Source organism: Ammospiza nelsoni, chromosome 12 (assembly GCF_027579445.1).
Source record: "Ammospiza nelsoni isolate bAmmNel1 chromosome 12, bAmmNel1.pri, whole genome shotgun sequence".
NCBI classification, from domain to species: Eukaryota; Metazoa; Chordata; class Aves; order Passeriformes; family Passerellidae; genus Ammospiza; species Ammospiza nelsoni.
This window is the reverse complement of record NC_080644.1, coordinates 6,839,985-6,952,720: the sequence shown is the minus strand read 5'-3', so window position 1 is coordinate 6,952,720 and position 112,736 is coordinate 6,839,985. Positions and strand designations below refer to the sequence as shown.

General features: G+C 48.5%; 5 protein-coding genes across 6 annotated transcripts; 3 read left to right on the top strand and 2 right to left on the bottom strand.

Moving 5' to 3' along the window:
* Positions 1-9,687: 9,687 nt before the first annotated feature.
* On the bottom strand, positions 9,688-21,343 carry ARFRP1 (ADP ribosylation factor related protein 1). The gene is made up of 8 exons (XM_059481023.1): positions 21,260-21,343; positions 20,259-20,358; positions 19,791-19,878; positions 19,223-19,305; positions 18,487-18,568; positions 18,248-18,318; positions 12,076-12,176; positions 9,688-10,629 (listed from the first exon to the last, which is right to left on the bottom strand). The coding sequence occupies exons 2-8, from the start codon at positions 20,349-20,351 to the stop codon at positions 10,542-10,544; spliced, it is 606 nt and encodes a 201-aa protein (XP_059337006.1). The 5' UTR covers positions 20,352-20,358; positions 21,260-21,343; the 3' UTR covers positions 9,688-10,541.
* A 201-nt stretch (positions 21,344-21,544) lies between these two features.
* Positions 21,545-29,095, top strand: ZGPAT (zinc finger CCCH-type and G-patch domain containing). The gene is made up of 6 exons (XM_059481021.1): positions 21,545-22,529; positions 23,240-23,373; positions 24,074-24,232; positions 25,232-25,363; positions 26,120-26,528; positions 26,971-29,095. Exons 1-6 carry the CDS (start codon positions 21,904-21,906, stop codon positions 27,107-27,109), a joined length of 1,599 nt encoding a protein of 532 aa, XP_059337004.1. The 5' UTR covers positions 21,545-21,903; the 3' UTR covers positions 27,110-29,095.
* A 330-nt stretch (positions 29,096-29,425) lies between these two features.
* Positions 29,426-35,848, top strand: LIME1 (Lck interacting transmembrane adaptor 1). Its single transcript, XM_059481041.1, has 6 exons — positions 29,426-29,476; positions 33,305-33,449; positions 33,920-33,968; positions 34,055-34,139; positions 34,298-34,731; positions 34,952-35,848. Exons 2-6 carry the CDS (start codon positions 33,334-33,336, stop codon positions 35,336-35,338), a joined length of 1,071 nt encoding a protein of 356 aa, XP_059337024.1. The 5' UTR covers positions 29,426-29,476; positions 33,305-33,333; the 3' UTR covers positions 35,339-35,848.
* Positions 35,849-40,027: 4,179 nt separating this feature from the next.
* Positions 40,028-44,299, top strand: SLC2A4RG (SLC2A4 regulator). The gene is made up of 9 exons (XM_059481118.1): positions 40,028-40,308; positions 40,581-40,893; positions 41,365-41,504; positions 42,397-42,506; positions 42,592-42,836; positions 43,167-43,267; positions 43,374-43,632; positions 43,836-43,915; positions 43,996-44,299. Exons 1-9 carry the CDS (start codon positions 40,028-40,030, stop codon positions 44,105-44,107), a joined length of 1,641 nt encoding a protein of 546 aa, XP_059337101.1. The 3' UTR covers positions 44,108-44,299.
* A 5,691-nt stretch (positions 44,300-49,990) lies between these two features.
* ZBTB46 (zinc finger and BTB domain containing 46) lies at positions 49,991-98,467 on the bottom strand. 2 transcript variants are annotated; one of them, XM_059481028.1, is made up of 11 exons: positions 98,056-98,467; positions 97,744-97,953; positions 91,381-91,508; positions 89,548-89,686; positions 82,020-82,986; positions 66,200-66,481; positions 60,183-60,355; positions 58,984-59,035; positions 58,608-58,892; positions 53,762-53,937; positions 49,991-50,406 (listed from the first exon to the last, which is right to left on the bottom strand). In XM_059481028.1, the coding sequence occupies exons 4-11, from the start codon at positions 89,599-89,601 to the stop codon at positions 50,020-50,022; spliced, it is 2,376 nt and encodes a 791-aa protein (XP_059337011.1). In that variant the 5' UTR covers positions 89,602-89,686; positions 91,381-91,508; positions 97,744-97,953; positions 98,056-98,467; the 3' UTR covers positions 49,991-50,019. The 2 variants fall into 2 exon arrangements, with proteins under 2 accessions (XP_059337011.1, XP_059337012.1); XM_059481029.1 differs by lacking the exons at positions 58,608-58,892; positions 58,984-59,035; positions 60,183-60,355 and having other exon boundaries at positions 97,744-97,924.
* Positions 98,468-112,736: the final 14,269 nt, after the last annotated feature.

Below are 112,736 nucleotides of genomic sequence, written 5' to 3'. Positions count from 1 at the left end.
CCATGTCCAGCCCTCCTTAGGGCACCATGTCTGGCTCCCTTGTGCCTTGGCAGGCTGCAGTGGGGACCAAAGAGCTCAGCTCAGTGAAGCAGGAGAGGGGGATTAAATAATGAGATGGCCCAGCCTGTGTGAGAGAGCTCTGCACCCACTGCCAGCTTCCCCTGCCACCAGCCACTGCAGCACTGAGGAGCTGGCAGGGGATGATGCCCTGTGCCACCAGCTCGGTTCCACGAGCCTGATTGCTCTGACAGGGCATCTCCTGAGCACCCACACGTTGCTATCATGTTCTGTTCTGGGGCCTGTCCTCAGTCTCCTCCCAACCCTGTTCCCCTAATTGCCAAGTTAGCTGGAATTTCTGCACAGGGAATTTTCTTCTCACGTGGGCTGGTAGGCAGGGTGACTGAGGAAGATCTTTCTGATAAATATTAACCTTTATAAGTGTGGCCAAACAGCCTGGCATGTGAGTCCTGCTGGGCTTCCAGGAACTGGGCTTTGCTGGAAAAGCCAGGATGGGCACTGCACAGAGAGCACTCTCAAACCACCTGTGGCTTCATCACAAGGTATTTCACCTTTTCAGCTAATTAACATTAAGAGGATGAAAATCCCTTTTGGTTTCCCCTGAAGTTTCCAAAGCCCAGAGAGAGAAGAGGAAGAGTTGGCAGCATGAGCTTTTTCCTGACGATTTGAAAGACTCTTTCCTCATAAAATGTGGCAGAGGAGAGCACATAGTAAGATCTAAAAGTAGATGCAGTGATATCCCAGGATGACTCAGATATTTAGTACACAGAAGATAATTTTCCAAATGCTACAAGCACTATATAAAAAGCCAAGCCCGTGCTGCTCTCCACGTCAGGATTCCCCCTGCTGTTAGATGCTTAAACCCAGATAAAATCCCACAAAACCACTGGCTGGTTTAAAGTGCTGAGGTGGGTTAGGTCAGTGCCATGGGCTCCTTGGCCACCTGTAACCACAGCCAGGTGTGGCAATGACTCAGGCTGGTGGTGGTGATGCCTCAAACCCTGGAGGATGGCAGCAGGAGCTGACATGCTCCCAACCTGCTCGCTGCAGGAGCAGTTGGGACACGTCTCTCCTCATCCCAGGAGAGCTGCCCCAGCTGTAAAGCTTGGAATGAGGTCAGGGAATTACTAACGTGAATGGAAGGAGTCAGAGGGAGTTTTTTTAGTGAGGTCACACACAGCTGGCTCATGCCAGGGGTGGAGAGCCAGGATAGATAGAGGAAACAAAGCAGGGGAATTTCTGAGGTGTGCAGAGAGCTGTGAGGGGATGAAACCAGGGCAAGTGCACAATTCATCTTGTTGAAACAGCCTGCAGCCCTCTTGGCCTGAGGCTGCCAACTTGTCATGCACAAGATAGGTAAATTCAATCTTCTGCCTGCAGATTTTGCCACCCTCCCGTGTTGCTCAGCAGCTGACAATGGGCTGACCCCTCCAGGTTCTGTGGGAGAGTGCTCAGGGAGTGCTAATGCACACCAAACTTGTTTGCATTCTCCCATCATTATTCCAGAGATGACAATTTTATCATATTTTGAAGCACACTTCTGTTTTCCTCCTGATGGTAACATTTTCCTTTCTGGCTGTAAATCTGTGTGATGTGCCCAGCCTGTCCCTGCTGGGACTCATCCCTCACAGCAGTCACCCAACAGTGGGACCAAATTTCCTGGTGCCAGGGCCAGAGGGGGACAGTGCCAGCCCTGTTGGAGAAGCAGAGGTGAGCCTGAGGAAGTCAATCCTGCCCTAGAGCAGGAGCAGAGGGGGCTGAGATGTGCAGGGCAGAGAACAGGGATGTTGGGACATCTTTTCCCACAGGGTCTCACCTGATTCCCTGCCCTCACTTCTACCCCTCCTCAATTTATAATTTTTATTCCTTTCTGTGTTCAAGGAGCTTCCTAAGAATGGAAAGTCTACAAAAGCAAGCAAGAGAAGGCACAGCAGGTGACCTGTCCCAGATGGAGCCAGGGGGACACAGGGGAACTGAGGAGCCCCAGGATGAGTTGGTGTCACTTTGGCCAGGTGAGGAGATGGGTCAGCTGCTCTTGGGCTGAGTGGCACTCACACCATGGATCTGCATCCAGAGCTGGGTGAAACTCTGCCTGCTGAGCACATACCATGTATTTTTTAATGGAAATGGAATTTTTGCCTCACATTGAGCAAAACTAGAATCTGACTGATAAACCTTTCCAATGAAACTATGAAAACCTCCATGAAAAACATCAATAAAAAGAAACAGTTTGGTTTGTCAGTATAGTCCTATTAAAGAAGCTCAAACGCATTTTGGTGGCCTGATGACCTTACAAGTGTTGCTGGAGGGTCACCAGTTTAGAGCTGTGTCTGGCCTTGGGGTGCAGGAGGGGCTGGGGGGTGACTCCCCACCCTCACCTCACTGTCCAGCTGCCTGTGTTGGTCCCCAAAGGGCCTTTTTGTCCCCCTTGCAAAATAGCAGAGTTGGAACTGTGGTTAAGTCCAGATTTATGGTTCTCTCTCTGACTCAGGACCCGTTCCCAGACTCAGAATCCAGTCCCTGACTCTGCTGGTGGTGGAGAAAATCCTGTTAAATCCAGGTAATGGCACCAAACCCCTCTGGGACAGCTGGAAACCAGCACAGGCAATGGGAACCATGGAAATTGTGGCCAGGGAGGGTGGGGAGGGTGATCCTGGGGTGGAAATTCAGTTGCTGTCTGTTTTTAGGAGGAGAACGAGAGTGGGAGATGGTTTGGGGTCTGCTGAGGAGAAAGTTGAAATCTCTTAGGTTACAGCAATGCTGGCAAAGCAGTTCCTGGGTGGGGATTTATATGGAATTAATAGGATTTTGATGATGCTTGCAAAGTTTCTTGAGGCTTAGATGCAAAACCAGATTAAAGATGAACAATTGGCATTGTGAGCTTCACAAACCTGTAATTGAGTACAACTCAAATAGAAGTTACTGTTCAGACCTCACCTAACAATCTCTTCCAGCTCAAACTGTTCTGTGATTCTGTGAAAGGGGATGATCTTCCCAGCTTCCACAATACCAAAGGTGTTGAGATGTCTTTGGAGTAATCACCTTCTAAAAAAAGCAAATTATTGCCACCTGCTGCTGAGTAAGCTGAGAACAGATGACAGTACCTTTTATCACCATCCCCCAGAGTAAATTCAATTATTCAAGAATAATTAGTGCTCAACAGGTTTGTTCATACAATACTGTAGTGCTGAATCAACCATTTCAAAGGCAGCTAAAGAAGTACTAACATGTAATTGTCTTTTTTAAGAAAAACTTGGACTTGGTTTCTTGTGGTAGTTACAGGGCACAGTGGTAGTACAGAGGTAGTTAACGAGCACAATGCTGGAGTTTTCACTTCTTCCTAGAGTTTGCTTCCAAGCAAGTGTTGGGACACCACTTGCCCTTCATGGGACAGCTTGGTTTTGCCCTGGGAGGTTTAAAGGGTCACTTACAGGGGCAGCACTGGCCTTTGCTCTCTGGTGACCAGTGACAGGAGCTGAGGGAATGGCTGGAGCTGTGTCAAGGGAGGTTTAGGCTGGATTTTAGGAAAAGATCTTTCTCCCAGAGGGTGGTTGGGCATTAGAACTGGCTCCCCAGGCAGTGGTCACAGCCCAAAGCCTGAACCAGAGCTCAAAGACCATTTGGACAATGCTCTCAGGCACAGGGTGGGATTTTGGTATGTCCTGTGTGAGGCCAGGAGTTGGACCGATGACCCTTGTGGGTCCCTCCCAACCCAGGATGTTCTGTGATTCTGTTTGGTCAGACATTGCTTGGCTCCCCTGACCTTGCTCTGCCTGGGCTCTAGTGATCAGGTCTGGGCACTGCCTCCTCTTAGCTCAATAAAATTTGAATTTATTAATAAAGGTGCCCTTTAACTTAAGGGTTTTCTCAGTAACAAAGCCATGGCTACAACTACAATACCCATGCACAACACTCTCCCTGTCTAGAACCAAGAGCCTTTGACGTGTTATTGTCTGAGTCAACAGGAGTCTTCCCTCAGCAACTCTTCGTTTACTTTGAAAACAATTATAATTGCACAATGTTTAGGGGAAAAGGGCAGAAAACCCTCTGTGTCCAAGTGACTAAGCAGCATTGGGGATCCCAGACCTCACAGTGCCATGTGGGGGTGGGGAGAATTGAGGTCACTGTCCTTTGTTGTTCACCCAAGCATCATCCTGGGCCACCCAGTGCCCCAGGATCCTGTGCTTGGTCTGAGGATGAAGGAGCTCCAGCAGTGTGGTGACTTAGCTGTAACATGGGAGACTTGATGATTTTCCTATGGAAACACAAGAAATGACAACTTCCCAGCTATGGCTGCGAGGACACAAGCTCAGCAGGGATGTGTGTGGGGTGGTCAGTGCTGCTGAGCCTCAGGCATGTGGATTCCAGGCTGGTTTTGAATGGGAAGTGCAAGGCACCAGAAAAAGAGTCCAGATTGGCTTCAGGGACTTGATCCAATGTGCTTGCTCAGCTTTGGTCAAATCACACAGATTACTTACTGCTGGTTTCTATTGCTGTCTCTCCACTTCCTTCTGTGATACTGCAGCCTGGCAGGTGATTTATTGAACTTCTTTTGATCTTCCCAGAAGCTGAGAGCCCTTTAGCTGGGAAACTTGGGAGATAAGAATAGGAGTGTACATTTCCCACCTCATGACTCTGAACCTGAAAGGAAAAATCAGCTCTGAGAATATCAACCCCAAGTTCTCCTTTCACACAGTTTCAGGTGTTGTGTGCTGTCATGTCATGGAGGAACAGCCTTACCTGTGATTCAGCACCTCTTGTCTGCAGAGATCCCCTGCCCTTTGACACACCACAAGTACTCACAGGGTTGTGGTGTGGGCTATTCCATAATCCTGCCTCTGCTCACGGCATGGAAATGAGCTGTCAAAATTTCCATCATGCTGAGGGTGTGGGGACAGCCCTGGGAAAGCTTAATTCTTGCCATGTGGGATTGGTTGGTTTTGAGGTTTGTCCTTTCCAGGAGGCTACAGCTGCCTTTGCTCCCACTGTTGTCTCTGCAGGGCAAAGCCCTGCTGGTGGTGAGGACTGGGGGTTTCATGTGTAATGCCAATATCTTGGTTAAAAATCAGTCTTGTTTTTGTCAGAGGAGAAAAATCTTTCAACAGGGCAGGATACACCTCAGTATGCCCCAGGTCCTCTTGTTCCCCTGGCAGAAGAGCCCACCTGAAAGCCCTTGGTCACCAAACCCAGCAAAAGCCCAGCATGGAGCTGAATTCGATGATCCCTGTTGGCCTCTCCCAACTCAGGACATTTAATGGTTCTCTGAAACACTGAGTTGCCCATACATTCCTCTGCCTGTTACTGTTACAGGCAGTGAGGAGGTGCTGTGCCTTACACCAGCTTCTGGGAACAGCAAATTGCTTATTCCTCCTTATGACGGCCTTATAGAATGTTTTTATTCTTCGTAGGAGTCTGACTCAAGAAGGAAAAAAATTCTAATGAAAATCTCTAATGAAATAGTATCAGGTTCTCTGAGAACTGGCAGAGGAGTTCCTGGCTATGAACTGAACTGCAATGCAACAGAAACCACTCCAGAGGTTCCTGTTTCAGGAAAACACTTAAGAATACACTTAATTTTCAAGTCAATTTAGTTTGCCCTCAGAGTAGTGCTACTGGTATGTGCTGAATACAGATGGCTTAAGGCTGCATAGTTCCTCCAAATGTTTAGCATGAAATGTGTTCAGCTGAAGGATATATTCTGCAAATGATGAAGAATCACAGAATCCCAGAATTCCAGCTTGGGAGTGACCTCAAGGATCATCCAATCCAACCTTTCTTGGCAAAAGCATAGCCTACACAAGGTGGGCCAAGCACAAAAAGAAGTTACTAGTCATGAATTAGCAGTGTTAGAATAATACATATTGGTGCAGAAGGGCTTTGTTTCAAGAAAAGGATCCTGTGTGTTCTGAAGTGAATGTATCCACTGCCTCATCTTCACAGCTACCTTGGGTAACACGTGGGAAAGGTGGGACTGCACAGACAGCCTCAAGAGAGATGTGAGGAATGTGATACTCAAGAGGACTCTCATAACAACACAGGAATTTTGAAACTTCATTTGGCATCAGCAGCTTTAAGGAAGAAGTGCACCCAAGAAGGAATGAGGATTCCTGCCCCCTGATTTTGTGTTAAAAAAAAAGTCAGGCAGAATTCCAGCACTGTGTAGTTGGAACTGCCAATGTTCCTCCTCTCCTTTCTTCCAGCTGACAAGCATCTCATTTATGGAAAACCTTTAGGTAATTTTTTCCCCCAGTGCTAGTGCACACTGTGCTATCCATGTCTTCTGCACCTGATGTGTGTCATTTTCCATGAGGTCTGATTCTTTTTAGTAGTAGTTTGTTGCTTTACCAGGAATTTTAGGCATCACTCCCTTCTGATGTAATGGATGAACGCTTGTGATCGGAAGTAATTTGTGCAGATGAAGTGATTTGAGAGCAGACACTGCTGAGAGCTGGGACTAGGTCATCATGAAGGCAGTCAGGGAATAAAAAAACTTCAGTGTGTGTAAAGAAGTGAATGGAAAGCCCCCAGGAGTTGTCATGGAAGCTGGTTTTACCAGACGAGCAGAGAAACAACTCCCTTAGGGATTGCAGAAGCACAAAGAACAAAACTCAAGGATAAAGTTTCAGGAAATACCCAAGGTCAAGTAAACAACAACGTGTTATCCACCACGAATGTTTCACATGGGATTTCCAGATGCTATAAAATTCCAGTGTAAAAAGCACCTGCTCCAGTTTTTTAGCATCCATTGTAAGAACTCACTAGAGGGGAAAGGCTCTTGGCACCTCACCACTCCCCCTGATCTCTCAGGAGAGAAATTAGAGTAGAAAACTGCCAGGAGGGAATTGTGAGAGGTCACCCAGCCTAGAACCTGTCTGCATGGCAGGGGAAATTCAGCTTGTTTTCATTAATTGTTCAAATTGGTCTTGGGAAATCTATAGAGAAATACTCAGGAGTCTGAAAACAGCCCCAAAGGTGAAGGCAAACTGAGCCTGTGGTGCTGCTTTGGGCAAAAGCTGAGGAGCAGCAGCAGAGCTGGACATGGGAGGCAGGATTCACTGTCCTTGATGTGTGGACACTGCTGGTTGTGTGCCAGGAATTACCACCCACATTAATCAGATTTTTTTTATTTAAAAGGATATTTGTCAAGTGCAGTGACAGCACCACTCAGTCTTTCTCTATAAGTTCTCTCCTTGACACCATTTGCCAGGAGAGAGATCCCAGGATAGTGTTAAAAATCCAGGGAAATACTAGATCAATTCAGAACCCTCCAAAAGTACTTCAAGGCAGGTTTCTAGCTGAGCCTTACATTTCCAGATCTGTACTACCAGCTCAGAGTCAGTTAATCAAGAACACTTCTGGAAATCATGACTAACCCAACAATCTCATATACAGCTAAAACATCACAGCTGGAGACATTCATCAAGATTGTGATCTGTCTTGTATCAGCAGATCCATTCCCTAAAAAAAACCTGCTGGATTTGCTGGCTGTGTCAGCAGTACACAAGCAGGATGGTAAGGAAGAAGAGACTAAAAATAGCTCAGTTAGCAATAAAACCATCCTACAGCACTGGATACTAAGTCCACTTCATGATGACGGCTTGATTTCAGTTTGTCAGAGTAGGAAGGATGGCCAGGGCCTCTGTTTGCTCCATTTTCTGAGAAAGATGTTAGCAGCCAGAGACTGGACTAAGATGCTGGACTTACTCTGAAGCTGGGTCTGATTTGTCTTGGCATTTTCCATGGTTCTGTGGAACAGAATGTCATGGCAAGTGGGATGAGCTGTGACCTCAGCACCTCTGCGACACACATGTCCCTGTGGGACGGGACAGGGTCAGACCAGCCAAAAGTATTCACTCTGCATCCTTCCAGAATTCCACATGAAGATGGAATTGCCAGCACACAGGCAGCACTGGGACTCAAAGAAATGCTTTAGAAGTGGTTTTTCAGCTCTTGTCTCTTGCTGCTACCAGTTATTGAATGTTAGCATAGGAAATTCCAGATGGGTGAGAGAATTCCAAACGGGTGAGAGAAATGTAATCATCTGTCCATGCTCAAATAAGGCAAGTGGGATTCTCTGCTGAAGTTATTGAACTCTTACCTTTATCTCATGGACAGCATGCCAAAGGGAAGAGGGATTGCAAAGTGCAGATGATCAGTCTGTATCCCCTTAGGAAGATAAACCAGCTCTTCAGGCAATTTCATTGCTGTGAACAGGCATGGCCAAAACAAGTCCAATGCAAATGTATCAAAAATCTGGAAAACTGACTAAATTTGAACTTTGAATTCAGAAACATTCTTGCTTTGAGGTTTGGTAGAGGGGTTACTTGAAACAAAAAAAGCATTTCAAATAAGTCTGTGCTTCCTGTGAGTATAAAATGTGAAAAATCATTACATTTCCGATCAAAATATAAAAAACATCCCATCTGCTGGGATGCTGCTGTGGTAGGTCACTTTGAATTAGAATGAACTTTACACTGGTGGTTTCAGAGAAATCCTCCCTGATTTCTTGTAGCCAGAGCACACTCATGCATACCTATCCCAGCTTGGGCATGTCTCTGGGAAAATGACTCTCCCCCGCCTGAGAACTTGGAATCCTGAGGTCAAAACATTGGCTTTAAGACACTCTGCTGATATGGACCACAAAGCAGTCTGTGTCTAGAAACTGTTTTGTCATTTCTGGTTTCCCAGAGAAAAAAAGAGAGCAAGAGATCTGAAAACAGTATGTGGAAATCTTGGAAAATTCCTCATGTCCTAAAGAATAGACATTTCAAACTACTTGACTAAAGTGTTTTGACTCTCAGCAAGGTACTTTTGTTCATTAGTTACTGTTTTACATCTTCAGTTTCATTGTCAATACCAACTCTGCCAACCAAAGCAGCCAGGGCCACAAAGTCACCTTGAAAACACCCAGGCTTTCCAAGTGTTTTAAAAGAGCCCAGTGAGAGAGATGCTCCTAATAATCAAAGGCCATTGGTTCTCCAAAACTTTAGTACTCTTGAAAATCTCAGCCCTGCAGCACCCAACAAAAGTGCCACTTCCTACAGTGGGTGAGTGATTTCCAAGGGATCCTCCACATTCACATAACACACAAGAAAAATTACTTGACTGACTCCCTAGGTCTGAAGGAGCCTTACTCCTGCTGAGAAGCAAAGATTCTGCTCTTCAGTTTGCATTTTTTTCTGCTGACTTCATGAATTTAATGATACAGCCCAGCTGCCTTTGTGCTTTAACCCAAATGTGAGCAAATGATTGATGTTCTCTCTCAAAAAACATCTGAGAGTTCCATGCAGGAAATTCAGCAGAAAGTTCTTTGACAGTTGCCAACTAAGAGACTAAACAAATAACTATGGACTGGCTCAAGTACAGCTTGAATGACGGCCCCTTCTTTATGTCAGCAAACAGCACAGAACGTTCACCGGTGCCAGGAGTAAATAAAACAGCAGAAGAGCAAAACCCATTGCCAAACCACCATGAAATTCACCTAAAAACTCATATTCAGGGAAAAGATATTGATATATCAGCAGATCTAGCTGAGTAGGTGATGTAAGCACTGAGCACTGTTTGTCTTTTGAGTCCTGCCTTTCCGGTTTTTCCTATAATAAAAAAAAAAAAAAACAAACCTAGGCTAAGTACTGCTATTCCCAAATACCACTGTTTCAGCCAGGGAAGTTCAAATAAGTAGGAAGCTTTATTGCATATTGATTTCTTCCTGTCTAGAGGTTGATTTCAGCTTAGAAAGATCACACAGAGGGCCTTGATTCACTCCAGTTCCAGAAGATCTCAATTACTCTTAGGATTAAAGAGAGTGCACAAAGAGACTGGCAGTCAGAGCAAGGCAGTGCTTCTGGAATCGGGGTCCTGGTAGGAAAATCCATTTCAGCCAGCACAGCTGGATTTGATGAGGTCTTTTCCAACATTAGCAATTCCACAATCCAATGACCACCGTGCAGTTGCTGATTTCCACATCTGCTTTTACCACAGGTCAAAGTTATGAATCAACACCCCGAGTGAAAATCAAGTTCTAATCAATGCTGTCTCTCCCCACTACACAAACAGCAGCATAACAGGGCCAGTAACACCCTGCAGGAACATGGGGCTGGAGCAGCAAGGATCTTGGCAATTAGGAGGAACAGCCATTCCCCAGGCTGCTCCTCCCCTTCAACATTCACCTCTGCATCTCCTTCAGGAGTTCCTTCATGTCACCAGCCTCCAGCCTGTTAGACTCACAAATCAGGAATCACAAAGTAAGATAGTAGAAAAATTAAGTCTTTTGCATTGGCAACAACGTGTGGGTTGCTACATAGGATGCTCAGAGGCCAATGACAATACTTAATGTAAGAGATTCCCACCCCCCACCCAGTTGGAATCCTTGGCTCAAGTGTTTTTTAGACACAGAAAGAGAATATTTGTCTCCAAATTTAGGAAAGAATCAGGTGTAATAGGAATCCAGTGGATCACCTTCTTCAAAGGGAACACAAAAGTGTGTGGAAAGAGACTGTCCATTGCTTGGCTGGCTCAGAGCTCTACGTGATGTCCTTCTTCCTTGGGGGGCGGTGGATGTTCCTCACCACACACTTCACCATCCACTCAATCCCTTCGTTCACCCCTTTGCTAAGGAAGGCAAGCAGACAAGGTTTTAAAATAAAGCAACAACAAGAACACAAACATGGATCATACAGGCCCTAACTGAGCCCTTACATGAGGAAGGGAGGGGCTCTACACAGTTGTTTGCTGGCATTTCTGTGTTATTTTGCACATAGGCAAACAATAGGGATCTGATTTCTTTTAGCTCAGCAACATATACCTCTATCCTTTATTTTTCTGGTGTCTGTGCAAGTCTACACCCAACTTAGTCACCAACTCTGTGGAAATCTTGGGATGAACAAGCATCAAACCCACCTGACAGTTGGTCTGAGGTCACTTTGCCACAAACCTCACACTAGTTGTACAAGATCTTGCAATCTTGGTTCCAGCTTTGTGTAATCATCTGTGCTGGGACTGCCAAGCAAGTCAATACCTTGCTGGTCTGCACAGCTCCCCAGCCATGACTTCCATGAGTTATTCTTTTAGTGCAAGCTCAAACTGGAATTTTGAAAGGAAATTCCACAGAGATCAAAACTAGAAAAGTTTGCACAAATAAGGTTATTATCTAATACTTCTCTTCCAGTCAGTGCTTGAACACTGTTCTTGTGGTTATTCAGCTGCTCAATGGCATGTGATTTGTAGCAATGCAGACAACAGATTTTTTTTCATGGTTCAGGAAGTTTTTGTTATCCTTTGCAGTAGCTTGTATGATAACACAAAAAAAAAATTCAAAGCTCTAGATTCAGCCCAGGCAGTAATTCAGCCAGGAGTGTTTCCATCAACTGGAACAAAACTTTTGATTTATGCCAAGTTGCACTTTTCACTTAAAGGACTGAAAGTACCAAGAACAAATGTACTGCGAGCCTCGATACGCAACGATGATGCTGAGATCCCAAGAATCCAGTGGGTTGGTCACGGTCGTGGCGTGCAGCTGACTAAGCCCAAATTAGGGTCTGTTTTAGTCATTAAATCTTAAACCACAGGCATCCCCATGTAAGAGGACTCCTGGAAACTGTGATATCATCCCCATCACGAAGCTCATCTGTGTGCCAAAGAATATGAAAGCAGAAACATAATTATGGCAGCAGCAGTGAAGCACCACCCATTCCTCTGGTACAGGCATCAACAATGGCATTTTCAACTGACTTCTAACCTAAAAACCAGCAGCTGCAGCAAAGCAACATCTGCAGGGATTATTGTGTAAGGAGAAGGGACGATACAGGACAACAAATATGCCTCCAAGTCCCACTGCTCTCAGCCAGGAATACACTGTCATTGTGTTCTACAGGCAGGATTGACAGATGAAGTTACTGAGCTGGTGCAAGTCCAAGAATCTTGAACAAGTGTCTGTCAGTGCTGGAAGGAAGCACAGCTCCCTTTCAAGGCTTAATAACTCATGTAGTGCTGCTCTGTGTGTGACACCCCACAGCTGCTCAGTCAACAAACTCTCAGTCTACCCCTTCTCATACTCACCCAGTAAGAGCTGAGCAGGCTTGTGTCAGGCAGTCTCTCTTCCCAATTTTGTTAATGCAGTCACTAAATGCTGTCTTGATATCGGGTATTGACAGACAAGTCTGCAAAGGGAACCAAAGTAGAGCTTGTTTGTGCCACAAGACATATGGTGATCTTCTTCCACAATGAATCCTCCCATGATTGCAGTCTTGTATCAGTCAGGATGCAATGCTATCAGAATAAACCCACTCACCCACCACAGAGTAAATTCACCTGTTTAGGCTCCAAAGAAATGAGCATACTCTTTTTTCAACAAAGACAATGCTGTTTGCTGACAGCACACACACTGCCTCACCTCCCTGATCCCTAATCTGTACAGTTCTAAGCAAACAGTCCTGAAAATGAGCACAACCTGTATCCTCTAACAATACCCCTTCCAAGCTGCTCAACAGTTTATATTTACCAGGACACTACAAGAGCTTTAATATTTACAAAGCCTTTTGAAACTGTCCCTGCCACAAGCCCAGCTGGCTCTTTGCCAGCATCCTGGGCACTCTCACAAAATTAGCTGTGATTCTTCCTCAGCTCTCAGCACACTCCTTGGCATTACCCATGTCCCACCAGCACTTCTCTGTTTGCACTCAGAGAAAACACTGGCAGCACTGAATGCAGCACATTTTCTGTAATTGTGCTCTTGATCCCCAGCAGGTCCTGAACTTCTGTGAGTCTGCCAGGAGGCTGCTGGGAACAACAACACAAATCATAACCCCCCAGTAAATCAGTGGATTACCTTCCCCACATAAATCACAGTGTCACCACAAAAATCTTACAGTTACAACAAAAGCAAACCTGCTCAACTAAAGTCTGGACTTGCACTTCCCTGAGCACTCAGTGTTCATTTTTCCCTCAGAAGCCTTGGACAAGCCATTTAAGCACTTCAGCTGGCCACCAGCTCACCTTCCCTCCTCTCTGCAAAGACACTTTGGACCTTCAACAAGTCTCAAATATGTGTTTGGAACCTTCAGTCAGGCCCACATACATGTTTTGGACAAATGTTTACACAAATGCCAAACTGGACCCTCTGTGAGTCCTGAGGATAGGCCAAGTGAATTGTGAACTCTGAGAGAACAGAAATATGAAAATTGTTACCAGCCATCCATTTGCAAAACACTGATTCTGGAGAAATTAAATACAGGACATTTTTGTGGACAACAGAGGTAGATACCATTGCTTATACGTAGGAAGGGATCTTAAGAAATGGCTTGCAAGGAGTTTAAGAACACCCAATTCATCCAGTGCCCATGGCTCCATTAACTGTGCAGCTTTCGATGACTGTACTTTCTTATGACCTCAGCTGCATTTTAAACTTGCCCTTTCAATCAGTGACCTGGAAACTGTATCCAAAAACGTTACTGACATCATTCTGCAGAACCCTCAACAATTTAGATCAGGATTTTTGACAAGAGAAAAATGTGCAGTTCATACAGATGAGCTGTCAGCCACAGGATACACAGTTAATTAAAAAAAAACCAACAACAACAATTACTAACTTTAGAGGGAGTCAGACTGGGCTTGGGAGCTGGAATTCAAACCAGTAGGTCTGCAAGATGGGCAAGAAATTACAAGCAACCAAGCAACCAAGCAAGCAACCATTCGTTACTGGTTTGTAAAAGCCTGGTATGGTGTCCACTGCCCAGTAAGAAAGGCAGGTCCAAATGCTCCTGGTTAACCCAAAGCCCCAGACACGCCAATTACCCAACAACTGGGAAGGAGAAGCATGTCAGTAATTTGAGCTATTTTCCACATCTTTGTTTTTTTCAGTCAATGAGACTTGGCAGCTGAAATTGAACAAATGTTTCTTGAAATATACTTGAAGCTTCTCAGAGTTGAATATCATTGTATAATTATATACTTTTGAGTATATGCTTTCTTCTTCTTCTTGAGTCTACCTTTCCTTCTCCTTTTCTGAATGATACATTTTAAAATATTTTAAAATAAATCAGACAAAGAGTTCAAAGTACAAAGTAACACTAGAGAGCACAGTCATGCCATCTTGATTCAATTTCTACTAGCACAGGTAGCAAAGCAATCAGGCAATGAACTTCCCAACACCACCAGCAGACCAGGACACCTGCACGTACCCAGCAGCACAGAGAACCCACATCCTTCACCTTGCCCATCCTTGAAGCCTTTAAGAGTCCACTTTTCCCAGAACAGCTAACAATTACAGCCTTTTTTATCTCCCAGTATAAATAAACCATTGTTATAACTTCCCTTTCCCACCTTCTGGTAGAGCTGTGGCCTGCCCCACCTTCACAGAGCTACCCAGTCATGGCTTTCCATGGAAATCTGCATCAGGAGGAGTTTTGCTTCTGAGGAGACTTTGCACCATTCACACTGTCACAGCAGGATGCCACTGCATCACCAATCCTATGTTGAGGAACATCATTTTATCACTTCCCCTTGAGATGAAACAGAGCAGCACAGCAGACAGGTGACACCAAAGTATCAATGCCTTGTTTTAGTGTTCCAGGGAAAGCCATGAACTGGAATCTCATGTGACAGCAGGGGCTGATTCTCCACCACTTCAGCAAGGGGCACCTGAGCTTCTCATGCTCAGGGGAAAATGTCAGCTGTGCCTTCCAAGTTCCCCTTCTCCCCAGACACATTACAAAGTATTTGTTTACAGATGTGCTTTGTTGCTCAGCTGCAAACCCATAAGCCAAGGGCAAAGAAGGGAAGCTGGCTCTGTGATCCCATGAGGAGTGCTCCATTACAATAGCACAATCCACAGTGACCTCTCAGGAATGATGGTATCCCTCAGGCAGTTCACAGGAACCTCACACACAACACAGACAAACCAGATTTCCATTTCAGTTTCCCCAAAATAACACACTGGAAAACAGATTTTGATGAAGGCTCCTCCAGGCATAATTTAGCCAGGACTGAACCAAATTCCTCCTGTGAAGGGTTCAGAATAGCATTACCCAAAGTAAGACTCAGCAATGGCACACCTAAAAATCTATCAAACAGCAAGGCAAGTTTTAGTCAATAAAGGCGGCATTGTAGAGCCTTTGCCCATTTCCCAAATCCACTGGAGCAAAGACAGTGCTGCTGCCTGCTCTCCTGTCAGGATAAATCCAGAAGCCTGCACAAAATCTCAAGTAGAGGCTCTTCAGTCATCTCAAGAGTAATCAACCATCAGAATGGAACTAAAAGAGAAACAAGAGCAAGGTGGATTGCCTAAATAAAATCTTATTTCACAAAAAGTCTGACTCACCTGACCTATGGTCTGGGACTACTTTTATATGAGTTTATTTTAAATTAAAATTTAAGCTTCATTAAATTTAAAGAAGGAATAGTATAGCCTCAATTGAAACCACTTTATTTAAATGGAAACTAATTTTGCAGGGAAGCTGTGGGAGGTCTTCAGTTGGAAACTAGAATGACTTTCATGCAGGTCTGTTCTCTAACAGCTGTGTGGAAGTGAGTACTCTGTTACTCACCATGACTTCTTATGTTTTCCAGAGGCATGAGGAGGCTTTTCAACATTCTGGAGATTTCAAATTGAATTTTCAAAATTTATCATTAGATGAGGATAGCAAAACTTCCTCCCAGACATGGGTCATCATACAGCATCCAGTAATTTTCAGATTGTTAAATTTCAGATGCTGGTTTTGACAAGTCATGCTTTTCCAGTATTTTGAATAATGTTGCATAATGAGACATTCTATGCTCAAATTGTAACAGTTCATTGTAAAGCACAGAAATATATACCTTGTGTAAACCTTTCAACAGCTGCATTCACATCAAAACAGCAATTATCAATTCTTATATTGCTGGCTTTTCTGCAATAAGCCATATTTTCAAAAGTGGCATTCTGAGTTCAAAGGGAGCTCACAGGAATTAGCAGATATTAGATAATTTATTTCTCCTACAAAGCAATAGTTCCTTTAAAAACCTACACAAATTCCTTCATCCAACATGCATTTAACTCAGTTTTTAAATTATTTATAAAATAATCCAGTTTTGGAGCCCCTGCTGAACACAAAGCATTCTCCTGATACCATAAAATATCACACTCAGTATTGTGAGAATTAGAATTGGTGTTTTGCAGCCAATGGCCATATTTTATCTCCTGGAATGACCAAATACCACTCATGCCTGGCAGTGCTGAGAGGACACAATGTACCCTGGGGTTCACAGCAGAATTCCTAACACTTTATGCAATTTCAGGTTGCATCAATACTTTCGTTATCTTGATAACAGAACGTACACTTAAAAAACAAACTATGTCAGATGTTCTATTTCTGATGAATTTGACCACAAGCCTTCTGCTGGCCTCTATAGATATCATCATCAAGAATTACCCTTAATCTCCAAATACCAGTGAGGTTAAGATACTCCTTATCCTCCCTTATCATGATTCAGGACAGAGGGATGCTGGTGAGAATTTCCTACAATTTTATATCTGGAGATCCAGAGCAGAAAAATCTCTATCAATGCTAATTATCAGTTTTATCCCAGAGGTCTTCAGTTCTGCTAAATCAGAGGAAGATAAACAGGCTACTGAGTTTTCTCAATTTTGTTTAAGAGAACCTCAGTAATTACTGAAAAATAGGCTATAATCCCCTTAGTGATTTATTAATAACATTGATGGCTTTTTGCTGGCTCCATAACCAAGATCATTCTGTAGGAGTGAACCTCTAAATATCCAGTGTAGGTATTTCTTACAAACAGGCAAACCTCCAGTGGGTTTAGCTTTGCTAATCTCTTGTTGTAGCTCTACAACTGCATGAAGGCACTAAGTCTGTGGGCTCGTCTTGGACCCTCCAGAGGGAGCAAGAAGCCAGATTTTCTTTTCAAAGGCTGTTCCAAACAGCTCTTTCTAGCAATTTAAAGAAGCCCAATTGTTCAATTATTTGTCTTTAGTCTAGTCAGAGTCTCAGAAGAGCCAGCATCTGCAGCCTGTAAGAAAGGGTGTATATACAACCAAAAGAGAAACTGGAACAAATTTCCAGGTCACTGTTTGGATCTTATCCTCAACAGGTCAAGGCAAGAGTGCAGACTGTTCCTGCAGAAAAGCTATGGGGTTGTACAGAAATGAGTCAATATTCTGGTTTCCACAGAAAAAAAGACAGACAATTTCCCCATATTCCAGAGACTACAGCAAAGTCAGGACCATAAATCAGGAGTTCAGACCTGATCTTATGCTTTTACATGGAATTCCATTTCTCTTATTTCTAAGACTAGATAATCCAGATAAATTAGATCATCCAAAGACTAATCTGTGTTGTACTCAAGAAACCCTGCTTTAGAGCCAAGTGATTTCTATGGAAGCCTCACGTGTTTCCACAAGTGCAATCGCTCGGACAAGTGGAAAGTGCAGAGGAGGAACCTGAGGAGTATTTGCATCCTTTGGAACAGAGAGCCCAGCTGCAAGGCCGGCTGCTCCAAGTCCTACTGCAAACCTCTGGCTCCATCTACAGACCAGTCCCTGGAGCTGCAGTCCTGCAAATCCAGGGTCATATCTCAGGAGGAAAACAAGAAAACCAGCACGTCTACCTTGGGCATTCTCTTCTTTTTTTTTTTCCATGCTGGGGGAGGTAAGGATGGCCCAGGATGTGTCACCTAAACACTGCACCACCCACGAACTGCCAAACCCAAACCAAGAGCTTTATAGCTCTGAATACACTGGAAAGAATTCAAATTATCAGAAAAGAGCATTCCTTGCCATTCAGTGCTGTCACTGATGGAATGCTCTACAACAAACAAATGTTTTATTGAACAGATCTTATCCAATTATGGGGAAAGGATGGTTTGCTTCACATACATCTGTTGTGTTATTCCTGAGCTTTCAAAGCGCAGCATAAACAAAGTGCACTAAACATTTTTTTTTCTGAATAAACAGCATCAATAGAGCCAGTCACGGTACAAGAAAGACCCACCATAGCTGTGCAGTTTGTTCTGTTTACAGAAAGAATTCAGAACTATGTGCCTGTAGGAAGCTCATTCATGGCACTGAAAAAGGGCTGGAGGAGAAAGGAAAAAAATACAACTAAATTCAAAGTATTTCCAGTGGTGGGAAAGTACCATAGGATCAGCTCAGGACTGTGGAACAAATTTAACATGAATACAGAGTTTACCTTTCCAAGGCTTATTTGCTCATTTATGTAAATCCTCCTTATTTTACCTCTACATCCTGCTTGTTGGCCAACACCAGAATGGGAACCCCTTCCAGAGCTTCACTGGTAATCATCTTCTCTACAAAGGACAGAAACAAAACCAGGTTTAGCCAGTTCTGGAAGTTGTACAAAACTTCCAATCTGGCACAGATTCTCTGGACAGAGGGATGAAGCCAGAAACTCCCTCTTGAATTACAGTTTCATTTGATACAACCTTCCAGGTCTATTTTGTTCACACTGTACTTACCAAAAGCTTTTTTGGACTCAGAGAGCCTCTCCTCATCAGTGGAGTCAATAACATAGATCACCCCATGAGATTCAGCATAGTACTGGAAGGAGAACACAGATATTGGTGTCAATGCACTAGGATCACTTGTTCCTCTTCCTGACTTGATTTTGGTATAGTTTTGGTGCATGTGGAGAAGATCAACCAGTTGGAGGCAGCTGTATCCACAGTGTGCCTGGACAGAGAGGAGGCACACAGCCTGTGCTGCCTGCTCTGTTTGCAGGCCTGATCAACACACCAGGTGGAAAAGCTTTTGTCCCCCCAAAGCTTTTTTCTATGGCACAGCCCCTGATCTGGGTTGTTAATTGCTGTCTGCAAGCAATAATGCAAATATTAAGCACAGAAATAGTGGAATCCCTGAAAAGGTGTTAATGCTAAATACTGGGGTTATCAATAAGCCTGTGTGATTACCAAGTGATTGTGGTGGTTCAGCTCTAAAAGAGACAAAACCACTTCTAAAAGAAATCACAGAATCACAGGATGGTTTGTGTTGGAAAGGGCCAACCATCTCATTCCAACTCATTCCACCTCCCACTAGATCAGGCTGATCACAGCTCCATCCACCCTGGCTTTGAACACTTCCAGGGATGGGGCAGCCACAGCTTCTCTGGGCAAAAAAAAAAAAAATCAATCAAACATTAATTCAAATAAATATCAAATATTTATAAATCAAACAAAACAAAACCACATCTCTAACCTTGTCCCAAAGTGACTGCAGCTCCTCCTGCCCACCAAGGTCCCAGAACATGAGCCGAGTTTTGCCAACATCAATAGTTCCAACTAGAAAAAAGGAATGAAGAAAGGGCAATCCAATGAAAACTATGGGTGCTGTAAAGCACAGACAGCTGCACACCCCACTCAGAAATCTGGGGTGGGACAGGCTTGTAGGGGAGCAAATCACAGGCAGCAGCTGCTTGCAACAACACAGCAAAACCTGCACTGAGTGATCACAAATATTGAGCAGCATCAGTGCAAATAATTCCAGAACTGGGCCAGGGAATGAACTCCAGGGAAATACAGTTTGAGGATAGCACTGAAATAGGATACCTGGAGTTTTAATAGTTTTACTGCTTCAAGAGTTTCTCCTCCTAAGCTAAGAAAGTCTATTTTATTCTCTACAAAAAGACCTGGACAGCTGGGAGATACAATCTCAGCACCCAGGAATTATTCTGCCCTTCTGAATTCTTAAACATTTCAAACAAAAAACAGCTATCTGTGTCTATCTGTGCAAGAAAGCTGAAAAAATTCCATGTGGATTTACTTACTGTTTAAGCCTACAGTGGTTGTGATTTTGGACAAACTCATCCCTTTGTAGTTCTTGTTAAATCGGGTTTTAGTTTGTTCAAGGAAGGTCTGAAAAAGAGTAAGAAAAGTATTTACTGTCAAGCATTTTACTGGCTGGAGTAATCCTACCCCAAACCCTTTTCATTTCAGCACAATCCTGCTGGAGCAGATACTGCCCTACCTAATTTTGGACAAACCACTCTTCTTGCTCCCTATTTTAGCAAGGAAAGAAGGGATCACATGTGATTATGGGATTACCAAAGCCTCAGCCACATCCCTGAGAGCTTGTACTAAATTTAAGTAATGAGGAAAAGTTGATTGCTTGGTGTGACATCACTAAAGCAACTCAGGACACAGCTGAAGAGAGATTGACCCTTGTTGGAAGATTTATCCCTGGAGGATGTTTAGGATTGTGTGTGCCCCTCCACGGGGTGATAAACAGCACTTACAGTTTTACCAGCATTGTCCAAACCCAGGATCAGGACACAGTACTCATCCCTCTGGAACATGTATTTATAGAGCCCTGACAGCAGTGTATACATCCTGCTCCTGCAACAAATGCCAGGAAATCAATTAGCAAACAGCTCATTCCCAAAGCCTCTCATGCCATGACGCCAAACAAATAAATGATGTTACTCTTTTATCAGTAAATCTCATATTTAGGTAATTCCAGGAAAATCAGAGATCTAAGAGAGATCACGAAAAAAGCTCAACATCAAATTTGGGGTTTAAAAGGGAACTGAGGAAGGACTTTGACACCTCTTGCAGTAAAATAAGACCCACAGAAAATGAAGTGAATTTCACACAAACACAAGGAACAGGTATTTTGAGCAAGAATCTGCAGAAGCTCCCAGCTGGATGTGCACACAGGCTGGGATGCAGGGAGCTCTGGCACCAAGCGCTGCAGCTGACTCAGAGCCATTGCAGCAACCCTTGTGCTCAAACCCAGATAAAGGGAACCCCAAGGCAGAGCCTTTGAGAGGCAGCGCGTGGTTAAACAACCACTTTGAAGTCAAATACCATTACCTAAAGGGAAATAAAAGTGTTCCAAAGCAGGAATCGGATCGGGGGTTTCACGGGGCTTCAATCCCACAGGTACCGGAGCCACCCCTCGCTCCCAGCTGAGACCGGGGCGCTCCTGCCGCCCCCACAGGACAGGGGGGGAACCCCGGCCCGCTCCCCCTCGGGGCAGCGACTGATCCCGACCGCCGGCCTGCTCCTCCCCAAGCCCGGAGATCCTCCCGGACCCGGCAGATCCCTCCAGCCCCACAAGATCCGGGAGATCCGGCCCGGCCCTTCCCGCCCTGCCGCGGCAGTGACGGCTGAAGTAGAACACCGGCCCTAGCGCCATTTCCCCCTCATGGCCCCACGCCACGTCCCGGGCCAGCGACAGGTCCGGGCCCAAGCTCCCGAGGAAAAGAACCCGAGCCCGAGGCCCGCGGCCCCTCACCTGGTGCTGGTGCCGGTGTCAGCGCTGGAGCCGGAGTGGCCTCTCACGACTCCCCACCGCCACCAGCCGCCGCCATTCCGCGCCCGAAACTCTGGGAAATGTAGTCCTGTCGCCGCTAAGATGGCAGGGCGAAGGGGGCCTGGGGACTACAACTCCCAGAATGCGCAGCGCCTCCCGGGTACTCCGAGTGCGGAGCGGCTGACGCGCTGCCAGCGCAGCCGGAAGTGGAGGCACTGATGCCGGAAGTGGGGGTGTCATGGCGGCTGTCATGGAGGCGGCTCGCAGGGACTGAGGTGGCTGAGGGCGCGGTGGCGGCTCAGGGAGGCGCTGCAGCCCTGGGGCTGAGGGAGCGCCCAGGCTGCGGGAGGAGCGGTGCCGTGCGGGAGCCCGGTGGGCGAGAGTGGACTCCGTGGCGGGGGAGGGCAGGGCCAGGCCCGGCCTCTCCTCGGACTCTCCCGTCGCCTCTTGCCGCCTGTTTCCCGCAGGAGCATCGCCCTGGTCATTCCCGAGGGAAAGAGCGGGACGGCGGGTAGATGTCGCTTCTGCGGGCGAGGACTTGTTATCCAGAAGTGCTTGAGTGAACTCTGAATGTGTTTTGAGTTCGTGGAGAGGACGCGGGCAGCAGCGCCTTTCCTGTGCTGAGGATGGATGAAGAGAGTCTGGAAGCGGCGATCCAGACCTACAACGCGCAGCTGGAGCAGGTGGAGCTGGCGCTGGGGGCGGGCCAGGACCCATCGCAGCACTCGGACCTGATCCAGCTGCAGGAGGATTTGAAGCAGCTCATAGAACTGACCGAGTCGAGCCTGGTGGCTGTGAAAAAGAGCAAACTTCTGGCCACTCTGGACACAGATGCCTCCTCCTCCTCCCCAGCAGCTCTCCCAGGGCAGGATTCCCACCTGGAGAACTCTGCCCAAGATGAGGAATATGCTGCTTTTAAGGAAGCCATTGCTGGGCTTGGAACAGATGAGGAGCCTCCAGCTGATGACAACGGGATCTCCTCAGAGAGAGAGGGAGAAACGGGGGATAAATGCAAATCAAAGTGCAGTGAGGAGGAGGAGGAGGAGGAGGAGTTGAGTGGGATGAAGGTTAAAGCCCCCTACTACAGCTCCTGGGGGACCCTGGAGTACCACAATGCCATGATTGTGGGGACAGAGGAGCTGGAGGATGGCACTGCAGGGGTCAGGGTGCTCTACCTGTACCCCACCCACAAGTCCCTGAAGCCTTGCCCTTTCTTCCTGGATGACAAGTGCAGATTTAAGGAGAACTGTCGGTAAAGAGAGAGGAGTGGGAGGGTTCAGAGGCACAAACCTCCTCCCCAAGTGCTCTGTGTGCCTTTGTCACCCAGAGAAATTGTGCCTTGGTGTTTTTGAGATGTGCTGTGGGGAGCAGTGGCATCAGTTTGGCTGCTCTCTATAGCTGATGCACAGGTGAAGTGGAAAATCCTGTGGGAAAGGTGCAGAGGTTTTACATAACTGAGTGGCTGAATTAACAACTGATGGAGTGTTTTAAAACAAAACACCCAGGTCTGTGGGTAATGCACATATTCCAGTTGCACAGGGGGGTTGGATGTTTTTGGGGATCTATTTGGGGCTCTAGTTTTGGTGATCTTCCCCAGGATGAGCCTCAGTGGTGTCTGAAGGTGCTGGGCTGGAGCTGGGCTGTGAACCTCACCTTTGTGAAGGTGCTGGGTTGGAGCCCTGCCTGTCTCTGATCCCATTTATCCCCAAATCCATGAATTTTTTAATTGGATGTGTCACCAGCAAGGAAGTTTAATTCTCTGGGGTGAGCTGCATTCTTTGTCCCATGACATAAACAACATGTTTAAGGTGCAACATGAGCAACTTCAGGGAAGTTTGACCACGTGCTGTTGTAATTATAATTCTGGTGAAGCTTCCTCAGCCCTGACACCCGTGTGCATTTCCTTTGAGGAAGGAAGGAAGGGATTTTCCTTTGAGACCTCCTGTTCCTCCTTCCCTGCAGGTTTTCCCATGGTCAGGTGGTGTCGGTGGAGGAGCTGCAGCCCTTCCAGGAGCCCGACCTGAGCAGTCTGGGGGTGGGCTCAGCCTGCCTGGCCAAGCACACTGATGGCATCTGGTACACGGCCAAAATCACCGGTGAGGGGCCCAGGGGGACGGGGGAGGCTGAGGTTTGTGTGGATCTAAAACTTGGCTGCTGTGGTTAATGACAGAAAACCATAAACTGTGTGGCTGCTGCCCTGAACTCAAAATCTTGACCTAGCTGAGGAAACAGGCTGAGTTTTGTCAGGCTAGAGGAGAGAATTGACTGGGAAGTAGGAGATAAAGAGCAAGAATGTGGAAAGGAAATGACTGCGGGGTCATTAACTGCTCCAGGGAGGGGCTGCAGGAATTTACATGTCTGCTAGGTGAGAATGGCAATAATCTGGTCTTGTTTAAACAAAAACCCGGGGAGCTGGCCCTGCCCTGCAGCTGCTGATACAGGCTTCCCTCTGTCCTGGGAAGGGGAAGGGTTTATTCCCTCTTTCCATCTTTCTTTTAACTGTTATTAAGTCAGAAGGGAGCAAGTCCAATTTCTCTTTAATTCCATTTCTCAGCAGCCCATCTTTCTTGATTTGCAGATAGAAACTTCTGGGTATCAACACAGGCATTGTGGAAATAGCTTTTCATTGTAGTGGGTGCTTCCCCCTCCCAGAAAGAAATAAAAATCACAGATTAAACCCAGGATTTTCTAGAGCTGTTCCTTGGGCCTCCCCCCATCCTGTGTCGTTCTGCTGGAGCTGACTCTGGTTTAGCTCCCCATGTGCTGCAGCTCCTGTCCTTGCTGTTCCCTCTGTAGATGTGGACAGTGGCTACTACACGGTGAAATTTGACTCCCTGCTCCTCAAGGAGGCCGTGGTGGAAGGGGACAGTGTCATCCCACCCCTGAGAAGTGAAGATGCTGCTGAATCTGGCGAGTCTGATGAGGACAGTGTGGATGATTCTGGTTATGCCAAAGGTAAGGGAGTGGGGGGAAAGTGAGCAAAAGTGACTTGGGATTTTGTTCTGCTTTTCTGTGGGACTGGCTGGTTGTCCTGGCGCTCTCACTCTGAGTGTCTCACCTCTGATAGAAGACCAGATCTCTTTATGTGTTCCTGAAAGATTGAGAACAGTAACTGGCTGTTCTGCCATAACTGCAAACTAAAACCTTTGTTTTGTGCAAATCCCTGGGCTAATGAAGGCTGGAGGTTTCCATGGGAACTCCCCACACAAGGAAGAAGAGGGTGTGATATTTTGGAATTCCAGGCTCTGAGCCTCATTCTTACATGTCTGGCTGAGCTGAGTTAATAAGTGAATCAGAATTTCTCATCCCTGGGAGCTCCATGACTCAGGAATGTGGGACCCAAGGAAATGTTGGGTCCTTCTGGTGCCTTGAGGCTGCAGGAACAGCCATGCCTGTTTTACTGCTGAAAGGTGACACAGAGAGCACCCAAGTGACTTCTTGGAAAGTGCACAGGCAGCACTGTCCCTCTGGTGGTGCCACAGCTGCATCACAGGGACAAAGTTGTGTCCTAGAGCTCTTTACATTTAACCTGACAGAGATTATTGGATCCTAATAACACAAAATTAATGTTATGGCCTGGAGGAGCCTCATACCAGAGACAGGAAACAAAGGATAAGTATTAGGTGTCACTGTGTTAAATTCTGCCCAGATGTATACATTATTCTGTATTACCATCCTGGAAGGAAGGAAGGAAAAGAATCATAAAACTCCTGAGTGATTCTGCCTGGATCTGGGAGATGGTATGTGCATTAAATCAAGTGAAACCTCACATTTCAGCCACTCCTGTGTAGTGTTCATGGAAGGTGACAATTCAGTAGGAACTGAGTAAAGCTGGAGCATGACCAAATGCTTTTAGGGTTGGAGAATTGAATTGTACTGTCCTGTGAGGGATGCTGCAAACAGCAGCTTTACTCATAATTCCTGTTTCACTGATTCTTCTCTTGTGTTTCACAGTGATAGACTCAGGAGTTCCAGAGAATGGGGAGTGGACCCCAGCCTGCAGCTCCTCTTTTGGTGGCTGGGAGGCCCATACTCGTGGCATTGGCTCCAAACTGCTTGTTCAGATGGGATATGAGTTTGGAAAAGGTAAGGGGAGAGGGGCTCCTGGGGCTGGTAAGAAAAACCCAAGATTTTGGTTGAAACCAGAACTTTGCTGTGCTGAAGGCCACTTGGCTGGGGCTCAAGCAATGTTGTAGATCCCAGCAGTGTTGGAGGGAAGAGGGATGAGTTATTTCATGGAAGTACAGGCATGTGGGGCACCAAGCCCTGTATGGAAATGGCAAACAGTGGAGGCACCTGGGAGCAGGGTCAGGCTGATGATCAAAGCTGTGAGAACCTTGTAGAATGTTCAAAGGCTGGAGGTGGAGGGGAGCTGATCTGCAAAGCTTCTGATGTCTGTGCTAATGCATCTCCTGGCCTGACACAGACTTCAAAGCCTGCTGAACTCGCTGCTCCCACCCAAATTGCATCGAGCCTTGGGGGCTCTGGGAGGGCCTCTGTGTCTCCGGTCCTCCCAGAGGAACCAAACCAGTTTTAAGCAGAGCCTGGCTTGGGTTCTCCCAGAGGAACCAAACCAGTTTGAAGCAGAACCTGGCTTGAGAAGCTGAGGATGTGAGGCTGAACCTGGTTTCACAGAAACCGGCCTGACGGATGGCCTCGGGCTTGGAATCACAAATCTCCTGCTCTGAAAGGCTTCTGGCCTGGCCTTTCCTGGTGCCCTTGGCTTGGACAGAAGTTGTAACTTTTGGTACCTCAAAAGCCTCTTAGCTTGTTTTAAGCTTGTGTCTGTCAGTGTGAGCTTGTGGTGGGGGGATGCTGTAATGACTCGGAGTCTCCCCTCAGGCCTAGGGAAGAATGGCGAGGGCAGAGTGGAGCCAGTGCAGGCTGTGGTGCTCCCTCGAGGGAAGTCCCTGGACCAGTGTGCTGAGGTGCTGCAGAAGAAGCAGGGGAAGCTGGAGCCAGGCAAATCGAGGAAATGCCGGGTAAAGGGAGGCAGCTCTGGGCAGCCGGGCGGCCGCAAGGCCCCGCGCAACGTCTTTGACTTCCTGAACGAGAAACTGCGTGGGAAGAGCGCCGGGGACAGGGCTGGGGGGGTGGCCCTGCCCCAGAGGAATAGCAAAGAGATCTACCATGCCAGCAAGAGCACCAAGAAGGCCCTGAGTGTCAGCCTCTTCCAGACCACGGAGAAGATTGAGCAGACGCAGAGGGATATCAGGGGAATCCAGCAGGCCCTGGCGCGCAACGTCGGGAGGTAGGAAGATGTTCTTCGGGATGCAGTTTGTGGTGCTTCTGGGGAGGGGTGGGCTTGGAATGAGGTGTGGGAGGAACAAGTGAAGTGTGTCTGGATGGGACTTAAGGGGAAGTGGAGGAGAGAGTTCAGTGTGTGCTTCAGACCAGCGTGGACACTGCCAGATGTGTCTGGGGCAGATGTGTCTGAATTCAGGCTGTGGCAAAGAGAGGAGCTCTCTGAGGAAAGGTTCTGGAGTCCTTCTTGTGCCCACTCCTGCAGCATTGCTGTTGAGGGTCCCAGGAGGACATTCTCTAGGCCAGATAGTGCTGAGCATCAGGTTATTCCTGGCTTTCAGCAGATCCCTTGGGCTAATCCTACAGGAAAGGGCAAACCCTCCTGAGATGGAACCCTCTTTTGATCTTACCATGCAGGATGACATTGTCACTGTGCTTTTTGCTTTCAGGCACAGCATTGCTGCAGCTCAGCTGGAGGAGAAGCTGGCTAATGCCCACAAGCAGCTGGGGCAGCTGCAGGCCCAGGAAGCCAGGCTACAGCGGGAGCAGAAGAAAGCAGACACCCACAAGAAGATGACTGAGTTCTAGGTGCTGAGGAAGGTGTTGGACTGCAGGAGTTGTCCTCCTAGTGCTCCTGGCCTCAGAGTCTCGATGAGCTGTCCTGCTCTGCTGGGTCTCAGGCTGCTCAGCCTAAAACTGGGCAAAAAAGCAGCAGTTTCTGGATGCTTCTGAGCTCTTCTGGGAGGGGGAGTAGTGCACATCCGTCCAGCCCTGAAAGCATTCAGTGAGTTGGGCCTTGGATGAGGCCTAGCTACAAGAGATACAATTCTCTGCTCTCTTGCACACTTCTTTCCTTCATTTTCCCTGCAGCAGCAGCTCCATCCAGAGTCTGTGGCTGCTCAGGTGATAACACTGCTGGCTACAAACCAGCTGAGGGGGCTTGGACAGCCCCACATCCTGCCAGTAACTGTGGCTTCTGTCTGTGGCCACCTGCCAAGCACAGGTGCAGGCAGGGTCCCAACCATGGCTGGGTGAAAACATCAAAGGTCAAGTGCTTTAGCTGCTCTCTGCCTTCTGGTTTTTACTGTGGGATTTATCTGAGAACTCCATTTTTGGGGGGAGCAAGTTCTTTGTAGCCCTAGTGTAAGGAAGGGACAGAAAACTGACAGCTCAGAGGTGGAACCAACAGCCTGGAGCATCAGATTTCAGCAGTTTGACTGTTGGGAGTATCCCAGGCCATGCTGTAGCCAAACCCACTGGCTTGGCATGGAAAGCTGCCTGGTTCCACAAGTAGAGTGCCATAGCTGGGGGAATAAGCCAGCAGCATAACAGAATTCCCAAACCTATCCAGGAACGGCTCCACAGGGAACCTTGTGATTTTTGCCACCATCAGTCGGGTTTTTCTGTCCAAGGTGGCTCACTGAGCATGGGTCCTTTTACTAAAAAACTTCAGGACCCAGATCCAGGTTGGACTGTGCCCTGGGTGAGCACAAGGAGCAGGACCTGTATGAGCCCAGTGTGCAGCCCTGCAGTGGCAGAGTTTGGGCTGGAAGCAGGCCAGGCAAGCCAAATGCTCTTCCCTGCCATGTGGAAAGTGGACAGGAAGGATGTCCTCTCCCCTTGGTTACATTCTGTTTTGGTGGTGGCCAGTCCTTGCCTCAGAGATGCTGGTTTCATCATCTGGTGGGATTTCTGCATTGTAAAGGCCTTTTTTTAAAACAAAAATAGTTTGCAATTCATGCCAGTATCTTAAGGACGCCAATTTTTTTTAATTTAAAGAACCAATTTCCTTTTATTCTGTGAGTAATTTTTCTAATGAAAAGGTTCCTGTAGTACTCTCTTTTTTATCTACCCTAAGAACAGATTAAAAACGAGCTGTCAGCCTGGGCAGTGCCTGATCTGCAGGGTCAGGCTGCCAAACGAGCAAGAAAATCTGAGACTGAAGAAGATATGATCAGAGCTGTTCAGGTTGTGTGGGATTTCACATTGCTGCAGACACGCCTCAGAAACACAGCGAGACAGCAAAACCAAACAAGATGAACATCTTCAGGAAGCCTGTGGGAGTGAGTCTGTGCTCCTGAAGAGCACCTGGATCGTGCTGTGATCCTGGTGGATGTGGGATGTGTCATGGGCTGCCTCAGGCACTTCAACATCCATCGGTTCCCACTGGAATTGGCTGTACTGTCCTCATTGTTCTGAATTCGTGTTCTTCACACACCAGGCTCAACTCAAGGGTTTAACAATGGCCCTTCCCTCACAAATGACTGTTTGTTTCTCACACTTGAGTGCTAAGTGGTGACAAGGATTAATGTGCCCAGCTTAGCGTGGATGCTCACTGAAGTGGCCCGCGACTGAAGAACTGAGCTGGGCAGAGAAAACTTGGGGGTTTATTTTGTGTTCTGAGACTGTTTAACATCATCATAATCTCTTTAGGAACTGGGTGTATGACCCCTGTGTCTTTGCTCAGTCCTGTTTTGACCCTTCCTTGAGATCTCCACAGCCTGACTGTCACCTCCCACCCAGCGCAGTTCACGTCCCTGATGAATAAAGTTGGTGTTTCTTTTTTTCCTCCTCTCTCCTTGTAAGGCGTTGTTCATTTGCAAGGTAATGATGATCCGGGGCTCCCCATTCTTCCCTTACATCGCCCTGAGCCCCGGGAGGAGCCGGGCGGGGCAGGGGCTGCTCGGTGTGCTGAGCTTCCCGCCCCGGCTGCCAGCGCAGACCCAGCCTACCCCGGGCTGCAGCCGCCACCTCCGAGGCCAGGAAGCTGTGGTGGGTGTGCTCGGTGTCTGCTCACAGCCGGCTGCTCCTCAGGGAGCGGGAGAGCTCAGTGCGGGAAGCCCTGACTGGGACTTGCTGTGGGATAAGAAATGAAATTCTCCAGGTTGGTCAGCGGGGAAGAGAGCATGATTGGATCCCTGTGCTCCACACTCACTGGATTTTGAGTTCCTGTAGGTAAGTGGTGGTGGCTTTCCTGCCTGGGAAATGAGGAATCTGCAGCTAAACTGGGGTGGGAAATACTTTAACCCCCCCAAAGTATAGAGAAATCACAGCACTGTCAGAGATGCTCTTGGGGCTGGACAGACTGGACAGGCAGGATTCCTGCTCTGCTCTGGGAGAGCTAGGCTCAGCTTTGTGAGTTGAGCTCCAAGCTGTGTCATTCCATGCTGTGTGCTCCGTAGCTGGGCTTGAGAGGGAAGCAAAGGTGGTGGAGCTTGGCAATGCTGCTGGGATCCCATGGCTGGGGTCTGGAGTGAGTGAGAGCCAATTGCTTTTGGGGTGAATGAATTCAGTTCAGAGGTGCATGACATTGTGGAAATTTCCAGTTGTTTTGTGAGGAGGAGGACAGGAGTGTTGCTGGTGTGTGCAATGGGAAAGTGCTGAGCCCCTGTCTCTGGGTGAGGAGGCTTGAGAATGTGGCCCCTGAAATGCTGTCTTCTGAAAACCTAGGATGATGTAGAAGCAGTGCATGTGTGGCAAAGGAAACCTGGAGAAGCCATATCTCCTTCACACAGTCATGCTCTAGTTTGGAATCTGGCTTCCCATAACAGTAACTCTGAGCTCTCTGTTGGTCTCCTGCCATGGCTCTGCTCTGCAGAAAACCTCTTGAGATTATTCTTGCCTTAAAAGAGCATTTTTCTGCCCAAGTGAGTGTTCAGCAACCAGGGAAGGGCAGGAAGAAAGAAAAGTGCTGAAATGGGGTCAGCCTCGAGCAGAGCCCTGTGGTGTGGGCTGACAGTCACTCACCTGAAACTTTTAAAGTTGTGTTTTCTCAAAAGCCACTCCAGCATGTGAGCAGCGATCAGAACTGCAGCTAGAAGTCTGCATCAAAGTTTTCAGGTATTTGGGTCTGGCATTTAGAAGTATGGTTGGCACTTTCTAAATGAAAAGCCCTCAGAGGTATTTGAGCATGAAATCTCACTACGGAGAATAAGCAAAGTGGGTGAGATCTCATGCCTGCTTTTTTGAAATAGTCTTAAAATTCACTAATTGCACCCCATGGTCCAGGGCAGATTCAGTGTTGTGACTGACTGTAAACAGATCTTTCATTTTTTGTAATTGAAAAGAAAAAAAATTATCTACTTCTGCTTCTTGGGCCTTTTTTGAAGCACAACTCCCTGGGGTACCTGAGCAGAGTTTGCTGCAGCTGTGTGCACAGTTACTGATGGAAATCAGCTCAAAATGTTCCTCTTGGTTTTGTGCAAATAGGCTTTGAGTAGCTTTGCAGACTTTTTTCTTGCCACCCTGCACTGAAGCCTGTGTGGTTTTATCTGGGGAGATGAATCAGAGGCCAGTCAGAATCATCACCAGCAGCGCTTGGTTTTGCAGTGAATTTAATCTTGCTTTCAGGAAGCCCAGATGAAAAACTTGCACCTTTCATAGGACTCACAAAAAACTCCCACATCCTGGAGTAACAACTCATCTGCCTTCAGGGTGCCTGTGCTGGGGTGTCACATACGGAGGGGAGAGATCCCTGCTCAGGGCTGTGGGTGCTGACACACGTACGCAACAGCTGTGACCGCCCTCGCCTTCAAAGCCACCGGGGCCGGGCTGGCAGAGCCGGCGCCTTTGAAACGCCTCTGCTGAGCCTCCTGTCCCGGGGAGCAGCCCCAGGGCCGGGAGATCGATAACTTCATCGGCAGGAAACCCAGGTGTTTGCCTTGCAAACCTGCCCAGTCCTACCTGTCGTTAGTCAGGGGTTCTGCTTGCAAATCTGTGGCTTTGGGAGACCCAAGGTGTTGTCCCAAGAAGTGGCTGCTGATCCTGAGCACTGAGGAGGATGCACTGCACAGTTTCACTGTTCAGAAATCCTGGAGCAACCATCGACCTGCTCTACAGAAAATAGGCCAGAAGAATTTCTCTGTGCTCATTCCTACTCAAGGAAGTCTCTCCTTTCAATCTTCAAAATTCAGGGATGGAAAATCCCCCTGCTGAGGGATAAGCTGCCCCGTGTGTGCCTGCCTCAGCATGCTGAAAGCTCCCACCTGGATTCCAATACCACACCAGCTCCTGGCCATCAAACCTCGCTAGAACTTTGCTCAACTCCAGAGCCTGCTCAGCTCTGCCCTGCTCCTGCAGCCCATGATCCCATCCCTCTAATGAGCTGAACGAGCCCAGCGAGGAGCTCCAGGCTCTGTCTAACACGCCAGCCCTGTTGCAGGTAATCCCAATAATTAAAGTGTGCTCAGACAGAAAAGCTGTGTTGTCTAATTAAAACGTTGGAAAGGGAACAGCCTCCCCTTCCCAGCTCTGATCTAAGCCAGTCTGTCCAGCCTGGTTAGTCCTTAAAACCTCTCTGTCTCACTTTCTACCTTGAAATAATTGCTCTCCAGGGTTCATGCTTCAGTCAGGGCAGTTTCCAAAGGCATGGGAAGTTCTTAGATAAAAGGATGCTCGCAGATAAAAGGGTGCTGCAAATGGGCAGAGACCTTCTGGTTATTGGGGTAAAAATATGCCAGAGATGCTGTGTGACCCAGGGTGAAGGGGAGAGGGGAATTCCGGTGGGCTTTTTGAGATTTACGCAAGGCAGGGTGGCTTCTCACCAGAGCTCATCTGGGCTTTGTCATCCGGATGAAGATATGCAAGAGGGTGAGTAAGAGGTGCTCAGCACATCCCTCTGGATCTCTGGGTTCCCATCTGTGCTGGTGGAAGCTGATCCTGCTCAGCTCTGCCCAGGGACCCTACTGCTGGCCCCATCTGGATCAGCTGCCGTGGTGTCTTGAAGCTGTGTTTTACTCCAGGAACTGCCTTCATCTCCTTTCAGATCAGGCATTTCTTGGGTGCTGGTGACAGGCCAGGCTGTTTTTGTAGAGCAGGGTGCACAGAGCTGAGCTGTGCAGAGCTGGGACCTGCAGACACCGGTGAAGGGGTTTCAGCTTTTGCTTAGGGTTTGCAGCATGCTGGCAGCTGGGGACGGGGATGGTGGCATGGGAATGATGGGACAGGGGTTACCAAAAGCCTCCTGGGGAAGGAGGTGATCCTGACAGGCTGGGGAGCACCCGTGCTTTGTGTCAGGACACCCTCCTACCCCTGCCACGGTTTGCAGGGGATGATTTTTGCCCTGAGGAAAGCACAGGGACAAGGGCTGGGGTTGGGCAAGGCACAGCTTTAGGCACAGGAAAGGGGTGGGAAATGGGGAGATTTCTGCTCTGTGTCACAGCAGAGAGGGACTGCAGAGCTGGGGTTGTGGTGGCACAGGGAATGTGTGAATCCATTGCAGAAGGAGGGTGTCCTGGTGTGTTCTGCTGAGGCCAGGGCATGAGGAGGCAGAGGAAGGAGATGCTGAACTCCCCTTGTTTCCAGGAAATTGAGTCATACTGCCTGTCCTTACTGGCCTCCCCTATGCTCAGTATTGGTGTCACCCCCATCCCACAGCCCAGATTGGTGTCCTGGTGTCCCCTGAAAGCACTCTGTCATTCCTAGGGTGTCTCCAGAGGTTTTCAGGGCTCCTGGGCATCTCCTTTTCACCATTTCAGTGAGCTCGAACCCCGCTGGTTTTGTTGGATTGTTTTTTTCAAAAGGAACCAAAATCTGAAGTTTTCCCGGGTGGTGACAGAGAACCCAGTGCCAAGTGTCCACACGGGGCTGGGCACTGGAGGGGTTACAGTGACTCTGGGGACAACAATCGCTGGCCAGAAAATGGGACACCCGGTGAAATGTCCCCATCCAGAGCATCCAGAGAGATGCCCTGCAGGGAGATGGTGCTGCAGGGGTCCCTGTGGGTCACAGAGCACCATTCCAGCAGCTCCAGGCTGAACCCCAGCTCATGTTCTCTCTCCTCAGAGCTCAGTGGTGCTGCGAGCAGCTCCCCCATGGCTGCAGCCAGCGGCGAGGGGACAGCAGGGACCCGGCTGCTGCCAGCTGGCACTGCCCTGGCCCTGCTCGGTGGCCTGGTCTACCTGGGCACCCTGTGTGCTGCCTGCAAACGGTACGTGCTGCCCACAGCTCCTGCACCTTGCCTCCTGGGGCTGGGTGGGGCTGGGGACCCCTCGGTGGCATTTGGTGGGGACTCTGTGTGCAGCCATCCTGAGCTGGGATTGTGGGATCTGCTGCTCTGCTCACCCCAAACCCTCACCTGCACCCCAGTGCAGCTCTGCCTGGCTTGGCCCTGCATCCCTGTGTGTCACAGCCTCCTGGAGCAGCCCCTATGCCCAAAAACCTCAGAGGAGCAGCCCAGAGAGGGCTGAGCTGTGAGCAGCAGGGGCAATGCCAAGGGTGGTGCCCTGCACAGCTCAGTGGGGTGCAGGATGCAATTGTGATGTCCCCAGGCAGCACAGAGCCTGCTGTGGGGCAGGGGAAGGAGCAGGATGTGGGGCTTGGGAGTGCCACACTGGGACACCTGCTCCTCACCCCTGGCTCTGCCACCTGCCCTGGGCTCAGCCCCACCTCTCCCTGCAGGAAGGGCAGGAAGAAAGTCGCTCCGGACGGGGTGAAGCTCGTGGAGGAGGTAAGAGCACATGTGGGGGGCAGGATGAGCCCTGGGGGTGCTCTGGGCTCCCAGCCCAGCCTGAGGGTGTCTGTGCCCCCCGTCAGGCCCTGCTCTGCCAGACACAGCTGCGCTCACTCAGCAAGTCGGACACGAAGCTGCACGAGCTGTACCGGGTGAAGGCCAGGGATGGTGAGTGCCCTGGAGCAGGGGGAGCCCGAGGGGCTGGGGGCCTTTGGCAGCTCCCTGCAGTCCCCAGGCTGCCCCTCATGTCACAGACAGACGTGCCACAGCGCTGGCACAGGGCTTGGTGCCTGCTGCATCCCCTCATTTCCTCTTCTCTCCCACAGTCCAGCGTCCTGCCAGCCTGAATCTCCCTGGTCCCGCGGCCCCTGGGGGTGAATCCCTGCACAGCTCTGGCCTCCTGCACCGTGAACTGCCCCAGATCCCCGTCCCTGAGCCCCCGGCCACCTGCCCGGCCCCCGACCAGACCTACTCCAACCTGCTCTTCACCCCGCTGCGCAAACCGGCGCCAGACGCCGTCTACGAGTGCCTGGCAGTGGGGGAGGAGGGCACCCCCGTGCCCCCCAGTGTCACCCCCGTGCCCCCCATGCCAGCTGGCACCCAGCTGTCCCCTCCACGGGCTGGGCACGGCGCAGCTGATTACGCCTGTGTCCATAAAGTGAAGAAGGTGGTGTCGGTGGAGGTGCAGGACGGGGCTGTGGCAGGACCCTCTGGAGCACAGCACGGCTGGGATGGCACAGGCAGTGCCCCTCATGCCAAGGTACACTCTGGGGGACAGCAGGGATGGGCACATGGTGGGGTTATTTAATTCCCTCTCTCCTGGCTGTGCCCATGTGTGGAGCAGGGTATAAGTTAGGATCCACTGCCAGCATCCTCCTGGGGGGCTGTCAGAAGATGGGGGGGGCAAAATCATGAGGGTACCCTGCAGTGGACAGGGATTGCCCCCAAACCTCCACCGATAAAATAATTTCCTTTTGCAGCTGGAGGAGATGTACTCGACGGTGTGCAAAGCCACCAAGAAGAAATCCCAGGTCCCTGCATCAACCCCGAGAGCTGTGAAGGACGGGGGGTCTGGGGAGCTGCCCCCCTGCCAGCAGGAGGGGGCCCCAGCAGCCCCAGGGCCCCCTGACCCCTGTTACGAGTCCATCAATGACAGAGCATGGACTGCCCAGGCCCGTGGCCCCGAGCCTGACTATGAGGCTGTGGACATTCACTGGAAGCAGGCAGCAAAAGGGGCCAAGCCAGGGAAGGGCTGTGTGCCTGAGAACCTCTACGAGAGCGTGGTGGACGTCTGGGCAGGGGGGTCCCAGAAAGGCTCTGCCCGCACAGCAGCCAATGGGCTGCAGGTTTACATCACCAACCTATAGCCCCCAGGAGCAGGGGCAGTGCCACGGGGGGGCCCACCTGGCTGGGCACCACTGGGTGCCAAAGGGACAGGTGCCAGCACCCCTGTGCCCACCCTGTGCCCTGCACTCACTCTCTGTATATATTTTATGTTACTTTTCTACAAGTGTCCTTGTCCCATTCCAGCCCAGCTGGTGCCAGCAGTGGTGGGATGTCCCAGCATGGGCAGTTTGGGACCCCAGTGAGACAGGGCTGGCACTGGCACCAAGATGGGAACAGGGTGGGGACCAGTCACGTTTTGGGGCAGGGGGGTGACAGGGCAGCAGCCAACCCCCCTGCCTTGGGCTGCAGGATCAGATCCCCATCAGGAGGTTTCTGCCATGCCTGAGGGTCTCTGTGCTCCTCACACTGCCTGGGGGAGAGCAGGGCCTCCTCCAGCCCCCAGGAGCCCTGAGAAGCTTTGCCCCCATCACAAAATGTCCCTTGTCATGGGGAGGTGGAGTCAGCCCTGTGCCTCCACAGAATCATAAAATATCCAGAGCTGGAAAGGACCCACAAGGGACCGTTGAGTCCATGTCACCCTGCACAGGACAACACAGAAATGTCACTGGTGTGGGCTGTGGGCTCTGCTCCATCCTCCATCCCCACCCTCTCAGACCCGTGCAAGGGTGTCTCCATGGGTCACCATTAAAAGGCTGAGAGAAAGTTTACACTCTTAAACTGAGTCTAAATCCCTGGTTCTGAGGGCTCTTGCTGCTGCTGCTGGTGCTGCTGGTGCAGCTGGTGCTGAGGGAGCAGCTTTGAGCACAGTGTGTCAGTGAGTGCACCCCGCATGGGTGGTTTGGCACCTCTGAAATGGGGACTCACAGCCACCAAGAGCTGCTCTTTGGGGGGATCTGTGCCAGAGCCGAGCCTTGCACAGGGCTGTGGTACAAACCAGGCTCAGCATTTGCTTCCTTGCTCACCTGCCCGTCACTGCTGTGGGTCCTGCAGCCTCCGTGTGCCCAAAAATCCTGGGTGAGCTGCATGTGTACCGGAGCTAAACCTCCCCTCCTCCCCGGTGGAGCTGCACATCCGTGCCCCAAGGGACGCGGTGGCAATGACGGTGTGACAATGACGGTGTGACAATGACGGTGTCCGTGTCACACGGCCAGCGGCTGCCTGACCTCGTGGCACGATGGCCTGGTGTGGCTGGGGCGGGGTGGAGCCCCCGTGCCGTGCTGTGCCGTGCCGTGCCTGGCCGTGCCGTGCCGTGCTGTGCCGTGCCTGGCCGTGCTGTGCCGTGCCAGGCCGTGCCGTGCCAGACCGTGCCGTGCCGTGCTGTGCCGTGCCAGGCCGTGCCGTGCCGTGCCGTGCTGTGCCGTGCCAGGCCGTGCCGTGCCTGGCCGTGCCGTGCCTGGCCGTGCTGTGCCGTGCCTGGCCGTGCCGTGCCGTGCTGTGCCGTGCCAGGCGCTGTGCGGCAGGAAGCGCCGCGCCTCCCCTCAGCATCTTTGCCCGTGCACCGCGGCGGGTGAAGAGATTAACACCGAAAACGCAGCGCTCAGCAAACCCCGCTGGAGGTGTCAGAGCCGAGGCACCCCAGGCGCCGTCAGCCAAACCACAGCGGCCCTCGAGAGCTTCTCCCATCCCCCTGCGAGATCGGGGCGCCGATAGAGCGCGGCTGTGCCGCTGCTGCCGCGCTCCTCCTGCTGCCAGGCTGCCACAAGCACGCGTGGGCTCCCCCGCGCTGCCCCGGCCGCATCCTGCCCCTGCTCCCCTCTCCATCACCCCAGCACTCACGGCTGGGGCCCCCCTGCACCTCCTGACCCCCAGGGAGCTGTTCTGGGCTGTGCTGCCAGGCACGGGAGCTTCATTTCCATGCGGGATCAGTGGGGCTTCGCTCCGGCCCCCGCGCTGCCCGTGGGGTGTGGGTGGCACTGTGGGTGGGTACCGCGCGGTGCCACCTCCCTGGGGAAAGGCGGGCTCGGAATGGCACCGGGGAAGGGACACATCCTGCTGCCGAGGGTCTGAGGCGGCCAAAGTTGGGCTCCAATTTTCCCCAGCGGCAGTAGAAAGAGTGCGCAAGTGTGCGAGAGAGTGAGCGGGAGTGCATGGGCGCGCAGGAGTGTGAGCGAGTGTGCAAGAGTGTGCATGAGTGTGCGCGGGTGTGCTGAGCGGTGCCCTTCCCACAAGAGGGAGCGAGCAGGAGCCCATAGAGCCCCCGAAGAGGCTGAACGGGGCTGCACGTCCTGTAATCCGCACCCTGTGGGATGTAGCGAGGGACAGCACACCCCGCACTGTGTGACACCTGCACGGTGACACCTACACTGTGTGACACCCGCACGGTGTGACACCTGCACGGTGACACCTGCACGGTGTGACACCCGCACTGTGTGACACCTACACTGTGTGACACCCGCACTGTGCCACACCTGCACGGTGTGACACCCGCACTGTGTGACACCCACACTGTGTGACACCCGCACGGCGCTGTAGGGCACCCTGTGCCATCAGGACCCGCACCCCCATGTCCCTGCACCCCGCAGGGCCCCGCAGCCCGCGCAGCTCTGTGCCTGTCCGGCAGCATAGCGCTCTCCATCCCCCCAAACCTGCCCCACAGCCGAGCAGCTCCGCACCCCGCCAAGCCCCCCCATTCCTGGAGCTCACCCCCGTGTGGCGCCGTGCCCCGGCAGCCCCGCAGCCCCGGCGGGCAGCCAGGGGGACACGGGCAGCGCGGGCACGGCCGCGATCCCTCTGCAGAGCCCCTGGGCGAGGGGCATCAGCGCACTCCGCAGCCAAACCCCGATAAGGGCACCCGGGTACCACGGGGCATCTCCCAGGGATGGTGATTGCTGGGGGAGTCCTGTGCAGGGCCACCAGTCCAGTCGGACTAAACGATCCTTGCGCGGCCTTCCCAACTCAGGAGGTGCCATGACCACGTTTTAAATTTGGGGTGCCCCCGTGCCGAGCCCCCCTGTCCGGGCCGGGGTCGGGCTGGTGGCGCCCTGTGCGAGGGTGGGCGATGCCCGTGGAGTTGCACAACACCGAGCGGAGCTGCCGGAGCCGCCAGCTCTGCGCTTGGGCCGCCGTTAACCATTAAACCGGAGCGGGGGCGGCCGCGGAGCCTCCCCCGGGCCCCACGGGCTCCTGCGCTAACGGGGGCTGCGGGATCGGACTCCCCAGGCACGGCGCAGATGGGGAATAAACGCTGCTGCGGCTGTGCTCCCCCTCCCGTGCTGGTTTTGGGGCCCGGGGGTGCCCCGGTTCCCGGTTGATCCCCGTTCCCGTGGCAGGGACACCCCGCGGGCGGCCGTGCCGGGGTGGCACCGAGCGCTTGGCCGGGTTCGGGGGGGTTTTCCCGGTTTGCTGCTTTTTTCGCTCCTAGGAAAACACCCGGGCTTGGCGCAGGGTGGAAGCGGCGCCTCCAGCAGAGCAGGAAACGGGGGGTGGCCGAGCCCCCCAGGAGCCAGGCTGGGAACGTCCCCCCTCCCCAGGCAGGGGATCCCGGGGTGCCGCCCCATCAATCCCACGGCCCCCGAGCGGCGGGGATCGGCCGAGGGGACAGGCGGGGGGGGACAGGCGGGGGCCACCATCCGGGACAGCCGCACGGACTCTGTCCCGGCCTTCGGGCTGCTCAATCCGGCAGCAGCAGCAGGAGCCGCGGCCCCTCGGAGCCGCCCCGCGGGTTTTGGGGCAGTGAGGGGCAGAACGCGGGTGGCCGAGCCCCCCAAACACCCCGTGCACCCCAAAACCCGCCGCACGCCATGTGTCACATGGACCCCACAGACCCCCTGCCCTACAGGTCCCCCCTGCCAGCCCAGGCACCCAGGGCGCCCCAGGGCACCCCAGAACCCCCTGCACCCCACGCACCCCAAGCATTCCGTGCACCCAGGGCATTCCAGGCATCCCACATGCCCAGGGCACCCCACGCTCCCCATGGAGCCCCCGCACCCCGTGTGCCCCCCACGCCCCTCAGCACCCCAAGAACCTCCTGCACCCCCCGCAGCCCACCCACGCCCAGCCCCGCCATTCTGGGGGGGGTTTGGCACTGATTCCTCGTGGTGGGCAGGACTGACGGGGGAATCAGGGACTTCTTTCCTACTGGGAACGGCGCGCACACCCCAAAAGTCCAGACCACACCCCCTTCCTAGCAGAAGGTGACTGTAACTTTTGGGGAAGCCCTAGGGCTGATGGGGGAGCCCTACAGGCGAGTTATAGGGGATTTAAAACTTCGCAGAGAACTTGGGGGGGAACCTACAAGTTTTGGGGAGTATGACTTTGTGATGAGCTCTTCAACGTTTGAAGAACCCCTGTAACTTATCGGCAGCCCTATAATTTGGCGGGGGACATCGCTTTTGCGCGAATCCCCCAAATTTTAACGCTGCGTGTTTCACCCCGGTAAGTCCGCAGGAGCCGTCGGGAGTTTTGCGGGATGCTCCGCGGTGACGGCATCCCCGCGTTTATTCGGGCAGCACCCAGAATCCGGAGCCGTAACGAAAAAACCGCAACTTTCGGGGGTCCTCTGCGACTTTTGGGGAGCCCCGCGAGTTTGGCGGGAAAAGGCGGGGGTGACTTCGCGGCGGGCCCGGGGGTGCCGGCGGGGACTCGGTGGTGAGCGGGGGGTGACCGGGCGGGCTGGCGGAGGTGGGGTGAGGTTGTTTTGGGGGGGGTGTTTTGGTTTTTGGGGGGGTCCCGCGGGCAGCGCGCGCGGCGGGAGGGCGGGGCGCGCGAAGATGGCCGCTGCCGGCGGGGGCGTGGCGCGGCCGGGCCGGGGGGGCGTGGCCGGCTCGCGAGGGCGGGGGCGTGGCCGCCGCGAGCGAAGTGGCAGCGGGCCTCGGCCAATCAGCGGCGCGGAAAGCGGCGGCCGCGTTCCAGCCCGCGCGCTCCGGCCAATGGCGCGGCGCTCGGGGGGCGTGGCCCGGCCGGCGCCGACACCGGGGCCGCGCGCGGCGGAGCGCGCTCCCCCCGCCGGGCCGCGGCCGCTCCGCGCATGGACCCCCCGCGCCCGCCCGCGGTCCTAATGCCCGCCCGCCGCCGCCGCCGCCCGCCGCCGCCCACCGCGCCGCCCGCCGCCCGCGCCGACCCCGCCAAGGTACCGGGGGGGCGGCGGCGGAGAGCGGGGTGGGATCCGGGGGAGGCGGCGGGGGGGCGGTGACAGCTGACAGCGGCCCGCCCGAAACTTTCCCCGCCGGTAAAATGGCGCCGCGAAGGGATAAACTTTGGGGGGCGGGAAGGGGGGGGGGGGGGTTGTGGCGGCGGGGCGCGGAGGGAGGGGGTGGGTCACAGCGGCCGCGCCCCCGGCCGGATCGTCTCGCCTGGATCGCGGCGCTTTGGGATCTTGCCGGGATCTCCCGCCGCCGGGATCCGCCCGGCCCCGCCCCGGGGAGAGCGGCCGGGATACGCTTGGAGCGGGATCCGCTTGGAGCGGGATCCGCTTGGTGCTGGATCCCGTGGGATCTCCCCGGAGCGGGATCCGCTCGGTGCCGAGCCCGGGCAGCGGGTGCCGGTGTCGGGCTGGCCTGGCGGGCACGAGTGCGCTCCCAGCGCTGGGAGAGCCGCTGGATCCCGGCTGATCCGCTCAGAGCGGGAAAAACTTGGGGTGTGAATCCACAAGGTGTGGATCTACACCGGGGTGTGGGATGTGGGTGCTGCCACCTTAGGGCTGCGTTGCCAGGAGGGTGTCAGGTCCTGGCTCTGGAGATCCCTGCTGGATCCGCGCTGATGCTGAGCCAGTGGGTGATGGTGCTGGCAGCAGCATCACAGGGGCATCTGGAGAGCGATCAGGAACTCCTGGCTGGATCCCACTGCGACCTGGCGGGATCCACTTGGGATTTACCCCAGGGGGAGTGGCTGGCAGGGTCCCACCACAGCCCTGCCTGGAGGCGCTGATCCAGCCGCCCAAACCCAGCTCCCCATCCCACTGAGGCCGTGGGGATCCCTGCAGACCCCACTGTGCTGGGGATCCCTGTGGAATTCTCTGCTGGGGATCCCTGCAGACCCCACTGTGCTGGGGATCCCTATGGAATTCTCTGCTGGGGATCCCTGCTGCCCGCTGCCGTGTCTCCCGCAGGCTCCGCTGGGACCCGAGGGCTGGCTGGGGGAGCTGCCGTCGCGCCAGGACGAGGCCGTGCTGCGGGCGCTGGACGCGGGGCTGGAGCGCTGCCTGGCGCTGCACTCGGCCGTGCAGTGCATTCCCGTGCCCCGGCACAGGTAGGGACACCGTGCAGTGCATCCCCATGCCAGGCACATGTAGGGACACCGTGCAGTGCATCCCCATGCCAGACACATGTAGGGACACCGTGCAGTGCATCCCCATGCCAGACACATGTAGGGACACTGTGCAGTGCATCCCCATGCCAGGCACATGTAGGGACACCGTGCAGTGCATTCCCGTGCCCCGGCACAGGTAGGGACACCGGCACCGCCCACCGGCACTGGCCTGGCTGCGGCAGCCGGGATTCTTTCTGCAGGAGGACTTTGGCCGCTGGTGGCTGTGCTGGGATCCCCGGTGGTGAGAGGCTGTCCCACTGTGGCAGCTCCGGGGACTCCCAGCGGGGAACATCACCAGGTTATCTGTTTGCAAAATGCTTTTGGGTGCTCTTGACCTCTTGCTTTTTTTTTAGTCTAAAATTTTTATAGTTTTTTCCCACCTCAAGGAATTGTTTGGCCTTAGGGAAGCCATCCCTGTGTCCCTGGGCAGGATGCAGCTGCCTGTACCCTCTGGCACAGTGCTGCCCACAGTTATGGAGGGTTGCCCCTGCATGGCACAGGCAGTGGCATTTTGGCAGCTTGCCTGCACTGGGAGTGCCTTGCCTAGGGGAGTTCCAGCCAGCTGCTGGGATGATCCCTGGAGAGATCAGCAGCGTCCTGGGATGCTGCAGGCTGTGGGGCACCTGTGGGTGCCTTTCCACCTGGTGGTGCCACCAACATGGTGGGGCCACTGAGACCTTGTGCCACCCCTGTACCCCCACACAAACCACCCTAGGGAGGGTGCAGACCCCTGTGGGGGGGAGGTCCTGGCGCCTCAGTGGGGGAGGGAAAGCAGTAGAGGGTCCCAGGGGACCTGTCCATCCTGACACAGCCCCTCTGCTCTCGCTGGCAGGAAGCTCTCGGGCAAGGCGGGCATTGATGAGGTGATGGCAGCTGCGGTGCTCACCAGCCTCTCCGCCAGCCCCCTGGTGCTCGGGCACCCACCGGCCACTCATGGCACAGGTAAGAGCCTGTCCCTGTCCCCCCATCCCTGGATGTGTGTCCCACTGCAGGACCTGACCTTCCTCTTCCTCCTCCTCCTCACCAGAGCCTGGCAGCGATGTCTGGAAGGAGGCTCCTGCCATGTCCTCCAGCTGCAGCAGCAGCAGCAACGCCAGCGGGGACTGGAGCTGGGACCCCGCCAGCGACCGATCCACCCCCTCCACCCCCTCACCCCCCCTCTCCAGCCACGTCCCCAGCACCTTCCTGCCTGGCCCGCTCCCAGATGAGGGCCCTGATGAGCCTGACAGCACCCACTTCGTCTTTGGAGAGCCCACCCCACGGAAGAGGAAGGTGGGATGAAGCTGGGGATGACAATGGGGGTGAAGTTGGGTTTTGGGAATAGTAAGGATTAGGAGGATGAGGTTAAGGATGGGGATGACAGGATGAGTTTGGGAATGGGGATAGTAAGGATGGAGATGAGGAGGAGAATGACATTTGGGGTGGGAATGAAGAAGATGAGGTTGGAGGTAGGGATGAGAGCTGAGTTTGAGGGTACAGGTGATAATGTGGGTAAGGTTGGGGATGACAATGAGGGTGATATTTGGGCTGGGATGACAGCGGGGCTGGAGATGAGGATGAGGATGGGGATGGGGCTGCCAGCCTAACACCTCTCTCCTGCAGAACTCCACCAAGGTGATGTTCAAGTGCTTGTGGAAGAGCTGCGGCAAAGTCCTCAGCAGCTCCTCAGGGATGCAGAAGCACATCCGAACCATGCACCTTGGGTAAGCACACGGGGTACCCCTGGACACCCCAGACCCCCTGGTACCCCCTGCAGGGCCCTGCAGTGCTGGGGCACAGTGTCCCAGCCAGGCTCTGCTCTCCTCACAGCCGGAAAGCCGACCTGGAGCAGAGCGATGGCGAGGAGGATTTCTACTACACGGAGCTGGACGTGGACATGGAGGCGCTGACGGACGGGCTCTCCAGCCTCACCCCGGTGTCTCCCACCTCCTCGGTGCCCCCTGCCTTCCCCGGCCCCGAGGCTCCTCTGCCACCAGCCCTGCCCATCCTGGAGCTGGCCCTGGCCTCCCCATGCAGCCCCCCGGGGCCCCCCGGCCGCTGCCACGTCCACACCGACCACGCGTACCAGGTGGGGAACAGGGATGGGGAGAAGGATGGAGTGGGGACAGGGATGGAGAGGTGACAGGAATTGGGGACAGGCATGGAGGGTGACAGGGGTGAAGGGGGACAGGGATGGAGGGGGACAGGGATGGAGGTGGGACAGGGATGGAGGTGGGGCTGCTGCACTCCCTCATCACTTTGTCTGATGAGGGTTGTGTCCTCTCCCTCCAGGGCTGCCGGACCCCCCCACGGCCACCCGTGTCCCCCACTGTCCCCACCCCGCCACCACCCAAGCCACCGGCCGTGCCCAGGTGAGCCATTGCCGTCATGCCCCACCTTGTCCCCTCTCCCCCGCGCGTGTCCCCGGTTGTGACTGTCCCTGTGCCCGCAGGCGGCCGCGGGGCGAGGCCAAGAAGTGCCGCAAGGTGTACGGCATGGAGCACCGGGAGATGTGGTGCACGGCTTGCCGCTGGAAGAAGGCGTGCCAGCGCTTCCTCGACTGACGACGGAGCCCCGCCGCTCCCTCCTTCTTGCACATTTTGCACTCGAGGTGCCTTCGCGCCCCCCCGGCCGCCCCCCGGACTCAGGGAACGGCCCCCCGAAAGCTTTATGCACACACACAGCCCCCTCTGCCACGGAGCTTGTGCCCCCTGCCTTGTTTTCCCTTTGAAAATAAGCTAAATCCATCGATCCCACCCCGCTCCTTGCCGGGGGGGCTGGCAGGGGGTGTCTGGCTGCTCCCGGCCCCCTCCCCACTCCGGTTTGGGGACCCCCCCATGGCTGAGTAAGCTGTGCCTGTGGCCGGCAGGGGCTGGGAAAAGGGGGTGTCTGTTCCTGCCCCCCGCCTGCTCCCGGGGGGCAGCCCCAGTGCCCAGGGCAGAGGTGGGCGCCTGCCCCCCCTCGCCCCCCCCAGGGGGGTTTTTACTCTTTGTAATGTCATTTCTCTCTCTCGTTTTGGGGAGCCCCCGCCGGGGCCATGCCCCGGGAAGTGCCTGCAGGAATGCGCCCATTTGCACTAAGCCAAACTGCACAAAGAGGGGTCTTTTTTGTTTTCCTTTACTTTTATTTTTTTTTTCCTTCGTGTGGTTTTTATTTTTTAAATAAAATATATGAAAATTCGTATTTTTTACCTACTCCCTCGCACAGCACGAGAGCGCGCGGGCCGCGGGGTGCCTCCAGCTCTGGGCAGGTTTCAAGGGGTTTAATTCACTTTAAACTCCCTTTTTACCCAAAAAACCCCCATTTCCCCCTCAAATCCCTTCCTCCCCTCTTGTCCTGTCACTCTCCAGCTCAGAGAGCAGCTCAGTTTGGCCAGGCCATGCCACCCTGCTCCTCTCCCCATGCAGGGAGGGGACAGGGGCGTGGTGGCCCTGCCACCCTCCTGCCCTGTGGGAAGGTTCCCTTTGCATCAGGGACCCCCCATTGCAGGGTCCCCCCTTGCAGGGTCGGACACTGCTTGGGCCCCATGGGTCAGGCTGGTGCTGTGCCCCCACCTGTCCCCTCCAGGGATGTGATGTATCAGATCCAAAAGAAAAACAAAATAAATACTTGGATTTTTTTAATGATTCCTGTTCTTTAGTTACTGTTAAGACAGGCAGGGTGGGCACCCTGGGCCCCTTGGCACCCCCAGACCCACTGCTGTCACCCCCCTCCTGCATCCCACATCCCCCAGGGATGGCATCACCCTGGGCATCCTCCTGGGAGCTATTTTAATTTCAGATAATGCCCAAAAAATTAGGAAATTGCCACCAACAGGCAGCAGGGAGGAAGGGAATGAGCCACAGGTGCCTGTTTCGGATGGGGATGGGGAAGGTGGAGGGGTGAGCAGGGCTCCCTGCTGGCCCCCATATTGCCCCATCCTTCCACACAGGGCAAGAAAGAAAATAATAATAATTACATATTAAAAAAAAAAAAAAAAAAACGAAAAAGAAAAAGCAGACAAAATTGTAGCAGCAATTTCCCAATTTATTGAACTGATTGATTTTTGCAGGTATGTCTAAGCTAAATCCCATCACAAAGGTTCTATCCGAGGGGCAGCCCCCGGGCAGGTGAGGAAATGGGCAGCAACTAGAAAATAAAATCAGATTTACCTGAAACTACATTGACAGAAAATCAGTACAACACAGCATGTTCTCCCACTGAATTCTGGTTACGAAACCTCCTCAACCTCCCCAAAATATTAAACACATCTTCAATACAAACACAGGTTTATAATAATTAATATAAAGTCAGTATAATATAGAATATTCCCAGAAAAAAAAAATCAACAATCTTCAAACACCATCCTTTTTGTGTTTGTTCAGCTTTATTTTTGTAGACAGGTTTAAAGCACGTTGAAAAATAAATATATATGAAAGCATACACACAGCACTCTGACTAGGGGGACTAAAAAAAAAGGTTGAAATTCAAAACACGATTCAGGATCTACAAAATCAAAGGAACCATTAATTATGGCTTTTGTAGGAGTCACACGTGTCACAGAATGAGCGAAAATTAGATTATCTTTCAGAATATTGCAAAAAATTCCAGTTTTTGCATTGTTTTCATGGAGTTTCTTTCCTCAAGGGTGATGTGCAAAAGGGGGAGCTTTGAGGGGAGGTGCTCAGGGTCAGCCCCAAAACGCAGCAATCACCCCAAAGCCACAGCTTTGCTTGGGGGAAATGGAGTGTTCAAAGGCAGGAGTGGGGAGAGGAAACAAAAGGGGAAGTAATGCTGGAGTGGGTTTCCTTATGGACAAAAATTACTCATTTTGCTGTCCAAAAAATGGATTTTTGATTAAGGAAAAATAAAAAAAAAAAGAAAAGGGAAGGGACAATCACATTGCAAACCTTCATTAGGGAAGTCCCCCTCTGCTTCCCCACAAAGCTGCTCTGCAGCTCTGAGGCTTGGGGTAACCTTAAAAACCACAAAACTGGGGAAATTCATGATTTCAAGAATATTTTCTGGAAATCCCAAATCAACACAAGGACCTTGTTTGTCTCCATCCTTTAAGATGTTCTCCAAGTCCATGGATCCCTGGGATGTTCTCCAGAGGGCTCAGACAGGACGATGCCCTCTGCCCCATTCTCTACTCCTGGCACTCAGATTTAAAATAAAAAATGAGGGTAATCAAGGAATTCAAGGAGGAACATTTACATGTATAAATGCTTTAAAAAAATGAATTGCAAGTTCTCAAGACGGAGTATATCCATGTTTTACCTCTAAGGGAGTTATTGTTGTGGAACTAAGTCTGTATATATATACACACACATATATATATATATATTTAGAAAAAATTAAAAAAAGGGAACCTCAGTGAAGTATACAAAGCCCTGAAGGGAAATACAAAGACGAGATGCAGAACAGGCAGAATTAGTGGGGTTTTGTTTAAATCTCCAAGAGCCGAAGTTTGCATAGGCAGTATATCCGAGAGACCCCGGAGAGAAGCTGGAGGGATGCGATCACCTGGAGTGACTGATGAAGTCAGTCAAAAAAACATGCCCAAATTCCTGTTCTTCAAACCCAAGTTGGAGCATGGAAGGCTAAAGATGAATCCCTGTGTTTCCAGCTCTGCACAGCTCCATCAGAACAAAGCACTTCAGTAGACATCAGGTGTTAGAAGGGTTTTATTTGGTACATGGAGTGTGTTAGTGGGGCAGAAGCATGTGTGAGGTTATGATAAGGGGAAAGTTAGTTTTTGTGTGGATTTTCCATTTTTCTCTCCCTTTTTCTTCTTTTTTTTTTTTTTTTTTGCTTTATTTTTTGCATCCTCAGTTTAAAGAGCCTCAAAGTGACACAGTTTGGAAACGCTCCTGAGCGCTACCTGGCTCTCTGCCCACCCTCAATAAAAATAAGAAAAGAATAAAATATTTCTAAGGGGATTGTGAAGAAAGCTCAGCACTCCATAATTCTGATGGCAAAATTGAGTCACCCAAGGGCAGGGAGGAGGAAGAAGAGGGCTTGGCCCACACCTGCTCCTCCTCAGAAGGTGGATGCACACACCAGCGTTGGAGGGGATGGCCATCGGAATGTGACACAAATCCAGGGGTTTGAACTGTTTGGGCTTTAAAATTCTCTTTAAAATAGATTTTTACATATAAAAAGCAAAGCTAAAGATAAATCTTTTAAGTACTGTATGTATTTGTATACATGCAACAGGTGAGGCTGCACATTCAGGACTTCAGGCACCCCCTAACCCCTCCCTATTTACAGGGTAAATGACAATAAATACAGAGCCCACATCTGGGGGGGGCCAAAATCAGGATAAGTGAACAGCCTCCTCACTCTCTGTGAGCCCCCAAAACCATTGGAAAAGGGTATATAAAGGTCCAATTGTGACATACTGGGTGGTCTTTTACAGCTTTTTAAATAGGGGAAGAGAAGGAAAAGAAGTTAAAATGCAAAATGAGATTTTTACAAGTTAAGAAAAATGTTCTTACATGACCTGCTCTGCTCTTCCCATATTTAAAGAGGGTTATCCATGCTCACTGCCTAAAGCAACAAGTGCCACAACTCCTCCAGTCCAAGGGGCAGCAGCAGCAGTGCTGGTGTGGCCCCACTGAGCCACACTGAGGATTTCAGGAAAGATCTGTGTTCCCACAGCACTGAGCACCCCCAAATCCACGGGGCAGGAGGCTCCCAATGGAAGCAATGGTGAACTGGATGTAGAGAGAAGGTGCTGAATGTCTGCAAGGAACTGAGGAGCAGAGAAAGGGAGGGAATGCCATAAACCCAGGATGCAGCTGGAAGGAGGGAAGGGAGAGAGATCCCAGCTCCTGCAGGTGCCAGGATTGAGGCTCCCACCACGCTCCATGAAATCCTGGCACCAAGTGGCTTAAATCCTTTCAGGTTATTTGCTTTATGGGGGTTTATTGTACAATATACTTTTAATTCCTTTGCTGGGTGGAACCACACTTTTCCTCATGGACCACCAGGCCTGCAGGAAGGAAAATAGCACCTTGAGTCATTTGGCTTCTGGCAATGGGGTGTCTTCCGTGGCAGGTTTCAAGGTACCACAGTCACAGACATCATAAAAAACTGCTTGATGGCAAGGATGGAGTGAGGTCTTCAGCTTTTTTTAAAAATTTATTTTAAAAAGCACCAGAAGCAAAGAGGTGAAGGTAGAACAAGCTGTTTCTCAGGAATAAGACAATTCCAACACATGCTGTTGCTGTTGTTATTTAGGTGTAGCTGAAAGAAGGCAACAGTGGCCAATATGAACAGGGAGAATCCAACTGTCTGGAACAGCCCCACAGAGTCTGAGGAGATGCTGGGAGAGAAACCTGGTTCTTATTTAAAGAAAAAATGGTTTATTGGAACATTTACATGGAACCAGTGCAACTAAAGCTGAAGGTTTTTGTCATGAATTAAGTAGGTGTTAGACCTACCCATGATCAACAAGAATGTTGAGATTGGCAAGGAAGAACAAGGTAGCCAGGTGAAATCCTGGCCCCACACAAGTCCATGGGATGGGAGCAGCAGGATTCCACCCTGCTGGGATCTCCTCACCTTGGCTTCTCACCTTCCCCAGCTCATCCTGCACGTGGCTGAATGCCTTCATTTTGCTACAGTTTGCATATATTTGTGAAAAAGGCAGCTGAGCAAAGGGAGAAAAGTGAAGATCTTTGTGGAGAAGAATGACTGGTACAGAATTGTGTCCTCTAGAGCAAAAGGTGCTTCCAGAAGCACAAAAGTGTTTCAGTGCCCATGGATGACCAAGGCTGGAAGACAGGACGTGGGTAAGATGCCAGTAGGTCCAAGAAAAGTCACAATCTGTTTTTGATGGTGATTCTTTTGGAAGCTAAGAATCCAAGAGAAGTATTCGTAAGGCTGTAGTCTGACTTGTCTTTTGATCTATTTGGCTCAATAAAAAATAATTAAAACTCTTTAAATAACTTTGCAAAAGGCCTATATCATCAGGGGAAGCCCTCCAACACATCCATCCATCTGCTTTCACAGCCTTAGCTTGAAATTCCACTGCTGCTGGGATTTTAGCACAGACAAGGTGTAAAAAACCCCAACCAACCAACAAACCTGCTTTGGACACAATGACCTCCCTGGTGCTCGGTTTGGAGTGGGAAGGGGAGGAGGATTCATGCTTCACCAGCCTCCCCACACCTGCAGAGACTCCACCTCCCTCCTGGGCAGCCTGGCTGGCTTGGCTGAAGGGGTGGCCATGGGCAGGGGGGCACAGGGGGAAAAGGGAAAGGGAAAAGGGGGAAGGCAAAGCCAGTCGTGCCGCTGGAAGCGACTCTGCTAAGACAGTGTCTGAGTGGAACAGAGAAGGACTTGTTTAGAAAACACAAGAGTTATTTTGCACACATGGACGACAACAAGGCTACTTAGTTTTTCCAACATACTCCTTCCTCCCCACCCTCCCTCCCCCTACAAACAACAGAGCGAAACAAAAAAAAAAAAAACAAACAAAAAACAATCCCTAAGAAATCCAAGTAAAATCCTTGTCGTTCTCCCCAGAGTTGTCCTGCTCCTGCGGGGAGTCGACATCTTTGTCATCATCTAAAATCACATCATCCTGTGACATCCCCACGTCCTCCTTCCACTTGATGTCGTCGTCGTCTCCCATCTCCTCGTCTCCTTCCACCTTGATGTCCTCGGGATCCTCCATGTAGGGCCCCTCCCCGGGGTAGCACTCCTCGGGGGAGCCCTCGGCCCCGTTGTGGTCCAGGTGCGCGGCCACGCCGCGGCCGGAGCAGTCGGCGCAGACGCCGTGCCGGCGCGAGCCGTGCTTGATCCCCACGCTGGCTGCTGACATGAACACCCGGTTGCAAACCTTGCAGACGTATTTCTTATCTTTGCTGTGGACCTGGAGAGGAAGAAAGACCACAGAGGTGAGTGCCAACAGAGAGGGGATAGGACCTGCTCCTGTTCTTGCAAATCCACAATTTCTACCTGAGATCCCAACTGGCTTCCACCATGAGCTCAAACCCACCACGATTAATTCAACCCTGCAGTGATGACGCACAATGGAAAATCCTTTGGGACTGCCTGCTCATCATCACACTCATAAGTCTGAGACAAACTTTTATCATAATTTTTTTTCTTCCTTTTTCCTTCTGTTTTTCTGGGGTGCAATAGTTGTGTCACACCCACCATCTATGCTCTCCCCTGCCCCGAGCCAGTCCCCATGACATTCTTCTGCTGCATCAAGCAAAGGCATTAAATTTTATTACTTTTTTTAAAGCAGTTGGACAGGGCTGCTCAGAGTCATCCAGCAGGATCTATAGGTATCACTCACTTTCAACTTGTACAAGAAGAAAATGTTAAAAAGAAATAAAGAAACAGTCCACAAGCACCAGTTCTGTTCAGAGAAGAACAACCCTGATCAAACCAGTGTTAATGCCATGGTGATTTAGTGGTCTCCCTCCTGATCCCACTGCTATCCAGAACCAAAGAACAGGAACACTTGGAATTTCTCCTGTATCTCCCAAAAAATGTATCTGAATGCTCTGAAACCTTATTTCCGACTACTTTGGTTTGATGAAACTATCACAGAACACATGGCCAGTAAAGGAAGCAAGAAAAATGCTCTGCAGGATAAAAGAATTCACTTTCAGAGCTAAACTGCACTATTCAATGAGCACAACTGCATACTTTGAAAAGCACAGAACACTTGTTTAAAGGTGAGATCTGTCCCTGGCCAGATTTGTCCCTTTTGCCCTGCATGAAAGGCAAGGAGCTTGTTCAAATAATCCACCTGCTCCTCTGCCAAATAAACCAGGGCAGTGAATTCCCAAACTCCACCACAAGGAGCCTCATCGGGTACTTTCATTTACACATATATATCTACATGTAAAATACATATTGGTTTTATCAATATGTAGAAAAGTTTAGTAGGAAGGGACCCATGACAATCTTTTACTCCAACTGCCTGGCTGCTTCAGGGCTGCCCAATATATATTATAAATATGTATTTTTCTTTTCTATATTTTTTCTTTATTCTTTTATAGATTAACACCACACGGGGACAGCACAGGCACTCGATGCACTGATCCTCAGGAGAGACTTTAGGAAGTGGTGTAGAAGCACACAAGGATCCAGTGCCAGTGCTTTGGGGTTGTTCCCAGCAGCCCAGCAGCCACCAGAGCCTCAGGTACATATCACCAGTCCCTAATCCTTTTTAACTCATTTCTTCCTTTCATGCTCACAAAAGCCTGTGGGAAAGATTTTGCTGATTAAAGTCCTTCCTTTTATTTTAAAGCAGCTGCCTGGATGCCTGCTCCCTGCTCCTGCCTCAGCAGGGGCTCACCAGCTCTCAGCACCTGACTCTGCACTCTGGAATACTCAGCTGAGCTGCAGCTCTTTGGGAAGAGGACAAATTGACCCACTGCAGCCCCTCAGCCCTCACTGCTGCAGGACACTGCCTCAAGCTCTGTGTTGCACCAGTCCCAGCCGTGTTCAAAGCCTGTGAGTGCCTCTGATATGCTCTGGCTGCAGGTTCCCCTGCCCCGAGCCAGTCCCCATGACATTCTTCTACCACATCAAGCAAAGGCATTAAATTTTATCACTTTTTTTTTTTAAAGCAGTTGGACAGGGCTGCTCAGAGTCATCCATCAGGATCTATAGGTATCGCTCACTTTCAACTTGCACAAGAATGATTTTCAGGCATCAAAAGCTGAATAGGAGAACAGAAGGTGGTCAGGGGTGCAGAATAAGGGCTAAAAGAGCCATATAAAAAAGAAATTATAAAACAGGTACTAAACCAATTTGTAATTATCACAGAATGGTTTGGGTTGGAGGTGACCTTGAAGCTGATGTAGTTCTGACCCCCTGCCATGGGCAGGGACATCTTCCACTAGAGCAGGCTGCATTTCTGCTAAAAAACTCTAAAAAACTAAAATCACCTCTCTCCCTCTTTTCCAGTGCTGACAGTTCAGTCAGCAGATTCAAACTGAGCCATATTCCTGGATGCAACTGAACAGAAATTAATCTCATTCCCTTTACAGCCAAATTAGTATTAAACACAGAAACAGGATTTGGCCCTCAGTATTGGACAGTGCCATTAGAAAGATGATAGTCTAACTGATTAAATGCCAATATTTCAAGGTAGAGAATGGGAAATATGCTGACAACATCCTAAACTTCTGAAAAAAAAATTAAAAAAGGGAAAGTTCTCAGAAATAAAATGCTGGAGGCAACCAGCTGGCATGACAAGGTGTTCCCTGCTGCAAAACCAGGACCAGACCTCAAATCCTGCTGGGTGCTTGCAGCAGGACTGAGCTCACGCTGGGATCTGCTCCCAAACTCCAGCACCCCAAGAGAAGAAGGAAGGGACATGTCAGGGAGCAGGCAGTGCCCAGGCAGAGGGCTGGGCACTTATCCAAACAGAGATGGGGCAGCAAAGGAGGGAAGGAGATGATGGGGCACTGTGGAAAATTGTCACACAGAGCTCCGGGATCCCAGTGTGGGCCCTGGAGCATCATCTGAGGTGAGCCAGATCTGCTGCTGGAATTACTGCCTAGAAACCACCTGCTCTGCCACAACACCACCTCTACACCAAGCTTTGAGAACCTCTTTAGGATGGCGAATCATTTCTACCCTGAAAAGAAAAATAATCAAAGTTCAGCTTAAAATTCTGTTTCTGAAGAAGCTGTGAAGAGCCAGACACCAGCACCAGCCTCACAGCCTCTTTAACAAGGTGTAACAGCATTTTTGATAACTAAGCATGGCCAGAACAGAGTAGCTTTGCCTCAGGTTCTTGCTGAGCAATGTGTTTTAAAGCCTTCTGCACCAAGTCATAGAATTACAAAATTGTTACATTGGGAAAGGCCTTTAAGATCAAGTCCAATTGTTCCCCCAGCACTGCCAAGTCCACCACTAAATCATGTCCCCAGAAGCCACATTTACATGTTTGTTAAACCCTTCCAGGGATGGTGACTCCCCTAATGTCCTGGGCAGCCTGTGCCAGGGCTGAACAACCCTTTCAGTGAAGAATTTTTTCTAATATCCACCCAAAACCTTGGAAAGCTTCTAGCTGAGCTTGAAGGATGAGAGGAGGATGAACAGGCAGCCAGCCACGAGGCCTTGGAAAGGTAGGGGAAAAAGATACAGGAGAAGCCTTCAGATGAGCCCTGAGTGGCAAACAAAACCCAGACTAAAAGAGGTGAGCTCCTGCTCTCTTTGCCCTGAAGAGAAGGGCTGATGGCCAGCACTGCCCTTACCAAGGTATGGCGCTTCATGTGCTCGCGGCGGGTGAACTTCTTGCCACAGATCTCGCAGGGATAGGGCCTCTCCCCCGTGTGGGACCTCATGTGTCTCTTCAGGATGCACTGGTGCATGGCAGAAAAGCTGCAGTACGGGCACTTGAACTTCTTCCTGATGACCGTGAACTCGTTGACTGCAAGAGAGAAAGCAGAACACACAGATTAATCTCAGAACATCTCAAAACAATCTTCTCGTTGACTATTTCACTATTAAATGAGTTCACTGTGAAATCACACTCTTACCCCTTAACCATCTACATATTTTTAATCCTTATACTGTACTAGAACCCATATATTATTAAATGCACAGGCCAAGGAAAATACTACTAAGAAATTGAGTCCCTCCATCACAGCAGCTTTTGCACAAGTTGACACACAAACATTTAGCAACAGCCTGTTACACACATTGCTTGCTAAAGGGAAAATGAAGAGGGCTGTCAACCTGCTAGAGTTCTGATTTATTATGAAGGGTTATCCTGAATATCAAGATCTAAAATGCTAACAGTATTACTTCTGGAAGAAGCAGAGGAATAGAAGTCCACAAAGGGGGCACCCAAACAGTGCCAGTGTTATTTATGGGGTGATGCCAGAACATCATCACACACCCCAGGAGCACTTTGGTGAAGAAGCAGAGGCAGAGGATGGCCCAGAGGAAACAGAACAGTTCCAACCACCATTCTCTACATTATCCAGTGATAGTGCCACACACAAAATACAGCAGGTGAAAAAGCTGAGTATTTGCTGCTCCCTGAGGGCACCACCTACCCACTGCAAGTTTGGAAGTGACTGACCACAAGGAGATGATTTCTCCTGTTTCTCCTTCATTCTATTGCTCCTGTTAGTGTGTTAATTTTCACCCACTTTTCTCCTAATTATTGTTATTTCTCAAAGCAATATATTTACATAGCAAGGAGGGGAAAAAAAAGGAAGCAAGTTCTGGTTAATCACTGTAATTTATGTATTTGTAAATGGCTCCTGGTAAAGGAAACAGTCTATGGAGGAGACTTTCTTACATTTTTTTAAACAACTAGAATATGAAAATTCTTTGTCTTTTATTACAGGAAATTAATTTTTTTAAAATTTTCTCCTCGGGTTTGACACTCCCTCATGTATACACTCAGAGGCAAGGAGCCCACATTTTCCTACAGCAGGCAGCAATTTTATCATACAAAGCTATTTATTATAAATTGATTTCCAGTCTGATTTTGTGACCACTTGATTTTGGTGACAGGCCACACACACTTATAACAACCCTGTCACTATGGAGCGTAGACAAGGTGAGCAAGCTGTAAACTGAGCACGGAGAGGCAAGAGGGGACACAAACCCTCCTTCCTCCAGTCCTGCTCCACACCACACACACTGCAGAGACACAGAGCCACTGGGAAACACTGACTGGACATCCTGACAGCAACCAGATCCTGGGAGCATGAAGAAAAAGGAGAGAAACCCAGGAATCCCCTATTCCTCCATCACTGGGTGTAGCTGATCCTGCTGTTCCCTCAGTGCCTGCTCCTGTTTCCTGCTCACCTCTCCCTTCCCTTCAGGGCTGAGCTGCTGCAAAGCTGAAAAGGCAACACCCCAGGCTGGGAGCACGAGCTGCACCCCAGCCACCTGCTTCCAACACATCCCTGGATTCCCAACAGCCAATGCCTGACTCTGTCCAAGATCCCTCACGCCTGCATTCAGCTTAAAGCACTCAAAACCAATATTTTCAGCTTCTGTATTTAAAAATACTCATAGAGCACTGTTTGTTGCTATAGTTTTATTGAAAACTATTTTTGCACCAAATAGCCACATATTTAGTTCTGGTATCTACAAAAGGAAACACCTCAAAAACAGCAGCATGGTCAGAAAAATAATTGCATATTGCAGCGTTAACATTTTCACAGTCCTGTAAAATATATGCCACCACAGTAAATCTATTCAATGCACAAATACCAGCTTTGGTATGAGAATCATCCTTTGTCTAAATGACAATATTTTATAGCAGCATTAAGGTCCTAAGAAATCACCTTTAACATGATCATCAAGGTGATAAACAGCAGCACCATGGGTAAAGAGCTCCTGGACACAGCACCAAGAAAAGGAAAAGGAAATAGAAACAGTGACACAGTAAAAATCTGTGTCCGTAATGCCACTAAAATATTTATGGAAATGTGTGTTTTTAAACCCAACACAATAATGCTTGGGAAAAAAATCTTTGGTATAGTCATCTCAAGTAACTTATTTCACTGAGGCTGTTAAAGGACACAGGATCCTACATCCCTGAGAGTGAAGGAAATGCACTAGTGATGCCTGATGGAGCTGCTCTGAGTAGCTCTGTAAACTGTCATCCAGTAAATAATCACTGAAATACTCCATTCTTTGGGTTATTAGAAAGAATTCCCAAACTTCAGGAGAATTCTTGTCCACTAAATCCCCTTTATATCTAAGGTTATAAATAGGAAGGTGCAATTTAACTGCCAGACTCACACCTCCCATCAGGTTTCCATGCCATTTCCTGACAGTAAAATCCCGCTTCTAACACCTGTCCTACAAAAACCCAGTAAAGCTCTGCCCTGTTGTACCCTTCAGTTCTAACAGTTTAAAAAACCTAGTCCTGATCCTGAAGGGAAGCACTGGAAATTCCCAGTGCTGAAGTCAGGAAGCACTCTGATGCACAGGCCAAGGAAAATACTAAAACCTCTATTACAGACAGCAGAAAAATAATTCTCTGCTGAATGAAATTCTAAAATACAAGAAAAATCAGCAAACATGAAAACTCATTAACTATTATTATGTAATGAAAATTTTTAAAGTTTGCTGAAATTGCTTTTGCTGGCATCTTCCCAAGTCAGACAAATCCTTCCCTGCTGCTCCCAAATTTCCAGATAAGATTCATTGGGTTACAACTTTGTTTTCTGGCTCAGCTTTCTCCTTTCTCACTAGCTGATTATTTAAGAGCAAAATAAATCACGAGGCAATTACTCTGACATCTGTCACAAGGGAAGCTGACACTAAAAGCTGCACACACTCCCAGCCAGCTGAGATCTCCCATGCCAAAGATGTCGACGAGAACGAGAGCAGAAAAAATGAACCTGACTTTGCAAAAAGCATAACATCTAACCCCAAATGATTAAAGTGTACTACAGTGATTACATGGGAACTTATCCTCAGTTCTGAATGCAGAATGATCAAATGAAGGGTAAGAGCTAAGCCAAGCAAGGGAAACTCCAGCTTCCCAGTCCTGGTGTGGCACGGAGCTGTGTCCCTGAAGCTCCAGCTCCCAGCAGGATCAGGTGGAGCAGAGCTCCTGTTCCTCCTCCACAAATCTAAGTCCAGCAGGTCCTGGTGGGCTCTCATTCACCATTCCACAGGAAAAGGCTGGGGAAGAAGCTCCTCACTAAGTCCACATTGTGCACAACTATTTCTCAATTTTGTCTCCCTGAGATGCAACAGTATAATGAGAAAGAACTTCCCTGAAGAACTCCAGAGAACATTTGTGGAAGTTGGGTTTTTTTCTCCTCAGCTGTCTCTCACACTGAGGAAAGAAACCCCACATGCTGACAAGCTGTGCTGCACACAGAGCAGCTGGGAAGCACTGCTCTTAATTATGCTACTTTCACTTCACAGTTACCATAATCTGGTTTTGTATGTAAATATATAGCAATAGACACAGAAGTATTTAATTTTTTTTAAAAATAAGTGAATTTCATAGAACGAAACAGGAATTACAGATTTCTACCCACCAGGAGCAGCCATTACTGATTCTGTGTGCATATCCCAAATTACAATTAAATTTATGTAAAGCCTCCTTCCTCTGTTTCAACACCACCACACTCAGCCTGGCTAACTTAATTACAGTGTATAAACCAAAAGAGTCACAAAAATGTACAGAATCCCTGCAAACCACAGCCAAACTCCAGCATGTTATTCAAAAAAAGCCCTGAAAGTACTGAAATACAGTATCAATAAAAGATGCAAGCCTTGCAACAACTTTCAAGCCCAAGTAACATACCCTACTGGACATATGAACAAGAAGTATATTTTGCTCCTTTGAAAGATATAGAAAACCACTTTACAAACAGCAACCCTGTGCTTGCACAGCTCCTAAGTTCACAGCGAAAATCCCTGGAATGCCCAAATAGTCTAATGGACAGAGCACTAGAGCAGAACTCAGAATTGAATTCTATTATTAATTCTATTGCTAGCACTTCCAACAACCTGAGGGATGTTATTTTCCAGAGGAATTGGAGGAAAACATCCCCATTTCTTTTATAAAGCACTTTGAGATCAACTGATAAGGCAGTTCAAGGCAGCGTCAGAACACAGAATGAGCACTCCAATAAAACAGCCGAAGTGCCCATTTTATGGACCTCAAAAAAGTTATCTTTGCACAAAAATTGCCACAAGGCTGCAGTGACACAGCATCTGGAACCTGCACAGCACCAACTGATCACCTTTGGGGAGTCACTCTATGAAATTACACCTGTGGAACATTTATTTGCAGCACAAGAACAATGGCACAATTTGATTTTCCTAGTTCAAGGAAGCATCTTGTATACAACAACAACAGCAGCAGCTATGCATCCTCAGGATCCTGGCTTGGCCCTACACTGTCCAAAAGCTCCAGCCCAGCCAGGTGGGCAGAGCCCAGGGAACACATTTTCAGGTGGCCACTGAGGCTCTTCTGGGTGCTGAAGCCCTTCCCACAGCAGAGACAGAGCAAGGCGCGCTCGCTCGAGTGCACGGACAGAAGGTGCCGCTTCAAGTCTGTCTTGTCCCGAAAGAGCTTGGCACAGTGAGGACACTGCATCTTCTTACAGTGGCAGTGGATGGTCTTCTCGTGGCGCTCCATGTTGGATCTCAGGGTGAAGCTGGCGGGGCACTTGGAGCACTGGAAGCGGCCGAGCTGGCCGGCGGTGAGGCCGGGCTGGGAGCAGTTGAGCAGCACGGAGAAGGCGTGCCCGTGGATGTGCTCCTGCAGCTCCTCAGCACGCTGGAACACCCTCCTGCAGAAGCCACAGGTCAGCCTCTTGGCCAGGGCTGAGTCCAGGAAGGTCCCATCAGAGGTGATGTCTGTGTCTTCAGATCTTGGGAAACTGGAATCTGAAACAGGACCACGGGTACACACGCACGGATCAGCCTCTTCTGGTATAAAATAACGACAGTTTAAAGGTGCATTTTTCTCTCTGCTTACCTGAGTGAGAGTTATCAAACTGCCAAAGTGCCAGCAATCTGTCAAAGGCAGCCTGGAAAGGAAAAGCACAGGGAAGTTAGGGCAGGCATTGACAAGAAGCTGTCCCATAGGCAGAGCTCTGACTCCCATCACTGCCTTCATCCCCTCTCCAAGGGAGGCTCAGTTGTTTGACCTGACAGCTCAAAGTGCCTGTACAAAGCTTTCACTGCCAGAGCAGTGAACTGGGCCTTTATCTTGCCTCAAAACACCCAATCATTTGGTGTTTTGAAGACAGTAATCAACATCCCTGTTTAAGTCTTGGATAACTACTCAATTTCCAGTCTTACTGAGCACCCATAGCTCCCACTCAGGCCAGGGAAATGCTGGACAGGATATTTTTAGTTGATACAACAGAACTGAAAAATTCTCCCTTAGCCCTCCACAGGTACTTTTCCTTTCCACACAGAAGAGCCTGTAGAACACAAACACCTTCTGCATAGCACCCCTTCTGCAATGCCCTCTGGCACTGCTGATCCAAATTCTAAATAAAAGCTGATTTTATCTTTTTTTTCTTGTAAATTCTTTGCGATATGCCAGCGTGTGGCAGATGGCAGCCCTGTGTGAGGCAGAGGCGTGCTGCAGCCCCGGCAGGTCTGTGCAGACCAGCTCACTTTGCTCTATGGGGATGGCAAAGCAAAATCTGTTTTCCACCCATTTGTTTAGCTGAGTATCATTCAAAAATATTAATAGTAAGAAATGCTGCAGAAAGCTATGGATTTTAGGTCAAACTTCTGACTTCTGTAATAGAGAGAGCCAGCCCACTTCTGTCTGAATTTAGACAGTTACAAGAAACCCAAATGCCCAACACCAGAAGTGAGCAATGGGTAGCTGAGGTCTCATGGCATTATTACATGCTAGTGTGCAATGTTGTGCAAATGAAGTGATTTACAATTAAAAGGGATTCATAATTTAAAAAATCCTAGAGGTTTTTGAACAGAAGTTCTGTTGAGGTAAGACAGAAAGACTAAAACTGGGACAGCACCAGTCCTGACCCTCAACAGACTTCTAGTTTTAAAACAACCTGTACTTTTTTTAAAAAAGCTCACAGAATAAAGTATAAGGTCTTTCAAAATACTCCTAACTGGGGAGGATTTGATCAAACAGTCACCTTTGCATTTCAAATTCTTTGTATTTCCCCCTTTCCCCCCCCTCAATCTTACCTGAGTTGAGGAAGGCACCTCTCCTTTTATCCCAGTTTCTGGTGACATTTCACCAGAAGAGCAGATCCTGGTGGGGCTCTGAGTGGCAAGGTGTGCTGAAGGCAGCGGGGGAGATGGTGCTTCCACTTTGCCATCACTTTCACCCCTTGAGGCATTCGAGCTGGTGCCAGGCCCTGGGGAACACAGGAAACGAATCTCACCCACGAGAACGAGCACCAGCTGGTGGCTTTACAAACGGCCTCGCAAAGGCAGCGCCCCAGCACTCGCAGCTCATCTTCTGTCAGTGGCAGGGAATGCAGCAGGACAGGGATGCCAGCCTTTTGGTCTTTCTGCTTGATGGGTTGGTTTGTTGTTTTTTTTAAAACAGCCTCCCCACCCAAATGTCTGTGTGTACTGGAGTGACGTCGCAGGGCTCGGTCACTACAGAGTCCGTCGGGAGAAAGGAGCACAGTGCAGCACAAATATCCACATTTCTCTTGGAGAAGCATCATTCTGAGCACATACACTTCCACCTTTAAGGAAATATCAAGCTTCATTCCACTAACTTTCTTGAAAGTTTATGTCACAGGTTCAGATCTCAAGATCTGTCCGTGGTGGTTTATTTAATATCAGGCTGTCAGTACTTGATCTCAAAGTGCTTTACAAAAGATGGAAAAAAGGATTCCTGTCACTCTCTATTTAGCAAGCACAGAGGTTCAAATATTTGTACAAAACTGTTCGATTATACCTGACAGTCATTACAGTCTAAAAATCTCCCATAATTCAAAAGGAAAACTTGCTGTGTCTGCCCTCACCTACACTGTAGCAGCAGCCAAATGGAAAACAATATTCCAGAAACTGCCCTGAGGATCAATGGCAAAGCTAAATACAAATAAAGGTTGTGTCATCAATATCACTGTACATTATAAATTATAGTACAAACTTTAGCACATGCCTTGACGGAATATTGGAATGACATACTGAGCAGGTTGTTCTTTTTGAAATGCAAGGCGGCAAAACCAGAAGCAAATGTGGCATATAATAAACAAATTCATATTTAAAGCACTCTATGCCCTAAAGGCTTTTCCATTTCCAGCAAAAAACAGTCTGATGGAAGCCTTCAGGGATATAAAAACACCACTTTTTAATGCAGCTACAAACAACAAGTCACAGTTTACACTGTGTCCGAATACAATGCGCTGTGATCTGGGTGACAACAAAGCACCCGAGTGAAACCACACCAAGTTTCAAAATGTGAACAATCCCAAACCTTACTTTTTTATCAGCTATCAAAGGAAATTCTGCTCCTGTGCCACAAGCTGGATGTTTGATTTGCTTTCCTCTGCTTTGATGACAGATCAATATCTTTCCCAGTTGAGTTAATGCTGCTCAGCTGGGATAACAATGCTCCAAGGTTTCCTTCAGGTGCTGCTCATCTGCTGCTGTTGTCATTTTAATGTAGGACAACAAAATGCCAAAAATTCAAGGTAGGAAAAAATTCAGGGGGAAAAAGGAATTTATCAGTATTTCCTGCTAGAAACTCTTACCAGGAATCCAGCTCTACAGGTCCATAGCAGAATTCCTGCCTACAAAGATACAGATTCATTTTCTTTACCCCTGAACATCCCAAACCGATTCCAACTGCCCCAAGGGCATCTCTGGGTTACAATTCCTTGAACTAATGGTATTTTAGCACACAGTAAAGATAAACCAGTGGGGCCTGGCTTGATGAATTCTTTATTAGCACCTTCCCAGAGTTTCACAGGTTCCAAAAAAACCTCTGCATTAAAGCAAAAGCTAAGGCTAATGAACAGGCAATGAAATAAAGCACACAGAAGCAATAAACTATCATCCAAGGTATACAAACACACAAAGATGTACAACACAACAAAGGTGAGTTTTCAAAAAATAATCAGTATTTATTTGGTTTCAACAACTGCAAGTAACACAAGAAGAGAGAAACCCACATCAATGACCCACACTTTGTACACAAGAACAAAGATTTATGTCCATTCTGACTTGTACTGTGAGAAACCCTTTTCCCTCTTAAACTTGTACTAAAATGAATTTTAAGCAAAAGTATTTTAACTTCTAAATTAGAAATCAAAACCACTTTCCTTCAGTCAGCTCTGCATACAGAAAATGAAGCAAGGGTTTAGCAATATTTGTGTGAATACAGAATTCTTGTGACAGCTGGACAGTAAAATATTGTGGAAAAGAGAAAGACAAAGTAATTATATCTCATTTAAAATTGCATCCATTCTCCCCTAAATCTTCTTTTACCATGTATGAAAATTCCACACCAAACTGAATACCTTTAACTTCTTCCTGGGAAAGTTGACCACTGTGTAAAATGTATTTCTTAACATTCAGTGCAAGGATAAATTATTGGCTCCAATGAACCACTAACTAAAAATAACCTATTAGCTGGTTTGCCCAAAAGAAAAGGGCTCTGTGCACCACGTAATCACTTGGACTGGAAGCTTCATAGGAATTGCTTCTATAAACAGTTTCAGATGCCACAGGGTAAACAGGAAAAGCCAAACTTAGACATATAAAAAAGCCTTCAAATGTGCTATTCTGAAATGTGGAAGTCACCCTTTAAGGCAGTTGTCCCCCTGCAACAATCTGAAAAATTTCTTTTTTTTTTAAATGAGAAAACAAGGATGCAAGCTAACCACCTCATTTTCTGATGAAAATTAAAATTCTCATTCTCTTGGTTATACTTGGCAAAACCATCTCAAAACATTCGACTGAAGCCTTTGAGACTTCTGGCTGTGTGATGTAACCATGTGGAACAATGCTACCAAAGTTCAGGCTCATAAATGAAATAAGACACGTTATTAAACCAAGGAGCTCTGCAGAGCAGAGTGGAAATCACACAACAACCACCTGCTTTTGGAGACAAACCAGGAAAACACAGCAAGACCAGGAAAATTCACAGTGTCTTATCTGAAAGGCATCCCCAGCAACAACCAGGCAGGTTCAGTAGCCAAGAGCTCCCCAGACAGCCTCAGTGTTATCCATGAGTAACTCTCACATTTTTTTCTGCAAAATCTGCGTGTTCCAGGTTTCTGAGCAGCATATGAACAACGTCAATCTTGATCACACATCATGAACATCAAACTCTCAGAGCCCTTCAGCTGCAGGTTATCTGGCAACTGTGCCACCCAAATGGCAAGGTATTTAAATTTTCCCTTCTGATTTTAAATGAGTTTGAACTGGTTAACTTCAGAAATTCACCATAGTGATACAACACCCCCACACACACATTCTGGGCTTCGTTTTCCACCAGCAGAATGTCAAGTTCATACCTCATATGATCAGATAATGAATTAGTTAAAAAGAACACGTAGTAAAATGAAAACCTTGGGATATCCTCTAATATCTAAAACAGGAAGAATTATGTGGAACAGCAAGTGAAAACTTTTTATGTGTGCATTAACCTGGAGAATAATATCCCCTTTAGAAATGGCTCATCCGAATTTTAAACATGTTTAACACCCTCTTTGCATCTGCCCACCTCCATTAAGTCTTTTATCCTTCAGGAAAAAAAAAAAATCAAAACAAAACCTGAATACTGCTCCTTCAGGCAGTTATGTACTGCAGTGCTTTCTAAGAGAAGATAATCCAGTGATAGCAGCCAAGATTAAAAAACACTTCACTTCTTTACAGTCAGAGAGACTGATCACTTATAATCCCTGAAATTAGTGCATTTCTTTTCAAACCAAGACAGATGAAAACTGCTGGGTTTGGTTGTCTTGTTAAATTCAGGCTTTTTCACTGTGCTCCTACCTACTCGCTCCTCCTTTTTTTTTTTTTTAAATATAACACAGGACTTAAAATGACTCAACATCCTCAAATTGTTTTTGAAGAAAAATGTCAAAAACACCTACAAAGCCAGCACCAACCTAGACTGTGCTTTTACATCTCCACAATCTTCCTACCACTTGCTTCACTGTCATTTTACACACTGAAAATTCTCATCAAACTTGATGTTCTGTTGTATTCAGTAATGACCACTTAAAAGGGAATCTTATATCACAAGATCTTTTTCAAGTGATTAAAATAAATTGATACCTGTGAATCTGAATAAGATGAAAGAAAAAGATGTCTCTTAACTCCCGGCTTCGATAAAAATCCTCTTACCAAGCCACAGCCACATCCCTGACTGCTGTGAGAGCTACAGACCAAGCAGGGTGTGTTCCTTTTGACTTGGGCATTTCACTTTGCTTCCATAAAGATGAGATAATTGAAGCTCAGCTGAATGAAATTCAAGTAATAGCGAGAAGACTGGAAAATAAGGACCTCAAATACAGACTGGACAGGACCTCTGGGCCATGGCACCCCTTAGTGGGATATCAACTACCCCCTTTTCTAAATGCATCAAGCTTTATTTTAAACCCAGCTGTCCCCTGCCTGCACCATGCCCATCCCCAAGCTCTGCTTCTCAGGTGGTTGGGAAATCTCTAATTTTGAACCTGGATTTATGACTGCTTCATACACATTTATCTTTATGTCAAGTGGTGCTTCAGTTCTTAAGTATAACCTAAAATCCTCCAACGAGGAGAAGGATGATGGATAGAGGGCAGCCCCGTCATTATTCCAATTTATCAAGACACAAGATGAAATTGCTGATTTCACCTGTCAGGAGCCACAGACCTGAAGCCGTGGTGCATCCATCACCCACGGTCACACACCAGCCAGGCTCCCACCCCTCCCTGTGCCAGCTCAGGGCACCCTGCCACTGAACTGAGCCACATCTGTGCTGCTCCCCTGCAACTGAGGGATTTTCAACCCTGGAGCCCAGTCTGAACCCTCTAAATCTGATTTAACAGGAGATCCTTCGGGAAGTCAGTTACTGTGAAAGAAACCAGAACACTGCACCAGCCATTCCCCACAAATATTTAAGCTACAGAATAAGGTACAGAAACTTCAAGGCTTTGGGATTTTTTTAAAAACAATCCCATTGTTCAGACATGAGAAGTGAAAAGAGATGCCAAGTCTGACAGTGCATTGTGCAATTATTTCCCTTTGTCACAAAACTCCAGGGGTCAGCTGGGCACTTGGATGGGGCTGGGAGCACCCTGGTCTAGTGGAAAGTGTCCCTGCCCATGGCACGGGGCTGGAAAAAGGTGATCTTCAAAGTCCCTTATAATCCAAAGCATTCTGCAATTCTGTGATTCATTCTCCAATTCTATGACCATTAAAGTAATCTATCTTTTCCCATTGAGGAGACTAAAAGAAAATAGAATAATAGGTATCCCTAAGTGACCTTTCATTCTATTTACTTGGTCAGTTTTCTCAGCATAGATAAAGACAAACCTTTTCTTCTGGAAATTAACATGTAGTACTCAGAAAACTGTTGCTTGCTCTATTCTATTTCACAAATGATGTATCTTCTCAGAGCATTACTAAAATAGAACAGTAATAATTTCTTTCTTTATGCACTAGAGAATCAGGCTGCAATGAAGAAAACACAAAAATATGCTGAAAAATCAGCTGTCCACTCCTAATGGTTCACATCAGCTGTCTCCAACAGATCACCAGTAGGAAAACATTCATTTCCAGGCGCAAGTATAACAAAATCAATAGCTGCTCACTACTTGCAGGTCTAAAATTAAACTGCAAGAAGTAAAGATCATGCAGTCAACAACATCCCAATTGTTTCCACAGACACAGGAGCAACCTTCAAGCTGTTCAACATCAATCAAGTTTGGATTCAAAACTTTTCCCATAACGACTCAAATACTTTATATTTTGTTTGTAAGTACCATTGTGCAAATGAGTGAAACAGAAATCTGAGGGCAAGCACTACAGGCTGGATATTTTCTTCTATGACTTCAGCAGTTAACAACAAAGCTGGATCAACATCAGACTAAAGTTTCCATATTTTACGGAAAGTGGGATTAAGCAGGACTTAAACCAGCAGCAACAAACGAGGCGGTGACCTCTATTTTCTTCTCACTAAAGATTTCCCCTTAAAGAAACGCTAAAAAAAAAAAAAAAAAAAAGAAAAAAATAGAAGAATAACTTACGGGAGAGCGAGTGGGTGCCTTTGGGGAGGTACTCGAAGAGCAGCGAGCTGTCCTCGCTCAGCATGTCGGCTTTCAGCGACAGCAAGCTGTTCTTGCTCATCAGAGCCGCGCGCAGGTTGGCGACAGTGGCGGCCTGCAGCGCGTCCTCCTTGTCCGGCGTCAGGGGCTGCGGGATGTAGCTGGGCTCCCCCGCCAGCAGCGCCTCCTCCACGCTGCCGTAGGGCTCCGGCCGCTCCACCCGGCTGTCCGAGCTGCTGGGCTCCGTCCCGGCCGCATCGGCGCCTGCAGCGGGGGAGAGGCGGTCAGAGACACGGGGGGACTGCGGGAGCGGGGCCGGCAGGAGCGCAGCCAGGAACGCAGCGAGGTTCTGCTGGCTTTGCTGCTCACGGGGAGCGCCGCCCTCACCCCCTTTTCCTGCCCCCATCCCCCTTTTCCTGCTCTCACCCCTCTTTTCCTGCCCTCACCCCCTTTTCCTGCTCTCACCCCCTTTTCCTCACCCCATCCCCCTTTTCCTGCCCCCATCCCCCTTTTCCTGCCCTCACCCCCTTTTCCTGCCCCCATCCCCCTTTTCCTGCCCTCATCCCCCTTTTCCTGCCCCCATCTCCCTTTTCCTGCCCCCATCCCCCTTTTCCTGCCCTCACCCCCTTTTCCTGCTCTCACCCCCCTTTTCCTGCCCCCATCTCCCTTTTCCTGCCCCCATCTCCCTTTTCCTGCTCCCATCCCACTTTTCCTGCTCTCACCCCCCTTTTCCTCACCCCATCCCCCTTTTCCTGCCCCCATCTCCCTTTTCCTGCCCCCATCCCCCTTTTCCTGCCCTCACCCCCTTTTCCTGCTCTCACCCCCCTTTTCCTGCCCCCATCTCCCTTTTCCTGCCCCCATCTCCCTTTTCCTGCTCCCATCCCACTTTTTCTGCTCTCACCCCCCTTTTCCTCACCCCATCCCCCTTTTCCTGCCCTCATCCCACTTTTCCTGCCCTTATCCCCATTTCCATTTGCTCCCAGCACATATCACAGGATGGGTTTTATACAGAAATGTTACAGTTAAAAAAAACCCAAACTGATCAGCCACTTTACAACATGTAACTACAAAGAAATTGCATAAAAATATAACACATTAGTAACAAATATATCAATCACTGAACCCTTTGCCTGCCCTCATCCCACTTTTCCTGCCCTCAGACCCCTTTTCCATTGGTTCCCAGCACATATCACAGGGTGGCTTTTAAACAGAAATGCTACACTTAAAAAACCCAAACTGATCAGAAACTTTACAACATGAAACGAACTATATAACCATAAAGAAACTGTATAAAAATATAACACATTAGTAACAAATATATCAATTACTGAACCCTTTTCCTGCCCTCAGCCCTCTTTTCCATTGGTTCCCAGCATACATCACATGATGGCTTTTAAACAGAAATGTTACAGTTAAAAAAACCCAAACTGATCAGCCACTTTTCAACATGTAACTATAAAGAAACGGCATAAAAATATAACACATTAGTAACAAATATATCAATTACTGAACCCTTTTCCTGCCCCACACCTGGGGTTCTGTTTTTCCAGCCCCTTCCCTCCTGCCTCACCTCCTGGGCTTCAGTTCTGCACCACACACTATGAAGACAAGGCACAGCCTGGATAAGATTATTTATTAAACTAAGATTTCAGGATAGTTTGACAGTACTGAAATTACATTCAAAGGTTTAAGTTGTGTTTTCTCCCGAAGTTAACACTTCACTTAGCCCAATTTTTCACTCTTTGTTTCTTCCCCATGATGAAGGTTTTGAGAAGCACAGTAATAAACAGCCTCTAATAGTGGGGTGATGGGTATAGACCCCTGGGGTCACTTTCTGAAAAATTCACAGCAACCATTGGTTCCCAGCATATATCACAGGATGGGTTTTATACTGAAGTGTAACAGTTAAAAAAAAAAATATGTATCAGCCACTTTACAACATGTAACTACAAAGAAACTGTATAAAAATATAACATATTAGTAACAAATACATCAATTACTGAACCCAAACAAAACAAAAAAAGCTATGATAAAGTAAACTCCTTTCTGCAAAAACACAGTTTATTTTTGTGTTTTTGGGAGGTCTAATTGAAGAGCCTCCATTGTTTGAACTTTGACTCTCTTATCAGCTTAAATAATTTATGTATTTTTGTGTAAAGGAAAATGACTCTCAGACTCCTCTCTATTCTTCACATGAAACAACAAAAATTACACACAAAAAGGGCTGTTAGCCCATTTAAAAGTGCATAAAACAAATTGCAATTACCTACTCCACAATCTGCAGCAGCAAACACAGCTGACACACTCAAAGCCCAGCTGAGCACCTGGCAAACGGAGCTGAAGCTTCCCAACAAACTTATGCCTTTGTGGCATTTCTCCTATCAGGGAGAAGGAAAAACATCCATATCCAAAGAGAAGGCACAGATAATGACCTATCAGATGGAGAAAGAAGCTGTTTTGCAGATCCTGAATATTTTATTGCCTCCTAGTTTAAAAGAGATTTAAATCTACTTAATGCAAGAGGGAACTATTAGAGCTCAAACCAGTGGTAGGACACTTACAAAATTAATACCTGCTGCTTCCACAAATTCACTTTGCACTCTTCAGGGCAAGGAATTCAGGTGTTGCCCACACACAGCACTGCAATAAACTCCCTCCTGCACAGAAGCTCAGGAGAAGGGAGGAGGCAGATGGGGACAAACCAGCCCTTGGTTTCCACAACTTCAAACCAGGGCAAGGCATTAATCTGCAGAGCCTTATTAAAAAATGCTAATGAGGACATTGGTACGGTGCCCACCTCCTGTAACCTGGAAAACAGCTGAAGGAAGATCATTATTTTTATCTCCATTTCACAGGTGGTGGCTGCCAGAGGAAGACGTGGGGACTGGCTCAAGGTGCCCAGGCTGCAGAGCCAGGAGCAGCCAGAAAATTTCCCAGCCCCAGCTCAGGGCACATCAGATTCCACAACATGTTCAGATTGGTTTTACTAAGCTGCACTGTTCTGCCAGTACATCCTACTGCTAAAGTTGTTCCTTTAAAAAACAAACAGCCTCAAAGCAAACAAGAAGGAAAAAGCAATCATAGGCAGAGTGCTCCCACACCCCAGAGAGGCAGGGAATGCCCAAGGCTGGGGGCTACAAACACAGTAGGAAGTTCATAAATGTGAACTACCAGAGATGATCTCTGTTTAAAACAAGCCATTTTCCCTCCTCCATCTGTGTTTTGCTTGTATAATTTCACATTATCAGTTTTATTAAATCTTAGCCAAGCAGAAGAATTGAAATGCTTTGAATTTTTATGTATTTTGTCATCCCACCGTTAGAGGATCACAGGATATCCACTTTTCTAGATGATAATGAAGGTTTTTTGAAAACAAGCCAGCATGCCTACATAAAGGAAAACTACAAGACAGTAAAAACCAGCAGCTGTTACAAAAAGTGGTGAAGGAAGCAAATGAAACTTTAGCCCATTAAACTGGTAAGGTAACAGAGCTTCACCACATCAAAGCCACAACAACACCACTGTCCCACTGCCTGCATGGGGAATCACAGCACATAACTCAGGCCAGAAAAGGGTGTCTGCCCACAAAACTGCATTCCCAAATAAGCAGGCAGGCAGGGAATCACCTTGTGCTGTGTGCACTCCTTTTCAGAGCCTGTACAGCTGCTGATTGACAGTTGCCAGAATTGGCTGCACATAAACACTAATTGCTAAAACACACGCAGATTAATTGTAACCACAACAAGACATTAAATGTTCCTCAAAAGCCAAGATTAGAGACAGACAGCGAAATAGATGCTTCAGAGCTTCCAGTATTTATAGCTGATGTAATCTAATCAAACACACATTATGGCAAAATAAATATCCACTTAGTCACATAAGTACTAAAATACTCTCAGCACACCAAAAACAAAAAAAATGCACCAAGTTCCTCCCCACAGTGCCTCCAAAACCACTTCTCCTTTCTCTAGAATGCAGCTCCTTTTAACAAGATTTAGCCAAAGAATTATATGAATCAAAAGCATCCGTCACTTCCCAGTAATCCAAACTGTTTACTACAGAGCCTCAGCCCCATGTAAACCAGGCTTTAGTCAATGAGCTTCTATTCTGCAATTATTCACTGCCACGGGCCCAGAGCTCCAGCCCAGCCCTCCAGAGCTCGTTTTTCACCCTGCTGGGACAGCCCAGTGACTGCAGGGCTGCACACGCAGGAAATCCCGAGCTAAACACGGGATTAATGCTGCTCGAAAACTGAGCTCATTAGTCTCTTTAGCAAATCATTATTTTGCAGTTATTCTATTACACCAGCCCGCTTTCCAAAACACAGAAGCTTTAGAAAAGCTTTCTTAAATTTGTTGACTTGGGTGAATATTTTATTATTAGCTTTTATTGTCAAATAAAACACAGAGTTTATTTTCTGACAATTTTGGCCACAGTGCTTCCATACAATTCTGAAAACAACAGTAAAGCTCTTAACTACACATGAAGCATCATCTAATAGGTATACAAGGACTGCAAGAACCTTCTCACAGAGGTCACCCATCCCAGCTGAGCTCAAAACACACTTCATTCCCAGCCACACAGGCCAGGCAGGCTTTAACAGATCCATGAAGAGGAATAAACATCACACCAGGACAACAGGAGCAGTAAAATATTCCCAATACAGCCAGGGTGACTACTGTGTGAGCTCTGGAAGTCCTATAAACTGAGCTCCTGTCACAAACCCAGGAATGGGAAAAGCAAGTTGCACCAGTCACAAAAAATCAAGCACTACAGACATCTGTCAGCCCCTTGGAAAGGGCTATGGCACAAATCAAAGTAATGCAATGTACTAAAAGTATCCAAATGTTAATGTGATAATTTATTTTCAAAGATCTAGGAAGAAGCTGACAGTAAAAAGCATAAAACCTAGTCCAACAACTGAACAAAACACACATGCCATCCCAGAAACAGCAAGGAAAGGCTCCATTTTAAAGACTCCATTCATTACCTTAATTAATTACTTTAATACACAAACCAAATTTTTCTCTTGTATTTCTTCTCTCTGCTTTTGTCATTTTTTCTCATTACAGCTTAAACTCAGCTGTTACCAAAGTACCTCCTCAGTGTCTGCTTCTCTCACACCACTTATTTCTTGTTTGTTCTGTGTTTTAACCTTCTCACTAAACCCCCAGCGGGGTTTCCCAGACTCCCAATGCTATTATTCTCTTTCATAGTTCTTTTTTTTTAAATTATTTTTTTCCTCTTTTCATCCTTTATTCCTGCTCTCTCATGTAGACAGTTGAACACCTAGAAATCAGGAGCTGGAGAACTAAACCCATGAGAAAGGAGTGAATAAAAGCCATACAAGGTTGCATCTGCTGCTGGAAAACTCAAAGTAGAAACAAGCTTTATTCCCAAGAACTAAGAGCAGAGTTTTGCAAGGTCTCTCTCTCTCTCAATATTGCTCTTTTCATTACAGTCTGGAGGTAAGAGGGGATCAGAAATCTGTCATCTCCTCCTCACAGCCCCGTTCAGGGTGGCAGGAGCACAAAGCAGGGATGTGGTGGCCCCAGTCTCTGGGGCTGTGTGACAGAGGTGACCCCAGCAGTGAGGGGGAGCCAGCCACAGGCACAGGAGTCCTTCAAAGGAGGAGAACAGAGCCTCACCTGCCATTTACAGAGCTTTGAAGCAGCTCCTGTGTGTTTCTCCGCCTGCCTGGCAAATTTCAGGAATCTTTGAGGAGCCCTCCCAAGCTGCACTGGAGTGCAGGGGTGGTTCATGAGCACACCTGGAATAAACTCCTCGCAAGCCCCACAGCCCCCAAAGACACTGGCAATTCAAGGTATCTGCCACAAAAACCTCCTGAGCCTTTTCTGTAGCTGACCCCACCTGCAGGAGCCAATTTGGCAGAATTAGGGTGGAAAGGTGAACTGGAGGGCAGACACCTCTGGGGACAGGAGTCCTGCTGTCAGCAAGGCAAGAACCCAGGAAAATCCAGTCTGGAGAGAGGAACAGCTGGACCTAATCTGAAGCAGCATCACCATCAGACAGAGAGTGAGAAGTCATCCTGACCTAGGGCAGCATTACTGCTCTGTCACCTGGAGTCATCTTTAAGAACTGGAGAATAAATTAGGTTGAAAGTGACTTGAGAGCTATTTTAGAGTAAGATTCCAGTGGCTTGTACAGGCCAGTTGTGAATATCAGCAGGGAAGACGGAATACAACTTCCCCAGGTCCTTCCTCCACCTCTTGTGAAGAATCTCCTTCTTTCACCCTGTGAGAATCTCCCTTTCTGTAACTCATCCATTACCTCTCACCCTTTCTCAACCTACATCTGAGAAGGGTCTGGCCCTGGTTAATCCACCTACCCCCTTCTCTTCTCCAAGATTTTAAACCAAGCTGTCTCAGCCTCTCCTCACACATCATCTTGATGGCCTCAGCTGCTCTTGCTCAAGCTTGTCAAAGTCTTTCTCGGCCGGGAGATGCCCAAAGTGGATCCTGAACTCCAAATGCTGTTCCTCAGGCAGGCAGCCAGCCTTGCCTGGCTGTGAGGGCACACAGGCTCCTCCTCAGCTCCTTACTCACCAGGAGACATTTTCTGCAAAGCTGCTTTTCCTCTCCTTGGCTGCCAACCCAGACTGCTGCACAGGGTTATCCTGTGCCACATGCAGGACTTCACACTTGTCTTGGTGGAATTGCTGCTGTGCCTGGCACTGCTGCCTTCCAGCCAATCATCCCTCCCAGCCTGGTGCCACCCAACATCCCACCAACACTGTTGTTAATTAATAAAGTCAACAGCATCAGGCCTGGAAGCAGCCTGGGATGGATGTGGGGCAGATGTTTTGGATCTCCTGCACACAGGCTGGATAATTTTTAATGTGATGGAAAACATGATTTTTTTTCTGTTTACAAGCAGAAAGGGAAGAGATCCCAGCATCAGCAACTTCTCCCATGCCAAATTCCTGCACCCTCCCCTGCTACTCCCTCAGTGGCACCAAGACTACAGATATAGTTGTGATTGAACTTGAGACAGGAACTAATATGTTAAAAATAAATTGATTTATTTAAAAAAAAGTTATATTTAAATGCAGATCAGTTCCCCTGTGTGGTTCTCTACATGGTCACACAGAGATTTTCACCGGAACAACTGCAGGAGAGCGTGGGGGTGCAATTCAGCACCAAAGGAAAGTGGGAGCCACTGAAGCCACTTAAACTCAGCTTTTGTTTCAGGTGCACTGACAAAATGTGACCCAAAAAAACTTAGGTGAAATAAAAGACTTAATTTTCTGAGGTTCTTCTACCTATCTGGGTCAAGTATCTGCCTGACAGTTGATTTTATCTAGAATTCCAGGGATGATGTTTCTTGTGTAAGTTTAGGAAGGTTTGGCTTGATCTCCTTCTGTACAAAAGGCAATTAATTTTTAAACTCTCAGGGAAAAATAAAAAAAGAAAAAATAGCTTTCATTTCATAGTGTGGTTTTTGATTGGGAATTAAAAAAAAAAAAAAAAAGAGCACACAAGCTGGCAGAAAAATGACAATCTTTTACCAGCTGCTAAAAATATCCTTGAAGTTTGTATTTCAGTTCCCTCCTCCTTTCTAACAGAAATCTTCCAAAAGTGTTTCACAACTCACTATTTGTTAAGCAAACCCCAGCATTCTCACCCACTGCAATATTTACATGGGGAAGTGATGCCATGAGCTATATTGGGTTTGATTTGCACTATTTTACAACCATAACAGCAGCCATGTGGATACAATAAATGTGCACAGCATTCAGAATCAGCTCCAATTTCCTCAAGCAGGAAACAATCAAGCAAACATAGATATTTAACCACAACACATATGATCATTAAAAACTCTCTTTATGTTGAAGTCTGCGAGATTTCTTAAGTGAATCCTCATGGAATCTTGGTGTCCTTCAGGCTGTGCTTTCCCAACCCTCTTCTTTCAGGTTTGAGCCCTACCACAGCTTCTCCACCACCACTCAAAGCAGGGTGACCTGGGACTGTCAGGATTTGAGTTCTGAAAAACTCTGTCCTGCAGGAAAGCGCCAATTTCCACTGTTGCTCCTGTTTCTGGAGGGCTCAGAAGGAGCCCATGCCAGCTCCAATATAATTTTCCAGCCTACAGCCATAGGGTGATCACTCTCTGTGTTTTACCAACAGAAACATTCTCCTCACCAGCTCTAGAACACTCCTGCTAAAATAAACCAGCCTTGTTCAACACAAATATGACCTGGTTTTATGTTGCTGTTCCTGCAGCATGTTCCAAACACAAGTGTATCCCCATCTTTGTCTTCCTCAAAACAGTAATCAGTGTACAAATAACTGGAAAATTCCCTCCACTCCTCCAGGTAGCTGGAAAAAAATAATCAATTTTCATCCCTTTCCCGTAATATTTGTTTTTCTACCATTGAATCAAGTTCTGCAGACTCTTTCCTGTGGTAAGCAAAAGGAGCTCCTGGCCCAAACCCTGCTGCTTTTTGCTGCTTCCCCACCTCCTGTCAGTGACCTCAACTCAGCTGTTCCTTGGGCTACAGAGCAAACCTGGCCAACTGCTGATCTTCCTAAAAAAGACAGAACAGAATAAATCCAAAAAAGAGAGTAATGGTTTAACTGGGTGAGTTAATTGTTTTAGAAACTATTCTAAAGTGGGATAATAAAGTATCCTTGGAGCAAGGAATTACTGGGCAGTGCAGAAATACCTTAAGCCACTCTTGTTTCTCCAAAATATGCAGAGAATTGTAGAGTAACTTGAGACTATCACTTTAACAGTAGTGCAAGCTTAACCTCTTTTTCCAAGTCTCCTAATTCAGGCAATAAAAGGAGTGACACTATTCCCTGCTGCTCCTCAGGACAGAGGCAGACACAAACACGAAGGGACAGAAATAAAGCATTCAAGTACCACATTAAATATGAATATTAGTGCTCGTGATATGACAGAATGCTGAGTTGTAAACTCTGAAAATCCTCAGAACAAATATTTACCTTTAGAAACAAGTGCCTTGAAAAAAAAAAAAAAAAAGAGAGAATAAAAAATTAATCAGAGACCAGTACAGAAAAGCTTGGGTTTGATTCCCAGGCATTGCATCTTCATAATTAATTCCTACTACATTTTAATGCAAAAGCAGCACTGCAAATAAGGAAATTAATGTCTTGAACAGGGCTGATTGCAAAGTAGGAATAGAATTTATGTTAAAATGCTAAAAGCTTCTTGATTTCTCACTCGTAATTTTGAAGTAAAGAGCCGAAAAAGGGGTAAAAGGTTTTTGAGAAGTTGAGATCTCCCTAAAGAAGAGCACAAGGAATAAATAAAATAGTGATAAGAGAGAGGGGAAATGCCTCTGATCTCTGGAGTTCAAACAGATTAACAAAATCAGAACTGCTACCAGGGGGAGGAGGAAGAGGAGGAGGAGGGCTTGGGAGCCTGGGGAAAATGGAATGCAGGGTGGGGAAAGGAAACAGACACTGAGCATTGAGCTAAAGCTGGTTTAGGGTGGAACCTTTTTAAAGCCAGGGTGTAGCCAGGGAGTAAGTGTGTCTGGGTTTAAAGCAATGATTTTAGTTTCCAAACTTGAAAATAACCTGACCTAACCCTTCAATAACAGAAACTCCAAAGTTACTCCTGCAAAGATTGTATCCTAATAGCTCCATTAGCCTGTAGCTGTGGTGATATAGAGAACCTGAATTATTCACTCTGCTAAATTCCCAATATGGACACAGATCAGTGGTCTTGGGGGTCAGGGAATTTGTTTTTTTCCTTTGGTTTTGCATTTTGAGGCAACTCTCAGCCACCTCCACACAGCTTCAGGCACACCAAGAGTTCCAGAGAGGGTCCAGGAACCTGGGCAGCTCCTAAGCCCAAGGAATGCAGGCTAAGCCGATTTTGGACTAAGAAAGAATTCAGGGGGTGGCACAAGAGCACAGAGCTGTAACCCCTCCATGCCTGGCTGCATCACTGGCCACAGGCTAACTAAATATCTCCCCCTCAATTGTAGCAAAGATTTTAACACCTTGCACCATAACTGCAATGTCATGGCTGTAAAAGAAGGTGGGAAAATGCTGTAATTAACTTAATTTTCCAAGTGGCAGGCAATTTGTAGTTTACTATTACCTACCAACACCTTTCCAATGACCTGTTTTAATCCAAAACATCTATCCTGCTTAAGAAGTGATCTTTCCAAAATGAGGCATAAAAAAGGTCCAAGAAACTAACTAAAAGTAGGAAATTATTAAAATTTGATTTATCTGACAACTGAAATTTTAGCCAGCCCAGTTTTCAGTCATGGCTGTAACAAACCATTAACACCTGAAGTTTTCCCATTGCAGCCAGGACTCAGACTATGGCAGGTGGACTGGAGACCCCCTCTCTTCAAAGCAAAATCCATTTAAACGAAGAGTAACTGAATGCATTCTGTCCCAGTGACTTTTCTGGCTGGATAATTTCAACACTGCCCACTTCCAACACTTCTCTTAGCACCTCCTTCAATACATTAATTTTTGTCTTGTAGAACAAAGCAAAAATCTTTAGGAGTTCCTTAAACACCTGAATCCTGAGCACCAACACCACACTCATCTTTCCCCCCCTTTCTCATTTTGCAAAATCTGGATTCCTCTAGTTGGACCAATACGTTTGCCAAATACCACAACGGGAACAGGGGAATTTTCAGGGGAATTACTTATTTAATAATGACTTGCAAATATGAATCAGGGGAAGATCTGAAGATTTGCTGATAAAGGGACAGAGTCACAGGAAGCCCAGTAGCTTGCTGAGAAAAAACCAACTTTGTTTCAAAAATAAAATCATCCTGTACTAAGGCAATCCACACATTCACCTGCCTGTGCTCAGGTCCAAAGACCTCACCTGCAGAAACTTCACTGAGTTCATCTGGAGCAAGCTCTTCCTTGCCTGCCTCTGAAACCTTTTGCAATGTAAGCTCCCAATGTGATCCAACTGCTCAGCATCTGTGCTCCCCAACAGCTCCTGTAATCATAATTTGCTCTCTGGAAACCAGGACAGAAGAAGGGATGGGGAATGTTGAGGAGAGCAGCTGTCTCCAGGCTTCCTGGGGAGCAGAGCTCCTGCAGCAGCACTGCAGCCACACGTGTGGCTTTGGAAAAGCAGCAACTGCAACAGCTCCCCACCAGGAGGGAGGAAACTTGTGCATAATTAAAGATTTTGATGGGGAAAATGTTAAAGGAACTGTGAGCTCTGCAAAGTCAGGAGGATACAGCAAAGTCCTGCTTGTCCTTCCCATGGAGGTCACCACTCTGGGCTTACTCAAGTCCTGAAGCTCTTCTGAACAGAGCACAGCAATTCCAATGCATGTGTTAAAGGAAAGAAAAGAGTTCCCAAACTGTGGTGCCTTTAGAAAGGGCTGCTCTGTTTTTAAAATAATTAGCTTCATTTCACAGTCAATTGGCACACAGAAATTCACTTGCAGCTTTTGGGTGCAAACACTCAGAAGTTGTGTGGGAGTATTTCCTTGGAAATAAATTCCTGAATCATAACTACCATGCTTGAACTAACACATTAATAAAGCTGTCAATAAATTCTCCAGAAGACACCCTTCAAGTGACAGTTTTCCATTACATGAAGAGGCAAAACCAGCAACACTTTGCTGGTTTAACAGTGAAGATATCCAGTCTCTTTTCCAAACACCACCTGATCCTGTACGCCTCAAGATGTGTAATCCTGAAAAACTTTTATCCAGCAAGGTTAAAGGAACAGGAACCTAAGGCAAATAAAGATGCTCAAGGCACAAGACTACTTCTGAATTTCATAAGCATCTTTGACATGAAAACTAACAAAAACTAAAAAACATGGATCTTTAGAAAACCTCTAAAATTTAAGAAAAAGGCATAAAATAAAAGGCAGACCTGTTCTTCTGGCAAGTCCATGGAGGAAATTCTTCTTGGCTCAATTATGAAGAAAGTTATTATTTATAAAAGCCCATCCTTCAGTTTACTTTGGAGTAACTGCTGCTTCAAGTTAATGTGTCTTGATGAGGAAAACATATATTTGAATGTTTCCTACAAGGAATGACAGACTGACATCCTGAACAACTCAAACAGGATGAGAAAGACAAAATCTAATGTGTTTGATGCTAAACAGACAGTCCAAATTAATAAATAGAGACTAGCATGAAAAGATGGTGCTCATCAAGCTTTGTGTTTGACTGACACTGCCCTGAGAAACTGAGAGCTGAATCACAGCCCCAATCCTGCACCTCAGTTTTGCATTTGCATTGTTCTGCAAATCCCATTTGATCATTCTTTCTTGATGAAAAAGACAATCTTCATGGCAGACATTAACAATCTCTTGCAGTTTCCATTATGTTAGATTAACATTAATAAGATTACTCCAGACACTCCTTTTTATTTTAATCTCCAATGTTGTCAGATTCAAAAACTCTCAACAGCACCCCACCAGCATATGGGAAATCAATGGATTCACAAAGAATTTTCTTACCCTTTCAATTTAAATAAAATCTCTGTCTTTTTTTGAGATATCATTGATTTGTATTTAAATAGTCTACTTAAATATTTGTGATGCTTTAATACACTTGCCTGTACTGATAAGAATGTTTTTTTCCCACTGATAACAGCACCACTGCTGAGTGTGAATGAGCTGTTTCAAAAGCCAAGTTTCAATAACTGCAATGTACTTCTTTGCAATGTAACAGGAATTAAATAATCCTATATATAATAGAGGAGTAGGAAGTATATTTTTCATTTGTGAATATCTGTCCCAAATAATCACTGTACTTAAAGGGTGATGCAATGGTTACTTGCAAGTTTCCTCTTCCAAAATGCTGCTGAAATGCAGTGCTGTTTGCAACCAAGATCAAAAGAGTACCTTACACAATTTCAGGAGGAAGACGGAGCTGTGAAGAAGTATTCTCCCTAATCAGCTTTTGCATTTTCAGAATGCAATGTCTGTGTCAGCCCAGCAGTAGACAGGCATTTGTAAACCATCCCAGTGAACTCAGCAAGAACTTTCAGCCTTAGCAAGCAGCACCTTAAAATAACTGATAGGATCAGAAAAGTGAACAAGCCTCAAACAACAGAGAGTTCTAGGTAACTTTCTTTCCTCCCAGTTACTTCTGAAAGAACATTCAACACCCATTTCCTCAGTGAGTGAGTAGCTTTCCATCTTAGCTGTGTACATTGCTGATAGGGATACTTCTAAATAAATGAGGTAAAAGAGAGTGCCAGACTATGAAGTCTGTTTTCAAAAATGAAACCTGACATGACTAAATCAAAGACAACTTCAAGCTGAAATTTAAGCACAGCCCAAATACTTGTTATAAGTGTCTGCACTGTGTCATTACCAATTTGCACACAAGAAAATCAATTATTCTTCACACTTAGGAGTCAAATCTGCAACACCCCTACAGCACTGCTGAATTCCAATAGGAGAGGGAAGAATCTGGGGTACCAAAATCCAGCCTAAGCACTACCCTGTAGCTCAGGATATGAAGTTTGCTGGGAAAAATCTCCCATCTGCTGAATATGGGAAATACCCATGCAAGAGCAGAAGATCTGCTGCTTGCAGTGCCCCAGACAGGGATGTTTTTGGGGTAGCAGGGTTGCTTTTAATTCACAGTGAAAGATCAGCAGCCTCACCTGAGTGCCCATTTGATTTTCCCCAAACCACAGGTTTATCACAACCCGAGAGAGAGAGGCTGTCTGTCTGTGGACAAGGTGTCCAAGGTTAACCAAAACTGAACACGTATGGATCTCAAATCCTTTGAAATCATACTGAAAAAATCCCCAAAGACACCACAACCTGACCTACCACACAGGCGGGGACAATCCCTGCTGCTAAGCCCACATGCACCCATTCCACAATTTCAGGCCCCACAACGCAGAGGAACCTCCCAGTCCAGCAGGGCAGAAATGAGAATTTCACCTGCATTCACCTCTCCAGATGGCCAATCTGGGGAGCCCAGAGCAGCTCAGTCTCCACACCCCCACCTTGTTCCTCATGGACACACTGCTCTCTCCCAGTTGCCACTGCCAGCACAGGCAGCCCCCAAACCTGTTCATTTTTCATTTTGGACAGCAAGAAGTCTTGTTGCTCATTTTTTTCTTTTCTTTTACCAGCACTACTGCTGGAATATTGAAACTCTTCCCCCAACCATCACCATCCAGTTACCCTTTTCCCACCACTGAAACCACCTCCTTTATTGGAAACTGCATTTAAGGCAAGATTTGGAACAAATAATTTGATGTGCCTGCTGACATGCTGTCTCAGCACTGTGCTGAGTCAACCCCTCGAGCCATCTTCCTCTCATCTGAGAGCAGCCACTGCAATTCAATTCCTTAACAATTAGGAATTAAATAATCTAAGTTTCATTCAGCTTCCAGGAATCTCTGCTGTTGTGCACTATTTTCCATAAAGATACTCAGTCTGCACCCAGCTTTCCAGGAGGATCAGAGCTGCAGCTCTGTTTCTGCAGCCACTCCAAAATGGGTTTCACTGCAGGTACCTGTCCAAACCCACATCCCTCAGACAGCACAAGTGATGGAGCTGTTTCTAGGGGATGCCATGGAAAATGAAAAATAGTTGCATGAGAACAGAGACCAAGCAATCCATGCTGAGTCTTCACTCAAAACAAGGATAAAATACATGCATTGCAAAAATTGAGATTCTTCATAAATCACTGTTGCCTGAAATTATCTTGCATTTTTCTTTTAAATGACGTTGTTTAGATTTTATCATCAGCTAATTAGAATAATTACATGCAATTATCTTGCTGCAGCAGATAACCATAAAACATAATAAATCTCAAGACATTTGCGGAATTACTGTTCAATGAAAACCACATTTAAACTCCAATATGTGAGCAACTTCAACCTCCTTTTTCAACCCATAAAGACTTTTAAGACTTTCAGTACTCTTTGTATTGTTTTTTTAATCCAAATTTGGCAACATAAAAGTCTATAATCTCCCACACCCTTCTCCTGCCTGACTTGGTATGCAATGAAACACAGGCTAACTCACAGCACAAAGTTCTTGAAGTCAGCTTGAGAGAGTTTACTAACACACTCCCATAAGTTCTTAGAAAAAAACACCAAACTCCTAGTCCAGAAGCATTCCTGAATCTATTTACTGTCACAGATTAATTAATCAAACGGGCCAGTTATCTTGAGACAAAAAAAAAGTAACTACTGAAGATTCAAAGGAAGTCAAGAAAACAATTTTCTTACTGGCTACACACTTTAAACGCAGCCACTCGTCTCAGACCACAAGCAGTCACACATCAAAATGCACTTGAAGCCATAGCGATGCCTCAGAAAAACATGTTGTTCTTGAGAGTTACCAAACACTTATCCTGCCATTACCAGCAAGAAGCTATGGTGGTTTTCTTACCCAAGAGAAAGTGACACCTGAATATCAGGAAATTCTGAAGATGCTATCGGTAAGACTAAATTACACCTGCGTGTGTGGTGTAATTACCTCATCAATATACAGTGAAAGGAAAATTCTTCAACCTTGACATCAATGTCCACACCTGCTAAAATAAATTCTTTTGACCTTTTCTCTCATTAATTCCAACACTTAGGGGTGGTTTTGGGGTGATTCATGTCGTTCAAAGCCAAAACAAAACCACCACTTTTACAGGAGGACCAACCTCCATTGGGGCTCCTGACTGAACCACACAGTGCTTGGTGCTTCTCTTTTGCTGGCAATACAAGTTTCTACACTTTTGTATTTCTGGCAAGCTCCTATTTCAGAGGCTGATAAGATCATCCCATAAACAGATCTAATTAACTCAACGTTTTCATCCCCAAAAACTGGAAGAATGACTTACTTGGGTCTCGACTGCTGTACGGCCATCCTGAGGCAGGTAAAAGGGGCAGCACAGGAGAATTTGCCCTGCTGTCATCCTCCACTTGCTGTGTTATATGTCTGACAGTTTCTTTGTTTTTCCTGTTCTTCCTGCGGCCCGTGGGCTGCCAGCCATCCCCTCCTTGCTCCGAGAACCCACTCTGTATTGCACTATCCTTGGCAGAGTGCAGCTCACCCCCTCCATAGTGGGACGGGGACACCTGCTCCTCTTTGATACGCATAGACCCATAGCCCATGTCACTAGCCCAGAGAGACTGGGATGAAATGTCTTCGTGGCTGTCTGCTTTTGGTTCTTGATCCTCTTTCCCATAACTGCTCCCTCCCTCGTGGCAGCTGGCAATGGCTGAGTCCCCAGAGGAGTTTGCTGGGCTGGTTCTCCGAGCCAGCCATGGGGATATACTCCTGCCAGCCACCACTGCCGAGATCAGAGCGTCCGTGCTGCTGCTGGAAGGGGCTCCCAGCTCATAATCAACGAGGTCCTCCGAGGCATCAGACTTGATGCTTATGTCCAGAGCTGCTTTGATGAAGTTGTGACAGGCCTGCACGATGTCTGTCATCTGCAGGTAGCTGGCGGCCGACATCACCTCGATGACGTTCCTGCTGGTCAGCGCCAGGTGCGCCGAGTACATGAAGTCAATGATTGCCTTAAAGCCCTGGGCGGTGACAATGTCCAGGTGGGTGACTGTGGCCTGGTCTGAGGTTTTCTGCACCTGGCAGTAGAGGGTTTTGAAGTAGCGGCTGCTGCCCAGGAGGACGTTTTTGTGAGCCTTGAAGATCTTGCCCTCCACGATGATGCAGACGTCGCAGAGGATGCCGTGCTGCCGCTGCTCGTTCAGCTCCCGCAGCAGGTGACGGTAGTGGGAAGCAATTTCCATATCTTCCTTTCGGTTATTCATCTGGAGATCTTTATGTTTCCTCTTCCACAAGTCCTGCAGGGGGAAGGAAATGATAGGATTACAAAATCCAAGACAAGGCTGAGACAAAACCCAGGTTGTACCAAAAGAAGCAACGAGTTCATCTGGGAAGAGTGCCACAAACACAGCTACTGCCTGCAATGCCTCCACAATCATTACAAAATGCACCTTACTTTGGCCAGACTTCAAATAATTTACATTAAAAAGGACTAGATTTGAAGCCAATCCTCCAGTGGCTGGTAACAACCCAGAGCAAATGTTTCTTTAAATTACTACAAACTGTAAAAAAAAAAAACATCTGAAGTAAGCAGAGAAGAACAGCTGTCAGTTTTTACTGTGAATTTGTTGAAATCTGGTTTTGAAAGAGATACTGCACTTGAAACCATGCTCAGATGCCCACAGCCTACTGAGGGGCACACTGTAACACATTTTCCTCAAGGGAACAAGCATTGTGTGCAGCACATAGAGGAGCTGAAATCCTCAAACAGCAAGAGCCAATTGAACCCAGCACTTCCCTTGTTATACTCCCGTGGAGGGGCTGTAAAAATAGTTTAAAAGTCACAAGAGCAACAAGCAAATCCAAGACAAGCTCTAAGTCCCCACCCAAACTAAACTGGCAATAGATAACAACAATGAAATTAACGTTATTTGAAGCTGAACTACTTACAAGCAATACTGTGCAATAAACCTGTTATTTCCTTGCTTTACATCTCCAAGTTTACCCTGCAGCCACCCCCAGATACCGAGTAGAGAACTTCTCATGATCACCTAAAGAAAGGATCCTTACGACCAACATGAAGCTGAGAAAAATTCACAGGGCACTTGAACACCTTTCATAAAATTTGGCAGTATTATCCAAAATAAAAGGCTAGCTGGTGCCAGCAGCAAGGTATCTTTTAAGTTATGCTCCAGCTTATCCTCCTCTTACACCCCTAAACAGAAAAGAAGTCCTAAATGTTGACAGCAATCAGCAGTGTGAGGATTTTCAGATTGAATTTTTTCCAGTTACTATCTTTGCAACTCCTTATTTACCTTTGATGTCACAGCTTTACAAATCCTCTGGCATTCAATTCTGCCATTTTCTCTAGATTATACCACTTTTTTGGAACTTATTATACAGATTTATCTACCACGGAACAGTGGTTTAATAGTCCAACTATTTAAGAGCACCAAGGTGAAGGATAGTTTACTCCTTTCTCTCAGAAGCTTAAAATTTGTTCCAATACAAAAAGTCCCAACTGTAGAATTGATATGAGTGTCCACATGTCAACACACAACTGTAAATTGGACCCAGTTCCAAATGTTGTTATGTGCAGGCACACTCATCAGAAGCTTGGGTTTAGCTACTGGTTGTTACTTATAAAAACAAAACCTCTGAGGTCGTACAGCCTTAAAGCACACATGGTTCAGGGTTAGCACTGGCTTTAAGGAGGAGTTCCCAGCCTGGAGCACCTTTCCAACATGCACAGAGCTCACACACAAGCTCAGCACCATCTGCTCCCACTGGCTCGCAGCAGTGGGCAGCACAGCCGAGATTCAGGAAGTTTCCTTGGCACATTCAAGTGTGTTTCCTGGGCTGTGGAACACAGATCCACAAGTACCCTGCCCCCTTCCCCTGCCCTGTGCTATTATTATCATTGGCAGGAGCAAAATAGCTGCAGTTTAGTCACTGTGGGCTGGAAAAGCACCTCCCAGCCCACAGAACATCCGTGAGGAGGGAACCTTCTCCTAGAGAGACACCTGATGATTCAAAAGTTCAAGCTATGCAAGACTGCTCCAAGCTCCTCCAGTTCTTCAAGGATGGAGCTGCCTCTCTGCAGCCCCAAAAAATCCTAATTTGCAAGGCCAGCTGGTCCCTGATCTTTGAGAAATGTTTGCTTCCCTCTAGAGAGGAAAGACCTTCTTCCTGCAACACAGGCAGGATGAACTGTGTTCATCCACTTCAAACCATGCAGCTTTTCCGCAGAATTAAGCACAGACTGCACAGAGAAGCCAATATTTTCTTTTTTTTTTTTTTTTATTGAACTGAAAGAGGTCAATACCAGTGCGGCTGCACACACCTATTTACCACAGAAATCTGCCCAGAGACCTCAAACCAAATCCTCACCCAGACACCATCTCTGCCTCAAATAAACAAAATAAATCAATGAAAATCAAACCAAGAATCAAGGCTGGGGAGTATAGAAAGAAAAATAAATTAATTTTCAGGTGTTTGGCCTGAAAAGGTTGTGATGGCACCAGCCAGCACAGCATCTCTCTAAGCCAGGCTCTGGAGGTGGCTGCCAGCACTTCCCAACATCTCCATGTTGGAAAGAACCACCTCTTAAAGCAGAGTGACAGCTCAGTTTTGTCTTTATTCCAGAAACCACTACTGCATCTACTTTTAGGAGCTGAAGAGTCAGCTTAGTCCCCTCAGGAAATATGAATTGCCACACAGGATAAAGTGAGCTGTCCATCACCCGTCGTGTCTCCAACAGCTGCCATATCCACACAATTCAGGGGAAGATGGAAGAAAACCTCAGAGCCCACAGTGAGGAAAGGGTCAGAATGTTCTGGATATGGCATTTCCTTTCACTGCTCCTTCATGGATATTAAAATCCATATTCCTGCATGAACTCCAAGGAACTGTGGGGAGGAGGGACAGGAAATATCCTACAAGGGTAATTTTCTCTTCCTCAACTTCATACAGATTAGCATCACAGTATTTGTCAATGTCTCCACTTGCTCTTGTGAATTTATTGCACATTTTTCCTTCTTGAACTGGAAATAGTCTTGAACTGGAAATGGTATCAATTCCTTGAGATTTTATTTCTTCGCTATCTCATACATTTATTCAGTTTAGTTCATTGGGTCAGGTCTCCCCCCCACTGATAACATTCACTTCAGATACATTTTGTCCTGTTTTAAGCTCCTGTGGCAGAAATACAGAATTTCAAATATGTCTCTTGCTACTTTTGGTTTAGACTGGAGCAGTTTGAGGTTCAGGCATTGACATGGATGGATGGATGGATGGATGGATGGATGGATCTCTTGCTCATCTCTTTAGGAAATAGAAGATAAAGTCAGAGAAAAGATACCAGGGAATTTTTACTAAACACAAGGACACAAAAATCTCTGCAAGACTCCTTCCTGACCACTGAGGTGGGCACATTACAGCTCCTTCAAGCAAGCAGTGAGGTGGATACTCCCGTGTTCGCTGTAATCAATAAAATGTAACAGTTTCCAAATCAGGAATTATTACTGTAGATGTCTTGATCTTCCTCTGTCACAAGGTCTGCTCCCTCACACCCATCACTCCACATCAAACATCTGTCACAGCATTGTACCTTTTAAACAAGAGGTCTTTAGGGGAGAAAATTAAATATGCCTCAAATTCAGAGGAATTAATTAGTTTTCTGTCTACCCATGTCAAACCAGAACATCCGTTTAATGTCAAGGATCACCAGGGAATTAATCCAAGTTAAATTTAAGGCAATTTGCTAGTAGTTAAAAATTCAGGAAGCTTTAAAACCCTGTTCTTGTGTTCCAATTTCACATGCTGTTTTGTGGCTTGTTGATGGTTTGTTTTTCTTTTTTTTTTTTTTTCCCTGGTAAGGATATTTATTTCCACTTAAAAAACATTGTGGAAAGATTTCTTCAGAAAAGCTGCACCCTTCAAACTTCTGCAGAAGCAGAGTGAAGATGGAATAAACTGGAGATTTCTTAGAAACAGACCTCAAAGATTAATGATTCTTCTTTTGGTTTATCTCAGGTCTTTTTAGTACATGAAGGCTTTAAAAGTTGAGCATCTACCAGAATTCTTTAGGCCACATGGCCATGACAAAACTTTCCAGGAAGCCAATGAACTAGAAAAGCTCAGCTGAAGATTTTCCACAAAATAAAATTGTAGCAGATCAGGCTTTCTTCATAAGCCAGTTCACAGGCAGTACAGTAACTCAAGTCTATTACTCCTCCAAAAAGAACTAAAAAAAAAGTCCCAAACCAAACCATGGCACTTAACAGCAAAAAGAACAGAAAGTGAGCAGATTTAAGAGTCACTTTCATGCAAACTTCTATAAAATACAGGCTTGCTTTTATTTCTCATATCAGAAAACCCTGGTCTTGAAGTAAGCATAAATAATTTATACAATCTTTAACCCTAGCTAGAGTGAACCTATGAAAGTGGTTTATTTTGCACTGCCAGTACAGTTATTTAAACATTGAAATAGCATCTAATGGCACAGTAGGATTCTAAATCACACTTCACTTCCCATTGGAAAGGTTTTAAGAAGAGTAAATATTTATTTATTGGCAAATTTCTCAGTCCAGGAATGAGTCTCCTAACCAAAATCTTAACATCACTAAAATTAGGGGGAACAAATTTGTTGTAGCTAAATCTTAGTGCATTACTTACATTTTGACAAAAAGTCACAGATGACAAATGAATTGCACAGAAAATCCTCTACAGAGCAGTCCCCTGGGAAATAGTTGGGACAAAAATAAACTTCCTTCCCTCAGAAAGAAAACAGGGGAAAGAAAGGCCTGGAGGGAGGTTTGTTTTTTTGGTTGTTTTTTTTTTGGGGGGGGGGGGATTGCTGTTGTTAGGATTTGTTGATTAGTTACTTTTTCTTTTCTGAGAATGTAAGAGAACTGAAGATTTAAACTACATGGCATTTCATCTGTATCAACTTTCTCAGCATGTTTCTCCACTTAAAACCAAGGACCAAAGGTGAAGAGCACCAAAATGCTCACTAGTGCACTCCTCCACCACTCTGCTCCCTAGAGAAAACATGCCAACTGGAATTTAACCAAAAATGTGTTGTTTCCTCCCCCCTCTCCCTTCAGAGAAAAGTAAAAACAGATTAAGGAAGAAGTCCAATTCACTCCAATGCTTTATTACACAAAAACCCAACAAACACACCCCACTTCTCTGCTTCCCCTGTGTCCTGTCCATGTTTCCACTCCCAAGACATTCCAACATTTTTAAAATTCCTCTGCAAAGGAGCTCTGTAAGGTGAGATTGGGCTTGAAATGCTTCCTTGCACAACAAGACACTGTGTGCATGCAAGTTCCACTTTTATCCAGTTAAAGACAACAGAAATGCACAGGATTCCTACTCCCCATCTGCCCTGTGCTGAAAAGAATGGAGAACAAAACCCCTTAGGAACTGAAAAGAACAGTAAAGGAGAGAAAAAGGAGACTCAATCTTCATGGAGGGTAACTCTGCAAAGACACTGCTCAGGAGCTTCACAAGCACAAATCTCCACAACAGCAGTGTTTTCTCACACCTGTGTTTGAGGAACAGCAGCACACAATTCTGAAAGAGTTTCAATTTCTTGATACTATATAACATCAAATTACATTCACATTATCATCTTTGTCCTAAATAGATATAAGTAACAGCTTACAAAAATGAACAGTTGCCAAAAAAGAAACTCCTTTACCCTATTCTGATTCCTGAAACCAATCATCCCTTGTTTTTTAAGCTGGTCATCCCAACCACAACTCTGAACTGGAGGAGAAGGAGGCAGATGTTTGTAAATAGCTCAAACCAGAGCCTTGGGCCAGAGGGGTCACTCAGGGCTCAGGGTTTCAGGCAAACAAGGAGCAGCACTTCTCCCTGATGAGCAGGGATGGGAAGGTTTAACTGCAGCCCAACACTGCAGGGGCTCATGGGCTGGAAGAAAATAAAAGTTTCACCATTCACCTTGAGAAGAACTATAGAAGTACAGAAAGGGCAGGGATTTGGGAGGCACGTGATTTTCAGTGAACTTAAAGAAAAATACTAATTCCATTTTCATTACCAAACTTGATAGCCCCACTGAATCGTCAGTGATTGCAGGGCAAAAAGAGCCCCAAATCCCTACACAAATTTATCAACATTGGTCTGCTCAGGATTCACTAAAATTTCTCCAACTTCAAGCCAACATTGCCCCATCATAGAGAACATTAAAACAATATCTCTGTTTAGAATCTGTAGCAGACACAATCCAGAAAGTCCATGAGTAAAGTTCAAACAGCAGAGTAGAACATTGCACGCTTCCAGCATTTCACCATCCATTAAAGCTTTGTTTCCACAGTCCAAACAAGAACAAGGAAAATCTAACTCTAGCAGCACAACTTAAAATAGCAGGGAGTCATCATTGAACATTTCACTCTACTCCCAAACTTTAAACCAGAGACTTGGCTGTGGCCGTCCACTTGTCAAACTATCCACCTGAAGTTAAGGGTCAGCCAATGTGCAGGAGATGGACAGCAAAAAAGGGCAATCAAAACACAGGATTTCAGAGAAAAATCCATTTATTAACCTTCATTAGCTCTGACAGCACATGAAGAATTTCAAGAGAAAACCAGGACTGAAAATGAGAGGTAAGTGAAAACTGCTGTCCTCCACATTTTGGGAGGAGAGTAATTAGAATTCAAAATTTAGAAACTGTAAAGTTAAAAATTTTAGAGGGAAAAAAAGACCAGATATGCATATCTTGCTATATTGTTATTAAAAGTAACAAGTGATTTTTGCAGATTTAGTTAATGAAAACATGTAAACTGCAATGTTGAATAAATAAACAAATGAAATCCAAGACAATTACTTCTTACCAGTAACAAACTGGGTTCCAGGTCTAGTGTTTCTCCTACAACAGCTGAGGACATCAACAGCCCCAGGGCAGCACAGGTAGTGCCCTGCTTGTGACCTTCTGACAGCACTGGTGTGAACTCTTGTAGGAGAAAGACAGAACTATGACAAAAAACAAAAACCAGAACAAATTATTAGCAATAAAGTAACAGTGAAATGTTTTGAAGTCCTTTCCCTCCAAACTCACAGTTATGGCATCCTTACTTGTGACTTAATGAATTCCAAAAAAGTCAACTCCAAGCATATCAATACATTGAAATTAATTAAAGTCTGGCTACCTATTTGTAATAATGTAAACAAGAGTTACTTCTTAAAGGTATGGGAACAAAAAGGTCTAATTTTAGCTACTAAAACTTCAAGCAGACCCTTGAACAACAGGGTTTCCTGTTTGGGAGCTTTTCAAAACATTCTCACTTTAATGACTCTTTAAAGAGACTCACCTTATCTGACCTATAAAATCCTGAGCTTTAAAAGCTACCAGAACAGCTCCTGAAAGAAATTTGCAGTGGAACACTCAGGAGAATTTGCTCTCAAAATGTTTAGCTGCCACTTTCTAGTGGCTGACACCAGCCACTGGAAAGAGACCAAACAATCTCAAGATTTGTAAAGTTTTGTGTAAAATACAAATATTTAGGTATAGTAAGCCACATTTACAGACAGGCTTCTCAGAGAAAACCTGAGTATTTATGGTTACAAGGTACAAGGAGTAGGAATAGTTCAACTACACCAAGGCTTCTGTCTGTGAGGACATATTCACTAAAACTATCATCTTAGACACCTATTTTTCTTGTATAAAACAGACTCTTTTCTACAGAGTAGCATATACACCACACTGGCAACATTTAAAATCTAACACTTCTGAGTCTACTTTATTCAAAACTTCATATTGTTAGTAATAATAAAGTCCTTTTTGATCTCTGCATTCAAACATCCTCAATACACAGATTAGCTCTCTTAATGAAAATAAGCTATAAATCAATATTGGTGATTTCAAGACTGACCTTCTGCAGTAACAGATTGTGAAAGGAAACATCAGAAGATAAAAGTTAAGGAAGCTTTTCCAACACAAATTAATGCCATTATAGAAGGTGAAATAAAATATCAAATAAACAAACAAAGTAATTAGGAAAATCCAAGCATTCTTATGGCAAACTGCAGAACTGAAAATCTTGAAAACAAATATGACCCAATTGAAGCAAACACCAGTGACTTTGTTCTCTGTTTCTATTCTGGACTGCCAAGTCTTGCCTTTCTCTATTTCTGATTGCTTCTCCATAGCAATTGTTTTGGCGAGCTCCTTTTAGTGCTGTTATTTGGACAGTTAAGAAAAAATAAAGGAGTGAAGTGAGGGAGCCAGAGCAACCCAGACACACGGGAAACTACTTTGTTAGCAAAGTGTAACAAGGTGTATGTATTTCTACTGTTAAAACTCTCACTTACACCTGTCCCAGAGCACAAAAAGAGCCAGAACAGATTGGTAAAAATGGCAAAGCTGAGCCCTGCACTTTGTCTTCTTTGCTTGGAGCTCTGCACCTGTTTCCCTGTTGTGATCGAACAGATGAGAACTGAGGGACTGTGATGGATGGAGGCACCTCTGCCACAAGGAAGGAGCAGAACAGCCACAGGTATTTCTCCAATTCTTGCAGATGACCAAGATTTCTAAATGAGCCTTTGTTATAATTGTTAAGTCAAGTTTTATGAGGAAGTTTCAGCTCCCATAACAATGTTCTCTCCAGGTCCCCTTTCTCTTTCCTACACCACATGACAAAAATATCTTTGAAATGCTGAGAGCTTACCGATACTTGAAAGTGTTTCCTGTCAGCAAAAATAAACCTTGCAATGTTTCACAGCTGGACAGTGCATGTTTCAATGAAGAGAGGAGAATGGTCTCTGCTGAGAAGCTCCAGAAGGTTCATCAGATGTCCTGTGTTTGGGAATGGAAAGAGTAGGAGGCAAAAATTAAAATCCAAATTTTAACTCAATGCAAAGCCCTTCAGTGTCACACAATTACAAGCAATGTTTAAAATAACTGCACATTTACAACACTGTTTGCCATTTTAACAAGCAACATTCTGATATATTCCTATAATTAATCACACAGGAAAAATTATTTAGCCCTTGTATTAATGTAAAGAAGGAGTTTAACATACCAGTATTAAGACTGTCAACAAATCCTGACTATGCTTCCAGAAGTGCTTTGAAAATGTCACTCTAAAAAACCAGCAGTTTATAAAAGGATTTAAAAAAAATTTAACAACATAGTTTCAGTTGACATGTAAGTTTCAGTTAATGTTTCTGTGCCCTCTGCCACCCACAAGCTTTAAATGGGGTTGGAATTAATCTCACCTCATGGTTATAGTGATTCCCCTCCAAACCAAAATATTTGCCTAAGGTTACAGAAAAATCATGTGTCCATGTTGTGTGAAAGGAACACATTTGAATTTTATTCCCATCCGGCTAGACCCAATCACAGCCTTCAAAAGCCAGCAAGGACCCCCAGATTTTAACCACAAAGGTACTGAGGAAAGCACTTTGCTTCTCTTGCAAACATAGAAAACTTTAAAAAAAAACCCCAAACAAACAACCCAAACACAAAAATGAAGAGGTAAATAACTAACAGAAGCTTTACTTTCCATGCCTGTAAAAGCTATGCACCTGAAATGCAATATTCCAGTGGGTAACAAGTTGCTGATCCCACAGGATGCACCTTTGCACCAGGGCACAGGTGTGCGCACCCAGTTCCAGCTGCTCGCCCGCAGAAATATTTCCACTGCACTTGCATTTCCTCTGCATTTCCCTTATTCATTTCCCCAGAACTTCCAGCTCTGTCCATCTGCCTGTCTCCCATCCTGGTACAATAACAGTTGCTCAAATCATTCCCCTGTTTTTGATCTCTGCTCCCTCTCTCATCTGGGTGCACCAGAAGAACAGACCCAACACTACTCATGACATGGACCCTGTAGAACACAGCAAGAACTTGGCAGAACTGGCACAGGGTACCAGGCTTGAGAAGCCTGGTGACATCAAAAAAATATAAGAATTTAACTCCAGATATATCTGCTAATCTAGCAGCAAAGATTAAAAAACAACCTGAAAAATTCAAATGCCTGTGGCTCACATGACACTTACCTGTCCAAGTGCCATTAGATCTCCTTAAGATCTCCTACAAGATCTTAAGTTTTTACTTTAAAAAGACACAGAGGAAATCTAAGCAAAAAACCTCTGCCCTTGTGCATCTATTAGTCAAAAAAAAACAACATAAAAAGTACCTTAAAAAAAAAAGAGGATTAGAGAACTGTAAACTTTTCACGCTGGGAATTGCCCTGAAGAATGGTTTCCCCCAAACTTTCTCATTGGTTTTTGGCTTTTGAATCAGGGGATCTTTGCCAAAGTTCCCAAACTCAATATGTAAAAGGGGAGGGAGCCAAAGGAGGAAGAATCACGAGGTGATTTTTAAAAAGAAGAAAATCGGGGGTAAAAACCAAGAGAAAGATCACCTAAAAGACAGAAAAGACACACAAGGAGTCATGAACAATCTAAGAGTAAAAGAATCAACCAAAGCAAAACTAAAGATAACACATGAAGGGCTCTGAGAACAACCTAATTCTGTTTGTGTAATTCATGGGACAAGCCCTCTGTGCCTTGGGTAAGGATCCTGGTTTACTTTTTAGCACAAATCTCATAATCCAGATTTGAGGAAAAAAAAAAAGGGTGGGGAGGGAGTGAAGCCAAGAAGGAGACATTGGTAACAAGAAGGAAGTCAAAAAGCTCATTTTATATTTAGCCACCACCTCATTCTCCAGTCTTATAGTAGCAGGACTGTTAAGAGCAACTGGGCCCTGACTACTTCATTTATTGGCACTTAAATTAGTTGGGTTTGGATATTTTAAGCACCTAATGTCCAACACAGACCATTGATTCTTCTGTTTCACGGCATGATCTGAGCACTAGTCAGGAAGGCATCTCCTCTGATGCTGTATCAGTGCAAAAGGTGCAAATTTTGTTTAACCCTTTTCTCTAAGAGAGTGAGCCAAAGCCCTGAAATACTGAAATATCAGCTTTCTGCAGAGCCCTTCTGCATGGGGTGAGAAATACCAGGAAGCAAACTCACTTGGATGGAATATGCAGTTTGTTCAATACATGGCAAGGAAATAATTAGGAAAGATAACTAGGTATTTCAATATACAGAGGTATAAATATATTCTTTAATATACAATACCCTGCTCATTTTCTAAGTAGGGTTCTTGGGCAGGTGAGGTCCTGGTACACACTGACATTCTCCTTAACAAGTGTATTTTAGTTCACACACAAGCTCATAGATGTCTTTGTAGAGTTTTTTTGACACCTTGGTGCCTCTTTCCAATACAGGAGATGCCAACTCAGAGTCACTATAAAGCAAACACAGGACAACTTCCAACTTTGCAGGGTGTTGTTCTTCCCAAGGGCACACACGAGTCAAGTGAGCAGCAGGACAAGATCATCACTGTCTGGGCTGGAATAAAAGCCAGCCACATCCCCAAAAATCAAGGCAAAAAGGTGAATTTCAGCTCTAATCCAGCATCTACCTGTCACATTTCAGCAAAGCCACCTCTGCCCTCCTGTGCCAGGGACATCCTTACCTATGCACAACTGAACTCTGCCAAGTGGGAACACATTTCCATCTCATTGGAATGGCTGTCAAGGATCTCACCCTGTGCCCAGGAGCTATTCCAAACCAGCAGCTCAGCAGCAGCCTGATGTTTCTTAAATACAGGGGTATGAAAGAAAGTTAAAGCAACTGTTCAGAAAATAACTGCACCACAGCTGACTTGGTAAGGGACAGCAAACCCCACCCACAGCCTCTGGACTCCACCACATCCCAGAGGGAATTCACCCAGGACTTCACACTGGTTTGCCTTTATGAAGAATAAGCACTTTTAGTACAATTTTTCACCAGGACAACTGAAAATGTTTGGGAGAGCTGAGTAAACCCCTGTTTCAGAGAAGGGGAAATGGGTAACAAGAAGTTACCCACCAGCACATTCAATCAAAGCTGGAGGATGGGAACTGAGTCCCAAAGAGCAGCTTTCCCTCTAAATTGGACACTCTTGTGCATCCAAGGCAGCACAAATCAGAAATCTATTGATCTGTTTAGGGAAGTTGAGATTCTTCCCTCTTGCAGCTCAAGGAAAGAAGCCCCACATGAAGTGATGCAGGCTTTTATTTCTCATCCTGTCTAAAGGAGTGCAGATCCAGAGGGAACTGAGAAACCCAACTGAAGGATGTGTTTAAGGGGGCTGCAAACACAAACACACAAAAATCCTCAGGAAGGGAATAAAGTGAAGTGAAGCAGCAAATTTTAACACTGGAGCCCTGACTGTTTGTGTGCTTGCCCAAATATCATCAAAACTCCCACGGAGATGCTTTGGGGATGCAGTAGGATGGCAGGATTTCCTACGGACCAAATTCCTGCCTCAGGTCCTAACATGACCCCTGCTCTGTGCACACAACCTGCTCGCTTTCACTATGAACACACTCCCAGTTTCAAATATCACACACAGAAAACACAGGTGAGCTCCACACTTCAAAACATTCCAGCCTAGTGCAAGCCAGGAGCGAAATATAAAAATGGAATTAATCTCTGTGTGTAAAGTGTCTGAATTTTCCAGGGTAGTGCTCCCAGCCAGGAGTGGACACAGATTGCTGCCTCCTGAGAATTATAACAGACATGTGGGATAACCATTACAACTGCAGGTAGGTCTTCAAAGACTTCAACTAAACCCTCTCTCCCTGCCCTTCTGTTTGCCCATTAAAATAGGAGCATGGAAAACCCCTGTGAATGCTTTTTTACCAATTTAGGGGGAGTCTGGAAAGCGTTACAGAGCGCTCTGGAGCAGCCAGAAAAACCAGCAACACGAAGGGGAAAATGTCCTGGGAAAGGTTGAGCTGTTTATGAAATAATTCTGCCCTGAAAGCAGGCAGTGGCAGTTTGGATTGGGTGTCAGCCTGCTGCTGCTGGGAGGAGAGGAAACTTTGCTTAGAAACTTCAAAAACACGGATCTAAAAAAAAAATAAAAAAAAAAAAAATCCACCCAAGTGGATAGCAAAGACAAAAAGAATATGCTGAACCTCACAGAAACACAGCACATCACCAGAGGAAAAGCAGGCAATTAAGAGATCTTCCAAACATGAGGCATTTTTCCTTTTGACAGAGGGCTGCTGGGGAGGGGGGAGCTGCTAAACTGGTTTTCCTCAAAGCACTTCCAGATATTAAAAAAAGGAAAAAAAAATCCTCTCGCAAAGAACATATCCACTGTTGTACAACTGTCCCAGAAAACAAAGACCACGGGGAGAAAGTGGCCCATTTTCCTCCGAGAACCCCAAGTACAGGTCATGTTTTCAAAGGCTCAGTCCTAGACACCCCAGATCAGAGCAGCATTTCAAGCACAGAAATAAACACCTAAGGTGAGAGTTACTAGAATGCCCCGTTTTTGGTACCAGCCTGAAATTGACTCTGAAATTGCACCCAGGCAAACACACAGCCTCTGAAAACAACCGCGAGTGAAGTTTCACTGTGAGTGAGTTTCCCCCTCCTGGACACGCTGCATCAAAACCAAAAGATTCGTTTTCTATTTCAGTTATCCCATGAACGCACCAAACCACGGGATATTTTTCAGCAATTTGGGAGCCCCCTGAATCCTGTCCTGTAGCTCATTCTGCTCTGCCTGCTCCCTGTCAGCTCCCAAGAAACACCTCAAAGCTGTAATTCTTCACCACATGTTGAAAATATTGTGACTAATAATACACTCCACCCATTTTTTTTCCATCACTAAGGATTTCAAAATATGAAACTTGACAAACAGTGAGAGAGTTTAGAAGGGGAAAGTCAAATTTTATTTCCAATTAAAAGAGGCTTTTAAAGCATAAAAGTGAGGTATTGATTAACGTGAAAGAGCTATCCAGTCACAGAAAGCTTCTTCTTCAAAAATTATGTTTTTCTCACTATTCTTGGGTATCACTGCCTTTTCTTATAATCCCCACAGGGAAATAAAAAGAGAAAAAATACTCCCTGTCTTTTTTGAGAAAACACATTTAAGGCATTAGTAGCAGGGTTGATCTGTGCATACAGAGAACCCACACTCAATAAATACTTGATTGAGTCCACAAACTGAGACCTACATCTCAATGACAGCAACTAAATGCTAAAAATGATACCAGTGATGCAATTAAAACGCATGCACGAACTTTGGTACAGGTGTCTACAACGCCACTGTTTGCTAAACACATCTCCTAATTAGCATGGCTTTAAACAATGCTGATAATAATCCCGTTCTGTAAGGCTTGCCAAATGAATCATTGAGATTGCAAAATAAAAACCATGAGGAATTCATTAAAGAGCTGTTAAACTCTCCTTTGTTTATCTTTCCCCGGTCAGGTGTAAAAATAAATAAATATGGGTTTATGTCTCCGGATTCCGTCCGAATGCTCTGCTCCACAATAACGTGCCGGGGAAGAACCTCCTCAGGAGGTACCAACATTTTTTTTTTTTCCTCTCCGTTTCAAAAGAGAAATCCTCCCACTATTACAGTCCTGAAAATCTGCTCCATTCTCTATTTGTCATCTGGGATTGAGTTATCAGACACTACTTGTATTACTTTGGGAACTGACATGTCTATTTACAGAGACACAAAGGCAATCCAGCAGCACAACCCCTGCTTTTCCCAGCACCTCTCCTTCTCCCCTCTGCCAAATTCTACCAGCACTTTTTTCTGGGGAGAGGGGAGGACACCTCACTAGTTTCCCAGCATGACAGAGAACATTTCCAGCCACTTTTGCACTTGTTACAGCCTTATGAAAAATCACCTATATCCCCCCCAAAGGAACAGCATTATTCTTTCAAGGCTTTTTTTGTTTGTTTGCTTGTTGGGGTTTTTTGTATTTCTTTTTTTAAAAGAGGGTCACTTCCCCCATTTCAGCCTGCAATTAAAATGGAGGCAAGGCCAGGCGATCTATGTCTGGCTTTAGGGGGAGACAATAACCCAAAACAGGCCTGGCTTTAAAAAAAAAAAAAAAAAAAAAAAAAAAAAAAAAAAAAGAGAGAGAGAGGAGAGAGGAGAGGGAGAAAGAGAAAGAGACACGCAGAAAGAGAGAAATACAACATGCTTCACCAGTATTATTACCTCATCCCTTTTTCCAAGCAGTTTTGAACCACACTCCTGACAAACTCTTGGTCCAACTTGCACGGATGCTGGTTTTTAGGGGGCGGAAAGGGTTTTAATGCTGGAGCCGGGATTGAGGCTGGCTATCCGCAAGTGGAGCTGCTGTTAAAATGCCCCCTTGTCTCTTCTCCTCTCCCTTGAGCTGGGTGTTGACGCAGCAGAAATTACCAGCTGGAAAATTCCCCTTTTGGAGGTTACGGGGAGGAGGGGGGGGCGGGCGGAGGAGCGAGGGGAGGGGAGGGCCGGGGGAGGGGGGTTAAACCCGGCACTTACCAAGTTAAGCCATCCACCCACACCAAATAGGACATCGCGTCCCAAAGAAGGCTCCGTGCCCCCCTCGGCGGGCAGGGCGCGACCGGCCGCGCTCCCCCCGCGGCGGGCGGCCAGTGGGGGGAATAGCGGGGATAAAAACGGGGATAAAAGCGGGCATAGGGAGCAAAACGGGCATAATAAGGGCGATAATAACGGGGATAACACCGGGGCGGCGGTGCGGGAGAGGCGGGGGGGCTCCCCGCCGCCCCTCGAGGGGTGGGGGGGCGGCCATGGCGACCCCCGCTCGCCCCGGGGGGCGGGGGGCGGCGCGCTTACCTGTGCCCCATGGAGGAGAGCGGGGTGTCGGAGCGGCCGGAGCGGTGGCTCCGTCGGTCACTCCGTGCCTCTCCTCCCGGGTGGGGAGGGGAAGGGGAAGGGGGGGCGGAGGGCGGAGGAGGGGGGGGGGGGGAGAACCCGGCGGAGGGGGGGAAGGGGGGGGCGCCCGGGCGCGCTCCCGACGCTCCCTCGGGCGCGCGGGGCGCGAGCCCGCGGCGGGCGGGGGGGGCGCGGGGGGGCGGGGCCGCGCGGCGCGTGCCGGCGCTGTCCCCGCCCACTCTCCCCCAGCGGCGGGCGGTGATTGGGCGGCGACCTCTCAGTCGGCCACGCCCCCTCGCCACGCCCCCTCCCCTTGCGCCGGGGGAGCGGGGGCGCCGCCGGCGGCGCTGCCACTGCCGGACACCGGAAGTGAGGGAGGGCGGGGGCGCGCGGCGCGCGGGGCACGCCGGGACAGCGCGGGGGCTGCGCTGAGGCGGGGGCGGCAGCGGGAGCTCGGGAGCGCTCCCGGTGCTGGTGCCGGTCCTGATCCCGATCCGAACCCCGCTCCCGCTCCGGACCTCCCCGGCTGTCTCCTGCCCCCGGCAGGTGCGCCTGGCTCTGGGAGGGGCGGCTGTGCCGCGTCCCTTAAGCCCTGCCGCGGGATGGAGGGCGGCGGGTACTGGAGCGGGGCAGCGCTGCAGCCTCGTCCGGACCTCGCAGAGAGAAACCAAAATCACTTTCCCCCTTTTGTACGCACTGAAGTGTATTTCACACAATGCCCTGAAACGAAATAATGTGAAATAAGCGCAGTTCAGAACCCCCTGACCCGTAATGGCCAGAGAGCGAGGCCGGTGGTCGGAGAGGGATGGAGATCAGAGCGATGGAGATCAGAGCCAGCTCCGCAATGGAAAAGCTCCCGCTGCAACAAAGGACAGGGCTTTGCCCTTTTGACTGTCGCGCTGAAGGATCTGACAGAAAGTGCCCTATATTTCAAAGGACGGAGCTTAACAGGGCAGGATAGGTCTGGAGCGTGGGGGAATTGGCGCGATGGCTGCGGCGAGCGGGGACCGCTCTCGGGGCTGTGTGCGGTCCCTGGGTTGTGAAAGCAGGAGCTGCTCCGGCAGATAAAGCGCTTGCAAACTGTTTAATCAACATCTGCGTGCTGTGATTGCGCCCGAAATTGGGGAAATACATGTGTGACCGACGGGCTTGGCCGTTTGCACAGTTAACTGACTTAGGTGTGCAATCACAGTAATTGCCTGGCTAATCGCGTGCCGAAGGTTTAAAAATTTCCTCCGTGGTTTCCTTTCCCTCATCCTATGTATTTCCTTCATCTCTAGCTTTCAAGTAGGCAGACCTGCTGTCGAAATCTTAGATTTGACTTTTATGCCTGCTCTTCATTCAAATCCATTTCTATAAGGTGCTTTTAATCCGTAGGATGTCCCCCTACAAAAAGTGTATTTTCCACTTTTTATCCTGTAATTTAAATAAACGGATGTTCCATCGTGTGTTTTCCTCCCCCCGTTTCCTCCCACATACCCTAAATACCTTTAATTTTAAAAAGACTATGAATAAACCTGATTAATGAAAACAAAATGCCTTTTCACTCCAGCATGTTTTTAATTACCTCTTCATTTTATATTGCAACAGAGTCCAAGCACCACCTTCCTAGAAAGAGTTCCATTAAAATGCAAATGAAGACTTTGCAGAAGTTGTTAATGTGACCAAGGACACAATTTCTTAGACTTGAGCAACACAGAATCGGTGCTGAGCAGGGGTTCCTGCTGCCACCTGCTCTTTCTGCACACACAATCCTGTGTAGAACATGTTTTCCAGCCTGTGTCACCTGTGGGTGAGAAGCACCAGAGCTAAACAAGCAAAATCCCTTTTCCACCCTAAATGTCGCACTGGTTTTCACATGTATCTGTCCCCCCCCCATATCTGCAGGTATTAAATCCTTCTGTGCTTTGAGTCTGTGCTTTTTTTTAGGCTGAAACATGAAGGTTCAAGGGGCTGTTGAAAGTGGAGCTTTATGCCATTATGCCTTGTTTTGCGTGACATCTGCATCATACCTGGTTGTGTCTCTAACCATTCCTGCCTTTCCTCACTCCTCTGTTTGAGCTCCCCCAAAGCTCCTCGGGTGCAGGATGTACTCTCCCCTCCTCTCCTCCTGCCCAGGGTTTCTTCCCCAGGTCTTTGTTGGAAGAAAGCATTTCTTCCCGTGGTATTTGTTTGTGTGTCAGGCTGGGCTGACTCCCCCGGAGCAGCAGCAGCTGCTGCCCGGGCACTGCCCTGGGGAATGTTCCCAAGAGGGGGAGGGTGGCAGCAGGCCCCGTTTCCCAAAGCTGTTCCACACAAAGGATTTCAGGAGACTTGAAAAGCTTCAATATTCTTTTGCCAAGCCCCTCTCGTTTAATTAGACGTTTGTGTTGTATTTTAGGTAAATACAGCAACAGCTCATCATGCTCTGAGAGATGCTTTCTCGTCATGAAGAAGGAAAGGATGTGCATGGAAAAAATAAGAGCTTGGAGGAAAAATTGGAGTAATTGGGGTAGTTCCTGTGATTTTTGGTGTGCAAAGGAGTGATTAGGAGTGTAATATCATGTCAGAGGTTACAGACCATGTGTTTCTAGCCCGAGTCCACATCCCTTGGTACCCACTATACCACAGGTTCTACCCTGGCAGAGACTGGTGGTATCACACTTCTGATGGGTTTTAGCCACTGGCACAACAGGTAAAGACCATATTCCTGTAGCACAAGAGTGCTTGAGGTTGCCCTGATATGATTCCTTTTGCTCTGCCAAAGCACTTGGACCCCAGCACAGCCACGTGCCACCATGTGCCAGTGCTCCATCCTCACTGAGCGGGTAAATTAAGCACCACGGACTGTGTGCTGTTGAATTTCACTGCCTTTTCAGTGTCCCTGCACCTCTGTGACTGCTCCTGCACAATCTCCAAGACCTCTCCAGTACAAATAAGTCAGCACCATCCTCCCACTCTCTCCTACGCTGGGGTATGGTGGGACCAGACTGGGGGACAGCAGCAGAGGAGAGCTGGCTGGGTGCTGCATTCATACCATGTCCCGTTTGCAAAAACATGGGGTTGGTGAGGCTGGAAAAGACCTCCAAGATCACCAAGCCCAAATGTTAAAGCAGCACTACCAAACCCAGCACTAAACTATGTCCCCATGTGCCACATCTGCACATTTTTTGAACACTTCTAGGGATGGTGATTCCACCACTTCCCTTGGCAGAAATTCCCAAAATTTGCCAATATGGGCAAAGAAATTCCTGGCCAGAAATGCCAAATCATCAGAAGCACTGAACATTCTCATTTCAGTTCCTCTTTCCAGCTCTCTTCTACTTTATGTTCATTGCAGTTGTAGGAGATTCTACATTTGATAAACTGAAATGATTTCCTGTGTGTCCTTGTCATGCAGGCAGTTTGGGAACAGGCTGACAAAATCTAAATGGCCTGACTACTGTTTTTCCTCTACTAAAGTATTGTAGAAATAAAGGTTTCAAAGCAATCCTGGGCAATCTGTGATCTCTGCTCTCAGTGATCCCCATTTTGTTTCCATGTTCTGTACAAGGTAGACTTGGCTCTCCATCACCAAACCCTGCTCTTCCCTAGGTATAGCAGGAAGAAAGCCATTTTGCAGAGCTCTGCTTCTGCCCTTCATAGCATCTCTGAATGCTTGGAAACCCCAGGACCATCAGCTTTGTACACGGCATGGAGAGCAGCTGGCAGATGTCAGAGGAAAGGGTTAAAGGACCCACATTCCTGTCCCCACTGCCCTGACCAAAGGTCAGGGGTTCCTTAGGTGAAGGAAAGGAGGGAGGTGGTGCAGCCCTGACCAGGTCATTTGAGGAGTAAACCACATCTGAGGGGAGCTAATGAAGCAGCATTTGTCTCTCTCACAGGCTCACACTCCCGGTCTGTGCCGGGCAAGTCGGAATTCCTTCTCTAGTGGGAGTGAAGATGTTGATTGTATTTTTTCCATGATGTGTATTGAGGCATTTGCTAGGCTGTGGGAGTAAACACTTGGGGGAATTCTCCATGAGCTAGCAAGGGCAAGTCACAGGCCTACTAAATATGGTGAGTGAAGATTACAAAAAAACCCGGGAGAGTAAACCTCCCTCTTTCCACCCCGTCTCCCCACCACCACCACCCCCGCAGATTTGTTCTCATTATCCTGTGCTGTGTCTCACTGCTGGCTGGCTAAACCTGCTGCCATTTGTAGGACTAAACACATTGTGCTGATTTAGTTTTGTTTTCTGCACCCAAGGGCAGCGCTGGGGTGGTCCTTCATGGCTCCACCATGCACTGAGACACACAGGACCATCCTGCTGGAGCAGAGACACCAGATACTCAACAGGGGGGAGCAGCAGGAAATGCTCTCAGGTCTGTAAATACTTGAGGGGGTGAGAGATGATGGTCATGTACAAAATATTTGACCAAACACATCTCACTGACCTCCTTTGGTGCTGCTCTTGAAAAGGATCAGCCAGAGTCAAACAGTTGATCTTTAATGCTCCAAAAATACATTCCCTTTCAAAGCTTCTCAAGTGGAGAAACATCCAGGCTGTCAAATTCAGTCCCTCACTCCCAACTTCTTGTGGCCTGGGTGAGCTCAGCTCTGGGGTGTCCATTTAGGTTCCCCCAAGGCTGCAGGTGATGATGAGGATGAAGGATGCTGGGGCCATGGCAGGGGAGGTGCAACAAGCTCTGTCTCCACCTTCTCCTGCCTGCTCCATCTCCACTGTCCTTGACTTGCTGCTCTGGCTCTGTCCCATCCTTCTCTCCTCCCCTCCCTGGAGTGGCCCAGCAGCAGCCAAACACTGATTCTTGTGGGAGCCTGGAGCCAACCTGGGCCCCTCAAAGTCCCACCAAGGAGCCATTTATGTGTTGGTTGGAGCTCAAGAGATCCCTGTGCCCTGCTGACACCACCCTCCTCCTGCAATAAAGGATCTCCACTTTCAGCTTGAGTTCTCCTCAGAGTTGTTTCCTGCTGTATTTTGCATCACAGTGCTCTGGTACTTCACCCCTTCCCAGGTTTCCTCCTGTCCCAGGTGTGGATGAGGAGCAGCTCAGTGCTGTGCACTTTGGGCAGTGCTCTTTACCCAGATCTTCTCCCTCTGCAGCTTTTTGCAGACTGTCACCTCTGCACATCTGGGAAATGTCTTGGTGCTTGGGCCAGGCTTTGTCCTGATGCCAACAGCAAAATGTCAGCACATTCAGAATAAATTTTGATTCTTCCTCCTCCACTGTCACCCTCCCTTAGTCCTGCAACCTTTCCTGGTCATTATCAGGAGCTCACAGCATTCATTTAGAAACAGACAAACCCATTTTCAGGAGACAGAAGCAGGGACGTCCCCATGGTCCCACATCCTTCAAAGTCTGATTTGTCTCTCAGCCCAGCCCAACCCTCTTTACCACAGCACCTACAAACCCAGTGTATAAGAGAGATTTTACTGAAATTGATCCCTCTGTTTGCAAAGATTTGGTTTTCTTCAGAACCCAAGGAAATTGCAGGGCTGCATGCAAGTCCTTGGCTCAGTGTGATCCATGAAAGCCATGCGTGTCATGGAGTTGTGCTGGCAACAGGCAAAGGCAACAGCTAAAAAATACATATATATATAAATATACATAACTCCTGGAGTTTGGGAAGTGTGGTTTGGGGTTTCAGCAGGCAATTGCTGGTTCTCCTAACGACTCAGGCCACAGCCAGGGTTTAGCTGGGTTAAACACTGCGTCAAGTTTTGCTCTAGTTATTGTGGAGCTTGGGATGACACTCTACTCTGGGAGCATTAACCCACCTCCATTCCCAGCCTCCTGAGCTTAGAGGGTGTGGAGAGCTTGTTTTCCTTTTGCTCCTGCCCTGATGCCTCCTTTAGGTTTTACCTCCAGTGTCCTGAATTTGCTCAGACAGCTCCAATTTCAGGGTTCCCTGCAGGGCTGTGCTGGAGCTGAACTGCAGGGTGTGGGGAGCAGCACATCTCTGGTTGCTTCCCATTCTAAAATAATAAGAAAAATCAGGAGGATTCTGGCAAAACATTCACAAAATGCTCTTAAGTAAATAGGAAGGGTTTTGCAAGATATTTGAATTTATATTAAATTGCCTGTCAGGAGGAGTGATGAGGCTGTCAATAATTACTTTATGTTTGGAGCTGTTCAAAGGCTGTTCATGGCATTTTGCACCCTTCTGTGAACACCCACCTGGTTCCTACACACCTGAGCCGTGCCAGTGGCATCCATCACACTGGTCAGCATCTCCCTGCTGTGATGCCCTCTCCTCCCACCGTTCCCAATGGGACAGTGGCTCATTTAAGTGCCTAAACCTTCCTGTTGTAAACGGCACATTTCCATGGTGGGTGTCCACCCTGGGCACTTCATCACTGCCTCCATGCCCTTCCCTGGGTTTCCCCTGGCTCATCCCAGCTTTTCCCAGAGAAGCCTGGCTGGCTGCTGTGACCCGTAGGCGAAATCCCAGTGCTGCCAAGCCCTGGGGAGAGCTCGGCCGCTGTTCCCAGGCTTCAGTTCCCGCAGGATTTCCTATCTGGGCAGAGCCGGGGTCAGCAGGGAGGGGTCCGGCCAAGCACCCCGCAGCCCCCAGCCCTCGCCCTGCTGCAGGAAACTCTGCCGGGAGCGCGGGGTGGAGTGGGGGAAAGGAGGGGAGAGGAGGAAAATGGGGAGTCACAGGGGGAGCCGCCAGATAAGGCTGGGCTGGAAACGCCGGGCGGATGCAGCTCCGGGCTGGGGCTCGGACCTGCGCCCCGGTCACTTCCCCCGTGCCGCCCAGCCAGGGCTGTCACAGGAGCCCGGGGATGGAATTACAGCCAGGGAGATCCAGCACCTGAGCTGGCTCCAGCAGCACGTGGCCAACAGGCAGCGGAAAATCCCTCCCGGAGCCAGCTGCCCTCGGGAAGATGTTTCCTCCTCTCCGGTCAGGCGGGGCAGAGCTCAGCATCGCCCGGGGCCGGGGGCATCGGCCCGGAGGGTTTGGGGGTCCGGGGCAGGCAGGGCCCCATGCATCCAGTGTCTGGTGAGCCCTGGAGCCTGCAGCTGGAGCTGTTCAGAAGGTTCAGGGGTGCCCCCAAGCAGAGGCCGAGCCACCGCTGGCCCCAAAGCCCAGGAGAGCCCCTGATCTCTGGGAAGCAGCACAGGGATGTGGGCAAGCAAAAAGAAGACAGATGCTTTCTTTATTTTCTTTCCCCCTGGATTTAGTAGTTCCAACCCCCTCCAAAAAAAATGTCTGTGCTCTCTTCTCAGCTCTTTTCTAAACCCAACCCACTCATTTTTATTATCCCTCCAGGAGTTTGTTCCCTGTAATACATTATCTGCTCCCTCATTGTCACACCAGCCCCGAGCTTCACATCCTACTGGACCTAGCATCAGTTTGAGCAGCCCTGTTGTGCTTCCCCTCTGCCTTGCTCACATCCCACTCCATCCTTGCTTTTCCCAGAGAAGGCAGTGCTGGTGCTGCCTGTGTAACCCCCCCTAGCATTTGTAGCCACATCCTAGCACCACACTCCTTCACTTCCAACCTCCAAGGGGTGAGGAGAGCAGAGTTGCCCCCAGAGATGGGTTCTTGGCCCCATCAGTGTCACACAAACCCCCAAGTAGTGTGGTTACAGTGTGGTCCTGAAGACCCCTGACACCTCACAGACAGGGCTGAGGGCTGTGGGGAGTTGGGGGACCTAAAGGGGTCCTGTTTGTGTCACACTGGAACCCCAAACCCCAACCCTGCTCTTTTCCTAGCCCAGGCTTGGCTCAGTGAGCACCAGAGCAGTGTGGGTTTGGTTTAATCTGCAGGGAGATCTTCACACCTTCCTTTGCTCTTTTCCTCGCCAGCCCCTCCGCCTGCCAGTGCAGCACCTTGGCGGGGGCAGTGCCCATCTGCTGGCAACTGTGGGTTTTTTGAAATGTTTTCCCTCCCTCCCTCCCTCCCTCCCTCCCTCTCCCTCCTCCGTCCTCTGCTCCTCCTCTTCTCACCCTTTGCTTTCTCCATGTGTTTCTCGCTGGTGCAGCACGGATACAGCTCAGTGGGATGAGGGAGGATGGGGAGATGCTGTGCCCGGTGCTAGCTGGGAATTGACCCCTGCCGACCTGCAGTGAGTGCAGGTCACAGCAAGAGCAGGTCCCAGCCTCGCACAGGCGTGTGCAATCCCTGCTGTGCTGCCTGGGGCTGGAGCTGTCCCTGCCAAGGACAGGGTTAGGGTAGCAGAGGCTGCCTGGGCTCTGCGGGGTTAGCGGGGGTACAGCCTGCATCCGTGCAGATGCAGCGTGTTTATTCTCACCAGATAGTTTGATGGCTTTATCTGATCACAGGTTTTCCTGAGGAAGGAAGGGTGAGTCTGAGTCACTTGAAAATGGGGGCCCTTCATCTCTGGGTATGACTGGTGGGGCCGTGGATATCAGCAGAGCCCCAGGGCAAGATGTGCTCCCAGCGCTGGCCTCGCTCCAGGTTTGCTCTGTGGCTCTGCTGGGTGGGCAATGCCATGGTCAGTAATGGGTGTAAATCCAGTGTGAGCAGCCATGGGTGTCAGAGAAAGCACCCAGGACTTGATGCCACCGAGGGAAGAGCGAGATCATTTACTGTGTCTGTGGTGAGAGAGGAGGGAGCTGCTGACATGGTGCCCCTGGTGCAGAAAACACCATCACAAGCAAATTGAAAGCAAGAGATAAAATCTGGCAGCAATTGATAAATTCAAGGGAGAGACAGGTTCATGCCCTCCTAGAAGAAAACCCAGATAATTAAACTCCCTTGTTCTGTTAATGCCTTCTGTGAGGGGCTGGAGGAATCAGCCATGGGAGAGCTGTGGCTGATGCTGGAGAGCTGGGAGGTGCTGGGGGTGTGCTGGGAGATGGGGGAGCAGAGTGGGTGGAAACAGCTCCAGCTCCTTAAAACCGGGGAGCTGGGCTGGGGGCTGCAGCAAGCTGGAGCTGTCCTCTGCTCCCCGACCCACCCACACACCAGCATCCTTCCCAGCTGCCTGTGTGCCTCAGAAAACAAATGGATTTTCCATGAAGTGCCCTCAGAGCCGTCACACTCGGCATTCTGTGGAAACCGGGGGTTTCGAGCCTTCCTGAGCTCAGCCAGGCTCAGGAGAGGGGAGCAGAGCAGGCAGTGCTGAGCTGCTGAATGCACTCAGAGCCAGGCCCCTGGGGTCCAGAATTAATAGGACAGAGCAGGGGCTGTTCCCTGCATGTTTTATTTATGGGAATCAGGCCAGTGAAGTTCCCTCAGCTCACCGAAATAGTCACATCGCCTCTGCCGTGCGCTGCCCACAGCCGTGACCTTGATAAATGGGTCAGTGCCCGGCCCCTCTGTGTGCCTGGGGGGTGTTTGCTGCATGGGGGGAGGTTGGGCTCCCTCCTCAGACCCCAAAACTCAGCTTTGATGGAGCTGAGTGCTCCTGCTCTGGGCAGGATGTCTGTGCTGCCTGCAGTGCTGCCTCTGCCCGCAGCAGGAGCAACCCGTGAGAAAGGACCCACGGGAACTCCACCGAAAATCCCCCGAACACCAAGTGAGCTCTGGGCACCCCCCTTCTGAGAACAGTGCATGCCCAGAGCCATGTCCCCAGCACCGAGGTGACATCAGCCTCTTGCACCAAACTGGAGCTCTGGGGCAGTGCCTGGTAGCAGAGATGGAGACCCCAAAACAGGAAGCAAAAGTGGGGCTCTGCTTGGTTTCTGTATTTTTTCTTAACCTGAGTTTTTTAGACGTTTCCTGATGCCAGATCACAGCTGTCGCCTCACCACACTCCCCACCACGATGACATCTCTGCCAGTCCCATTTGGCAGCCCCGAGGCCAGCAGAGCATCCCTGAAGTGGTACCCAGGAGGGAGGGATGCTGATCCCGGGATCGCATTGCCCGGGTGTGATGGCCAAAGGGCGTTATCAGTGTCAGTGTTTGGTAACCATGGAGCAGGGTGCCTTTCCCAGGGCTGCCGGTGAGTCAGTGGCAGAGCCGGGAGCAGCCCGGTTCCTCTCCCCACCCTCGGCCCCAGCACAGCATCTCCCTCCCCACTTCCTTCCCCTGCCGATAATTAGCCCTCAGCTCTGCGGTTCCCGGTGATTTCTCCCAGCGTGGCATTTCCCCATTTGGGTGCTGGGAGGGAGACGTGAGCCCCACACCCACTCTGGTTCCCACCACGGGAAATGACCATGGGTGGCCCCAGGAGTGGGGAACGTGGGAGGCGTTTCCCGAAAATCCCATGGCAGGAACAGTCCAGGCCAAGGGACAGCGGTGCCCTTTGCTGGCAGGAAATCCTCCCCAGTGCTTAAAGCCCAAGGGGTCCCTGGAGCATCTCAGCAGCTCCAGGCTCAGCCCAGGGCAGCAATGGTGGGCGCAGGCAGGGAATCCTATGCCACATCCTGCTCCAGCAGGATCAGCAGTCGGGGGAGGCTGCACACCCACCCCATGTTTGCTCTGAAAGGAGGGCAGCTGCCAGCACAGCCGGTCCCTGGGGAGGGCATGTGGGGACAGGGCTGTGGAGAGCCTGTCAAGGACCTTTGTGTGGCTGCCACCATCCAAGGCTGATAAAAGGCTCTGGATGTTCTTCCTGCTGCCTCCAAACCCATGGCCCCACCCTGACCCTGACCTCTGCTGCTCCAGGTCCTTCATGACTCAGGATCCCTCGTGGCACCAGGATCCCGGGGCTCAGCTGAGGCTGGGGCAGGGTGGCAGGATGACACTTTGTTAGTGGCTGACCCAGATCTCTTGCCCCAGCCCTGAAATGGGGTTTGCCATACAACCCCTTCTCCATCCCAAGGAGAGCTTTGCTGTCCTGCTGTGTGTGTGGGGTTTGCTCTTGGAAGGGCACAAACCTGGAAGCATTGCGGAGATGTTTGCCCACAGGGGAGGGATTTCTCCTTCTCTGCATAGTCTTCCTCACTACCTCCCCAAGGATTTGAGAGGCTTCACCCAGAGGTCCTTGTCCTCCAGCAGCATCTCAGGGGCTGGCAGTGAAATCAATAATAAAAATGATGCTCAGCTCCTGTACAGAGCATTACATCTTCAAAGCCCTTTGCTGGCATAAACTCATTAACGGCGAGGAATCGAATTCCTCCTCACACAGGTCCCAGGGATGCAGATCCGGGGGGCGATGGACCGGAACATATTTGTAATAAGAAATCGCTGCTGTCGGTGGCCCCGTGCAGGAGGGCCCTGAGGAGCCAGCAGGAGCAGATGGAGAAGGGAGGGCTGAGATGGAAACAGTGCCCAGGGCGGGCTGGCAGCATCCTGGCACAGGAGCTGCTTCCCCTCCTCACGCAGCCGGTGGGCCAGGGGCAGGGAGTTGGTCTCCTGTGCTCCCCACAGCCCCCCTGGGCCTCCCAATGCAAGGGGAAATGAGTCTGGCATCATCTCTGCTCCCTTTGGGAGGATCCCACCCCTGCTGAGCCCCTTTGTGGCCTTCCCAGTGGAGCATCCCAGTCTTCTCCAGCCCTGGCTGCCTACCCTGAAAGACTCGTTTAACATAAGCCAGGATTAATGGAAAATTGGGGATGTTCATCCTGGTTGGACTGCAGGGATGGGGTGGGGAGGTGAGGGGGGGTTGCAGTGTCTGTCTGTGCTGAATGGCTCAGAGCTGCTGTACTGGCCTGGGGCACAGTGGGGGTTGGAGGGACAGAGTGACCCCCTGGAATACGTCCAAAGTGGCTTTTTTGAGGCACTCCCAGCCTGGCCAGCATGTCTCAACTGGGACAGTACCCGCACGTCTCTCAGCCCACCCCCTTAAGAACCCCCAGGGACCCCTCCACCCACTGCACTGCCTGCTCAGCCCATGCCACCCTGACAGGAGGTGTCTGGGGACAGACTCCATCCAGGGCATCCCGTGGGACTCGGGGCGCGCTCCCACCCACAGCCATGGCCTCTTGCCCAGGGCAGGGTGGGGAACCACAGATTCTATTTCTGGTTTTCTCCCTGGGAGGTGCTGCAGGAGGGAGGACGGGAACACCCTGACCTGGTCCCCGAGGTCCTTGAGGTCCTGTCTTTGGAACAGGTCACACACACCCATGCCCAGGGGATGGCTGTGCTGGGAACGGGGAGGGGAGGGATGTCCTGTACCTCTCCACTTCCCTATCCCTCCTCCCTGCGGTTCCCTCCCCATTCCGTCCCTGGAGGGACCAAACCCCTGCCGCACTGAGCGGGAGACTCCTCGGTGCGGGGGATTGCGGGATGCAGGGGCTCAGAGGGATGCGGGGACATGGAGAGATGCGGAGGCCGAGCTCATCCAGGGTTACCTTGGAAACGGCGCCCGAGCCACACATCCCTGTTACCACGGAGGGACTCAGCCACTGCGGTGGCGAGGCCAAGCCCCACTCGCCGGCTCAGGGTGACAGCAGCAGTGTTGGGAAGCCGTCCCCCCATGCCGCTCGATGGCTGGTGCCAGGCAGGGGCAGAGGTGGCTGCAAAGGGGGCTGTGACACCCCCGGGGCAGGGGGCATCGCCCAGCCATGGGCAGGGAGAAAAGCCCTGCAAGGGTGGCTGTTGGCCAGCGTTCCTCCTGGCAGCTGGATCCCTCCCCGGCAGCCGGATCCGTCCCTGGCAGCCGGATCCCTGCTGCAGGACAGGCACTCCCCGCGAAGATGGAGCTTTAAATAAATAACGAGCTGCCGACATCTCCCGGCTCCGCTGGCAGCGCCACGCTGGGAGCCCTCGCTGGCAGCCCCCGCACTCCGGAACGCGGCGGGAATGGGGACAGCGCTGCTGGGAGCTCGGCCCGGGGCGAGGGAATGATCCAGGGAAAAGGAGCCCTGGGAATGATCCAGGGAAAAGGAGCCCTGGGATGCCGCCGGCGGGGTCAGCGCTGGCTGATGGCGCTGCCAGCCCTCCCCTTAAAGCTCTCTGTGATGGAGCATCACAGCCTTGCGCTGGGAATGGGATTTAATCACTGAGGGTCGGCTGGGAGACAAGCGCTTGGCGCTTCCTGGGGAGCTGTGATGGATGCGGGGATGTGGCCATGCGGGAAGGATGCAGGAATGCGGGCAGGCTGTGGGGATGAGGGAGGGATGCGGGAACGCAGGCAGGGCGCGGGCGGGGCAGCGGGGATGTGACCCATCGGTTTTTCCCTGCTGGAAGATGCAAACCGGTTTGCAGGGTGGAGCGTTCCAGAAGGCGCTGGCGGCCGGGGGAGGCAGGCCGGGCCGGGCAGAGCCCGCAGGCAGGGTTCAGGCAGAGGCCAGGCAGCGCAGGCAGAGCAGGGAGGGAGCGGGGCGAGCCAGGGAGCCTGGCAGGGCGGCGCAGGCTGCAATTAGCCGAGGAGCCACGGCAGGATCCTGCCTCAATTAGAGCCTCCATCCCCTGCCGGCGGGCAGGGAGCTGTGCCCGTGGGCAGCACGGCCTGGCACCCCCATGCCAGCACCGGGCATCGCCCGCCGGGCCCCTCGGGACAATGCAGGGGTGGGGTGGCCGGGCTGGGGGCTGCCAGAGGGGAGAGGGGACGGAATCTGCTCCAAAAGCAGCTGAGAGGAAGGAAGAAGCAGCTAAAATAAGCAGGTGGGTGGACAGGGAGGAAATGATAGTGAGGCTGATAAGGAATGGGCTGGGGAAGGGGGACAAGAACCAAAAGGTCCCCAGGAAACGGGAACTGGTCCCTCTGGGAAGCAGAGGGAGGTCACGGCACAGGAGGGGGTTCTGAGCTCCCGGAGAGTGGGTGTGCAGGAGAGGGATGGGCAGAATGCTGCAGCAACGTGGGGAGTGCCAGCCAGGAGTGGGGGCAGCCCTGTCCCACATCCTGCTTTGGGCAGGGGGACAACGGGAGGCAGATGCACACAGAGGCACCCTGAGCATCTCGGAGGGTGGGAGGGAACCCCTGGAGTGAAATGCCGGGAGGAGGAGAGCAGCACAGAGCTCTGTGTGGTTTGTGTGCACACAGCCGCCACCTCCGCTCCAGGCATGGCCATGAAGGGCCATGGAGGGGGACAGAGACCAAACCGAGTGCCCAGCACTCCAGGAGTGGTTTGGGATGGACCCAAGGGGAACGGGGCAGGGAGTGGTGGCAAGCAAAGTCCTCCCTCAGCATGGCACTTCCCTGCCCTCTCTGCCTTCTGGCTGCCGGCATCTCTGGGGACTTCCACAGCATCCTACCTGCCCTCTGTGTGTCACAGATGACAAGGATGGTGTCAGGAAGGGTGTGGGGACATGGGGCTGGGATTAGGACAAACCCAGGGATTTGGGCAGGGTGACTGGGATGCTGGGGACATTCCAGAGGGGCTGTAGCCCTGCTGTGTAATCATGGAATGGTTTGGGTTGGAAGGGACCATAAAGCTCGTCTCGTTCCAGCCCTCTGCCATGAGCAGAGACACCTTCCACGGGGCCAGGTTGTTCCCAGCCCTGTCCGACCTTGGCAGAGGCGGCTGGCCAGAGCTCAGGATGCTC

Excerpts from the sequence above, each read along its gene's own strand:
- LIME1 (XM_059481041.1), top strand. The coding sequence starts at position 33,334 with ATGGCTGCAGCCAGCGGCGAGGGGACAGCAGGGACCCGGCTGCTGCCA. Across the intron at positions 33,450-33,919 it reads CTGTGTGCTGCCTGCAAACG|GAAGGGCAGGAAGAAAGTCG; the intron begins GTACGTGCTGCC and ends CTCTCCCTGCAG. Across the intron at positions 34,732-34,951 it reads GCAGTGCCCCTCATGCCAAG|CTGGAGGAGATGTACTCGAC; the intron begins GTACACTCTGGG and ends TTCCTTTTGCAG.
- ARFRP1 (XM_059481023.1), bottom strand. The coding sequence starts at position 20,351 with ATGTATACACTGCTGTCAGGGCTCTATAAATACATGTTCCAGAGGGAT. Across the intron at positions 19,306-19,790 it reads AACCACTGTAGGCTTAAACA|TTGGAACTATTGATGTTGGC; the intron begins GTAAGTAAATCC and ends CCTTTTTTCTAG. Across the intron at positions 12,177-18,247 it reads CCAACAAGCAGGATGTAGAG|ACTTGTCTGTCAATACCCGA; the intron begins GTAAAATAAGGA and ends TTCCCTTTGCAG.
- SLC2A4RG (XM_059481118.1), top strand. The coding sequence starts at position 40,028 with ATGGCCGCTGCCGGCGGGGGCGTGGCGCGGCCGGGCCGGGGGGGCGTG. Across the intron at positions 42,837-43,166 it reads CCACCCCACGGAAGAGGAAG|AACTCCACCAAGGTGATGTT; the intron begins GTGGGATGAAGC and ends TCTCTCCTGCAG. Across the intron at positions 43,633-43,835 it reads ACACCGACCACGCGTACCAG|GGCTGCCGGACCCCCCCACG; the intron begins GTGGGGAACAGG and ends CTCTCCCTCCAG.
- ZGPAT (XM_059481021.1), top strand. The coding sequence starts at position 21,904 with ATGGATGAAGAGAGTCTGGAAGCGGCGATCCAGACCTACAACGCGCAG. Across the intron at positions 22,530-23,239 it reads AGATTTAAGGAGAACTGTCG|GTTTTCCCATGGTCAGGTGG; the intron begins GTAAAGAGAGAG and ends CCTTCCCTGCAG. Across the intron at positions 23,374-24,073 it reads GTACACGGCCAAAATCACCG|ATGTGGACAGTGGCTACTAC; the intron begins GTGAGGGGCCCA and ends TTCCCTCTGTAG.
- ZBTB46 (XM_059481028.1), bottom strand. The coding sequence starts at position 89,601 with ATGTCCTCAGCTGTTGTAGGAGAAACACTAGACCTGGAACCCAGTTTG. Across the intron at positions 59,036-60,182 it reads AGGTGCCTTCCTCAACTCAG|GCTGCCTTTGACAGATTGCT; the intron begins GTAAGATTGAGG and ends TTTCCTTTCCAG. Across the intron at positions 50,407-53,761 it reads ACATGAAGCGCCATACCTTG|GTCCACAGCAAAGATAAGAA; the intron begins GTAAGGGCAGTG and ends CTTCCTCTCCAG.